Source organism: Megascapheus bottae, chromosome 7 (genome assembly GCF_031878675.1).
Source record: "Megascapheus bottae isolate mThoBot1 chromosome 7, mThoBot2.hap1, whole genome shotgun sequence".
Taxonomy (NCBI): domain Eukaryota; kingdom Metazoa; phylum Chordata; class Mammalia; order Rodentia; family Geomyidae; genus Megascapheus; species Megascapheus bottae.
The window spans coordinates 74,410,777-74,554,955 of record NC_143515.1 but is presented as its reverse complement, the minus strand read 5'-3'; the positions used below and the strand labels follow the sequence as shown (position 1 = coordinate 74,554,955).

The following is a 144,179-nucleotide window of genomic DNA, read 5'->3' as shown; positions in this document are numbered from 1 at the left end:
TGCTGGAGTTTGGGCACTCCATGGCTCACAAGCATATCCTCTAGGGAGGCAGGTGAGCAGTCATGTGGATGCGGAAGACCAGGGCCCATCAAAGTGAGGAAGTGCTATTGCATCTCGGTGCCTTAATCATTTCACTGGCATTGAGAGTTTAACCAAGTCTTTTTCAAGTAGAACAAAGGGCCATCTCCATGTCAATAGCATGGCACATTTCCCCTTCCCATTAATATTTCTCACAGGTAGTTTTAGTAATATGGCACTCCTGGAATGAAATTAATGAGTATAAACACAAAGTATTTAAGCATGAAGGGACCTGAAAGATACTGTACTTAGCCCCTAATTTTAGATCTGAAAATATCAGACCCAGAGAGGTAATACAACTTTCTCAGATTATCAGTGATGGCAAGTTATTCTACAATGCACCAGATGCTTTTATTTATTTATTTTTATTTCTATAGTAATTAATAAAAGGGTTACATGATATTTGCCAGATAGAAGGTGCATTAATTCACATACATTGATACCCTTTCACATGTCTTGGTACCCATTACCATCCCTCCACCCACCACCCACTCCCCGTATTGGTTTTTCCCCCCTTCCCTATCAAGTTTCAGATAACCAAATACAAATAAATTCAATATATCAGATAACAAAGTGAGATACTGTAACAATATGAGATACCCAAGGGACCAGATGCTTTTATTTGTTCAACTACTCTGCAAGTCAAGTCAGGGAAAAGGTGATTCTGAACTACCATTGCACTATTATAGACACTGATTATGATCTCAGTCTCCCTGATACTTTTTAGCTAAGAATTGCAAAAAACCTGTCCACGTCAGGTCAATTTTAATTACCTGGAAAATCTACCTATGTGAAATATCTCATTTAACATCTCAGAGTACCAGCAAATCAAATGACTATTTCCTATGTTGCATGGAACTGCCAGGGGTCCTCCTCTTTTCTCAGCATAACTATTAGTAGCCTCTTTTGACCCTCCAAAGTATCCTCAGGACTGGACAACAAATTCTATGGTCATCCTATGCATAAAGCTTAGCAGCTTCTGTTTGAATCATAGTTTTAAAATCATAGCAGGCTGTAATTAATAGCAGCTCCTGCTCAATATGTGGGTGATCTGTTGATTTGGAACCTGAAGCACTTCAGGCTTCTTCTAATGGAGCTCTCAGAGAAACAGGGGAGACACCTGCTTCCAGGTGAAACCTTTTCTTCTCCCACTGAGCGATTCTCTAATCAATCGTACAGGCATCCTTTCAAATCTCAGGAAAATTAAGGGAATCTGCAGAGCAAGATTCATCAGATTTGCCAGAAATAGAAGCTACAAGCACTCCTGGTGTTGGAAAGGTAGGAAATGTTGATAGAGTGTCACAGGCCAAATGCATCCTATTTCAGGCATTTATGCATAAAACTCCACTTTCAATCTTCCTACATGAGTTGTCATTAGGCAAATCACTCTAAAGTATTAAATGAGCCATACAATTGTACATTTGGAGGTTGCAAAACTTCCCCCCAAATGTGCTTTTCCAGTTTTTGGATACTCAAAGGGTTTAAATTCTTTTCTTTCTTTCTTCTTCTTTTTCTTTGTGTGCAACTGCCATTGGGGGGGGGGTGATGGGATAAAAATTACTTGAAGAGAAAGCGTAGGGGACAACTCAATGCCTCACAGAAGTTGCTTCTTACTGGGTTTTTATCTAATCTATCTTCTCACAGTTCATTCTCCCAGTTGCACTATGATGTATCTTTCTAGTGTATCAGAATCTAGGCATCCCTTGCTACCTGGAGAAATAACGTCCAAACCAATGTTACCAAGCTCTTCCTAAGCTGTCCCTCTACAGTTCTGTCTTGCTCTATTTTCCGGTTTAATGTTTCTTTGATGGATGATGCACTTCAAGTTAAAGTGGAAGAAAAGAGGCCCAGAATTTAGCCTAGTGGTAGAGTGCTTGCCTAGCATGCACGAAGACCTGAGTTCAATTCCTCAGTACCACATACATAGAAAAAAGCTGAGGCTCAAGTGGTAGAGTTCTAGTCTTGAGAAAGTCCTAGGACAGTGCTCAGGCCCTGAGCTCAAGCCCACGACTGGCAAAAAGAAAAAAAGTGGAAGAAAAGAAATGTACTAGAATCAAATATATCCATTCTGGCAATAACAGATGGCATTAATAGGTACTTGTAAAATTTCAATGTGGACTTTAAGGGAAAAAAAGTGTGAATTGTTCTGATTGTCTGTAATCAGAGGAACATCTTTTTCATAGTTTTCCCATCTATCCGTTCATCTTTGACTAGAGTGGAAGAAGGTGAGAAAGGCCCATAAGACGAGACACTCAGACTTCCACGCCTCTTAGGGCAGGACAGCATAGGGTAGGCTCAGGTTTTCTGGAAGTATGGTGCTACTTCCTTCCTCAGCCCTCTTTCTTCCATTTCTGGGGACTCAGTCATGTTTCACAGCACTGATTTTGAGCAAGACTGGCTTCAAAACAATGGTCCGAGACTGGACCTAGGTTTTGACTTAGAGAATTCTAACACTTTTGGATTGTCATTATATATTGTAACCTTGATTATATCTAAAAATATGTGAGAGGGGAAGCCCCCCCCACTAAATACTTCTCTACTACTGAACTATAAGACACACAACAAGAGTTCCTTAGTGGTCCAGGGACATCTTTTCTCTTTGAATGTATGACCCTAAAAATTTGGGTATTTGACATCCTTTAGTCAATAATTGGTTTCCTTTGCCCTGTACTGATCTTTGCTAGGATTTCAAGCTGGGTTAAATCAATGATCTCTTTTCTTGTCTCTCAATTTGTATTGCTGTAGGGAATTTTTCTTTGAAAAGCTTTTATTGACTTTTCCTAAAAAAAAAAAAAAAAAAAAAGAAAAAGAAAAAAAGAAGGGACTTGTTGGATTCAAAATGAAATCCCCTTTCATAGGCGCTGGGAGGTGTCCACAATGGGCCCCCAACAACCGTGATCCTGGGGCCGAAAGCATTTACAGAGGTCACCCAGCCCAGCAGCGCTCTGCTCTGATCAACCTTTAGGATACTGTGGGAGCCACGCAGACAGAGCAACGAGAACCACAGTGACACCCCAGAGGAGTGAGGAAGTGAGGCTCTGTGTTGGCCATCAGTGCATCCACCACCCAGAGCCGGTGGAGTGTGTCTTCAGGGCTGTGTCTTCTCATTTATAAAAAGGGTCTCTCTTCTTGTTTTTTAGGCAAATAGGGGAACGGCAAAAAAAAAGGAATCCTCAAATGGGATTTTTTTTTTTTTTACTAATGGTTGAATTGGGCTGCTTTCAAGACCATTCTGCTGCTGGACATCATGTGACTGTTATTTCGGTCTCTTCTTCCCCTTTTCTATTACCTGTGTCCATGAAGCCTATAGCTCATAGAATATTCTGTCTCTCTTCCCCAGTGATGACCCTCAAGGATTTGGAAAAGGTCACTCTGTTTCCACTAGTCTCAAGATTTGGGTGTCTTGGGCCTCTCATCCCTGTTTCCCCATTCTCTCCCTCACCAAAGGTAGACCACACCTTGTCCATTCAACTTTTCACTCAGCCATGCACGCATATGGTGCAACTGGCTCACTATGCAGTGGTGAACTTGTCTGCATTTGATGACTCAGTTACAAGAAGGGATTTTTCTCACTGACAGGCAGAAATGGAAGTCTGGGAGTAATAGCAAACTGGTTCCCAAGTGTTTCATAAAGCTACCTGGGATAGATGGAGTCTCAGCTGCCTTGCCTCGCCTCTATGGCAGCAAAGGGACATGAGACAGCTCTCCCTCCCTGGGTTATGTGCACTAAAAGTTATCCTGTTTCTGGTCAGTGTGGAAAAACTGGGTATTCCCTCCCTGTGTCGATATGCTGCAGCACTCTCAGTATCTGTAGTCATTTTTGAGAATTACAAATGCAAAAGGGAAGATAACTGGATTGGTCTGAGGCCATCCAGGGAACTGTCTTGCCTGTGTTGTATGCCAAGCATTTGACAATCATTCAGCAAGTCATTATTAGTGCCTATTATATTCCAGCCTCTTCCCAGACTTTGAGATTAAATGACAAGCAAAATAGCACATGTCTTATTTCATGGACCTGTAAGACAGATAATAGACAAGTAAATTCATGCTAGAAAGATAATTTTGGTGTTGAGCATCAAACACTTGCAAGGTATTCAGGAGTAAGGGAATGAAAAGGCATGTTCTGTTAAGTTGCTGAAGAGACTCATTTGGTTCCATAGTTTGCACTGGCATGTTTAATGCTGACATCCAGGCATGTTGCAGGACTCTGAAGCATGGAATGGAAGGCCTGGGAAGAGGGGTACACCTGACCCAGAGGGCACAGCCTGTTGCCCAGGTAGGTATGTCCCACCCCTCTACTTGTTTGTCTTGAATAACTCCAGTTTGTTATGTTGTTTCTAAGGTCATGTTGGGTAGATTTAATTTTGAGGCTATTATTTTGTAGGAGTAGAGTGAGAATTCCAGAAGGGGAGAAAACAAGTGCCATGTTGCAATTCTCACTGCAGACTGGAGGGCCTTGGAGCCAAAACAGTTTGTGCACTAAGTACGAAGTTATGTAGAGATGGGAGATATTCGGCTTCTTCAATCTGGTAAGCCTGGCCGGGCAAGCTGTTGGTAACAATGACTTCCTATATACCATCCACAGTGTAAAAACTGTGGCCTATGTTTTGTCTTGCTCTGTGCCCTCTGGGGCCAATTCCAGCACTGAACTCTCTTTGAAGTTTCTGAGCCTGGATCAGCTTCACAGGCTCTCAAGGCTTATGAGAAATGGGCCCATTATTAATGGGGGCAAAACATTTCACCCACTTCACTCAGTGTGGGTGGCATTGGACTTCCATGGGATACCCTAGGGCAGAGAGTCAGACGGCTCAAAGCTCTTGTGCCAGGCTTGGCACTGGCTTCTTTGGAACCTGTTGGCACCAAGAGTCAGTGGGCCAGTAATGACTTCCCTGTGTTTAGCTGCTGAGAGACAAGAGGTTACTATGGATGGATGATAGACTTTGGGGACTCATATATCAGCAGAGCCAATTCATTCGTTCTTTAATTGATTGATTTGCTCATTCGGACATTTACTAAGTATGCACTCTGTGCCAGATCCCATGTACCACCACTTTTCAAGGATAAGAAAACCCAGAATACTGGTAGAAAATATGGGTATGTAAGCTACTGACGTACAGCAGTTACGGCACCCCACTAAAATCTGGGGTGCCGGAGGTGAGGCACAATGAAGGGCATCATCTGTTTTCCCTGGCTAAGTGCCTAGAATGGGCTCTGTGGAGGAAGTGGTGCTTGAAATATATTTGAAAAGTTAACACCAGAAAGGAAGGACTTGGGAATCCGTATTTGCTACATACTTTCTACTCTCAGGCAAGCCTATTGGATGGCTTGATTCCGAACACAAGCAGGTGTTAATGATGCTGTTATTGCTGGTAATATGTCAGAGGCAGGAGAGCTAATAGTCTAGTGGTCTGAGTTTAGTTTACTTCTCATGTCTGGGTTTTGGTTTGCTCAACTATAAACGAGAGACATGATGACTTCAGTGATATTTGTACATTTTATAAGAACAGTTGGAATGGTTGGTGTAGGGTAGGGCATCTTCCTCCTCAAGAAAGGGTCCTTCAGAGGGAACGCCATGCGCATCAAGCCTGTGATTGGATGATTTCTAAGCCTCCTCTAACCTCACATGTAGACTCCGAGTTCACCTTGATTATAGACGTTCCAGTTCACAGCTGTGAGGTCTTGGACACATCGTTCTTCCTTTATTCCCCTATGAGGGAAGATAACTGGGCAAGATGACATAGAAGCCCCACTCTTTCTGGCATTGTACACCAGGATTCTTATGTAGTGGGATCTGATTCTCATGCCTTCCTGAGATCAGAAATAGGGTTGATGTTGTATGCATATCTCTATCCAAAGCACAACATTTTTTGAGGTAGTATTTAAGAGCTAAGAAAATAATCTTTGAGAGGCAGAAGGACTGGATAAAAATTCTCCAGAGCAATGGCAAGGAACAGGAGAATGGACAGGGCCTTTCCCTCTCAGTCCAGGGCTGTTGTGCTCATTTCAAATATCTGACTTCATTGGCACTGTGGTCATCTTCTCTGGGGCCTCAGTGCTGAGTGAAACCCAGGCCCAGCCCTTACGGACACCCTGTGCACTAGCTGACCCAGAGTGGACCTGGCTGGACAGTCAGGCCACACACCCATTCTAAAATCATGCACTCTTTGGGAGTGGATACCCACTTTATATTTATTCCTAGAATCATGTCTAACTTACAGGCAATAAATATTTCTTATTTTGGCTACCACCATAGGCCCATTGGATAAGCTAAGATGTCTAGAACAGGCTGTCTGCTTTGACCATGAGAAAGGCCCTTATTTTGAACAGAACAAGGCCAGACATAGATGAGAAGTGTTTTTGCCTCATCAAAGGCCAGTTCAGAGCAAGCTGTGGGGTTTGTGTTATCAGAATGGAATAGCACAGCCTACAGACCTGGACACGATGGGACATGCTTAGTGCCGTACAAACATGAGTGCTGCATGCCTTGGGCATGTGGGAGGAGGGCTGGAGAAGGAGGAGTTTCAGGGGCTTCTGGTCCTGAGAAATCACCCATCAGTGACTCACAGGCCTCACCTTCCTTGCCATGAACCTGACTTGCTGGGATGGACGGCCTTCTTCCCGCAGAGCAGGGACTAATGAGGTCATGTCTTTTTCTCCTTTGAGTCCCTTTGGGAAAGTTGCCGTAAAACCACAGGGTGTTATTACTGTGGAGGACACTGAGAGGTCAGTGGAACAGGATGGCAAGCACTCTATTGCCCCAGGCCTTGGGGAAAGAGCATGTCTGTGCTCTGCTTGTGGATAAGTCTCTGAAGTCTTGGATGAGTCTGTCTGTCAGTCAGAGGGGCTTCCCTGAACAGTCTGTCCTTCTTGTCTACTGTCCAGAGGTGGCCACATGTTCTTGTGAGCACTAAGATTTGATGGCCTGGATCTTTTTGGTGATAGGCAAGTCTTGCAGAAGTTCCTAGAAAGGTAGTTGTGAAGAAATCCTTTCTCAAACCAAGTTTGAGCCTTTAAAACAGTAATAGATATTAATGACATACTTATGCCTGCTGATTCATTATAGCTGGGCTAGAGGGATCTGGGTATGTAATTCTCCTATCTTAACTTCATCCACGCAACACTGAATGGAGGCAGTCAAGTAGTTTGTTGGCATTCTGGAATAGAAAATAACTTGGAATGGGGATAAGTCACCCACTGACCACAGTGTATGTATGGGGCAAAGGGTTCTTTCCAATCCAGTTCTTTTGATCCTGGGACATTGGGCATCATTTGTGGCCTCCTCTCTGACAATTATTCCAGATTAGCGTATGGCATGCATCCATACACAGAATCCACCTTCTTCACATTGTTCCGGCCCATTCTTTCTTCTCACAGCTTATCTGTCATTACTACCCAAATCTCTCCCTTCACCTGCCTACTCTAAGAGTCCTACCCCACCCTCTGCAGGGACCAGTCACCTCGATTCAGCAATTGTCACTGATACTAAAAAACACAGGCTTGTGCGGGTTCTTGAATGGTTTCTGTGTCCTGACTGTGGGAAAAGTGGCTTTCTGTTTTGACTTGGTTTTTCAAAATCATCTTTTATTTTCTAGTTCAGTGAAGGAAACAAAAACTTGGTTTGTTGGTTTTCACTCCTCTGGGGATGGGAAATCCTTGGTCTCAAACATCCAAGTCTCTGGGGAGGAGGGAGGGTAATGTGACAGACTCTGATGGCTCCTTGCACCATCCTAGTGTTGACTGGCTCTTGGAGGGTTGCCACACCCCTTGTGGGGACATGCAGCTATCACCCTACCTCCTCAATGGGAAACCTCTCTTTCTAGTCATTTTGAGGAAATGTGACACCCAGGGCAGTGTGTAGGGTCGCGTCTTGATAGGAGTACAACAAGGGGAGAAAGCCCTCTGACTGGAAGGGTTAGGGGAAAGTTAGAGCAGGATCTGGTCTCCACGCAGGTGAAGACAGAAGCCCTCTGCACGGGAGAGGAGGGGGTCGTGTGGGAGCTACAAGGGGTATTTTGAAGATCTCGCACCCCAGGCGATGCACATGGGAATATGTAACATCACACATATAGATAAGGTATCAGTTAGGCCAGCAGCAGGACGTGGGCCTGACTGGTCAGGAGGGTTTGTGCTTTTCATGGAAGCTGCCATTGAGAACTCTGAATGAACCAACATGGCTCCTTCAAGCTCCTAATCTCAATGTTTCTATCAACCTATCAGAGTTTTGCATGCATTTCTGTTTGAAGACACTTAACTATGTATGGTAGAGCCACACATAATGGGCTCAAAACCCACAGCTCCAAACTCATAAACACTGTGTCATAACCATTTCTCTGTCACACACAGACCAACCTTCTAGACTCTGGGTGCAAAATAGCACTTTGGTGCTACACTTAGTGCCCATTTTAAATAGCAAAACCTCCAACAAACAGCACAAAAATCTGAGAAATGTGACACTAAGTAGACTGCAAAAAGGACCTGTGGTCCAGCTGAGAGCTGATGGAAGACAGCTCATCAAGGTAGAGACTCTCCAGTGTTTCACTGGCTCTCAGGTGTCCGTGAACAGCTGTGTAACTGCTGGAGGTGATAAATGCATTTTAGGGAGTAGCGCCATTTTCACTTGTGAAGTCCTGTGAAGAACGGGAGTTGTCTATGATGATGGCACAGGCTCAGTCTTGGGTCTTAGGAGTCTCTCAGATGAAGACAGAGAGGTGTTGCAGTGACTGTGTCTCACAGAACCTCCCAGAGGCATGGGGAGTGCCATCTTTTGTGCTCTGCTAACTTCTCAGGAGGCCAAGATATGGAGCATTTTGTGTTGGTATAGATGTTCCTGTGACTATGGCTGGGATTTACCTGCTGGTATCTTCCATACAAGCTGTACTAGATTCTCAGAGAGCCATAAGAAGGCTACACAGGGATGATGTCCATTCTAGGGAAGGGAAGATGGGCTGAGGTGAAATGCAGAGCAGAAGACTGAGCTAGAAGCAGAGCCATACCTTACTCAAAGTATGCTGAGTCTCTTTCTAATTCATCACAATATGCATTTAATCAAAGTGGTGCCTTGAATGTGAGGCTATTTCCACTTACATAGAAAAGGTAATTAGGCAAAACCAACTTATAAGAAAAGACTGGACACCGCAGATTTGCATCTTAGATTTTGATTAGCCATGGTGCTTCTGACCAAATAGATGACAATATGAGGAGCTACACTGAGACAGAATTTAGTTATATCTCATAAATATCCTAGCAGCAGATCTAGATGTTGCTATTGTTTTAAGTAAATGATGGCTCTGTAGACATTCGTAATTACTGATTTAATGTGTCCTTATGTTTCCTGGGAGAGTCTCTTCTTCATATTCTTTGGTTTGGTGCAATATTCAACAACAACAACAAAAAAGCTCTGCCCTCATGATCCTACACTACTATGGCTGGGTCCTTTTGTTTGCGATATGGCAGTCGATTGATAAGGAGAGTGAGGAGGTCTTTGATAGGCTTGGAATTGCCTATTCTTTCTGAGCAGGGGTGTCATGGGCTTCTAAATATTTTTAGCACTTTCATCTCAAGAGTGTTGGCTGAAAGGTAGTGGAGCTGCTCAGAAATATGGCTCTTTCCTATAAAATGGGTGCAGAGTAAATAAATAGCCCCATCTTCCTCCCAGAATTGAGTATTACAGCAGTGGTTGAGGCGTGTGAAGGCATCCTGGGATTGTAAAGTGATTTTGCTTGTTAAACCAAAGTCTAGTCATAGCATCCAGCAAAGCTCAGGTGATCAGTTTTGGACAATGATGAAAAGAATAGTATCATAGTATCTACACTTTGCAAACACAAGCTTTGTTCTTAAAAACTCTAACCTAAAATATGGCCCCAGAATCTAATTGTAATTAACTGTGATACTCTGATGTATAACTATGTAGTAAATATGGCTTTGGGGCATATGCACTCACACTTGGTGTGCCTGTCTCCTTATAGACGTATGTTTCTTTCTGTGTGGTGAGAACTGCCAACATGGAATATTCCTGTGTCTAGACAGCACTGACTTGTATGCTTACGGAAATTCTTGAGCAAAGAGTCAGCTATGGGCAGTCCCTGTGAACACACATGAAATATTCCTGTCTGTACATGGCCTTGAATGCTCCAAAGAAAAGGCCCATTGTGTTGAGTTGGGGTGAGCAGGGAACCCCAAAGCAGGAAGTCTCACCCCAGCTTTTCCAGAGACTTGCCCTCTGACCTTCTGGAAGGTACTTAATTTCTCTGCCTGAAATCCCTCTTCTTCGGACTTGAGCCTTTCACAGAGGTAGCCATTCATGCAGACCTTTCACCCCGTCCCAGGAGGGAGGCCAAGCAATCATATCAAGATTTCGTCTTCTTCTTGTCTTGAACTCTTTAACTGAATCTTGGCGGAAGCAATCCACCATTACCCTTCAAAGATACCTGTTCTCTGCAGACCTTCAGGGCAGAGAAATTGGAAGCTGGGGGCGGGGATTGCGGCAGTGAGCAGCCAGGAGAGAACTCACCATGGCCTGTTTTTAATAACAAGAGGAGGAGGAGGAGGAGGAGGAGGAGGAGGAGGAGGAGGAGGAGGAGGAGGAGGAGGAGGAGGAGACTTGGTGCAGCAATAGAGGAATTCCCTTCAATGTCCTCTGTTCCAGAATGATCCCTTTCACAAACCTGGCTAAGAAAACATGAGCAAGGACGCCGAGAGCTCCCTGCCCTCCTGGCCCTGCCATTTATCCAATTTACACTGATCAGACCCACATTGGCGAATGAAAGCCCCTCTTTCCTTCTGTTTGTATGAGTTACTCACGGGGGCAATTTGAATGGATTGGATTTCCCCTTGGAAATGCTGGTATTTCTATGATTTGAAAAGTCTGGCTCAATTAGAATAATCTTCGGGCACTTCCTCTCCTTTTATGCAGGTAAATCATGGATAATTTAAAAGCAAAAAAGAGCCTTTTGGACCACTGGGCCTGCCTCTTTCATCTCCTGGCCCTCATAATTGCCCCTCCTTTGCGAGACCTCCTTGGTGAGTTGAGGAGACTGATTAGGAGGTGCAGGGCTAGGCCTTGCAGAAGGGAGGGTCGAGGGCCACCACACATGGCCTCCCCTTCAAAGACACTTCCTCTGCAGCAGGTATGTTAAATACCAAACCTGAGTCGGGTTATGTTCTCAATTAATGCCATATGATCCCAAGTGCCCAGACAAAGCTAGGCCGTGATTAGAAAGTTCAGGACTGTGAATGCTTCTGGGGGCAGGGGGTAATCAAGTGCCTGGAGATGGGGAGGGAGACAGTAAGGCGAGCTGACAGCGGTATGTGGTGGCACCCCCCACAACATGTTGGGAACCAGGGAAATTGTTCTTTTGCCTCACTGCCCATGCTTCCATGTGGCACATGATGAAAACTACCTTTGCTCCACTTTCTGCAGAATGTGGCAGGGTGGCAGAATCACCCAGAAAGACACTGTTTTGACTTCCAGAGTTAATTGGGCATGTTTGCATCTTCTCTGTCCAATCCGCCTTGGAAGGGGGAAATGTGTTGTGACTGTGAGTGGGGAGATGGGGAGGGAGGAGGAGCTCCAGATGTTCACAGCTGGGAAAGAGAAAGCAGAGAAGCGGGGGGAGGGAAGCTTGAGCCCTCAGCCTGGCTAGCCTGCTTGATTTATAGATGGGGAAACGAAGGCCTGGTGTCACCACTTGGTCTGTGATACTTAGACAGTGCTGTGAGTCAGTTTCTCCACCAGCCCCATTCCTACATTCCAGATCATTAGGAGGGAGAGGGGGAAGAATTTTGCCCCATCATTTGATTGCAGCTTTCGTTGGCCCTGCCTGATCTATTTCTGCCTTTCCAGCCTGAAGCAATACTGAGTTGGGGTCCCTGTGGCTCTCCATGAACAACCAGGCAGGGACTGGTAAAGGTCCATGGATAGAGCAGCCAATGTCCTAGATGCATTCAGGAGTGAGGTCCAACGTAGTGAGGGGGTGGAGACAATGCCTGGAGTCCCATAGCCTGAGTTCCAGCTCAGCCTGACACTTTCTTAGGTGCTACTTTGGAGAGGTCCCTTTTTCCTTCAGGTCTATTCTTCCTTCTGTAATGTCACAGAAGCACAGAGGATGATTTGGAAAGATCCTGAACATGCTCAAGTTCAGAATTACTGAAAAAGAACTGGCAATTGACCTGCAGCTTTCACAGGAACCCTTGGTGCAACTTTTCATGGATAGGCTACAGACACCCAGGCAGCCCTCCCGCTGGGAAGCTAGGAGTGATTGGGAAAGATAAGTAGAGGGCAGAGTTACAGCTAGCCTCATCCAGACCCCAAGCTCTTCAGAGATAGAGCAAAGGGAAGAGGAGGGGAGGCCTGAGGTGATGGGCACACGGCCAGAGAATTCTACCATTGAAAAACTTAGTGTGAACAAATCTATTGAGCAAACTTCTGGGGGCACCCACTAAGCAACAGCTGTTTAAGGGCTAAACAAGATAACCTACCTCCTGCTTGAAAACATGAGGATACAGTAAGCAAATTTCTCAGTCTCTGGCTTGGTTTTGCTTTCATTATTTTACTGTATCCCTGGTGTCTGTTGCTTTATTGGTCACTTTGTCTCATGGTTGGAGAGTGAGGACTGCCGGAGGCAGGCACTGCCAGGGCCAGGAGCCCTTCCTATTGTGCATGGGTCTGGTATAGGAGAAGTAGTCCCTCACCCAGAGTTCACATCATCGAATTGAACCTTGATTGAAGGAACATCCCAGGATGATCCATTTTATAGCAGAATGAACAATCTTCAAACAAAATGTCAGGAGTTACTTCTGGGACTTAAAAAAATCACTAATAAAAACTACAATTTGTCATAGTTCATGGAGTTACTATGACTATTTTACATATGAAGAAACTGAGAGATGGAGTGGCTGTTCCAATGCCACACAGTTAATAGCAAAGCTAGAATTCACAACCTTGCAGGGAGTTGCGTGTCAGGGCATCTACTTATGGTTTCTCTGGGTATTCTTGAAAGCCGAGCCGAGCCTGGCCCACTTACTGGAACAGGCGCACATATATCTGTCTCTGCACTTAGATCTGTGGGTTATAAAGGTACAGAAGAGAGACCTCAGCCTCCAATGGAAAGCATTCAGGGTGAATCTCAAGGCCACACATGAGGGACAGAATTTGCACTCTCCCTATGAGCTGGAGCTGGCACCCTGGAAAAATGAATGCAATGTCCTGTGGTGGCTTCTCCTGACTGGAGGAAGGACTTCCAGAGCACCGTGCTCCCCCTCCCCAGACAATTCTCAGGGCCTGACCCATTCCTGAATGCCCCTAATTAAGTTCAAAGAGAATTCAGGCCCCTGGGTGCTCCTTTCTCCAGGAAGCACCAGAAAAATGCAGGGAGGTAAAGGAGTTCAAGGTTTGGGTATCCGCTGCCCTTGGTTCTGCTCAGGAATTCTTTAGCTGATTACACGGCTCTCATTTCAACAACACCAGCTTTGTGCTCAGGCTATGGGAAGACTCCTTTCTGTCACTGCCGCCGCTGTGGAGGGTCACCCTCCCAGCAAAACGCATCTGGAGAAAAGTGTTTCCATCAGATCTTACAGCACTCTGGGGAGATAACTTTCTCCAGAAGTGCTTTCTTTTCTTCCTCATTTTCCCTTCCCCTCGTTTTTCAGACTGGCTAAGCAGTTACTGCAGGGGCCCCTGTGTTTTAGAAATGTCTGGAATGAAACAGAGCTAAAAGTCAGAATGGAAGAATGTGCACGCCTCCTTCCTGAGCTCCGGTGGGCGGGGGGTACCTAGCTGTGCTCAGAACAGGAGATGGAGGTTCTTCAGAGACAGGGCTCTCCCGGTGGAGTCCTGCGAGCCCAGCTCACTCTGCTCAAGCTGAGACATTCTAGCCCTACTGAGGCTGCCTGGATATCTCTGGACTTCTCCCTCAACACAGGTGTGAGAAGTCCTGGGATAATGCCTGATCACCCTCTTGTGGGAGATGTACCATCTGATTGAGGGACTCAGCTGAAAATGAAAAGGGATAGCCATTTCCTTGTATCCGCCCTGGGATGAGGTTCTTGTGCTGGGGGTGGAGGTAGGGGGGAATGAGTGTTGACCACCATGTCAGTCATTGGCTTGGGCTACTTTGCCTTGTTTAGTGCTCACTAGAGCTCATGGAGTTTGGATTTTAAGTGGATGAGGAAAGAGATGCTGAGAAAGGTTAACTGAGCCCTTGTCAAGGATGAATGAAAGATCGAAGTGGGGTTCAAAACCAGGCCCACATGACTTTCTGGCTTGTGTCAGTTACTACACACTGCTGAATAACATCCTCTGGTTCCCTAGTTCCCAGAAGCGCTTCCAGCCTGACTAGAAGTATTCGTGCATGCTAGGCCAAAGCAGAGTATGATAATGGGATCAATGTGTAAATATGGGTACAGGCCCTTGTCTCAGAAGTGAGAAAAATCTCTTGGGGCTACTTGAGTTAGGAAGAAACATCCATGGAGTTAGAACTTTCCTATTGTTCCTTCTGGGATGTCTCACTTGTGTGTTTTCAGATTCTCTGTGGCTTTCAGGCCCCAGCTTATCTTCTCCAGGAAGCCTCCTGACACAGCCTCAGTCTTCATGGATTTTTTCCATCCCTTTGAGGAGTCAGGGATGAAACTTCTGCAGGCTAGAACAATGCACTTGTTTTCAGGGAGTCTTGCTTTGCTAGCTAGTCTGCAGTAGCCTTCCATCTGCCTGGAACTGGGGATCTCAACATTTCCTTCTCCAGGTTGTAGAGGCCAGCATTAGGTGCCAGGGTACAGCCTAATAAGAACGATGATCTGAGGTGGAACTCTTGTGAACAGAAGGCCATATTGGTGACATTGGGGTTATACTGGTGTGAAAAAAGTGTATTAGTCATAGATCTGCACAGGGATAGAACCACAAGAATACACAGAAACAGACAGACAGACAGACAGACACACACACACACACACACACACAACAAACAGACATTATTACCCTCTCCAAACATATAAAAGGTAATTTACTAGGTTGATTGAAGGGCGGGTAGTTGAACAGTGGTCTTGCTGGGGAGGCAGAGAACCTGGTAGTCATTCATTTAAGAAGTTGGAAGTCTTAGAACATGGGGCAGGAACAATGATACAGCCCTAATCTGAGATTAAAGGCCTGGAAGTTCCCTGTAGGTTTATCTGTGTTGAAAGACTAGAGGCACAGGCAATGCAATGACAGTAGCAATAGTTGAGTCAACTCCAAAAAGGAGGAGCTTGATCAATCAGTAGGGTCAGAAGCAAGAGCAAGGTCAGGGAAGATAAGCATTGGAGGAGAAACACTGGATGTGACTGGTACAATTTATTGGTGGGAGCTTTTCTGGAGGGCAGTGAGGGCAAGCAAATGACAGGTACTGAAGAGCCATGGAGCATGTTTCATCTTTATGAAAGTTTGTTTGAGAAGGACAGGAAAGGCCTGTGATAGCAAGAGGAGGATGTGCCTTTCAATCCATTTTAGTTTCATGACCTTGAACCTATTGTTAAACATATTTGTGTTGTATGGCTGTGGTCTATAAAGTGGGGATTGCACTTCCCTTAGAGATAGGACGAGGAAGCAAACCATGCACAGAAAGGCGTTCAGTGTGATACAGAAGGCAGGATATAGCTAACTGAATTTGCTGATGACGGTTTCTCAGAGTAGGAGAGGCTTGAACATATACGTAGGTGGATGGTAGTAGGAGGGAGAGAAGTGAAAAATCTGGAATATGGAGAAAAAACCTGATGAGATGAGATCAGGGAAGAGGAAGGTCCTAAGTCTTGAGACTGGAGGAAAGGTGAGAACACTTCTATAATTAAAGGCACCTTGAATATTGAATTAGAAAACACTTAATTCACTGCTTCTAGGGGCAATGCAGAATTAATTTTCCTGTGAGCTTCTTTCTTTGTTAACTAATTAGCATTGTTAACATTGTTCTATCTTTGTAGGGATGGGAGAGATGAAATTTTGTCTTGGCAACAAAACTCAGGATCTTCTAAGAGGAAGCAGCAGGAATAGAGAAAGTTGAAGAGAGTCTCACTGTTGAAAAAGCTTCTGAGAATGGGAGGAGTTTCACAGAAAAGGAAATAGTACTAGCCCACATAGCTGAGGCAGGAAGAGGTTCATGTCAGCTCTTTCTGCCAAGACATCTCTCAGGAACACTCCTGAAATCAATTTCCTGAGAAATTCACCTAAAGAAAAGGGGTTGGGTTTTCTTTTCAAGATGAAGAGAATTCTTATTCTCACCACAAGAAAAAAAAGAAAAACAGAAAAGTAAACAAATGAAATTTAATTTTCCCTGACACAAGGAAAGAGCTATAGCTTTGACCCACAGATTAGGAAATATTCTTAGCCAGATACTTAGACAACACTATTCAAACAAGGTACAAATCTGACATCTTCACATTTCTCATCAGACTTGAGCATTGCATATGTTTTTCTAGAGGTAATTAGGAAGAGCTTAAGAGCTGCATCTTGATTAGAGACATGCTGTAAAAGGCACTGGGTACTCTGCTGAGCAGAGGACATGTCACTTTAGAGACTCCATGGGAGATGAGTCTGAAGAAGATACTGTCTAGACATAGCAGGAACTCCTTAGAGGAGTGGTTGCTAGGCACAGGGAGACAAAGTGGCTGAGTTTCTATAGCAAGGTCTTGCTAATTCCAGTTTGGTTTGAGAGTCTTTAGCATCAGCTCAAGTTGGAGTTTGTTATGGAATTTCAGGCCTACCTCAGATCACATTCATTAGCATCTGAATCATCACTGGGTAAAGATGATCAGTTTGCCCTTGGAGTTATGAGAAGACTCTCCCAAAGGCCATGAGGTGAGCTAACCAAACCCTTAGACACCAAAGTTACACTTGCGCAGGACACATAAAGTTCTATAAAACAAAGTCAGTTATGGGAAGATAATATTCTAAGGCAAAAGAAATAAGAGATCTCGGAGCAGCTAGTAAAGTAAGAAATCAAATGCAAAACTGCATGTTGAATTAGTTCTCTTACAAATGCTTATTAATCAGTGTTTAAAGATAAAAGGAAGAAGGAGTGCTACAAAAAAAAGTAGGAAAAGACACTACAAAAGGAAAACTGAGAACATACATTATCTAAGACAACAAAGACAAGTCCCCTAATTTCTCTGTAGTTCCAAAGACATTATAAACAACTATTATTTTATTAAAAATAATATTTTAAAAATTCAAAGAAGAAACCTAAGGCCTTAAAGGTAGGATTTAAGTCTGCATAGGCAGATTAAAAATGAGATGGTAGAGCTGAAGAAAGAACTAGAAAGTAAAATTAGCACAAAGATCAAAAAGAATTAAAAAAGGAATAAAAAGAACACTGAGCAGCGCTATCAGTCTTGGAGAAATGGCATCTTTGTGAGCTCCAGGAAGAGCCCCACAGATGCCGAGTCCAGGGTGAAACATTCTGTAAACTCTCTCCTGGAAAGCATGAGCTGGTGCTTTCAGTAAGTTAGTGATTTAAACAATATTATAAAGTAATTCATGTTAGTGGGGAAATGTTATAATATAGAAAAAAGATGAAGAAATTGTAAACATTTCCTATCACTTTAAAAACAAAAGCCCTTGTTTATTTCCCAAGTTTGATGAAACCGTTGTTTTTTTTCCCCACATTTGTACAATTGTATTGTACATTCTGTTTCACATTCTAGCTGTCATATAGAACTGTTTTTTTTCCTATTACTAAACAGTCTATATCATTTCATTGGTCTAAAATATTTTATTATCTTGAGATGCCTGGGTTTACTAAATTTACTGTGTCCATTACTCAGTTTGCTAAGTACTTGGTAAATATTTGTTGAATGTCTTACTCGCAGGAATGTCAAATAGTTAGCTTGTGTTCCTAAATATTTGCTGCTACAAACAGCACTGTAGTAAACAGTAAGCTAAATCATTAACACGTCCATAATTACTTCCTGAAGATCAAGTCTCAAGAGTAGAAGCAGTTGATTCAGAAATATGACTTTCTTCACAACTTTTGGATAGTTTCCAACTAGCTATTCCAATTTGCATTGGGGTATATATTTCTTCATTTCAGCCAACACTCACTGCTTTCTAATTTCAATGGTCAGATATTTGTTCTTATTTTGGTCTAGCTTATAATTTTGGTATTTAGCAATATTGAACATTGTCACATTTTTATTGAGCACTAATCTGATATTTATGCCTTTGGGTCCCTTGCTCATTTAAAAATTTCCTCTTGTTTTATAAGTGTTCTTACATTAACACTATTAGTCTGTTGTATATAAAATTGCATTTTTTGTAGTCATTTTCTTTTAACTTCTTCATAATTTTTAAGTTTTGCATAATCACCTAAGTCTTGCATTTTTTAGGCTCTGATTTTGTGACTAGAACAGCTTTCTTCACCAACAGGATTTATAACTATTCCATTATGGAATTATTATTGCTATTTTTCAGGTAAGGAAAGTAAGGATTATAGACTCTAAAGTCAGCTCATGGCCCATATTTTTGTTTGACTTCAAATCCCTGCAGTCTTTCTGCACAATCAAGTTGCCTCCTTTATTGAATAATTCCAATACTTACCTAGGTTCTGTTGAGGACTTAGTTGATCTACAAAGCTAGGGTATATGTGAGGTCAGTGGGCTATTGTGGATTCCAAAGTCCACTCCAGTCTCCTCCCTTCACCTCTGTGTGTCAGCACCTCCCCTGTGTGGAACACAGTGCCCTCACAACCAACCAGTTTCAGTTGCTAATAAATGACTCATAACATGGAGCCTGCATAGTGGAAGGACAGCTAGACTTGACCTTCAGATATTCAATGCAAAACCTACTAATGTTCCCACCAGCCTGAGCAGCTTTCACATCCTGTCCTACCTACCTTCCCCAGCAATGGCTAGCTCCAGGTTTGGACAAGAGGGTTACCAGAACTAAGGCATCATTACCTTTATGGTTTTCCAAGAAGAAAAACCCACATAAGAAATTGAGACACAGTAAGAAAGTAGGGCTGGTCAACTAAAAAATAGATTTTGGGGGGTCATGATTGTTGTTTGCCCATAAAATATAAACCTCCATGTAATCTTTAGTAAAGGAGAAGAAAATAAAGTTGGCTTCTATTTTTTTTACTATGAATAACGCACACACGTTTTGCCATTTAACAAAGCAGTTTATGAATACAATACATCTTGATCAATATCACTTCTTTCAACTTTGTCACTCTACCTGTTCTTGTCTTCAACTCCTTTCCCACTGCTTCTCTCTTCATTTGTCTATCCCTTTCTCCCTGATCCTACCCCACCCCTTAGTGGTGTTTTATTTTGCTGAACTTTGATTTTGGATTTCTAAGGAATTACCTCTTGGAGATCTCTCTTGAATCTATCATATCTCAGTTAATACATTTGTACACATTGTTATACGACCCCACAATAAAGTGATCAGCACAGCCACGATTTTTCATAGTACTATTTCATCATAGTCAAGGAAATAGAACCAGCCCAGATGCCCCTTAGGGGCTGAATGGATCAAAAAAATATGCCATAGATATCCAATGGAATTTTACTCATCCATTAGAAAGAATGATATCGTACCATTTGTAAAGAAATGCAAAGAGTTGAGAAAAAAAGATGCTATATGAAGTAAGTCAGGCCCAGAGAGACAAGGGATCCATGTTTTCCCTTTTATGTGAAAGCTACATTTAGTTTACAAATTCAAAAGTTGGCTTTTTTAAAAAAAAACTGATAAAAGTTAAAAGTTTTAATATTTACTCAACCCCATGACTTCTAGGGGAGGAGTGTTCCACAAAGATTTCTCATCTAATTCCACACTTGATTAGCAGCAATTGTAGAGATTTTCTCTAGGCCATAAACCTGGGAAGATGCAAGTAGCTATGCAGAGAGAGATGGGGGTGGAGCAGTGGGATCCAAGACTAAGCTGGGTAGCTGGTGGAACTGGGGCTTTGGAAGCCATATAAACTATCTTAAGTGGTCTATGTCACCTAGCACCCACTGCTCAAGGGTCTTAAGGAGGTCAGGGGATTTCTAGGACTACAATTTTATTACCAACAAGTCCTGCATCATCTCAACATTAACATCCAGCGCTGTCAGACTCTGTGGTGATGCAACTTGGTCGATGAGAATCCAGCTGGTATTCAGAGAGCTCCTGCTCAGGCTGGTATTCACACTTACCTGCCTGCCAATTCTTAGATAGATCTCCCTCTCTTCTCCCTCTTGATTGGGGGGTGGGAATGCTTATAGTGGTGATGTGTCAAGAATGGACAGAACAAAATGTAAATGCCTAGCTGAGTTCGTATTGAGTTTATGTGGACTGAGTTTCTATGACAGCGGAGTTTGAGTTCACCGGATCTCTAGACGAGGAGGAGGTTCTAACAATCTTCCCCTGTCTCTGGAATAGTACACCTATCTATTGATATGTCTGGGACAGAAAGAAGTGTCTAGTAACTTTGTGCAAATTAATTTCCTAATTCTAGGATAGCTGGGAATCTGCAGATTCTGGTATTTCTGGATCTCTGTTTCTTCCAGTGGCACTGGGGAGCTGTAGGCACCTTCCTGTGTTTTATGCTGACACTTGTGTTAAGTGGCGGAGATGCCAAGCCTCTTGGAAATGCATGGAGAAGCCATTCAGCACAGAGATGAATTTCTAAAGCAACAGAACAAAGGGAGAGAAATGAAGGCAGGATGTAGGGTTCTGGTGGAGGATGGGGAAAGAGCAGCTCTCGTTTGTCCTATCTCCTGCACTTACCATGCAGACCATATTTTTGATATCCAAATTGTCTCTACTAGTAGTTTTACTTTCTAGTTTAAAAAAAAATCATCACAGCTCTGAGCTACCAGTATCTGGGCAACCTTGGCAAGCCTGCCCCTGAAAACAGCACCTTTGCCAACTATATGTTTGGTTCAGATCTTGCATATGGTGTGCACAGCATGCTTGCTGCAGAGCCTGGGAAGACAGAGGCTAAGCACTCATACTTCCCTTCGGGCAGAGTAGGGCTAGTGGCAAAGCTGCTTTTCCTCTGCAATATCTCAATCAGCAGGGTCTCTACAAACTCATTCTCTCTTTTTTCTTCTTTCTTTCTTTCTTTCTTTCTTTCTTTCTTTCTTTCTTTCTTTCTTTCTCTTTCGTTCTTTTTCTTTCTTTCTCTTTCTCTCTCTCCTTCTTTCTTTCTTCCTTTCTTTCTTTCTGTCCTCTCATTGCTTGTGTTCGAAGGATCAGACATATGAGTGATTCTTTCATCCTTTCCAGGGAATTTGTGGGGAGTTGAGCCAGGACGACAGGATTTGGAACCTGAGAGGGTATCTTTTTGTCTGCAGTGGCCTATCACCAGTCAAATCCAGTGTGTAGGTTAATAAGGCTTAAACTTTAAAGGAAGGTTGAACATCTGATTGACAAGCTAGTGAATAAGCATCCAGGGGGAAGTTCTGGGCTTGGAAAGTTACCCGTTTTCTGAGATGCAGTTAAATTTTAAAGAGCCTTCATCTCAGGCAGAGGCAAACACCTCGAGAGGTTAACTTGCCTGGGAAGGCCGACTCATTCTGCTAAATCAGCTTTGTATTTGATTCGCTCCCAAGATTGGCAAAGGAAACCGCTTTCATTTAGTCCCTTAGCTATTGTCCTTGAATCAAAGAGTGGCTAGGATTGGGTCTCCACTATCAGCCATTAATGTTGGAGCTCCTGCTCCAATCAACCTTGTGATGGCGCCATGGTGTTGAAGTTTAATGAATGCTTTGTTTTCTTCCCATTGCCCCACACTAGGCTGAGTAATACAGCAATGTGTGCTACCTGGGAGAATGACAGTGGCTAAAGATTACTTTGGGCTTATTATTATTGTTATTGTTGTTAGTTTTGCCTAGTCAAAAATAATATTTGTGCTACAACTTGAAGTAGTATAAGCTCTGAGATTTGCTTCTTTGTTCCTTAAATGACACAAACTATCAGCAGGCCACCCCAGAGATTTCCAACACCAGGTGTCCTGAGACCATGCCCAACAAACACTTATCCTTGCCTCCTGTGATGAGCACTCTCACTTCAGTGCTTAGAATCCCTCTTCTCTAAAATTAAAAATGAAATCTTGCTATCTACCTGCCAATGGACTCAGAACGGGTTTTTAGCTTTCAGGAAATCAACAAAACAAAACCTCTTAGTATCATTTGCTTGAAAGACTTGAGCTAAAGACAGCATCTGAGGAGTCAGTGGTTAATAGGAGCTAGCAGACTCACCCATAAACAAAAGGTAAGCACTGACTGGAAGAAAACAGGTTCTTCAAGGGTAAGGAGCAAAGTCAGGGAATAAATGGCCATTGCTCACACCCAGCTGGACAGTGAAAAGGCTCAGTTCTTCTGAGCTGCAGCACCAATGACTGGTTTGATGAGTCATTACCAGCCCAAAGTATAGGAGAATCATAGATCAAAGGCTCACTTTCAGGCAAAAGTAGCAATATTTCCAATGTTTTAACATTTTGAATGAAAGGCGTCATATCTTTTTGGTCACTACCTTGGATACGTTAGTAAACTCTGGGCTATGGTGTCATTTTCTGTTCACTGGAATGGACACACATCTGTATGCATCTGTACATGCATTTATTTTGAATATAAACTGAACTAAGGTAGTAGACTAAAACCTGCTCTCCAGCAAGCAGTGAATGCATGTTGATAGTAGCTTGATTCTCATCATCTGTATGAATCCATTTTCTGTTACTGTGAGGAAATACCTAAGTCTGGGAGCTTATGAAGAAGAGAGGTTTATCTTGCTCAGGCTTGAGGGCTGTAAATCCAGGATCAGGTGGCCACATCCATTTGGCTTCTGCTGAGAGCACTACCATGATGGAATTCATAGAAGAGGGAGAGGTTACAGCATGACACAGGAAACCAAAAAATTACTTGGGTGAAGTTTTAGAACTGTCTTCCATGAGAACTAACCAGGATTCCACAGAAACCACACCAATTCCTTCTGTGAGTGGCACCCACGAGGTCCTGATGACCTACTTAAGTCCTATCTCCAAAAAGCTCCATACTACCTCCCCATACCACCCCCTCATCCCCCGCAATCCCAGAACAAACTATGCCTAAACGTTAGTCATACCTAAGCAGACTTAGCGATTTTGAAGAGATTCTGCTCTGTACATTTATGGGTCTCAATCCCCTAATGTGAACAATAAACGTTTGAACCAGAGGAACTTGAAGACCTGACACCCTGAACATGACATGCAACCGAGGCCAGGGAATCAGCAGACTCCAGTATACTGTTATCGCCACCTGTTGGTGTAGTGGTAGGGGGTGTGTTGGGATTTTCCCCCCACTTTTTGCCTTATTGGTTTTTTTAAATTAAAGAATTGATTTTAAAGTGGCCCTCCTTTCTACCTGCCTTGGTAGGGTGGATTCTGTGATATTTTGTCTGTACCCTTGATTTCTAGTATAAAACACCTGAAGTCCTGGAAATCCTCGAAATGATATGTACTTCTTTTTTTTTTTCCCTGTACACAAATGAGTAGATTGATGGTGGGCAAATCTCAGGTAGTTTTAGGATAGCAGATGGTCACAGGGAAGACAAAAGCAGGATTAGACAGACTGAATCTTAAGGTGATCACAAATGTCTAAAAATTCAATTACATCTTAACAATGAAGCTTCTACAGACACGGAAGAGAGCAGGGTTTGAGAGCTCTAAATAGCTGAACACAGGAGGTTTCCTGAGGGAAGAGTGCTAGAGAGGGCGTGGACGCCTCTTTTTCTTCTTCTGTACCTCACCCCATATCTCTTTCCATCTGTGTCCTTCATCATAAATCAGAAGAAACAAGGTAAGTGCTGCTTTGAGTTCAATAAGTAGATTCTCACATTAACTAGACTTGAAGCCAAAGATCAGAAGCACACACACACACAAACAACAGAGGGCCTGCGATGGGCATCTAGGAAGAAGTGTGGGCATCAGGAGAGTGTTGTGGGGATTGAACTCTCAACACAGCCAGCACCATCTCCAGGGAGACAATGATAGAACTGAATTACACTACATGTCACCAGGCTGGCGTGTGCCCTAGAATGGATGGGACTTTTGTGAGAATGGATCTCAACCTGCCTGGTAATCCAGGAGATATATACTATTGAGACTATGGAGAGAATAGGAAGAACACTTGAGTTTTGCCAGACTTCCTCCCTCTCCCTCCAGACCTACCAATGTATCCCCACTGATCTTCTACTTCTCGTTCTAGAAACATTACATGCCTTTTAATCTCTGGTGAGCTATAATTTACTAGAGACTTGTATACTACGGAAAGATCAAATACCCATCATATATAAGCTGATTCAACCATTGTTTAAGGGTGTACATACATACATACATATATATATATATATATAACCAATTGTACCATTGTTTCATATGATTCATAGGAATACTGAAAAGCTTGCATGTAGCATCAGGGATAAACCAGAGACTAGTGATCACAGGTGGGGGGAGGCTGTTTTTTTTTTTTTTTTGGTCAAAAAACAGTTCAGGAGTTCAGTGAGGCTTAACTAGTTATCTTAATTTACTTAAAGTTATTTAAATAGTTATTATTGTTGTAGCTACAACAACAATAATAATTTGGTTAAGTATCTGCCATATTATCATTTGCCACAAATTCTACCTATATGTATCCAAGTATTTTGGCAGCTTGGTGATGGAGGCATTGTTAACACATCTTCCTCACAAGGAAATAGTTCTTCGCATAAAAGGAAGTGGACTCTTAGAGTAATGTCATTGCTTGTCCAGCAATTGCTATAGTTGGAATGCAAGCCTACTTTCTATTAACTGCTAAGCTAAGATCCTTTCAAATATCAGGAATCCTTTAATATCTTTTCCAAAAAGAAGGGTTCTAAGGTTTTATTTTATTTTCCTAAGCCCTTTGGGAATATAGAGCTAGTGAGATGGCCTAATCTGAAGCCATTCATAGGGAATAAAGGGATACAAATGCCAGGGAAAAGAGCGGGAAAGAGCAAGGGCAGTTTTAGTTTAAAAAAAAGGAAGAAAAACCAGGTTAAAATGTTTGTGAAGGTCCATTGGAAATGAACCCACAAAGGTTTCTATCTTGGCTGAGCATTTTGCAGCCTGTAGCATTGGAGGTGTATGTTAATAGCCCATGAAATTTTGGTGTGGAAGTCTTGTGGTCCTTGACCCAGAATTGTTGGGAGCTTCATCAGTGCTATCCATCTGTAGCTTTATTTCAACAAGTAGAAGTAAATAATAGGCACAAGTAAATGAATAGAATCCAGACTATGCTATACCGGCTGGAAAAGTCAGCTTGGTGTGTTGAGACAGGTGAAAACCTGGAAAATACATAGTTCCAAACTTCTGGTGCCAAGAGGTCCAGGCAGTATTCCTTAACCAAAGGTTTAGGGAGTTGAGGACTCATTTCTCTTTGTAACTTTTATTTGATTTTCTCTTTCTTTTAGTAGTATATTTTGCATCTCCAAAAGTATCTTCCAAAAGTTAAGGTTTGAAACGTTTGTGCCTACCTGACTGACACTACTGAGAGATGGTAGGTACTTTAAGAGTGGAGTGAGTTGCAAGAAGTAAGTCAACGCATGTATTCTTGTCCCTGTCCCTCCTTCTCTTTCTATTTTCTCTTCCCAGCCACCATCATACGAGCAAGTTTGCTCAACTCTTCACCCCTTGCTAGAGTGTTTAAGCCTTGCCTCCGGCTTAACGTGGTCGGGACAAACAACCATAGACTGAAACCTTTGCTATCATGAACTGAAATAGCCGTGGTTTCCTTATTTGTCTCATGCATTTGTCACAGTGGTGTACATCTGAAGAATACCCTTTCCTTTCTCTTCTGAGTACCTTCTTGGACCCAGATCTTGTACTTGTGATATAACACAGATTGCTTGCCTTTGTGTGCCTTACATTTCCATGGGAGGAAAAATATGCTTAGCTTGGGCTATTAGATTCATAAGAGGATCATAGTAGGCACATCAAGAGAGGCTTCTAGGTGAGTGTTAAGGCAGGAAGTGGTTGGAATTAGACACTGAGGAAAAGGAGAGAGTCTCCAAAAAAAAAAAAAAGAGGAGTGGGGGGCAAGGCATGGGGCAGAGAAGTATGAAACTTCTCAGAAGTTCATAATAAGTGTTCATAAAGTATTGGGTGTCTTATTGGTGGGACATGGGATAGAACAAATAAGGAAAGATTCCTAGAGCGGCTTGTTTGTCAGTTGTATGGAGGTTGGAACTCTGTATTGACAGCACTGTGGAATCTCATGGCCCAGGGCATCCTTTAAGTATGTTTAGAGTCATGAAGAAACACAGGAAGTGAAGCTACGTTTGTAGGCATTGAAATCCTTTGGTGGTACCTGAATTCTGAGAGTATCCTGGCAAAACAGATACCCTCAGTGATTGATTAACAACATCAGGGTTCTCCGGAACTGAGTTGTTGCAAAACGTTCAAAGATGAGTTTTCAGAAACACCTTTGCAAATTTCTTAAGTGCCTCAGAACTCCCATAGAGGACTCAGTAGGGCAGAAACAGAAAATAACTGATTACTCCAAGACGGACAGGTATGGACAAAGCATGGTTTTCCCAGGACTTCCAGCTTTATAATTAGTGTCCCTTTTTTGTTAAAGCAATTATCTTTTTAACCTCTCCAATGAGAACTCAAACCACCATCAGCGCCTGAAGTAATTTACTCCCTCTACAAACTGTGGGGAAACACAGTCTTTGTTTTAGCTGTTCAGTTTGTCACCTTCTCATTGGGTATCAAGGGGGCACTGCATATTTTATGTTATTTTTTTTTGCCAGTCCTGGGCTTGAGCTCAGGGCCTGAGCACTGTCTGTGGACTTTCTCAAGGCTAGAGCTCTACCACTTGAGCTTCAAAACCACTTCCAGTTTTTTCTATGTATGTGGTACTGAGGGGTCGAACCCCGGTCCTTGTGCATGCAGCTCTTCAACTCAAGGCTACCACCCTACCCTTGAGCCAAGCCCCATTTCTCATTTTCTAGAAGTTAATTGGAGATAAGAGTCTCAGGTCCTTTTGTGCTCGGGCTGGCTTTGAACCTCGATCCTCAAATGTCAGCCTCCTGAGTGTTATTGAATTCTTATGTGAACATCCCTCTATTCAATAAGAATATCATCCTCGTGTTTGTTTCTTGTCAGCTATGGCGCTTGAACTCAGCGCTCTACCATTTGAGCCACAGCACCACTTCCAGCTTTTTCTATGTATGTGGTATCAAGGACTCGAACCCAGGGCCTTGTTCATGCTAGGTGAGCACTCTACCAGTAGGCCACACTCCTGGCCCTATCATCCTCGTTTTACATGTGAAGATTAGTAAATTGTTCCAGTTAAACCTCAAGTTGACAGAGACAGTGAGTGGTACAGGCAGAACCTGTATATGGATCTATGGTGTCATTCCTGGGTTATAAGGCCTCTATTATGAGGCACTGTGCTTACTATCACCAATAGAAAAGTCTTGATGTGATAGTTGGACTTTCCTACTCTGAGTTTGGGTTTTGTCATGTGGAATTTGTCCATAAACTTATAGGTTGGGACGTAAATGATGTAGACAAAGTTCTTAAAGGGCCTGGGCCAAACAAGTGTACCCTACCACTATTAGTAAGAATTTCCAGAAGGAGCCAAACCCTAAGTTTTTCCCTCAGTAGTTGTATTTCCAGACAAACTACCAGAGCCCTTACATCTAAGGGCCCTTACATCAAGCCCCGGGAATAAAATTTCCAACATAGACTTGCAAAGATCACTGGTCACATGCCCAATGCTATTATAATATATCAATCAACTTTTATCCTCAGCTAAAAAGTGTCCACTCAGGTAGTTGGCTCTGGAAGTAACACTCTTCCTATCTGTCCTTGTCCTTTTGAGTTTGTGAATAAGTCAGGGACCAGAATAACCATAGTGAAATATAAAGAAAGTGTCCAGAGAAAACTTGTGCCTTACTAGTTTGAAAAGGTGGGCATTCCAAGACATTGCTTCCCATGTAAGATTTTGAATGATACACATTTGCTCTAAGCAATTAACTTTGTAAAACATGGCCAACACAGAAATTTTTCATAGTAATATAAACAAAGGAAGATGTTAATTAAAATAGTTACCTTTAAGAGGTCTTTCAATAGCTTAAAGAAGCCCACTCATTGCCCTATTCTATTACCACTAATTCAAATATTTCTAAAGAGAAACATGGAATGGTAATGATTTTATTGAGTGCTCAGATTTACACAAACACTGAGCTGGCTATTTAATATCCCTATGCCATATAATCTTTACAGTAGGCTTGTGGATATTATTCTCTCCATAGGTAAAAACATAGAGATTCAAATATGTCATAGTTCAGAGAGCCTGAAAGAAATGGAAGCATGGAGCCAGAATTCCCTAAAACGTGGTGGTCATTCTTCTTTATTCTGATATAGTTTGAGGAAATGTAGGGACTTGACATTTAACTAGTGAAGGCTTTAATCCTGAATCTGCATCTGATGTTTTTCAGGTAAGACATTGATCTCATGTCAAGGCACAAACAAGAATAAACCTAAAAGTTAAAATATTTCTCAAACGCACAACAATAGGAATTTATTCGAAGTCAGAGAAGACAGGTTGGTAGATATTCAGGTAAATAGGGGATAGGAATCTCTCTGAGAACAAAGGAAATAAAAGTTTTCAAGACTTGTAATGGGACCAAGTGCATTAGAATTCAAACCTAGTTTGGAATCTAATTGACTTAGGTAGGTGTCTTACAGATTCTCTGTCAGGTTAGGGACATATTGTCAGGGTTTGATGGGTCTATGTGTACAAGAAAAAATGTAAACATAGCTTTGCTTGATGAGGAGAGGATGTCAAATTCATAGAGAAGCTGAGTTCTGGTAGTGGGAACACTGGATAGTAGAGGTTATAGCCTTAGACTGTAGTAACCAGTACATTAAAATAAGACAATAAAATTATGCTTGTTGAGAAGTGGGACTTCTGAATAAGGCTGAGCAGTAGAGTTTAACCTAGATAATAAAAATTTTTCTGAATATCTGCAACCCAATATGGCAGCTACTAGCCACGTGTGGTTCTGGAATATTTAATGTACACTAAATATGACCAAGGGACGTAATTTTGTGTTTTGCTTCTCATGGCCTACCAACCAACAATTGGCTCTAGAGATTGGTCTATAGTGACATTAACAAGAAAATAACAGCTTAAAAATGCAGCTCAAAAGACAGATATTTACTATTCATTAATTTTGTCCTAAAGCCTTAGTGCATGATTCTGAATGTTTGTTTGTATTTTGTTTGCTTGCTTTCTGTGTGTTTGTGTTGTTTCGCTGGGAGCAGGAAGGAAGCTATTCCAAAGATAGATAAAAGTAAATTAATTTTTATACTGCTTAAAAGCCCATCTCAGAAGAATGATTTTGTTATTGTCCTTACATTAAATTGTGCATGAAGAATGCAATGCATGTCTGTTGTTGTTTGTGTTTTGGCATGTTTTGTTGGTACTGAGGTTTGAACTCAGAGCCCTGTGCTTGCCATGCAGGCATCCTACCACTGTAGCTACGTCCCAGACTTATATAGCTAGTTCTAAATTTTTCAGGATCCCTAACAACAACAAGCAAACACACACACGTGTGCTAAATGCCGAACATATGTCCTAATTGGTTCTCTGGACAGGGATGGTCAGCACAGCAGCTCTGTATCCGGAGTTAGGATTACAGATGTGGACTCCATGTGGAGGCTAATAGTGTGATTCAGAAGGGGAGAATATTGTTCCATCTCTTCTCCTTCTAAATAGGTGGCAGTGGCCCTTGTCTCCTCTCATAGAAACCCAGAATTCCACAACCAGAAGAAAGGGAGTACGATACGTGTACTGACAACCCAGGTTGTCTGGGTTATGGCTATATCCCCTCTTGAGAGGCTCCTCTGTTCTTCAGGCATCTTTGAGTCCTCCCTGGCACAGAAACGTTTGCAGAGCCTGCAAAGGGAATAGATCTTCTCTAGCATTGGACAGAGTAAATGACTTAATAGGCCTATCACATCTTAATACTTTTTATGATTTTATATCCTGGAGTAACACTAAGGAAGGCATAACTTTATTATTATTAATTATTATTATATTATGACAGTTTTCCAGTCTGGCTCTTTGATGTTGACAAGTTCAGACAACATGTGGTTTCTAAGCCAGATTTCATAACCTTAAACTACCTTTCCATTTGGCTTCCTTCCATCCTATTCTGTTTTAGATCTTGTTTATGTTTGGCTTGAATCATGAATTGGCCACGGAGTTTATTTTGCCACATGGATTTAAGGCAGCAGACGAAGACAGCATTTTGGATGGCGTCGGCAATCGAAGCACAGTTACAAAGCTTGGGTGTCGATGCTTGCCAGCCCCTGGCTGAGTGTCTGAGTTCTGAGATGTCTATTGAATTCTGATTCCTAGCTCTTGCCTCCTAAGAGTGGGAGCTTCAAGTCTATAGTCTGGCTTCTCTGCTCAAACTAGAAGGTCTCTGTGCTGAAAGGAGAATTGGCTTTGGTAGCCACAAACATTGAGGGCATATGTGTGTGGTATGACATGACATGAAGTAACATGAAGAGCTATCCTGAGGATAAAGCTGAGCCGTGTGTTTCTTGTAGTAGCATTGGTACCATCTGACAACTTGCTTCCAAGGTTAACTCCAAGGCCCAGACCTAGACCTACTGTGAACAAAGCCTGGGTACAGGGTCCACCAATCTGCTTTAAGTATCCCTTCTGGTATCCCGATGCACATTCAAGTTTAGGAGTCGTAGGAGTAAGAAGTGGAGAAGAGTGAGTAACATGTTCACGCATATATATTTTAGAAAATCTTTCCTCTGAAATGGAAGAGACCCAGGAGCCAGTAGAGAAGACTCAACTAAACTAATTGCAAAAATTTGCCCTAGGGTACGATGACTGTGAGCCAGAACGTAGCAATGGTTTCAAACTCATCTGAAAAACATGGAATGATAGAATTTATAGTGCTGGGTCAGTGATCATTACTGAGTCTGAGGACAAGAAGGCTAGGGTGACTCTGAATGTCTGTCCTAGGTAAATACTGATGCCATTTAATGACACAGAAAGCAAGACCAAGGCTTTTTTGCTTTCTTTTCCTTTTCCCTAGAACCAAACAGAAGCCAGCAGACAATAATTCAATATCCAGTTGCATTTGTGTGGTTTTGGCCACTTGGCCAGAACTCTTAAGAGAAGGATTCTGTTGAAAGGCCAACAATAAAGTATTGACCGCAGTATCATGAACACAATGAGGCATATTGAAACCACATGCCTCATGAATCTGAATACATGTTATGACAGTTCTGTCTTCACCTCCACTGGGCACCTGTGTCTTGAGTGGTGAATGAGTTGGCTGTGAAGATTTGCTGAGCCTGAATGTAGACAAAGAGTGCTGTTAGCACATGAGTGTTCTGTGGAATACCAGCCCCTCAGTTGTTATGTCAGAGCTTCATCAATACCATGAGTATGGGGTTTTTCATGATCTGCCCAAATGTAGATATTAAGAAGCCATTTTAAAAGAATGTTTATTCTTTGTAGACATAGACATCAAAAAGGGTGAGCATAGCAGAGTCATGACATTTTATTGCAGAAAGATAATGATAAGTCATTAAATCTATTCATTTCACAGATGGGGAAGTGATGGCCCAGGGAAAGAAAAGGACTTGTCAAAAGACAAGCATCCCATTCAGGGTGCGGATATCATTCTGATCTCTGGGACCACTTCTAGTCAGCCTCTGATGTGGGCCAATGTCTTACTCAACAGTGACAGTAAGGATGGATACCAAGGAGTGCCTTAGGTAACACTAGACTTAGTACCACTCCTTCTCCATGCACCATTTCATTCAGTCTCCACACCAACACTTACATAGTGGACTGGTATCAATCCCATTTTAGCAGATGGGAAAATCAAGGCAGAGAAAGGCCCCACTGTTGTTCAGTGAATTCTAAGTGACAGATCTGGTATCTGAAGCCGGATAGTTGATCCTGCAACCTGCCATTTCAGCAACACAGAATCCTCATATCTTCTTGACATGGACATTAGATCTAAATTATATACATTTGTAAAGACATCTACAGGGTCATATGCATATATAGACAAAATATGTACATTGACTAAAACGTAGTATACCCAAGGGAGGATCTCAATGGTGAGCCTCCTTTGAGCTACTAGTATACCATTTAGCAAAATGAATACTAGGAAGCTGAAACATGATTTGAGGTCAAAGGGATGGGGTGCAGACAAATAGAGGAAGGACAGGCAAATATAGTCAGAATTCTCAATGTCCATATGTGAAAATGGAACAAAGGAAATTGAGGGGACAAGTGAGAAAAATGATGGAAGGGATGACATTGATCACAAATCAAGGTGTGCTGTATTCACAATGAGACATGGTGAAATGAAATGCTTTTATACAACCACCTAAGGACAATACAAGTTAAACAAATAAGCAAACAAAACCAACGGTGCTTTGTTGTTCCTCTCATCTCTAGCATTTTCCTAGGGCTTCCAAGAAGAATTGTCTTTGTCCTGTCTGTCCTGGCAGCCTCCCCTTCTCCCTCTTTCATAATTCTTCCTTCTCTGTGCTCACTGTATCACCTGTCTGGCCATCCTTTATCTCCATCACACTTCCATACTCTGCTTTCAGCCTGTCTTTCATCCGATTGTATAATGCAGGGGCTTCACCCTCCATCCATCTTCACACTCAGTAATCATTCAACAAGTACTTCTTGACATAAGGAATCTATGAAGGGTGAGCTTTTTTTTAAGGGCAGAGGGACAGGTGATACCTTAGTCATCTCTCTTCCTCCTCAGAGCCTAGGGTGCCATGCTAGAGGAAAGGTCCTGTAGAAAGATCAATGATAAACTATGACTCACACTATCAAGAGCACAATGAGGTATTACTGGTGAGAATATCATCAAATGTTTCTAAAGCATAAATGAAGAGGAAGATTCTTCACAGAGCAAAGAAGTAGGTAGATGAGAAGCAGGTTTAGGGGGACTCTGCATCTTCAGGGAAAAAGGAGTTGATGCAGAGATCTTGGAGAATACCTCTCAAAAGGGGTGTCATATGCTTGTCACATATGGTGAGGAGAAAGTGTGAGGAACATTTTCAAAATCAATGAGGGACATGGAGAGGCGTGAGATTTGCCTTTGCTTAGTGTGGGCGCCCACTGGTTAGTTCCTTTCTTGGGGGCTGCAAAGCCACTGGGCCTAAGGTTGAGGCATCTCTATAACATCTGTGGATAGTAGGCCTATTGTGAATGTCAAAGAAACGCTTGTCAGGAGCACCAGCAATCTTCAGTGTTTACTAAGTCCTTGCTACTGACAGCCACTGTTTTTCCTGGGTCAGTGACTATCATTATGGTGGGGGAAACTGGCATGCTGGGGGATAGCGTGGCCTGCTCTGCTCACATACCTGGCCATGGTGAAATGGGATTCAAACCCAGCAGTCTATCACCCATGGCTACCACCAGCCTAGAGATCTATGTGGGCTCGGGAGTTTATTTCCTTGCCTGCCTGGTGGAATAAGGACTGAGTGGCCTGAGAGAAATTGCTCTGAGAAAGTTCACAGTCAATAGCATGGAATACAAGAAGAATTACCAGAACAGAGATGGGCAGGGAGCCTGGAAAGTTCCTGAACAGAGGCAGTTGGGCTGGGTACAAAGGGATGAGTGCCAATTTTTCTTTATTTTTGTCGGTTATTGCCTCTTCCTTACCTACTGTCCCCAAAAGATGGCCCAGAAATTCCTGGCCCCATGATGCATGCTCTAGATTATAGAATGGTGGCCCAGAGATCTAAGGATTTATTTTCTTGGAAGGAGCAAAGGTAGATTTAGCTTAACAACTAGAGTCACACATCTGAGAACACCCTCTCTCACCTCTCAGCCAGGAAACAGAGGCTCTCATTCCAGCAAAGAAGCCATGGCTGGGACCAGGACATGAGCTGGGCTGAAAGCACTCCCAGCAGGCTTCACCTCCTCAGTGGGCTACCTCGCTGTGTGGGCCCAAGGAAGGCCTTTCAAGGCTTGCTCTTTTGTCTGTGAAGAGGATGGTGATAATGCTTCCCAGCTACTGTGAACCCTGAATGAAAGTCAGCAGTTGAAAAGAGTATGTGAGCTGACTGGAGAGGGAAAGCAGCCATCATGGTGTGTGTGTGGGGGGCGGGGGGCGTGGCTCCATACTGCATCTGAGCTTCCTGAAAGCTTTCTGACCCAGCACTCTGGCAACCATAGCCTGCTGCAGATTTCAGGTGTGTGTGTGTGTGTGTGTGTGTGTGTGTGTGTGTGTGTGTGTGTGTGTGTGTGTGTGTGTGTTTACTTGTGCTTTGTGTGTGGGGGGGGGGAGGGCATCTGTAGGTATTCACTCCGATAGTGAGGGAATTAGATCCTGAACTTAGAAATGTAATGTCTTTTCTCTGGCTCTGTAGCTGAACTGGGCCCCCTGACACTCATTCACACATGGGCCATCTACGCTTTTACTCTGCTCATTTGTGATGCATCCTAGGTGATGCGCCTTGTTCTAAGAGCATCGGCATCTTCCACCACTGCATATCCAGTCCAGGTGTGTAAGACTCACTGGGAGAATGTGCTTCAAAATATAGTGAGGAAGGGAGGATAAAATCCTATCTGAGAAGCTACCACGTGCCAGGATGGGGCTGACGTAGGTCCTTTGCCTGAGGACCTTTCTTTCTAAAACAGTTTCTGGGTGGAATATTTTTGTGCCATTTTACTGAGGATAAAACCAAGGCCCAGACTCACCATGGGAATGGCTACTGGCTACAGCGAGCCAGCCCATGGTTTGTATTTGATTGTTCCATCAAAACTTGTGAGACTAAGGAGTGATGCTTCTAAGCCTACTGATGCTGGACTTTGTGATAGTGTTACCCATGCAGGGTTAAGTAGATATTTGTACCTTCCCTTCACTGGAACATCAGTGCCTAAACCTGATGTTTCTCTGACAAACCAGTCCTCATGTTGATTCTCTACCTTGCTGTCCTTTGTTGTAGACAAATGCCAAGTTGACAGATTTTCCAATCTACCTCTTGGTCTGTCCAGCTGTGGGCAAATCTCTTTCTCTGGGCCTCCATTTCCGCATCAATAGAATGAAGTTTAAGGGGGCCTTCCGGCCCTGTCTCCATTGGATTGCTGTTCATTTCATCTCTAAGCACCCTGTCGTCTCTGAAGGCCTACAGATTCTCCCGGAGTCGTCTTCGCCCCTCTGGCTAGCCTGTCTTAAAGCACAGCACCACCTTCTGGTAATTAGCTTCCTTCCTTTTTCCCCCCACTTGACTCTGTGTCTTCTTTTCTTCCCCAAACCTAGACTGAACATGTGGTGATTAGTCACTGTTTCTGGTTGTGGGCATATCTCACCAATGCTTGCCAGGCAAGGCCAGCAGGGCCAGGTAGGACCAGTGGTAAGGCGTGGCTGTGTTCTGCTTCCTTCCATCCAGAAATACTAAAGTTTTTGCTGGAGTTGAATTTACATCATGAACTTGGAAACTGCCCTTGGCTGGCACAGACCAGAGGGCCCAGGGCAGCTGCAGCTGAAAACATCTAAGTGAGGATGGATTTGTTCCCTGAGGAGAAAACACAGAAGTACACGAGGTCTCTGGCTTTGTTTCCTTCCCTTTCTTTTTGCTTTTAGAGGTGAAGAAGTGGACTTCAGAAAAATATATGGTGGCCAAGTTTCAGAGGCTCTTAGAGTTTTTATATTTGGGGTGGGGGCAGGAAGGACTTATTTTGGGTGAGAAATAGGAGCATTAGAAGCAGTATGTTTGGGACATTTTCCCCCCCTCAGAGAAATAGGAAATGTCTCTGAGTACTTGATCTTTGTCCTGAGATCATAGGATATCCATTCTCATGTGCCTCATACTCGCAAAATTGGGAGATTCAGTTTCCAGGGGCTTTTACCCCAGCACTTCAACCTCTCAATTCACTGCCCCTGAGAAGGAGAATGGAGTTTGGGTCATCTCTAACCTGGAGAGACTATTTCCCTCTAACAGGACAGGCATCAAATCTGTTGGAATATTGAGCATTTATTAGGGATGTTTCCTTAATTAAACCTAGACAGACAGGAGATCTGGTTCCAGAAATACCATGGTACCTGATCAAGCTAGTGCCTTCCCTCTGTTGACCAAAAATAGCTTCTTCAGCATGGAGAGGATAGAAGCAAATGCTTTCCAAGATTTCCTGGCTCCATTGTAGCCCATGCTTCTGTTAGTTACATGATGATTTTTCATCTGGATTCTGCCACCTCTTTAAAAGCAGAGTATTGTGCCTGGGTCTTAATGAGCTTTGCACCTTGTGGACCATCAGATATTGGGGAAGAGCTGAGCCTGGGAATGCAGAATTCTGCTTCTGCCTCATGCACATAGGCTCTGACTGCTTTTGGGGGTGGTTGGAAGGTGTTTCATGTGGCGGTAACCCATTACTGCTATGGAAAGGGTGCATTGATGCACACGCAGATGCCTGGGTCTGGATTGGCACTGCCAAATGCCAGATGGACTAAACAGTCCTATACTCAGAGTCACTAGTACTGGTGCTTGGTTGAAATACAGGAGGCTTCAACAATGTCAGCAGAAATGTAGATGGATTCTCAGTTGTATAATGGTTTGTCTTCAACTAAGTCTGGTGGTGCATACCATGAAGCAGCAATGAAGTATATCTGTGTGGACACACGAGTGTGTATAGGAAATAAGTGGGGAAAGACTACATTGTCCCATTTGCTTGGCGGGACACTCTGCCGCTAGATCTCAGCCCTGCGGCAATTGGTTGGAACTGTTGGTAAATCACTTGGAATTTTGTGGGTCCGAGCTCTGTGTTCATTGAGATATCATTAAGGCCTTTTGTCAGGAGCCAGAAGCCCACAGTGCAGTCCCCCAATACTAGACTTAGCTTGTCCAGTAGTGAAATTAACATCATAAAACGCAGTTAACAGAGATGCTATGGGTTTAATTAGTTCCTTAACAATTAAAGAAGAATGATGAGATCTTGGGCTTGAACTCTTCAGCTTCAAAAGCATTTGGGTGGATTGATGTCACCGTCTGACATCTCTGCTGAAATTCTGGGCTGGCCAAGTTGGTATGTGGGATTGCTCATATTATCCTGTTTGGAGGCAAGTACATACACTTCCCTACCATCTGCTTCCTGCCATGTGAAGGAAGCCCCAGGCTGTTGGAAGTAGAGGTTCTATCTTCAGGGTTGTGAAGCTCCTCCTTGGGTGTGCTTGCCTCTTTTCCGCTGCCATCCTGACATCTTTCTTGACCTCCTCTGTACCCCTCAGGTATCACAGAGATAGGGGTGCTGTGGCATTGTAGAACTCATCTAATTTCCTGCTCATTATGCTCTTCAAAGCCTGCATGGGATGTTACAATAGGGAATATGAATGTTGTGTTCTTTAATTATGCCTGGGAGGTGATGATCTAGCAATGTTCATATCCCATGGTAGATGACTGAAAGCAAAGGCAGCTGGAGGAGTCCACTGCTCAGTGTTTTACTGCTTGGCTATTTGCACTATGGGGATGACATTGATAAAGCAGTCCCTCAGCTGCAGGCTCCCTATAGGATCCAGAACCAAGCATAGTTTACAATCATGCTGACCAGCATCATCGTCCCCCAGCCTGTGAGTTTCTCTTGCTTCCTCCCTTGTCCAGAAGGAAGACCCAAAACTTGATGACCAGTCACTGTTGTTCAGTGGACATTTCTCCGCATTGCTCTGTAGGCTGGACACCAGACCTTCAGAATCAGAATCGGCATTCATGCAACTCCTCCAGGAAAGCTGTAAAAACACAAACGTGAGAAGCACTGCTTGATTACATTCTACAGCAACCTTCCTTGTCTGGGGACTGAGTTAGTGGTGGAGACCAGTGTCCTTCCCAGGTATTCTTTTTCCTACAGGGAAGAGATGGACAATCTGGGGTGTGACTCAGAAACACCCCGTATTCCCAGTTCTCTCTGGCAGCAACATTGTCCTCAACCTTTCTTGGTGGTCCAACCTCAGCATGTTGTCAGTCCAGGCAAAGACACCATACCACCCTGACAGATGGCCCAAAGTTGAACAGACAGAAGAAATGTACATTTATCAAATCTGGGTGGAGAAGACCATGTTCTCCCAGCACAGACTGTCAAACATCTGTCATTCAGGAGCATATGGCCCAGCAGTGAGGCCACAGGCCCAGCTAATCCTACTCTTGGAGAGATTAGCTCTGAGGAGTGAAAAAAGTTGTGGCTGTCGCCAGGGTGTTTCCTGGGAGGAGATGGTAGAGGACCCACATGATAGCTGAGTCTCTGAATCCATGGCTTCAATGTATAACCCAGGCTCCACGGAGACGCAGAGTGAAATGATTTGGATAGAAATACTGATCACGACAATGATACGAAACCTACCCTTTATGAGTCGAGGGCCATACTTGGTTTCTCATTTCTCCCATTTTATTTATTTTTCACAGGGGCATTGTCAGGAGTCTATTATTGCTTCTCCTTTGGCAGATGAGGGAAACAGGAATCTGAGATGAACCTCCTCACTTGCGGAAATCATGATCCCTCCAGTCTCTGAGCAGCTCAGGCCACACGTGCCCCTCCTGGATGAAATGATGCTTGTGTAAAAGGACTCCCACAGCTGCACTGCCTTTCATACTGCTGCATCCAGGATATGAAAAACTGGACAGGTAGGCCTTCGTCCCATGCAATGGATTTCTGGTCCTATTACAGTCTCTAATTATGTATAGCCAAGACACAAGGGGCATGATTCCCAGTGCTGCCACCCCCTACCTCCAAGTGCCCCCTGCAGGAGCACATTTTCTTGAGCATCAATTAAAAGGCAGGCTCCCCTTAGGTGTACTTTCCAGAGTCTGGCCAGGTGTCAGCTTTGTAGGCAGTGGGTGTAGAGGCCAGGGAGACTGAGGAGAGACAGATCCAGGTTCTGCCTGTCCGCAGAGAAGAAGTAGCCCTTGCTACATGCTAAGGTGATTACAGGTGGCAGGCGCTTCAAAAGTGGTTCTGTTTTCTCAGCTGAGGAATGAATTGCCAGGTGCATTTCTCACCCACCTCAGGAATGGGACCTGAAGGGTTGGAGCAAATTTCCATTTAACAACTCATAGAAATTCCAGCCAGATCACAGTAAGACCCAGAATGATGAATGTCATATTAGGTAGTAAAACGTGTTTACCTGGATTATGTGCTGGGACAAAAAGACCATGCAGGTCATTTCTTGGTAAGACCTTAGATGAATTTGTGCAGCTTCTGATTCCAATAAAAGTGAGTCCTTTGAAAAGAAATTTCAATGAATGTGCGTAGGACATGCCCATGTGCCAAGAATCAGATACAATTAAGTCACAGAGCTTTCTCTCTGGGGAGAATTAAGGGAATAAACACACAAGAGAACATTGTGCTGGAAGTCTTGATTTTTATTGATCCCAGTTTAAGTTGAAGAAAAAAACCAAAAGGTTCACGATACTTGTCTCTTAACTTAGCAGGATACATAATGGGCTGTATCTTAAATGCCCACATGTTAGTCCCAAGGGTCTAGAAATATGTTCCCTTACATGCCCCAAAGAACTTTGCAGAGGGGATTAGGGATCATGAAATGGAGAGATTATCCTGGACTATTCAAGCTTGTACAGTGTAATAACAAAGATTCTTAGGAGTGAAAGGAGGGTCGGAAAGGACATGATCATGGAGTAGAGGTCATCAAATCAATGAAGGAAGCTTCTAGAAGCTGAGACAGACAAGGACATAGAGAACTGAAAGCCTCCAGAAGGGGCACAGTTCCAAAAATACATTTAGTCCAGGGAGACCCATTTTAGATTTCTAAACCTTACAATACTAGGCTTATAAATTTCATTTTACATCACATCTTTTGCATTTTTATTGTCATTGTATAGGTGATGTACAGAGAAATTACAGTTACCATAAGTCAGATAAAAAGCATATTTCATTTTGAACCACATTGCCCCTTCCCTTGTTCTTTCCCAGTTTTCTCTCCCACCCACAAGTGGTACATAGCTCAACCAAGTGGATAATGGGTATCATTGATGCATTTGTTTACTCTTTGTCCCATTATTTCTGTGCCTCCACTATCCTCCTCAAAAGAAAACAAAAAACAGCAACAAACAAATAAACCTCTTGTTTCCATTTCCTGGAGGTCATTTTGATAAATACTATTTTGTATGATCAGATGCACATAGCTACTGGGTCTTTGTGAATCTCTTCTAAGAATGTTATCCTTTGGTCTCCTTTGCTAACTTATCATGTCCCAGTGTATTTGTTTGTAGATTTATAGGCACATTCTAGTTACTACAAATGTGGGAAACCAAGCAACCGATGTTTCTTTGGGCCTGGTTTACTTCACTTAAGATAATTATTTCCAAGTTTTTCTATTTCCTTCTGATGATATAATATCATTCTGTTTGATGAATGGGTAGAATCTCTCTCTCTCTCTCTCTCTCTCTCTCTCTCTCTCTCTCTATATATATATATATATATATATATATATATATACATATATGTATTTACTTGATTCATTTGCTCACTGAAGGACATCTGGGTTGATTCCATATCCTGGCTACATGAACATGATTGTGCTGGTAGCTTCAGTATGTCCTTGTTTGTGTTCTGTTGGATAATGCCCAGGACTTGAATTGCTGGGTCATAGGGAAGCTCTATGCTTGGTCTTTTAAGGACCCTCAATACTGCTTTCTAGAATTGTTGAACAAGAATACATTTTCACCAAAAGCAAATCACTAAATTTTAATAGTTTGTTTCAAATAGCAAAAGGGGCTTAGTAGAAAAATCCGAGGCATAGAAGGTATAGAAAAAATTAAAGGACTAATGTTTTTCTGCAGACTTCAAAACAGGTTACATAGTAGGTTATAAAGCTAGCATTTTGACATGATCTTAGTGACTATGAGAAATTACCAACAGCTCACGGAGAATAACATCTGCCCTTATGTTTCCATGCTAAGAAACTAGAGCTAGGGATCCAAATTCAAAGAGCTTATTTCCTTATCTTGCCATGGCAAAAAGCAGTCCAATGAATATTCATTGTTGGCCTGTTGAGTGTTTGACAAAGGGTAGATGCCAACTCTGAGAGATGTGGGGAGTGGTCATGAGATGTCACATTTAGCAGGAGGATGGGGATAGGGGGAAAGTCTTTGGCTTGACCCACTTGGATGCTTGAAAGAAATGGGAAATGAGCCCAGTGAGTCAGAGAAAAGGCCATACTGCAGAGAGATTCTAAATAGAACCTACAGGCTAAAAATGTTCCAAAAAATCCAAGTACTTTATTCTGTATATATTCTTTATTCAGTGTATATGTTCTAATATTATAAAATTTTCTAATATTCACAGAATTAGAAGCTCTTGTTGGTCTATTTACTGGTGTATTCAGTATCCCTTTTTTCTGAGTGATGGTTTTTGCACAAGTTCTGTGCCGAGCAGAAGGGACATAGGGCATCCTTTTCTAACAGGTGTTTCCCTGGCAACCAGTCTCAAGGCAGAACAAGAAACAATGATAAACAGTAATTTTGTACCCAGCCCTTTTCATACCAGGTAGATCGATGTTCCTCTTGGGCTCAATGTTGTAACTTGCAAAAGGATTTCTCACCGGCTCTTTGATGGTATTTAGCTTGGAGAGGGACTAAGGCATTCAGTCTACTGTTACCACACTAAGATACAGTTTTCAACTTTCACAGCACTGGTTTCTTTCTCAGACAAAGAGAATCATCAAAAAAACCTGATGCACTAAATTTTAACCTTATGAAAGAAATCTTGCTATCTTATTCACACAATGTACACACACACACACACACACACACAATTTTTCTGTCCCTGAAGTATGTATTAGTGTATATAAACCACATACCACATAAATCATTTGAGGGAACTATTTGAAATAATGGGAATGATCTTTACTTGTATATCTATTCTGAAGAATGTTTTAATCGGATCATTTGTTTCAGAACTTGGGTTTATTGTGTTTCCATCAGATTCTTCAGTATGGAACAACAATACAAAACAAAACATAATGACCACACTTTTTGGGTTTTCTTTAAACCCTAACTAAAGGTGAGAGACATATAATTAGCTGTGCATGAACAATGGGTGTGAGGACTCTTGCATGGAACCTTTTATTTTTACATGATCATATGCCCTTTTTATCACACACATGGTTAATCTTCTGCCTGTTGGACACCTATATCACCACTCACAAAGCAATCATTACAAATGGGAAAAAGAAAAACCCAACCCTGATTGCCTATCGCCTGTTTTTCAGTAAAAAACCCACATAAAGTCCCTGAGTGCTTTTTGCACATGGCTGCCCCCTGTGTACTCTGAGCGCTTAGGCACTGCCTTCCTATCCATGGTGCTAATAATTGCTCTTTCACATTCCACGCTACCGCTCTTAGTTATTACCCGTCAGTGTTAGCTCCTGAAGGAAGTTTGCTGCTTCCTCTTCTCCCTTCTCTTGCTCTCTGAGCATAATATTTGTTATTAACTTTGTGGGTGGTTTACAAGCTCCTTGGTAACAATGTAATTGCATGTTTCCCAGCTATGAAAATTTACCTTCCAATAATGCTCCTTTGCTTTTCCTTTCTTTTTTACATTCAGTGATACACTCATTTAATTTTCTATAGGGGAGTATTTTTAACTAATTTGTTCTAAAACGTTCTGATTGGCTTAGGAGAAATGTTAATATGCTTTATTCTGATGAGTTTTTATATCATAACTACAACAAAGTTCAATGCAGTATACTAGAAACAAAAAGATAGATGGATCTTTCATTTACCAACCCCAATACTTGAATATAAACCATTATACTTAATAGTTGCATCTCCCTTCCTCCCTCCCTCCCTCCCTCCTTCCCTCCCTCCCTCCTACCCTTCCTCCTCCCTCCATCTTTCTTTCTTTCTTTCTTTCTTTCTTTCTTTCTTTCTTTCTTTCTTTCTTTCTTTCTTTCCTTTTTCCTTCCTTTCCTTTCCTTCCTTCCTTCCTTCCTTCCTTTCTTTCTTTCTTTCTTTCTTTCTTTCTTTCTTTCTTTCTTTCCTTCCTTCCTTCCTTCCTTCCTTCTTTCTCTTCCTCGCTCCCTCTCCCTCCCTCCCTTCCTTTTTCTCTCCTTCCTTCCTTCTCCCCTCCCCTCTCTCTTGCTTGCTCTCAGATGCAGATTCATTCAGCGTTAGAGGGAAGGACTATTAAGTATATCCAACACCCTGGTCTATTTGTTTTTCATTTATTTTAATTCTAATTTTTAAAATTATCTTCAAGCTTTTCTACAAAGGGATTTCAATTCAGCATGTCCATTCGTGAGTACAATGCATCTTCATCATTCTTCCTCATCTCTCCAAGCCTCACCCATCCTCTCAAGTTACCTGGTTCCCATATTCAAATATGTACACTGAATATTAGGACTGCATTCTGTTTCTACTGATTCATGCTAGCCTTTGGGTAGGGGCTATGGTGCAACCTTTATGACCTGTTACTCCAGTGTTGCTGCTTCCGGTGACCTCATCTTTACTCCCTGCGGTGGGCTGGGGTGGACATGTTCTGCTCACGATCACAGGTGGGTCACTGGAAGTGGGAGGAAAGGACATGGTGAGCCTGTGGACAAGCATGCACAGGACACTCAGTTATAGTCAAAGTATTTGGAGACAAACACCACAGCGAGACTCTAGGCCACACACATGGTGGAGGGTGTTGTATGCTACCCTGAAGTGAGCCAGACTTTGTTCTGTGAACACAGGGGTGCCATTGTGAAAGGCTACAGATGGATATGTATAACAAATGCTGCCAATTGGGGGAAGAGGTGAGGGTCGGGGTGTCCCAACGCCGTATGAAGATGCCATATGGGGAAGACACAGCTCCAAGTAACTCAGAGCTTCTCTGTGTGGTCCACAGATCCTCGGTTTCCAGGGGCTGCACAAAGGGCTACAGGTGGTGGAAGACATCCAAATGAAAACGAGAGGAAGAAGCGTGAGTGTGCATTTTCAGACTCACCCATGAACTTGAAGTTAAGATGATTTGTGACTTCCCACAGAAATCTTTTCCAAGATCATTAGATGCTACATGATTATGTTGTCATTTCAGAAGTTGTTAATAAGACAGCTACTTTTGTAGCTAGTTAGAACATATATTCTATATGTATAGAGAATATATATTATATCGTATATATTATATATCATATCAATATATATTTATCTATATTAATATATAATATATTAATATATATTCTCTATATAACATATATAACATATATTCTCTCTATCTCTATATAGATCTATACACACAATATACTATCTTGCAATTTACATGTCAATACCTATTTCTCTTTATTGTTTTATTATATTTAACATATATATTATTGATTATAATATGAATCCCTAAATCCTAAAACAATGAATTCACACGTTATATGTAGATTGCAGGAGTATGAAAGTTTTCCCATATTCTTCAGGTTCCACCAGCATAGGCCCGGATTTCAAACACGAGTAAAAAATTTGGACAAGGTATTTTCCTTACAAGGATTTGAAATCAGAGCTTGTACGTTGTAAGTTGGTGCTTTACCACTTGAGCCATACACCGAGCCCTAAGTACATTTTATTCTAGTTGCTTTGTGCTAGGGTCTTGCCTTTTGCCAGAGCAGCCTCCCAAACAGCTGTGACAGTGGGTGGAATGCCACCACTCCTAATGTTGCTGAGTATAGGGTCCTGAGAACTTCTTTTGCGCTGGCTGGCTCAGTAACTGCTGTCTTCCTGACATCTAGGCTCGGTGTACCTAGGATGACACATGGCAGCCCTTGGTACTCACCATTAGCATGTGTTTTGAACTCAGACAGATCGGAGTTAAAATTCTAGATTTGCTTCTTATTTATCTTGTGCCTTTGCATTTTTGACTTCATCCTGCTGTTTAACTTTCCTGAACCCCGCTGTGTTTAACTGGAAAACAAGGTTAAGGATCTCTACTTTGGGAGGAAGTTGTCAAAAATAAAAGCAAGCAGGTTCTTAAAGTACCTGAGCAGGTCACACATATGATGCTTGATAAATGTCATTTCAGCTCCTTCCTTTCTCTATATTCTTTCAACATGTTGTTTTTACTTCTATCTTGCTTCCTATTTAATCTTCTTTATAATTACTTATACTAGGTTTGCTTTTTTTTATAATAAACTTGAGAAATTCTTACGATCAGGAAACCTTTTCTACATCTGCTGAGACTTTTCTTGTACCTACTTTAGTGTTCTGTAAATGTCTGTTTATTGGAACTGGAATTTTTGTTACCTTTTATATGTGACATGCATATACATAATTTATGAATTCACTTTAAAAAGCAATGAAGTCAAAGACCGAAGAGAAGCTTACTATTTCAGGTAAGGATATAACTGTCTAAAATAATAGACTCGTGTGTGTGTGTGTGTGTGTGTGTGTGTGTGTGTGTGTGTGTGTGTGCCAGTCCCAGAGCTTAAATTCATGCCTGGGCACTGTCCATAAACTATTTTGCTCGAGGCCAGGGCTCTACCACTTGAGCCACAGCTCTACTTCCAGCTTTTTTTTTTCCTGTGGGCTCTAACTTTTTAAGGTTTGTGTGTATGGCACCATGCAGAGAACAGTAAGAGAGTCAAAGAACTTTTTATCTTAGAGGAATAAAAAAAAATAGGGTGACAAGATGTTCAAGGTGTTGGAGGAAAAAAGCATGATATGTCAAAACTCATCATCTGAAAAAAAATCAGTGTTGCTCTGAGCAAATAAAGGGCAATGATAATGAAAACACCATCCTTGCATGTGTGTCTCAGATATGAAGGGTTAAAGTCAAAACATGGAGTGCACACACGCACACACAGACATACACAGAGATGTGACATTTTTTTTGCCTTGGATGATTATAGTTACATCCCAATGCCTGATTTCCTCCATCCATGTCCTGATGGGTTGATCCTTTGCCATACACAAGACTGCCATTGTATATTCATTCATTAGAGATAATGATTTTGAGTCTCTGTCCCCACTGACCTGTGGACAGATGGCTAGCATGAATGCCATGTTTATCTGGACACCAGATCAGCTCCAATAGCCCTCTGACGGGTCTGATCACTGTGGAGCAGCTGCATCCCGGACCTCTTCCTTTCTCCTCCACCCCGTTACCCTCAACCCCCTCCGTAGTGGGGGTGGGGACAGAGACAGACTGCCTAGTGGGTGCACTGCATGTGAACTGCAGAAATGGACCTATGGTCATGACCAGTTTTGCTTTCTTTTCATAACCATCCAATAAATGTCAGGACTGCTTAGAGCTAATCATTTCAGACTGGAGTGAAAACAATTTGAAGTTCTGAATAAGAAGCGTGCCTCTTTCTTCTCTTACTATGTAAGAGTTTAAAAAAGCAGAAAAGTGGACCTATAGAGTTCAATTTGCAGATGATACTTGTGACATCTTGGAGTGGGCTTCAACTCTGACTACAGTGATACGAAGAGGGATCCACTGCTGACTAGATATTTTGTGGTAGATCCCCTTGGTTGAAAAACATGAAGATCATCTTAGACGGGCCGATTTCCATAGTGACTATTTTCTTTCAACACAAATTATTTCTGTAAACAAATAAACTTACAATAGGACAGGCTCAATGAACAATTCCTTCATTAGCTTCAAAGAGACACTCAGCTCTCAGAAACTTAAAGCAGCGTTCAGAATCAGACTTGCAAGGAGTCCAGTAGACCAATTTTGATTTGATCACTTATTCCAAGGCTTCTTAGGAGGACAATTAACGTAGAGCTTGTGGCAATTGCCATCATTTTATTTTTGCATTCAATAAACATTTTTCTGCTTATACCTTAAGAACTCTAGAGCAGCATTGAGCCATATAGAGATATGGCAGAGTAGTTTGCTCTCTTTTTGTGAAGAACAACTGTCATTCAAACTTCACTCAGATGTAAAAAAAGGTATTCTGAGTTTAGAAACCCCACGAGATTGTAGAATTCATTTCCTCCTATTAATAGGTTCCCAGTAATTATCTTCCTCTACAATTTTCCCTCTACTTTCGTAGTCCACTACTATCTACCAGTTTTTTAGTTTTAGAGATTACTCAAGGCCCATGTCCTCCATCTATAACTCCTCCATCTCCTCTTGGCACTGTGCATCATTTTCTCTCTAGCTGTACATCCATCTGTCTTTGAGTCTCACATACCCTATCTCCCAATTAGATATTCAACTGCTTCATATTATTACATCACCATTGAATCAAGTCCATGGACTGACCTGGGCTGTGTCCTCTGGCTTCAGTATTTTAACAAGCATACCTTTTGGGGGGTCAATTGTGGGACTTGAACTCAGGGACTAGGTGCTGTCTTTGAGCCTCTTTGTGTTCAAGGCTAGTATTCCACCATTTGAGCCACAGCACCACTTCCAGGTTTTGAGTGGTTAATTGGAGATAAGAGTCTCAAAGGGACTTTTCTGACCAGGCTGACTTCAAACCATGATCCTCAGATCTCAGCCTCCTGAGTAGCTAGGATTTCAGGCATCAGCTATAAATGTCCAGCTTGTAGTGTGTTTAAAGAACAGTTTTAGATATGAAAAATAATTGTGGCTGTAGTGCAGTGAGTTTTCCCATGCTCTACACTGTTATCCTAATATTACCATGTTTTAATGGTATGGTATGTTTGTTATAATTAATCAACTCGTAGTAGTTTATTTCTATCTATAACACTCATCATTTATTCAGATTTCCTTGGTCTTTATATACTATTTCTTTCCTTTTTTGTCCCGGATCCTATTTTGATAACACATTACCTTTGGTGGTCTGTTCTCCTTTCACAACTCTTGCAGTGACTGTTTCTGACTTTCATTGTGTTTAAAGACCTCGTCAGTTTGGAGAATGCTGATCTGGTATTTTGTACGATGTTCCTCTAGTAGAGTTTGTCTGATTTTTCTTTCCTCGTGGTTAAGCATGGACTTTGGGCCAGTGAGGGGAAGACCACAATGGTAAAGTGACAGTAGCATCCTATCACATCACGGGCTTCAGCATGCCTCATGACTGTTGATATTGACCTCAACCATCTGACTGAAGTAGCTTTTGCCAGATTTCTCCATTTTAAATGCCTCCCCTGCAGCTGGCTACTGCTAACTCATGATGGTAATTCTATCTACTCAGGAGGCTAAGAGAGGATAATAGTCTGAGGCTAGTTTGTGCAAAAAGAGTCCATGAGATTCCATCTCCAAAATAACCAGCAAAAAGGCTAAGCTGGAGGTGGGACTTACGTGTCTGAGCATCAGCCCATTGATTAAGCAAGCTGAGCAAGAAGGAGACCCTCAGTTCAAACCCTATGCGGATAATAAATAAATAAAAAATGAACTTCTCCATTCCATGGTCAACTCTTTCTGACAAAGTTATTCTGTGGAGCCTCCCATTAGGAGTGAACAGCCAAGGTTCAGCTCTGTAATAAAGTATCCAGAGCAGTGATTTGCACCCATTATTTCCTATACCAGAATTTTGTGTGCTCCTCCCTCCAGCTTGACTGTGCCAGGATTATTCTCAGCATTAGATGAAGCTCCTCTCTGATGCCACAAAGATGCTGGGTTCTCACTTGGACAACTTGTCCTCCCTGGCACATCCATCTTCTTCCTTTGCCCAAAGGATGCCACTTCAGGTAGATAGGTTGCTAGTATCACTTCTACCCTCCTGTTCTCATCTTCCGATGCATCCCTTACACTCTCCAAAGCAAATGAATTGTCCTTTAGTCCACAGATCCGTAGCATTTCATGACTGCTCTGTTTTACCACAAGCTTTTACAACTGCCTGAAAAACTCCTTTCCTCAAACCTTAATGAGATTCCAATTTTCTCAATCTCCAGGAAGCTTCTCTAAATAAGTCAAGAATAATTTCTCTTTTGCTTCATAAATCTTCTTGTTGGTTCCTCTAGCATTATACCTTACCAAGTGGTATTTTGACTATTTGGTCATACATCTCTTCATAGGATAAATACTTGAAAATTCAGGGATTTTTTTTTGTTTGTTGTGAGGCTTGACCCAGAGCCTGGTTGCTGCCCTGGAGTTCTTTTGCTCAAGGCTAGCACTCTACCACTTTGAGACATGGTGCCACTTCCAGTTTTCAGGTGGTTAGTTGGAAATAAGGTTTCACAGAGGCTTTTGTGCACCAGCTGGCTTTGAATGGTGATCCTCAGGTCTCAGCCTCCTGAGGAGCTAGGATCGCAGGTGTGAGCCACGAGGCATCTGGCTGAAATTTACACGGATTCTGACTCATTTGTCGCTTTGCTATCTGCCATTCAGCATCTCTGGAATGAAAGAACAGCTCCACTATTAGGTGACTTTTTACACATACACTTACAACTCTCTCACTTATATGGCAACTTCCCGGTTGACCCTTATGGTGTGTTTATCTTTGTAATCTGTTTGTTAGAGAAACTAGATTATTTGTACTGTAGTTTTCCCACATTCTGTGTTTTCCTGTTTCATATTTATTTGGGGGCGGCAGACAAGCATCAAGATTTATTCACTATTCTTGTCATCCCCACTGTGCACCAAAAAGTTCACCTTCATACGCATAGTAGGCTATCAACACCTGTTACCTAAAGGCTGGCTAGCAGTCAGGGTTTGGCTCCTCCTCCTTCTTGAAGGCAGGGAGGCAACTCATTCCCAGAATGCTGATGATTACAAGCAAGCCATTGAATTAAGTGGCTGCCGCCTCCTTTTTTGGTGTATAAAAATGCTGACCATCTTTCAATACTGAGACAGGGAAGCAGCACTGCAATCAAACATAATTGGAAAATTATCCTATTGCAATAAGAGAAAAAATTCTTTCCTGCTCAGCAGGCATTGATTTTTTTACCCCCATCTTCATGTGACGAAGCCTCTTGAAGATAATCAGATTTCACTGAGAAGATACAATTGTGGATTTTCCCATTAAAGGAATACCTCTGTGGCCATTCAGAATGGTGTCGGAAATCACTCAGGAACCCCTCACTGGGGGTAATTTGGATTTGTATAAATCTGAGTTGGCAACACTGTCATGTCGAACTCCATTTATTCTTTGATTGTTTTCCCTGCTGTTCAGGTACAAGGAATCCAGGTGTGCGGGCACCACTGGGCCATAATATCCCATAATAGGCCATTAGTCTTTCTAAAGACATGGGCAACTGAGAAACACACATTCTTACATTTATCCAAGTGATTATATATTCTCTTAAAATATTATATCCTCAGCACTTTTGTACACTGCTAGTGGGACTATAAATGGCTGCTGCCTTTGTAGAAAGCAAATTGACAATGATTTTAAATGGCTTTGCAGCACTCAGAGCCAGTAATTTTATTTCTGGGTGCATATGTTTACTTTTTAAAAACTGGTCATTATGAGAAATCTCAAACTAATACAGGAATAGAAGAGAATAATGAAGTCCCACTTATCCAACCTCCAACCTCAAGAATTCTCCGTCCATGGGTAATCTTGTTTTAAATATAAGGACAACTCTTCCTAACTGGATTATTCTGAAGAAAATATAAGACATCATATAAACTATGTTATTTCTCCTACAAATATTTCAGTAAATATATCAGTATATGTGGATTAAAAAAAATAGCTACCCTACCATTATCACACCACAACAAGAAGCCAGAATTTCTTAATGTCATCAAGTGTTTTGTTTTTTGTTTTTGTTTTTGTTTTTAGGTGGGTCATGAGGCTTGAACTCTGGCATTGTCCCTGAGCTCTTCAACTCAAGTTTACCGCTCTATCCCTTGAGCCAAGCCCCACTTCCCATTTTCTAGAGGTTAATTGGAGATATAAGTCTCAGGTCCTTTTGTGCCCAGGGCTGGCTTTGAACCTTGGTCCTCATATCTCAGCCTCCTGAGTACCTAGGATTACAGGTGTAAGCCACTGTGCCTGGCTTCCACCAGGTGTTCTATCAGTGTTCAGAATTCTCCTATTGCCTCATGAATATTTTTTTTGGCTTTTTAACCCTGATTTTTTTTATTGTAATTAGTAAAAGGGTTACATGATATTTGCCAGATAGAAGGTGCATTAATTCACATACATTGATACCCTTTCACATGTCTTGGTACCCGTTTCCCTCCCCCCCCACACCCCCCACCCGTCTTGGTTTCTCATGAATATTTTTATGTTAGGTTTGTTCAATATGAATCCAAAGAAGAACCTAACATTGCATTGAGCTGATTTCCCTCTTACATCTCTTACATTTCTGGTTGGACTTTTGTTTATCTTTGCAGTCTAGTTGGCAGAGAAACTAAATCATTTGTACTATAATTCTCCCGCATTCTGTGTTTCATGTTTCACAGTTTTTGGGTTATTGTTTGTTCTGTTTCCATGCCAACCTTCCTCCTCTCACCTTTGTTTCACACTCTGGTTGTTTGATGTTAAAAGCCTTACCATATACAGGTTTGATGCTTTGGCAAGAATACCTTCAAAAGAGTATTCTATATGTCTATGATGGCATGACATAAGTGTTCCCCCAAAGATTTAGAGGATGAAGGCGTTGTCTTAGCTAATTAGGCCATGACACTGCTGACTCTGTCAATCAATGAATCCACTGGTAAGTTTATAGATACATGGGTTATGAGGGGATAGAGACTAGTTAGGTCACTTGTTGGCTGTGAGGGACAACCTTCAGTAGGCTTTTCTCCTCTCTCTGCTCTCCTGCCTAACATGAAGTGGGCCAGTTTATTCCATACAAACTCCCTCCCATGAGGTTTCATATTATCAGCTTCTAGTCCAGGCCCAGGATCAATTGAGAAAAGCAACTCACCTCCCTGAATCTTTGATACAAAACAAAGCCTTCCTCCTTGAATTGATGTATTCAAGTAGTTTTTCACAGCAATGAAATATTGAGAAGCGTATGGTACCTGGTTGTCTCTCCTTTTGTAATGTTAAAAATCAATCAGTGTGCATTCAGGTGATTCAATTTTTAAAAAAACGTTTACCATGACATTTTCACCAAATGGTTTGGCAGCCATTGATTATCACGGATTAGTTCTAGTATTTCTTTGGGATCCCTTAGTGATAATATTCTGATCTTTCTGCCTTCATAATTGACTAGCTAGAATACATTTTGCAAAAAGGAAAATTTCCTTTCAACAACTATTTGACTTACAGTTTTTGGAGAAAATCTAGGGTAAATATTTAATCCATTCCTTCATTTTCTACTTTTCATAGTAATAAATTATTTCCCTGAAACCTTAAAATAATTGCTGTTATAGTCATTGTTGACTCCCACATTTGTTCAGTCTAAGCTCTAGAAATGATGACTATGGCATTTTGCATGACGAAGCTTCATTGATAAAATGAAGTTAAGGACCTTGGGATGGGAGATGACTCTGGGTACAATGGATCCAGGGGCAGAGTCAGAGAAAATGAGGGCAGTAGGAAAGGTCAGAATAGTGTGGGGTGAAAAGATGAGGTTTATGTGCAATGTAGAAGCTGGGAAATGCACAACAGGAATTTGGGGTTGTTCCTCTCTATCTTCAATATTTAGAAAGTAAGATGTGTGGAGCAAATGTTAAATAGACAAGTGGGCCAATGGATGGAAGATTATAATAACTAATGGCATATTTAGAATGAGGAAACAAGCAAGTGAATAGAGGAAGCAAGTGTGATTCTATTCTTTGATTTACTTAAATTGATCCCGACCTACATAAGTAAACCAATATAATTACAAGACAACAGAGTTAGAAGATGAATTGGAGGGGAAGGGATAGGGAAGATGAGTGGGTATAGATACTGAATCAACAGATATAAAGTTTAAAAAAATGCAAAATAGGCATTGTATAAGATTTTACATGTGCAATTTGATAGTGCTCAATACACGTACGTTGCTATGAGACTGTTCATCTTGTAAAACAAATTTGATATGTATTAAACAACAGCTCCTTATTTTGCTCTCCTTCTAATTCACAGAACACTCCTTCCCCATATCACTACTGTTTGTATAGATTTGACTGTGCTATAACATGTTTTTTTTCAGGCTGAATTAAGTTGTAGAATATATCAGAATACCTTTGTAAAGGTTTCATAGTATTCTACTGTATATACAGACTGCAACTGTGGATATTTGGTTGTTTCTATCTATTGAATATATATATATACTGCCAGGAACATAAATATACAAATTCCTCTGTAAACTTTGTTCTTAATTATTTGGGGTGGCTTAAGGCAAGAGAAATGATGTATTCTGTCTTTATCCTGGATGGGGTCCTTCCTCCTGGGGCATTAGAAGAGTTGAACTCTTTCCTGGTTTCTTCCAGCCTTTGAGGAGTCAGAAAATTTTTGGCTTATGACTGCATCATGCTGATCATACCCCTAATTCCACACCACCATCTCTATGTTGTCTTTCTTCTCTTCTCATCTTTTCTAGGCCACTTGTCCTTGGATTTAGAGCCACTCAGAGAAACTGGGATGACATCATCTCTAAGTCTTTAGTGATTTCTGTGAGGGCCGTTTTCCTAAAGAAGGTCATATTCCCTGGGTCCAAGGGCTAAGAAGTGGACATAGCTTTCTTGGAGGGTGACCATTCAGTCTACACCACATAGCTTGCCCATAAAATATAAAGACAGAGGCAGGGAGGCCTGTTAGAAGCTCTGTGTAGACACTGGGGCCTGAGCCAGAATAAGTAAGCAGAGGTGTGTATATTTCAGGCATGGGGCAGAAAACAGAGACAGAAAAAAAGGATAAATAACTAAGATGTCTCTAAAAATGGAAGGAAATTAACACTGCACCAATGAGGATAACCATGAAAGAAGCATATTTGGCAGGATTAGGGGTAGCCAAGTCCTCATTCTAAAAACATATTCATATATTTTTCCCTCTCCTTTTGGACATGGAATTGGTGATGTTAAGTAAGCAGTTGCATATATTAGAGAGGAGTTCAGAAAAGAGGATAGTTCAAGTATCAATGGTTGAGTAATTGGCAGGATGGGATCTCACATAGGAGATTATCTTGGGAGTGGATATAGACAGAGTCCCAAACTCTCCAATATTGACCAGTCCAGAGAAACCAGCCAAAATACAGAGTAGAAGCAGCCACTGGTTGGAGAGCCAAGAGTTAGAATTTAGATGGAAGTCTGTCTGAATCCTTGCTCCTTTTCCAACCTTACACTGAGAAGGAAGAACTATGGGTTATGAACCTCTGTCTCCTCCCTGCTCTCCACAGGCCCTGGTACAGAGCAGGTGGCTGTCAAGTGTCTGCTTCCTGTCTGGCACACCTAAGACCCAGCACAGGTAGAACAGAACATTACAATGGAGACATCCAAAGAGACCAGGGGGAGCAGTGTGGAGAGCGACCACAGTGAAGATTTGGCTTTTTTTCACCAGCTGAAGTGATGCTGGATTTATCACTGGCATTTCTGGAAGCCTTCAGCCACATGAGTCCATCACAGAATGCAAGGCTTGAAAAGAAAGCCAGGTAGAGAGCAGCTCGGTTTTCTAGCCCACAGAATGGGAGAAAGGAAAGGGTAGGAAAGGACACAAGACACAAAGAAGCTGTGGCCCCAGTGAAGAGAAGGGCAGAGGTTGAGATTGGAGGAGAAAGAGAAGCACTCTAGATTCCTTAGGCATTTGATCTTGTTGGCGCCTCTATATCTTTCTGAACCTTCATTTCTATTCCTTAACATAGGACTGGGACCTACACTCCTCAGGATTTTATGAAAATTAATTAGATAATGCAGATAAAAGGGCACATAAAGCAAAGGTCCAGTGGCCAGGAAAGGGACAAGTTTTAAAAGGAAGATTAATAGCAGAGGCTTGAAATAACTCAAATGACCAGAATGGAGATTCTGTGGCCATCAAATGTTCTACAGAGATGTAGGTGGAGTTACTGATCAGTGCGCATCTCCATGTTCTGCCTTGGCAGGTCAGGAAAAGATCTTGATTTCCTTAGGGACCTTGCAGTAGGGAGTGTGTCAAGCCAGCTCAGCTTACACTTGGTGTCTTATATCCTGCAGCGCCTATGATTGCGTCCCATGTCAGCAGTGACCTTGATGTAGGCTCTGAGGATGGAGTCATGACTGATGAAGTGAGCTCAGCTGAGGGAGGATATCTTTAGAGCTGAGTTATGGAAGAATGGCCCTGAGAGTATCACTGGAGTGTTTACAGCAATGTAAAATCTTACATGACCTTTGCTAGGCCAGTGTATCAGAATCTGCAATCTAACTCAATATCCAGATGATTCATAAGTACACTGAAATTGCAATAGCAATGGCGCTATAAATATCTGCCTGAATAAATCCTCATTGAGAGGAAGAATGTCCTGTGCATTGTAGAATATCCAGTAGCATCCATGGCCTGCCAGTAGAGGCCAATAACACCCCCTTCTCCAGCTGTGGAAACTAATAATATCCGTAGACACATTCCGCATATCCCCTGGTGAAGAATGTCATCCCAGCATTGAGAACCACTGGTTTAGAACACAATGTGGCCTCATCCTGGTTTGCCCGCAGTATCCAGGAACAAGTTAGCAATACAAGTCGTCAGGCTCTATCTGAGGCTTGTCGAATAATAAACCCTGGGGTTGTGAGTCAAACAGTCCCTGTTTTGCCAAGCATCCAGAGAGTTCTGTTGATCACTCAAGCATGTTGGAACTGTGATCTTGTGCTTGGAGGCCCATGAGAATCGCCAGGGAAGCTATGGTAACTATGTGTTTTCTCCCTTCCCACCCCAAAAATCAGATTACTGACAACAAACATTAAGTGATTCAAATGCACAGCCCATGCTGAAAAGCCAAGGAGGACAAGTATATAGAAGGATGAATTTGCCTGAGCTCCTAGAAGAAGCCAATAAGAAGAGAACAGAGCTGAAAGGTTCTAATTCCTTCATGCAAAGACCTTTCCTCACTAGAAAGATAGTAACGTGACATCCATCCTCCATAATGGAGTTCTGAGGAATTCCGCATCCATGGGGTGTGGGGAACACATCTGAGATCAGGTGTCATAGTCAATGATGTTTTGTCATCATCATCTCATCTCTGAGATGCTTTGTGACACATAGGGCCCAGTAGGCTTTTCAGATACACTGGAAAGAATTCAATGCTCATGATTTTCTGGACACCACTGAACTATCTGGGACCCAGATTTTCCTCTCTCTTTCCTCTGTTGCCGCCCCAAACACCCTGAGGTCGGAACATTTTCTGACTGCTTTTCTCAGGGCACCATAGGTGGTATATTCCTATCAGGAAACACCAGAAATGTCAACACTCCTATGAAAATGTTTGTTACAGGTGATAACCCATGTAGTCACTCAAGCGCCACAGGACAAAAATAGGCAGAAGGAGCTTTTGAAATTCTTTAGGGGAAGATAGGTGCTAAGTGGGCTTTGTACTCTTTTCTTTGTTGAAAACAAGCTCAGGGGGCTGAAGATGTGGTTAAGTGGTAGTGTACGTGTCTAGTATGTATAAGGCCCTGGGTTCAATTCTAGTTATACAAAAAAATTAAAAAGATCAGAACTTGGCCCTTGGTAGAAGTGGGCATTATTCATGGAGAGCTCTTGTGTTCTGTACTGATCAGAGTCCAGATGGCACAGGGCCCCCTCACGTCTATTAAGTTAGTATGATTTATAACTGCTGTGGAAACGGAGGCTTCCAAGTATCATTCCTCCTGCTCAGTCAGCGAGTCAACATGCATTGGATGCTGACAGTGGAGGCTTGGAGCCAAGCACCAGGATACATGACGCTTTTGGCTAGCCTGTATAGAGCCCATAGTCGAATGCATGGGTCAATAACTGGCATGGATTCAGGTCAGTGATTTATTGTCGTCTCTCAGCCGAATCCATTCTATACTCTGTGATGCTGGCACTGCCGTCTGAGAACCATTTCCCAGAATTCTTTGCTGGTTGGGTCCTGGTGTCCAGGGAACTTGCTTCCTGTTTCTTCTGCTTTCCCAGCTGTAGTGGGATGTGGTAATCTGAACACAGTCATGTCCCCACTCTGTGACACTCTGTGACTGTGTTGGGCCCTTGTGAAAGCTCTAAGAGGATCATCAGACTTGGTGTTTTAATCATCTCTCATTTCAAAGCATCTCAAAATGCACTTGCAGTTCAGGTCAATATGGCCTTGAAAGGCTGGGCCGAGCTCCTCAGGGAGTGACGGATGCCCCCGGGGTCTTCCCGATGCTTGGAAATTAGGGTGAAGAAGGTGTTCTGACAGGGCTACCCTGTGGAGGTGGCTGGCCTTCTCAGCTTCCCCGCCAGGAACATGTCCACTCTCGGGTGTAGCGATGGTCTGCTTGGTTCTCTATGGCCTTACTGAGATGAAGATTCATTTAAACCTCACAACCCAATGAGGTGACAGATGAGATGGCTTGACATTTTTTGTCACCTGTCTAAAGTCTCCCCGAGGCCACGACAGTACCCTGCTCTCTCCCATCTTCATCCAGATGGCTCTGTTTGTCAACCAGTGGCCCCACTGCTCCTTGCCTGAGGCCTGTCTCTTCCCTTATCCCTCATTCCACCTCCCCCTCTCTTTGAAACAACAGAGTTTCTCTGAAAAAGCAAAATCTGAAGTCAAGCTCATCACACAAATTGAGGTCACTGGGTCCCATCTCCAAAGGGAAATGTAGTTTCCTGATGTAGTGAGACTGAAATTGTATTCATTCGGGGAAAGTAGGTCAGACACCAGAAGGTTTTAGGGGCTGGGGTCATCTTAGTAGTCCCATTTCTCACCCCCTCACTGAAATCTCAGCAAATCAGCATACAAGCTGGCTCCTCCAAGTGTGTGCCTTCCTGTCCTACTGGACAGCATCGTTCAGGCCAGACAGAGGACAGAGAGGCCTCTCCTCAGTCATCCACATCCCCTATCTTGCTGGGAGTTTGCACATTTCTCTGTGGAAGCTCTTTATAGTCTGTGACCCTGGCCACTGCAGAGCCCAAGATGCAATAGATTTATTGTAGGCTTGGAGAGGTGCGTTTCCCTAGCTTTCAGTGGGTAATTTATTTTTAAGTGATCTTTCTAGTTATTTATGTGTCTCGGTGACTCTGATGGCCACAGTGAACACAGTTTATCAGACTAGCAAAACTAAGTGGATTACCGGCAAACCCTCACATTTCATCCAAAGGAAGACCCGGACGCTGGGTGTCTTAGAAGTGCGGCTATTTTCTGCTCTCCTTTGTCCCTGAAGAGCAGCACAGCTCAGGGCAGGGCCCTGGGGTCACACTGTCCTCTGCTCCTCTGTGAGGGTTCATGACTCTCAGCTTGCCTCTTGGATTGGAAAGAGGAACATTCACTGCTGATGCTGATGTCAGTGGCGCAGGGGAGATTGCAGCAAACACCTGGCCCATGTGTACTCAATAAATGCTACCTGTGGGACTATTATTATCCCCCCCTCTTTTTTTTTAACCTTGCTCTCAGCTCTCCTCTGGGCATACACATCCCCAAACCCAGGTTGGAGAGCTAATCAGTTTTACACGGACTTGAAATGTTTTCACAATATAATTGCAAACAATAAACTCACTTGGAGTCCTGAGCCCTGATGTTCTAATAACGTCAAAAAGTAGCCAGGAAAGCTAGATGGAGGTTTATTCCCTCCCAGAAATGAAGATCCTGCCTGCACTCCACATAATTACAGTTAGCGGGGCCTTGTCTGGGGTTGATGATTCTCGCAAGTACACAACTGTCTATTGTTCTCCTGCAGCTCGTTACCATGGTGATCTAATTAAAGCAGCATCCAATGCTGCCAGCCCATAGGTAGGGGCTGTGTGTGCTCCCAGTGGCTAGCAGCACATAGTCTGTCCCTCTGAGGGGTTTCCTTGAATTCTGAACGGTAGCTGATTGTCCAGGATTTGACCCAGAAAATGCTTTCCTTTGGGAAAGAGGGCTGTGAGTTAAATGCCACTCCCTTCTGTGTGCTCTGATGGAAAGATAGTGCTCTGGGTGCTGTAGGCTGGCTTTGTGACCTCAGGGAAGTTGGTTAATGTGCTTGATTCTCCATTTCCGCATGTGTTACTGGGCTGACTATACCTGCTTTGCAGAGAGCAAAAAAGGTCCGCGCAAGTTCCTTAAGAAAATGAAAAGGTTGTAGACTCTGACCTTGTGCCATGGCAAGAAGCGGATGGGGCTGGGGAAAAAACCATGGGCTTCTTTGTCCAACAGACTCAGGCCTGTGGTATATGGTCCCACAGCTGAGGGTGAATGGTCCTGCCTTGATTCCTTGTCTGAGAGAGGAGGATAATGTGCCAGCTTTGATGAACAGGAGGATGTGGTGAAATTGTGAGTGGTCTGGTATATGAGGCCTCTGGCTAAATGAAAACCAGGTTTTCCTGAGGTATTAGGCATGGTACAGCTTGGGGCTGAATGCCCTGCTGTGCCATTGTACAGTATTCATATCGGTGAGGACTGGGGCAGTCAATTACCTCATACTTTGAGTGTTATCTGTAAAATGGATTCAGTAGTGATGGAGCCAAGACGACGCAAATGACAGAATGGTCCATACAATACATTCCATAGTGGATCATGGGTTAGCTACCATTTTCCTGTGCTCAGAGTTCAGCCAGCCTCCTCTCCCCCGACCTCTGGATACAGTGTTCTGTTCCTTCAGCTTCCCCCACTACCTTGCTGAAGGAAAGTTTTCTCCTTGCCAACACACATGTGTAAATAACCCTCCTGTTCTTTCCCTCCCTCCCTCCCTCTCTTCCTCCCTCCCTCCCTTCTTTCCTTCTTTTTGTTCTGATGATACTGGGGCTTGAATGCAAGACCTTGGACTCTCACTTGGCTTTTTCATTCAAGGTTGGCACTCTACCACGTGAGCTGCGGCACTCTACCACGTGAGCTGCACCCCTCTACTTACAGCTTCCTTATAGCTAACTGGAGACACAAGAGTCTCACAGACTTTCTTGCTGGAACTAGATCCTCAGATCTAGCATTGACACCCAGCCATATGTAATCTTCTGTTACATGTACCCACAATGTGGGTATAAATGCTGCCTTAGTTTAACCCCAGAAAGATAGTCCTGGATCCAGAGACGTAAGGTGACATAAGTAGTCAGGTAGCGATTTGAGCTGAGGTATCTTACTTCCTCACCACAAGCTCATGCCTTATGTTAACCACTCTGTTCTACAGTCACTCACTAGATTATTGAAACCCTATTACCTTTTGGTTATAATAGTCTCGCATTATGGAGCGCAGGCTAGCCTGGAAGCCACAATGTGAACCATGTCTAGAGAAAGGCAGCATGAACAGCTACTCGATCCATGGCAGAAGGCAGGGGTTGGGGTGGGTTGAAAAAGACCTCTGTGCTGACCTCTTCACAACATGCAAGAGCTCACCTATCGTGTGGCCCCCAAATCAGACTCTGGTCACCCTTGATCATAGCAAGTCACCCAGTCAGCCAGCCACCTGCCAGTGCCTCCCTGCCCTGGCCTCCCCTCGTGACTTCTCCCAGCATTCCTTGAGTCCTGTGTGAGTTGGTCAGTGTACTGAGGACATGTGCTACCGATTATATACCGGGCGCATCAAAGGCCTGATCTCTTGCCTTGTAGCCAGAACAGCTCAACACCTCGTCCACCCACCACAGCCCTCATTTCCTTTTTATAAAGATTGAGAAGCAAAAACATTTCAAAGGCTACCAATTAAATGAACCCTGCTGGGCCTGTAACCACAGCGCACCTTCAGAGAGCTGGGGAGTTATAGCCTTCGTAACTGACGGGGCGTCACATGTGGCCTTTATGATCCCACAGCTCTTCCCCAGAGAAGTTGGCTGCTTCCCTGCCATGCCTGACGTGATGTTTTCTGCCAGCCTACCGAGGGACAGGGCTATACTCTACCTGCAGTATTTTCCACAGGTTTCTGTGATCATGCACGACCACCTACAGAGCCACTATCACACAAGCCAGGAAACGTTCATGGCCCTAAAGTGGCAACCACTTTTTGAGGAGGAACACTAGGTTTTGTGTTCCAATTGCTCACCTCTTACAACTCTGGAATAGTTCATTGTACTTTACCGGGCTTCATAAGTAGTCTCCATTTCTTTCTTTCTTTCCTTCTCCCTCTCCCTCTTCCTCTTTCCCTCCTCCTCCTCTTCTTCCTCCTCCTCCTCTTCTTCCTCCTCCTCCTCTTCTTCCTCCTCCTCCTCTTCTTCCTCCTCCTCCTCTTCTTCCTCCTCCTCCTTCTCCTTATTCCTTGACTTTTCTTTTTTTCCCCCTAATGTCTCATTTCGTTTCTGGCTCAGAGTAGATATTCAATAAAACTCCAGCTATCTGATCCAAGACTGAGTTGGCTCAGGGAAGGAGGAGCAGTTGGTAATCTGTGGACAAGATCTTTATCACTTTGGACTCACCTGTATACTTCACTCATGTTGAATAAAAAGCCAGTAAAGGACTTCACAGGTCTCTGATCCCAAAGAGGCAGGTTTTGAAAAAAAAAATAGCTCTTTGTGTGAGGTGGTGTGTTATTTTTATCATCATAACCTCAAATTGAAAATGGGTCGCATCTCACAGGATTTGGATCGTATGCCTTAGTCATGTCTCAGGGTGGGAAATATATTCTTCAACACTTTCATTACTTGCCAGAAGTAATGCTCAAAGCAAGGTGGAAGCTTTTGAGCTCAATTCAATGCAGCCTTCATGGAATGAACATCCATGGCCCGGGAAGGTCTTGGGGAGGCAGGAGTGAATCATCTCCGGTTTCCACCCGCAGAGGTTCACAGTGCCATGCAGCATCAGAAGGTGTTGGTAATAATATGTGGGGATGGAGTGACCAATCTGCAGAATTGCACAGGCCTCAGGGAAGACTTTGAGCCCTCCTGTGTATTCTAGAAGTCAGGGATGGTGAGTTCATTTACAAACAGTTCCTGGAAATCAACCAGGGATACCGTCCAAAGGAACTCCAGTACATTCCATGACATACTGCTTGCAGTTCTCATGCAATGCAGTAGTAGCCATTACCCCAACCTCTTGTCCTTTGCTGAGGCAGAGCAAGAATCTTATAGTATTTTCTAGCAGCCTCCTAGAGTTTCCCTGGCCTCTAGGACACTGTGTAGTAGAGCCATTACTAACACTAAACTAGGACTCACTTTTCTAGGGAAGTTTAATAGATCATGGCTCTTAAAGCAAGGAGCAGCACAATGGAAATATTTTTCTGATGGGACTGGTGATGTGAAACGATGTCTGGAAATAGCTTTGCCCTACATAGAAGCCATCCAACTTCGATTAAGCCCCCTTACGCCTCTGAGCCTCAGTCTTCGCGTATGTACTTTGACTTCTGTGACTTCTGGGGATACTCCATGAGTATCTTCTTCCTCCGAGGTATTCATGTTTGTCCCTGGGCTGGAAATTGAGTCCCAGCATGGACTGGGACTGGAGTCTGAGCTACTGGAGCTGAGGATACTGGAGCTTGGAAACTGGAGTTGAAGATTCAGATGGCATGGCCACGTCTGGATTTCCAGTTCGGGCAGTCAGTGCTATGGCTCATTGGAAACACTGCAGCTAGAATGGTCACTGCAGACACAAAACCTCAGAATTACCCTGCAATACACACAGGTCACCGAGCAATAAAACGCCTTTTAAAATGTCATCTGTGGAACTGCAGATTCCAGCTAATAAATCGTCATGACCTGGAGGTACCTGGGGGTCAAACAGATGCAATATGGCCCCTGGAGCTGCCCTGGAAGATGAGCCAGTTTTATAAGCCCGCTGCTTGATGGTTGCCATAGAAGCCAGTCTATCTATGCAGTGGGGAGGGAGCAGAGGGCCTTGGGAATGTCTTGTCATATGCTACTATCCCAGGGCATCATTTGTCAGCACCCATGCTGGGAAAAATCGGGAATGTTAGTGTTCCAGACACCAGCTCTGTGATCTGTAAAACAATGTAATTGCCATCTGGGACAGTGGCTCCATTTTCAGAGTAAAGGAAGAGAAGAGCCACTGGCAGGCACTGGGAAGAAACTGAGCCTGGCACCTCTGACATGGAAGGGGGCTAAGGCAGGGTTTATATTTCATCCTGCTGAACTTTCCAATAGTTTGGGGAAGCAAAGAACCCCTTTGCCTCATAATTACCAAGATGCTTCTGGAGGATCATGCACTTTTCCAGAGCGGCACAAGGAGAGACAATGATTCCAGGACAAGTCTTTTTGGCTCTTTGCTCAGCTCTATGCTGTTTTAAGACAGCGTCCCTCAGTGCAAGTGCCATTTCTTTTCATGCAGGAAATGGTCTTTCCACAAAGGGAAAAAGAAAGTCATTTCTCCCATTTTACAGAGAGAAGCTTGCAGATGGAGAGAGAGATGAATTGAGTCAGCCTTTGGGAGGCATTGGATTTGGTGATTTGAAAGGCTAAGGCTGAGCACATCAGTGAAAGCAGGGAGCCCTACAGAAACACTACTTTGGGGGCAGAGTTTTTGTGGTCTATCATGAGGAGCAAGGCTATGCCAGTGATATTCAGAGAATCCCAGGTTCTCCTATCACCTTTGCTGGATGAAGATCTCTCCTTTATCACCATGGGATCACAGCTTGTCTCCCCAGACATACTCCTTGCTTTACTAGGTCACACTTCCCCCACAGGCCTATAACTTTTGACTTATCTTAAGACACTCTCTCCTTGTCCTTCCTACTTCTTTCTGGAGAATCCTGTTTCACCTTCAGAACCTACTTCAAACTCTAATGCCTCCAAGGAATTCCATGCAGATTGGAAGTCTCCAAGATCCTTCCATGTGGTCAACTACTAAAGGGGAACAACCCTGGTAGTTGCTAAGGCTCATGTAGAACATGTAACTAATATACGAGCTGCATCTTCCTCTACTAACCTCACACTATTCTCATCTACTAAATTTTCATCTCTGCTAGGCCCATGTTGCTAGAAGTTAGGTGATACTATGACAGCTTCTGATCAAATGAATGGGACCCACATATCTTCAGCTGTCCAGTTGTTCCAATGAAATGGCTGCCCCAAGACTGGAAGCTGTGTTTATTGAAGTAGTTGTGATGTCATGAAACCTTGAAATGAGTAAGAGGTATCCATTCAACACAGCAGAACATTTCTTTTTTTTTGCCTTTTGCCTTTGTTCCAGTCATTACCTCTTCAATTAGACCTTGAGCTCTCTCAGGGGTGGAATGCTAGGTTATACCAGGTCTGAGTCCCTGCCTCCCTTTGGGCACAGCAGCTCTGGTTTCCTATACACTGATTAGAGTTCGGTCTGGTTGCTGGCACTAAAAGAGAAGGAGAAAAATGATCCCATTGGTCCTTCTTAGAGCAAATGACAAAGGTAGAGGAGGATGCATTGCAATTTGTATGTAAATGTCATGGGTTAAAGCTGACTGTGCCCCCAGGGAAATATTGATGGGGCCTTCAAAATAATGATCCAATTAATTAATGGTGAATTTTAACAGGGTTCCTGGAAGCATCCTTAGGACCTTTTTATTTAGAGTCCTGATAGGAAGTAGATATGGCTGAGTAGGCTCGTGTCTGACTTGGCTTCTTCTCCAGGAGGCAGAGGAACTGGTGATGAACACTGTCCCCTCTTGATACGATGCTGAAGCTGGGAGGTAATGGGGCCCAGCATGTGCAGTGTGATTCCCAACAACCCATCACGTCTAGGTTCAAAAGTGTCTGTGGGCTGGGTGCCAGTGGCTCACGCATGTAATCCTGGCTACTTGGGAGGCTGAGATCTGAACATCGTGGTTCAAAACCAGCCTGGGCAGAAAAATCTGTGAGACTCTTATCTCGAATAAACTATTCAGAAAAAAGCTGAAAGTGGCGCTGTGGCTCAAGTGGTAGAGTGCTAGCCTTGAGCACAATGAGAATCAGGGATAGTGCCCAGATCCTGAGTTTAAGCCTCACGATCAGCAACAACAACAAAATATCAGTGGTAAAACACATGCCTAGCACATGTCAACCTCTGGCTCTCATCTTCAGTACCCCAAAACAACAAACAAACAAACAAACAACACCAAACTAACAATGTAAGTCCCTCCACACACCAAAAGCAAAAAGTAAAAGTTGTAGTTTCAAAAGTAAAATACATGAGCAAAAAAGAGTCCATAATTAGGAGTCAGAGAAACTCACATCTTAGAAAAAGTGTATGAAGTTGGTTAGATTATTTAAACTTTTGTTTGCTCAGTTTGCTCACCTGGATAGTCGTTGTGAAAATGAAGACCTTCTGTACAAGTTTCTGTCAAATTGGATGTTGTATGAACATCAGTCCATCATCAAAGTTTCTTATGTTGTTTGACATTCAGTGACAAAAGTTCTGTGATTTTGTGATGCTCTTTAATATTTCTGAAGGTAGCCACTGGGCTTGTGTCTTGGTACTGCTGTTTTCTTTCTTGGAACTGGGTCGTCTATGGCTTGGGAAGAGAATTTTATAGAGTTTATGCAAAGCAGTGTAGCACAGTCTCAAAGTAAGAGAAAAAGAAAAAGAAAATAAACCTTCAAGAGTTTGGAGGCATGGTTCAGTTGGTAGAGCACTAGCCAATGAGTGAAAGTGCCAGCTACCAAGTTCAAGTCCTGGTCTTGGACCTAAAAAAATAAATCACTTTCCTAGGAACGTCTGGCTTGCCAGCGCTGTTCAGCTCACTCTGAAGTCTCCCTCTCTATTTTATATTCGCATTGCTTGTGGGGTTTTAGTGAGATCATGAACCACTTCACAAATCTAGATTCTGTGTTTGAAAATTTAGGGTCTGAGGAGTTCTCCTATTCACTGTTATTGAGACAAGTCACTGAAATTTTTGAGTTCAGTTTTCACATCTGACCAGTGTGGGGAAAATACCTTCTTCTTTGCTTTGTTCTAAGAATGGAAAGTGATTTGTTCATGGTCACACTGGATCATAGGATATGGTAGGTCAGTAGCCCTCTTGCCTCCCTTCCTCAAAGATGCAGACAGATGATACCACTGTCCATTTCAGAGTCCTCCTCTGTGGCTATATTTCCTATTTCTACTATGCACTTGCTCAATTTGCCCAGATTCGTCTAAATTTCTTTTTGGGGATCTTCTTACCCTGCCACGACAAAGGGGTAGGAGGTGAACGATGAACCCATAAGTGGAGCTGTGATTCAAGTGGTAGAGCATTATCCTTGAGCAAAAAAGCTCAAGGACAGATCCCAGGCTCTGAGTTCAAGCCCCACTGCTAGTACACACACACACACACACACACACACACACACACACACACACACACACACACACACAGGGAAGGAGGGAAGGAAGGAAGGAAAGAAGGAAGGAAGAAGCGTAAGTAAAATCAAAGAAACATGCTGTTTTCTCCTTCTGCCAAGTGTTCACAGGACTGCCTTTGCTTCTTCATTGAAGCTAAGAGCCAGCCTGGTAGCCTAGAATTGTGCTCCACTTCTGGAAGCTGCTATGCCTGCACATGAACCTTACAAATCAGTCCCAATACTGTACCTAATAGGCTTTGGGGTTCTAGCCAGCTTACAGGCTGGACTGCCAGATGAACCTTGCTCCCACAGCACCCAGGCCTCACTGGAGTAGGACCTAGGAGGCCTTGGGAGGCCTCTGTGCTCTGTCACCAGAAGGGACCCTAAAAGGTGGGCCCCACAAGGGGAGGCTTTGGCGGGCCTGATTGCATGACAAACACCACACATATTGAAACACTCTGGCAGTTTCCCGGTGCTCCCAGTCAGAGACCTGACCCTTGTGACCTCAAACATCTTATTAAAGCCCCTAGAGCCCCAGTCTCCAGCAAAGGAGAGAAGCAGCAACCCCTGGACTCATTCTCTCCACTAATTCATTCAAGTAAGCCGGGTCCCCGGAGTGGGGCCTGGGTCTTTGATGTTAAAGGCCCCTAATTGGAAGGAAGTGAAGTGTTAGCCTGTCAGCCTTTTAGTCTCTCCTCAAATACTTTAAGAGTTATCCATACAGAATAGTTCTCACACTGGAGCTGAGCAAGCTCTGAGTGGACTGCTTTTTGTTAAAATGTTTAAACTTTGCATCTGTCTAACAGAAAGTTCCAGGCAGATGCCCTAGTTCCCGTGGGGGGGAGGAGGTTGCTCCCTTCCCTCCTCCACCCACTTCCCTCAGGTCTTTGGGGGTGTGTGTGAGGGAGGGGGATTCATCTCTGAGCCCATAGCTCACCCATGGGGAGAAGAAGGTGGTGGCAGGAGCTAATTACCGGCCCCAGACACAGGCTTGCAAGCTCCTGGTTGGGGCCTACCCCCCTGGAGCCCTTTTGATCTCCTTGTTTGGGATTGTGTCATTTCCCAGGAATGTTGCCCCCTCCCTCAATGTAACCCTTTAGACTTGCCCCTTCATTTTATAGACTATGCCCTTGAAACCCAGAAAGGGAAAGTGGTTCGCCCTTGTCCTTCAGGGAATGGGGTGTAAGAGGCTTTTAATTTCCAGGACAGGGGGAATCCTGCATCTATCTGCTTGACTCTCTTCAGGTAAAGAAGGCCCTGATGTGAGCAGCTGTGATTTGAGAAATGGAATTTGCAGAGAAAGCCCTGGACTTGTGGATAGCAGGTTCCATGAAGGCATGCCAGTGGGTGATGCATTGGCACCTGAAGGACAGAAGAGGTTTCTATGCTGGTGGGGTGACCCCTAATGGGAGAGAGACATAAAGACAGAGGGAAATCGACGTGAGTGGAAGTCAGAGATGAGCTTGGAGGGAGGACAGAGGGTTCAGGGGGGCTGTCCTCAGACACAGAGCCTGTGTGGATGGCTAGGCACTAATGACATCACAGCAAAGTGCAAGGACTTGGGGCTAAAAGAAAAGATGGCTCCATCATTCCAGATACAGAGTGAGTCTGGGATTGGTGAGCATCACCAAACATCTGCGAGGCATTGACCACGAGGGCCTCCCAGGATCCATTCCCAGAGCAGCCTATTGCACCCCAGAAGCTTTGTTCCGGAAGGGATGCAGATACACCAGAAGGGGCTGCCTGGCCAAGGATGGGCTCATTGCGGCTGCCCTTGGCTTTGATGGACAATAAATTTCCTAGCTGGCCTCATGTGGTTGGTGCAGAGAGCAGCCAAATGACTCCGTTCAGGGGTCTTATGAAGCTCTCTACAACGGCCATTGTGATTCACTTCTTCCTTTCCCAACCACTCGATTACATCTCTGCTCTTTAAACTAGAATGGTGTACCTCACCTACCATGATTTTATATCACCAGCATCTGAAGACAGAAAATGGAGATGCTGTGGTTTTCTTTTTAAGCATATAAATTAGACGTGGGAATGTAGGATTGTGCTCCCCATCTGGGTCAGGTCTATCTCAGTCTAGCTGAACCATTGTTTCCATTTCAGACACACTTCCTGCTCCGTGTCACCAGGCTGGGTCTACATCCTAGCTCTGGGACTTTTGTAGTAAGTCATGTGTCTGACCCCATTCTCGGGCTGGGCAGGTGATGGACTGGTAGAGAGAGAAGGTGGTTGGAAAACTCAGAGTTTAAGAGCTGACCTGGGTTCTCTTTAAGATCTTGCTAGGCTAAGTGCTTGGTAACAAGCCAAAGAAGGACCAGAGTCCACCAGGAGAGAAACTGAGACAAGCAGCAGTAGTCTGACTAGGGAGCATGCACTGGACCAGCCCAAGAGACTCTTCTATCTATCATATACCCTCCCACCTTTTTATGCCATCGCCAGGAAGCGATTTCCAGGACAAGCTTCTGTTAGAGGAGCTTGCTGGGAAGAGACAGGTTGGAGAAACGTCTGACCTAGGGGTCCTGAAAGCTGGTGGGGAGCCAGGCTCTGGGCTTGTGTCCTTACATTCCACACATGTATTTCTAAGTCTCCTAAACCCCTTGAGTATTTCTAAAACGAAGCTATTAGAACAGATTAGCCTTAAGATCTGTTCCAGAGTGAATGTCTCATGATATTATGATATGAGCACCAGCACACATGGAATAGTTTAATTATCATTACTAAATATAATAGTCCCCAGGTTGCCAAGGATTTGAATAAAAACAGAGAGACAAAGCCCTTTTGCTTAAGCCTGTTTTTGTAAAGTTCCATGTGGGTTTCCGATTGTGCAGCCTCCTCTGCCGATTTGGTGTAACTGTAACTCAACTCCATGTTAGATCCTGGTGATAATCCTGACGAGTTGGCATGCTCACCTTTCTCAGAGGAGAAAACTGAGGCTGAAAGGGGAGGAAGATCATCCTCAGATCTCACAGTCAGAGAAGGCTAGTGCTGGAATCTAGAGTCCTGAGCACTAGACTTTGCTGTCTGTCTTGGGGAGGGACCCAACTCAAGCTTGTGGTCATGTAAGGGGTGAGCTACTGCTTCATCCATCAGACCAAATTCTTCATTTATCATTTGGTGGTTTGCATGCCATAACAAAAGCAATGAACTATTCATGTATCCAATACGGTGGCTGTGGGGAAGTTCAGTTCTTTTTCTAGAAGTTCTGATATCTTGGAAATGTTTAATTTAATTAGGTCAATTGTTAGTAGGTTTCCAAGACTTTAATCAACTGAAGTTTCAATGTTAACACAAAACTAAACAAACTTTTAAAAAGAAAAGAAAAGAAAAGAGCCATTTCTAATCAACTTGACTCCCACTTTAGGTATATTAGCTAGAATCTTCCTTGGCCCTTCTCTAATTGTCTAATTAATGCAATATTAAACTGACACTGAGCAAATGGGAGCTGAATTGTGTGCTAACAGTTTGGGCAAGCTGAGAAGAAGTGTAATTTCTGCATGTAAGCCAGATGGGAGGAGGGAACAGGAAGAGCTGTGTGCATGCTAATTTGCAGTTTGACTGGCTTTCTTTGTAAAAATAAACACTTTTGCAGAAATCTAAGGAAAGCAAATGTCATCCGTTTCATATCACACAATGCCTACTCCTAGATATTTAAAATGTGCTCATTTCCAACTGCGTTTTACAAGAATCAGATCGAATGAAAGCAGAGAAGTTCGCCTCTTTATACTCTCGCTACCATATTGGCTGTTATGTGCAAAGAGATTGAAGCTGATCTAAGCTGTGCATCCAGGATTGGGTTCAGAGGAAACACTCCAGGTTCTTTGTTCTGGGAATGGCCAAGGGCCCAGGGGACTGAGCAGCACTGCAGGTTACTGTAACAGAGAAATAAGATCGGGAGGTCAAGGAAAGGCACATTTCTGGCCATCTCCCCCATCAGACCTTGAACACCTACTCTGAGGGAGAGAGAATTTTTTTTTTCCAGTCATGGGGCTTGAACTCTGGGCTTGGGTGCTGTCCCTGAGCTATTCAGCTCGAGGCTGTCACTCTGCCACTTGAGCTACAGTGCTGCTTCTGGTTTCCTGGTGGTTGATTGGAAATAAGAGTCTCACAGACTTTTGTGCCCTGGCTAGCTTTGAACAACTATCCCCAGATCTCAGCCTCTGGAAGTAGTTAGGATTACAGGCATGAGACACCGGTGCCCGGTGAGAGAAGATTTTGTACATTCTCTTTCTAATATCCATTCCAGAGAAGATTTTCTACATCTTATCTCTAATATCCATTAGAGGCATTGGTGGGATTAAGAAGAGCTGGACACCAGTGGGTCACACCCTTAATCCTGGTTACTCAATAGTCTGAGATTTTAGGATTATAACTCAAAACACATGAGTAGAAAAGTTTGCGAGTCCCTTATCTCCAGTGAACTACCAGAAAGCCCAGAAGTGTGGCTGTGGCTCAAGTAGTAGGGCACCAGATGTCTTGAGCAGAAAAATCTAAGGGACAGAGGCCAGGCTCTGAGTTCAATGCTCTAGTATAGGCATTCATGTACACATACACAGAGAAATAGAAAAAATAAAGAGTTATATAGGTCAGAAACATTGACCACTACAGTTCTATAAGCTTCTCTCCCATCTCTAACAGAGGTAGATATGGAGATAAATGTACCACCTAATCTGTCAAAGAAGGTCTGGCTGCCTCAACAATTAGCAGTGAGGTCAGTGGATCACCTCTAGCTATTTCAGAGACTGCTGTAGCTGCAGAGATCTGCAATGTGAAATGCCAAAGCCTTCTGGGGCACCATATATTTACCAGGTACTTGTGCAAGGCAGGTAGGCATGGAGACCCAGATATTTCATCCCAGTATGTGACACCCTGGAGAACAATTCCTGGGAAATTATCTGCTAAATAGTTGGCTTTCATGCAGTATAGTTCACCTTCTCCTCTGCCCACTCTGTGCCCTTTTCCCCTTGACAGCATTAATGTCCAATAAACATCTTATTTGGAAACATCTCAGTATCTGCTACTCTCTTGTTTTCCTCCCCTCTACCTCCCTTTCTTTTTCCTTCCCCTTCCTTTTTCTTTCCCCTTTTTTCTGTCTTCTCTTTTCATTTTTTTATGATGGTAATGGAGCCTGAACATTATTATTCTCTAGCTTTTTTCACTCAAGGCTAGTGCTCTACCACTTGGGCCACAGCTCTACTTCTGTCTTTTTGGTGGTTAATTGGAGATAAGTGTTTTATGGACTTTTCTGCTGGTTTCAAATTTTCTTTTTTTTTTTTCCTGCTAGACTTTTCTGGGCTGGTTTTGAGCCACTGGTGCCTAGTTGATAACTGTATTTCTTGTAACTGTATTTGTTTGTATTTTTGTCTATAGCAATAAAATCTTGTAAAATAAAGCGATTCTTGTCGAAATGTTCATGAGTACTAGCAAGAATCAAGACTATTTTGTCCTATTTGTATTCAGGAGCATGGAGTGGGCTAGGAGCTCTAACAGTAGCTCTGTCTCAGCTATGATCGCCAACGAGGCCCTGTCATGGGTGGATGAGCTGTGGCAGCACAGAGCTAGGCCCATGCTGACTTCAGAGTCAGGCATTAATGCCTATCACTCAGGAGTTAAACAGATTTCTCTGAGTAGAAGCCTTTGGGGAACTAATCAAATTAATCTAGAAAGTCCAGATAATTGCTTCCAAAGGCCCAAAGGCAATTCCCTGCTGAAGAAAAGCCATCAATTTACGTTTTTAATAACAAACAAACAAATATTAGGTCCTGTTGGTTTTTTTATTGTTTTTTTTTGTTGTTATTTTTAGGGCAGAGATAGACTCCACAGCCAACTTCCTTCATAGGATTGACACAAACTGTTCTAGACTGTAAGCACAGGCTCTAATAGCATGTGTTTCAGGCAAATGGGCATAGGTCTGAGCTAAGAGAACAATCAAAGCCATAGCAAGTGGTACAAGGAGAAAAGCTCCCCAAGTGACCTGGCCTATCCATACAAGATTTACCTGGTGCCTCTTCAAGGATAAGCAATACAGACATCCACAAGAAACCCAGTCTATCGCACGCCCAGACATTTCACCAGGGCAAGCTCAGGCCTTCTCCAGAACAGGAGGAAATGCTGTAGCTCAATATTTACATGAAGCTAATTGTTATTTTGACTTTATTTGTGGCTTAGAGAGATGGTTCCTAATTAAAACTGAAAACCAAAGTGTCTCAGCCACCACTGCCAGGGCAGAGCTTCAGACCCAGGGGCAGAGGAAGTATGTTAACCCAGAAACTGGCAAAATAGGAATTATTAGAAAACATACTGACATCTGGTGATTAGAGAAGAGAGGACTCTAAATTGAAACCAGGAGACAAAACCACTGTGGACTTTTTCTTTCTTTCTTTCTTTTTTTTTTTTTCAAACCACAGGGAAGGATGCAATTTCAGTTGAACTGAAACAAGCAGGACTTAAGAATGGAGAAAGATGAAAGATAACTCACTTAAGGACCTTCCACTGGTCCTGATTGGATACTTGATGGTCCATTAGAGTTCTTGGAAAGTATAAAAGGAGAAAGATATTGTTGCCAATTATCATAGGGTCATCAGGAAAACACCTTCTGGCCTGCCTTCCTGGTGGCCATTTGGCAAATATACGTCAGTTTTCCCAAGGCCTCTCCTTTGAATCAGTGTCAGAAGGATGGGAGACTTGGACAACATTCCTGAGCTAAAGATGAGGCAAGGGCAATTGAAATGGAAAGGCACCTGGTAGAGCCTACTCCTCCCAGTGGCATCATGTGGGAAACCACTTTGTACCTTCTAACCCAGACTTCCTTTTTCTTTGGCAATACTTGGGTTTGAAATCAGGGGCCTGAATCATTTTGAATCCCCACCAAGAAGTCATAAAAGTTTCAATTTGTTCACATTGGTGCCATTTTGGAAGCCTTTGTGAAGAAAAAGTACTTATTTCTGGCAACTCCTGAAGGGGCAGTGTTTTTCTTAAGGCTGTTGTTCAAGCAATGAGCTCAGGATCTCATATGGATGAAGTGTTGAGTAAATATTTGGGGAATAGTAAATGTTTTGGAGACTGTATGGCTGGAAATAACCATTAAATGGCTTTTCCACGGAGTCCCTAAACTCCCCCACAATGGGCTTCCCCACTCATTGTATTCCCATTGCAATTTGATTTTCTTTTAAACTACATATCATATTCTATTCAGTTATTAAAGTGATGGGGATTATGTCTTATTTCTCCCTGAGGCAGTGAGTTTCTTATGAAGAGAATTTAAGTTAGCTCTTCTTTTTTTTTTAATGTTCGTATCTTTTTCTAACTCTTTACTCTCCAAAATAGCTTTTTGAGCTCTTGCAGCTCATCTAACAATTATACCCTTGTGTATGGATTTTATTTTTCCTCTGGAAGTTTTAGAATTTTCCCCTTGACACTGCTTATTTTCATTATGATATCTCTAAAGACTGTGCACATTTACATCTTCCCTCTTTTGAATCTAACATCTTTAATCTGCTTGTTGATTCTGGGATATTTGTCTCCTCTATATACTTAATTTTTAAAAAATTAATAGTTTTAGTGCTCACTGGGCAGAGCACACATCCCCAGGTGTGATCAGAAAAATGTTGATGAACTGTCCTGCATGGTACCTGTGCTGCAGACAGTTCTAATCCAGATAACTGAGGCCCCCTTTTCCCCTTATCTTGATATCATCTATCACTATGTGAGTAAATCTACTTTTCAATGGTTGCACTGGAAGTTTTTTTTTTGTATTCATTTCTACTTTTTTAGGTTTTCTCTTTCAGTTTACAGACATTTTTCTAGCTGTCGGTTCTTGCTGTCTATGTTCCATTTCCCCCTAGTTGACCTGTGCAGTAAATGTGCACACAAAGAAGACACTGACAATCTCTGTGTAGGGCATGGAAGTATGTCTAATGAACTATATTATGGATTCAGTGAGTCGTTGCTTGCTCAGAGAACCCATTGCTTTTACTTAGTATAATACATAAAGAATTCAACTTGTACGTATCAGCAAAAAATGAATTTAGCAAATCAATTTATATACAGACTTTATCATCAATGTAGATATTTGAGAAACTTGAAATACTGACACAGTCTTGAAGTAGGAGTCAGAACACTGAAAAGAGCTGGGAACAGGGATGGTATTGCTATTACTTTGTTTCATATAGGCCTGATGCAAAGCTGCTTCTATAACTCTACAAGATCAATTTGACTTTCAGTTCTTGCTTCCCCACTATCTCCTTATCTGAGTTTGTAAAAGGATTTGTCTTACAGGATGTCTGTTTTCCTATTCATATAGGAGTTCATATGGAAAAGAATCTCTATAGTCATTTTCAGTTCTGAAAACTAAAGTTTCTTACTTGAAAAGAAGTTGAGTCTCTTACACTTCTACAAAACTAGGGTTTTGAAGAAGGTTTTTCTTTTTGGAGATAAATGTAACCCCATTTTTAAAGCCAGAGTAGTTATCAACTCCCTTTCAGCTTCATGACTTTATATATTCTATTTCATGGTTTCAATGGTACCAAATAAGATCTTTTTATTTTATTAAATGTATACGTATATATTTGCACAAGCAAAGTTATAACATGTAATTAGGCAATTTGACATCAGAGTTTCTGCTCTTCCCCCTTCAAATATAGTCCTGCTTCAATCACTGAATAATTGAGTCCTAATAATCAAAAAGTGCAAGAACCCACTGGATTAGCTGGTGCCTAGATTCTAACCTTGATGGTTCTACATATCTTACCAGCATTGGCCACTTAAAAAAGCTAGGGACATACATAAATATTTTAGTGTGTTGTCATGATTTTACAGGCCTCTCCTTTCATAGCCAAAATCTTAAATAATGACTCCATTCATTTATCTTTGCTCTAAAATAAAATACTATATTGAGCATGGCAAGTCTTCCATTTAGATTGAGTTTTTATAATTCAGAATTACAGTTATTTTTTTCTACAATATTACTTTGTGGAAAAGTATTGTGTAGTAAACTTTTTGTATTGCTTTAGGTCCAATTTCCTCCTTTTTTTTTGTCAGTCATGGAGCTTGACCTCTGGGCCTGGGCACTGACCTTGAGCTCTTCTTAAGGCTAGCACTCTACCCATTAAGCAACAGCATCACTTCTGATTTTCTGGTGACTAACTGGAAATAGGTATCTCATGGAATTTTGTGCCCAGGCTAGCTTTGAACCAGATCCTCAGAGCTCAGCCTCCTGAGTAGCTAGGATTACAGGCATGAACCACCTGAGTTATGGTTATCATTTACTGTAAGCCAGATGACTCAATTCTATATGAAGTATTTGAGTTATCAGTTTTAAGACTGTTTATGTAATACAGCCTGTTAAAAAAACAATTTTAAAATGGTCCTTCTTGATTTTATGAATCATTTAATGTGTGTATTTCAGTAAGGCAAATATTTTTAAAAAATGAAGTATTTTAGCGGCAGATATCAACACTGGCATAGACCTTGAAGAGGAATGGATATTGATGGAAGGAAAGAAAGGTATTTTGAAGAAGAAAAAGTATCAGAACACCTAACTGAAAAAAATCCTAAGACACTTTTCTAAGTTCTAATTCAAATTGTGTCAGTATGGTTTGAAAATGATCAAAGACCTTGGGTGAATGGTCCATACTTTCCAAGAAGGAGAAACTGAGCCTTCAGGAAACATTCACCAGGAAGGACCAGATAATGATAGGGCATGTGTCACTGTATAAATGGCTCCAGCATATTTCTTTCTCCTTTTCTCATCTCCTATCTATCTGTAAATACTGGGTTGTCTTCAGTCCTTCTCAAAGTAAACATATCTGCTAGTTTGCCCATGCAATTCTTCCTGTGTATTACAGCATGTCAAACATCTTGAGGTCCCTACGGCAAAAAAGCTTGTAGCCTCAGTACAGTTATTGGACAACTAAAAATGTCCCCCATGGGGCTGCACTTCCTGTAGTTGATTACCACTGGTACCTGATGATCCCTAGAGTCTGTTTTATCTCTGAAAAGTGCTATCTTTTTCTACATGTAGTTATGGTCACCAGATGAAAGAATACACTGGAGGAAGTGAACCCATTATGCTTTAAAAGTCTTGTAAAATTTCATTCATTTTCTTATGACTCAAGTCCACCATGATCATTACCTTCTGGAAGATTCTTTTGATCTGCAAGTTAAACATAGGCAATTCTTTCCCAGGACTGCCTCACACCTGACTTTATCTTGATTATAGTAGCTGCCAGGTTGTTGTCACTGCCTGAATATATTCATCTCCCTAAATCTTAGGCTATGATCCTAGTGAGAAGACATACTATAAGCCGGGTGCTGGTGGCTCATGCCTATAACTCAGGTCACTCAGGAGGCTGAGGTCCAAGGATCACAGTTCAAAGCCAGCTTGGGCACTAAAGTCAGGGAGAGTCTTATCTCCAAGTAACCACCAGAAAATCAGAAGTGGTGCAACGGCTAAAGTGGTAGAGTACTAGCCTTGGGCTGAAAAGTTCAGGGACAGCTCCCAGGCCCAGAGTTCAAGCCCCACAACTGACAAAACAAAAAAGACACTACCTTACATTGTCCCCATCTCCAGTAAAGAACAGTTCTGGCATCAAATAAGCATTCTGGAAAATGTTGGCAATTGGATAAATGAATGAAAGACTATTGAAGTTATGTCTTTTGCCTTTTCCACTCTAATATTTGCGTTCTAAAGGAGTTTTCATTGTTTTTTTAGCAAAGACCCAAAATGAAATGTTAAAGGATTTACATAAGATTGGTAATGATAATACCACAAAAAGAACATGTATGTTCAATCCATATTTGTCTTGCACATTATAAATATGTTTATTTTTTGTGATGGGGTGGGGGGAGGTAACAGGGCCCTTGGCATAATTTATGAAAGCAGCTGTGACAACCTCCAATCAGTTTACTTCATTTCAAAACTATTTCCAATCACAAGGAAAGATTTCTTTAAAAACACTTATACATTTCATCTGTGGAAGTCTGTGGTTTCATCTGCAGTATGCTCCCAAATCTATGCTGGCTTTGAAAGGACAAAACATTGTATTAGTGGGTTTTTCTACTAATTATTTTTTGAAGCATTATTTTCCCTACACAAAAGAGCTTTTTTTTCTCAGTATAATGAAAATTGAAATCCTATGTGTATTCAATAGTAAATAGACAAATTTTATTTTTTATTTCCAGTTGAAGAGTTACATTTCACATAAAAGTTTACAAATAACTGTTTTTATTTTGATTTTTTTCAGTATAAAAAAAGTTGCCTTGATGGCATATTATGATGTAATGCTAATTGCTTGTAGGGTAGGTAAATATGTCAGTATTGAAACCTAATCTCTAGCTGCCGTCTTGTAGATATGAACGAATGTTCACCAAGCATGTATTTTGTATTTTGTTGCATTGTACACTGCAACTAATAAGCCAAGAAATCGACATATATTAGGTGAGTGTACTGTTTCTAAAAACCACAAACTAAGAATGATAAATTATCAATATAGTTTAGTATTTGCTAATTTTACTACACTCTTTTGTTATGTATATGTAGGGAAGTCATAGGGATTATAAATTCAATTTGAGTAAAGTTTAAAACCATATATTTTATGATAAAGGGTCTTTAACTTAAGATTGCCAAAGCACTGATATAATATATTTGCTGTAAAGAGTTTTATTTTTCTGATATTAAAAGTTACTTAATAAAGACTTGTTTCCATTAAAAAAAAAGAACATCACACAACCTGGGCACTGGAGGCTCTCATCTGTCATTAATCTGTCGGTCTGTCTCTAATGCTTCTATAAATGTCTTGGTACATGCCTTCTGTATATATGTCTAAAACTTGTGCCTTAGCACAAGAAAATTCTGAACAAGCTAAACTATTATCCTTTTGAGGCTGAAGGAGGCTGTTGGATAGGATTTTACTACTTTATCCTGCTTCCAATCCTGGTTTTTGCATTTTTGAAAGATTTTTGATTTTTCCCTGAGTATACACTTGAGCTGTGATTTGCCTACTTTCATTTCTTGTAGCTTCTGGAGTCACAGACATCTTCCACCTCATCTAGCTTCTCTCTGTAGAGATAGTCTTATGTTTTGTGTGTGTGTGTGTGTGTGTGTGTGTGTGTGTGTGTGTGTATGTATGTGTGTGTATGTGTGTGTGCGCGCGTGTGTGTGTGTTGTCCTGGCTGTCCTCAAATTGTGATTCTTCTCATCTTAGCCTCACAAATAGGAATACAGGAATGAGCCACTGGTACCTGGCTCAAACTAAACTTAAGATAGCCCTAAACTATTTTCTATCAGCATTTATGAGAGAAAACTTGTTATTTCATGCTCTCTCTATCATTTCTTTTATTGTATGACTTCAAAGCCTTGTCAGATAGGCAGAAAGTGATTTATCAGTATGCTTTATTCCCTCTGATTAAAAATGATTGGAATGTAACATCATCTTTTTTCCTGATCATATACTTTTCGCTGCTCATATCTGCTTAGTTTTTGAAATATTGACTTATATTTTCTCCTGTTGATATTTAGAGATTCTTTTTATATATTTCTTCTTTTTCTGCTATGTCATTAAATTGGTTAAATTGGTTGGTTTTGCAGAATCTTTTTATAAGGAGGATTTTTAGGAGCAGAATTTTCTTTTTATTTTAATGCTGTCAGACTCATTCATCTTACTTTATCTTGTTTGAAACATTCTTAATTATGCTAAAATCATATATGTTTATACTTATATTTTCTTCCAAAATTAAATATATACATATATATACACACATTTATTGTTGTTGTTGTTGATGTGTGAGACCAAAGGATGGATATGAATTGTATGGAGTGAGGTCACAAGCCAATTTCCCCTCCTTTGCACTCTTCTCTTTTGTGTCTCTTTTCCCATAGGGGAAAATGTGTCAGATGACTTGAGCCTGTTACTCTCTTCTCCAACTTGCACACAACAAGGTGATTCAGCATGATTGACTGATGGAAATTGGTTCTGAAATGGGCATTTGCAATAATGAGTCATCTATCAATCATTGATTGAGTAGTTTACACGCATTCTATTTTTTTAATCTTTAAAACATAATCTGAGTTACATACACCATTACTCATACCTCACATTTGGGAGAACTAAAGCTTTTGGGGAGTGGTGTGACTTGCTTGATCTCCAGTTTGTAAATGGTGAAGACCAGGACATGCATCCAAATTCTATGTTCTTTCTACTATACTATATATTGTTTTCTTAAACCATCCAAATTGAATTAATTCACATCTTTAAGAAATGGAACTGGAGCTAGATCAATGTAAGAATAATTCTATAATTTAATTTAGGCATTTCTTATAGTTGGAAGACAGACTTTGGAACACAGTGTGAAGATGAAATATGGAAGCATCTGTAGGCTCGTCCCTGGCAATCGGAGAATGGGCTGTGGGCCACAGGCTCATTCTGGTACCTACCAGCTGGTGGGGTTGGATAGCTGCATACCGTCAGGTCTTATTCTCATTGGCTATGGTAGTGGGTAAGGTGGAGCTCATAGCAACAATTTGGAGTGAAAAGAGCAGGAACCAGCGAGATTGCAATTCAAATTTCAGCTCTTCTATTACTTGTTGTGTATACTTGGAAAATCACTTTCTCTCTCCCAGCCTCAAGTTTTGCATTTGTGAAACAGGGAAAATAAATGTCATCCTATATGGCTGTTGTTGAACCGGAAGCCTCTGTTAAATGTCTAGCACAGTGATTGGCATGCATTGGGCAATTACTAGGTAAGAGCAGCTGAGGTGAGAGCAGGAGAGACACTCCAGGCTCTTCTTATAGATCCTTCTCTAGAAATACTATTCTCAAAGAGAGGACTCCAGCCAATCTGAAGATCTGTACTACTAAGCACAAGTTTGCCATTTTGACTACAAAAAATGTTTGACATTGATGATTATCCCTGGATATCCTCAAATGAGAAACCACTAGACACAAAAGACATTACACAAAAGTCACATTAATATGTGTCTCTGGCTGTATTACCTTCATTGACACACCTCCAGTCTTACCTATTTTCAAAGGTAAGGTTATGAGTAAGTTACAGAATGTCAGAAAGAGGAAAGACCTTCAAGGTAACTAACTGGCCATACCAACAATGTTGAGAAAAGGTGAGGGATTCTTGAGGGCAGTGTACTGATGTGAAATGGACCAGAACTCAGAGTAAACATTTTTTTTTTTTTTTGGCCCCCTTCTCTCTTTCTGGCCCCGCTCGCTCCGGCCACCACTCGGGTTGGGCTCCGCTTGCTTGCTTTCGCTCTCTGTCGCTTGTTGCAGTCTCGTCTCTGCCACTTCCGGCTTGGTTGTGTATGTGGGATACCGAGGAATCGAACCCGGGTCCTTGTGCATGCTAGGCAAGCACTTTAACCGCTAGGCCAAACTCCCGGACCCCAGAGTAAACATTTTTTTGTGGATCCTGGGGCTTGAACTCTGGGCCTGGGCGCTGTCCCTTAATTCTTCAGCTCAAGGCTACCGCCTTACCCCTGGGCCTGGGCATTGTCCCTAAGCTCTTCAGCTCAAGGCTACCGTCTTACCCTTGAGCCACCTCCACACTTCCCTTTCTCTAAAGGTTAATTGGAGATAAGAGTCTCAGGTTCTTTAGTGCTTGGGTTGGCTTTGAACTTTGATCCTCAAATCTCAGCCTTATAAGTAGCTAGGGATAGAGGCGTGAGCCACCATGCCTGGCTTCAGAGTAAACAGTTTTAAGAAATAGGATTTGTGGTAGTAGGTAACATTAGGTATAACCAGATGATACACAAAGCTGTTGGCAAATCAATATGGGTAGAGAATGTCCAATGGAAAGACAGAAGAGAATATTTTTAAAAAAGATAAATACCAAAGAAGATCAAAACTCTTAAAGAAATTCATAAACTCCCAGATATTTTTTTCTAAGTATATGCTCTTGATTCTGATATAGTAAAGTCCAAAGGTTATTACATTTTTAACTTGAAAAACAGAGATGTACTAAGTCACAGTATAGAATTTTTCTAGGATAATGTGTCTCAAAATGTTAAGATTTATTTTGTTGTGATGTTCAACATAAGGTTAAAAATTAATTCTGCTTTGTTTGCTTGTTTGTTTTAGTATTGCTTGCTAACCAAACTGGCCCTTAAGAGGCTGAAATTTGAGGATCATGGTTCAAAGCCAGATCAGTTTTATCTCCAATCAATCACCAGAAAATCAGAAGTAGTGTTATATCTCAAAGTGATAGAGAGCTAGTCTTCAGTGATATAGCTCAGGGATAGCACCCAAGCCCTCAGTTTAAGCCCTACTACCAACAAAAACAAAACCAACAAGCTTTGCCCATATATATATCGTAGATTTGTCTTTCCATAAATGTCCCCATTACCCTCGGTTAGTGAGCACAGCTTGTTATTTAAGTGTCAACATACATATTTTACTGTATTATTGTATTCACAAAGAATTTTTAGAAGGGAAAAAGCGCAAGTATCCATTCAGTGAATAAGCAAGTGCCTGTCTGGTATCTACAGATGCACTTGACTAGAAACTGAATCACCTGACTATATTTAGATTTATGTTCAGAAGGTAACTCATCAGTATCTTACTTGATCAGTGTGAAAACAGAAAATAAGAAACCAGTTAAAAGGGTCTCAGATGACTGTAAACAAATATCAGGTGCTTTTAGTTGTATGCATAAAATTAGTGGCTTTGCTGATATTAAGTTATTAACAATCATATTTCTTAGGTTAAGTGGGTCAAAGTAAAGTGAGAGAAATTTGTGTATATTAATCACCTCTCCATTGTCTTGTGCAGAAGTCTTTTCATTTTGGAATGAAATTGTTGTGAATGTTCCAATGAGAAGGAAGGTAGTTACAAAACAAGAGGACGCAAAGATTATGGAGGGAAAGGACTCTCTCCAATCTTGTGGAACCCTTCCCCATAGATCTTAGACTTATGGCTGCTTCCTTCTCTTTCCTGGAAGAAATTGATATGTTCATAGCTGAACATGGTAAACACAAGCTGTCATTTTCAATATCCTGAGATGAAAATACATTTCTGGTCTGGAGAAACAAACCCAAACCTACTGGAAGTCCATTTTAGGACCAGGGATAAGAAGAATCCACTTCTTTCTGGATATGCACTGTTGTCATAAGGAGGGAGGCAAAGCCACAGTGCATCGCGTATCCTGTGAGAAGAAGAGTAGAGGCCCTTATGTGATAACATGGAGGTGGCAGAGACGTAAAACGTTATCTTAACCAAAGGAAATAGGCTGTTTATGAGATCTTGGATCAGGTCTTGGTGTTTTTTGAATCAACAAGCCTTCTGGATATAAGGTAGAAGTGACACGTGGTGGCCAGGATGGCTTGGATTGCTCACATGATTAAGCTGGGAGCCGGGCATATGCTGTGACTGTCCTGGGCAAATGGGACTTATGGTTACCTTCTCTCTAGCTGACCCCAGAGGGCAGGAAGTGTAGTCCTGTGGAGTAGAAGTCGTGGCATGTGGTTGATGCCCACACCCTGCCCATTATGCCCGTTACTCCAAAGATCAAGAATTTGTTCCATGAAAACTAGAACAGATACTTTGCCAACTTTATTTCATCCGCTACAGAATTGATGGTGGTTTCAGATTAGTCTAGATTATTATTAATAATAAAAATAAAACAAAACACCGCTGCAGTGATGTGTAAGTGTACCATTTACAGAAGGGTTTGAGCGGGAGAACACACTAACCTCTGGTTCCAGGAGTCTAATAACATGGGGACTCAGATGTTCATCATAATGTAATTTTGTTTGTTATCATATTAATATACTTTAATATGTTTCACAGATATTGCCTATCAGATCTATGAGGTTGAGTTTCATGCTTCAGGGAAGTGGGTTTCATTCGTGTGATGTTGGGTAAATGCAGCCTATGCCATATTCAAAGTGCAATCCTGATGTTTCACAGTGAAATTTTTCTGTGTCCTCTCTATACGGTCCATTTTCATCATTCATCATGATGCTTTATTCTAAATACAATTGCTTTTTGTATATGACATATCAGAAAGAACCAATTCTTTCATTTCTTACTTTTTTCTTCCTCCCTCCCACCTTCCCTCCCTTCTTTCTTTCTCTTACCTTCTTCTCCTCCTCCTCCCTCTCCCCCTCACCCTCTCTCTGTACATGCATGCATGTGTGTAGGTAGGTACTGAGTTTTGAAATCAGGGCCAGGACCCTATTCCTTACTTGCTTTTCACTCAGTCTTGACACTCTACCACTATGAGTCACAGTTCTACTTCTGGGTTTATTGCTGGTCGAATGCAGATAAGAGCTCAGGAACTTTTCTGCCCAGGCTGACTTTGAACCTTGCTCTTCACAGCTCAGCCTCCTGGATAGCTATAAGATTAGAGGTGTGAGCCACTGGTATTCAGCTCCAAATTCATTAAAAATTTTTATATTTCGAATATTTTTTATATTTCATATTTTTGTGTATCTTTATAGTTTGCCCCTTTCTCTTCTGAGCTGTAAGGAGAGGATCAGGATCTCTGTCCTCTCTTCATTTATTTGTTCATTTCTAAGATAAAACCTAAGACAAAATGCCAAAATTATCTGAAATAATAAAGCTTTGTTTTCAATTTTAGATAGCATAGGGAAGATCATCCATGTTTGATATACTTGAGGAATGTCTTAGCTTTTTTATTTTTTTGCCAGTCCTGGGCCTTGTCCTTGGGCTTTCTCAAGGCTCGAGCTCTACCACTTGAGCCACAGCACCATTTCTGGCTTTTTTCTATGTATTTGGTACCAAAGAATTGAACGTGGGTCTTCGTACATGCTAAGCAAGCACTCTACCACTAGGCTAAACTCCCGGCCCTGTCTTAGCTTTGCTTTGCTTTATGCGTTCACTTTAATTTTTGAATCAGTGAAATTCTGTGCAAAACTTTACTGAGACTTTGGTTAAATTGTTATGACTTCTTTAATTTGCTATCTTTATGATATTGATCCTTCCAATATACACCCCTTTATTTTTTCCTTCTTTTCTATCCCTCATTATGTTTCTGTACTTTCATCCATATAAGTCTTTAGCATATTTTAAACTTACCTCTTAGGACCTTTGAGTTGTTTACACTTTTTAAACTATTTACTTTTAAAAATATACTTTTAGTATTGTTAAGTAGTTGTACAAAGAAGTTGTCAATCATCAAAGCAGTTTATTACGAGAGTGCATCTTGATCATTGCCACCCCTTTAGACATTCTCACCCATCTCTCCTACTCTACCCCTTTCCTTACTTAGCCTAATTTTAGATTATGGTTTGAACCTGGTGCCATTGAACGAAACAAATTTATGTGTACAATGAGTCCTAATCTGTGTCATCCCTTCAGTATCTTCACCCCCTACCTTTGCTCCATCCTTTCCATTTCTCAGTTCTCTGGTGTATATAATGAATTCTTGCCTGCATTCTCTCTCCTCACCCCTTCATTCTTCTTCTCTTTCATTGATCATACCCTACCTTACCCTCTTGCAAGCACCCATAACTTGGTACTTATTTTGTTGGGCACAATCTTTTTAAATAATTACAGTATTTGTGCTCTTCATGGAGTCTATAACACTTCAGTTAATTCATTTGTACCTCTTGCTTGCCATTTATCGTGTTTACTTCTAGATTTATAGGTACAATCTAGCTACCACAAATGAGCAAAGCCATGAAATCTATTTCCTCTGGGTCTGGCTTACTTCCCTTACTGTATTTTTTTCCAGGTCTTTCTATTTCCTTAGAAATAATACACCTTTCTTTCTGATGAATGAGAAGTCCATTATGTATATATACATTTTCTTGATCCATTTTTCCAGTGAAGGGCATCAGGACTGATTCCCTATTTTGCTTATGATAAATAATAATGTAATGAACATCATTTTGCTGATAGCTTTATTTGTGCTCTATTGGACAAATTCTCAGAAGTGGAATTGCTGAGTGATAATGTAGCTCTATGTTTAGTTTTTTTTTTAACTTATTTATTTGTGGGACTTGAACTTTAGGCCTGGACATTGTCCTTGAGCTCTTCAGCTCAAGGCTAATGCCTTACCCTTGAGCCACAGAGCCACTGGTGGTTAACTGGAGATAAGAGTCTCATTGTCTTTAGTGCCCAGGCTGGCTTTGAACCACTGTCCTCAGCCTCCTGAGTTTCTAGGATCACAGGCGTGAGCCACCATACCCGGCTATGTATGTTAAGGTTTTGAGGAACCTTGATATTCTTTTCCATAATGGTCGAACAAGCTTACATTACCACAAGTAATGTAATAGAATTCCTTTTTGGCCACATCCATGCCAGCATTTATTATTATTAGTTTTGTTGATATTGGCCATTCTAACTGGGGTGAGGTGGAATCTCCATGCTGCTTTGATTTACATTTCCTTTATGGCCAGAGATATTGAATATTTCTTCCTGTGTCCAGTGGACTTTTAGAAAGTTTTCACCTGCACCTAGGAGTGCCAGCATTTCCTTTATCCCTTCCTTTTCATGGTTTCTGGCCTTGAAGACTTGGATCCATTTTGGATTGATCCTGGCACAAGGTGATACATAAGGATCTAGTTTCAGTTTTCTCCATGTGGATAGCCATTTTTGTAAGCGTCATTTTTTGAAGTATCTGTCTTTCTTCCAATCTATGTTGGTTTCCTTATCAAATATTAGATAGCTTTAGGTCTATGGGTTTATTTCTGGGTGATTTATTCTGTTCCATTGGTTCTCAGGCTTATTTTTGTGCCAATACAAAGCTGTTTTTATTACTGTGGCTTTGTAATAGAATTTTAAGTTTGGTATTGATGTTCTTCCAATGCTATTCTTACTGCTAAAGATTGCTTTTGCTATTTTGTTACTCCACATGAGTCTATTTCATTGAAAAATGTTGGGATTTTGATAGATATTGCATTAAATATGCATGAAAGGTCTTTCCATTTCTTTAAGTTTTTTTTTCAGTTTCCTTTGTCAAATATTTAAAGTTCTAAATAGTGGTCCCTTCACTTTTTTTTTTTTGATTAACTCCTAGATATTTTTAAAAAGGCTACTACAAACAGATTACATTCCTGATTTCAGCGTTGATCTCCTTGTTGGTATACAGAAAAGCTACTGACTTTTATAGGTTGATATTTTTTTTGTCAGTTGTGGGGCTTGAACTTAGGGTTTAGACACTGGAGCTCTTTTGCTCATAGCGAGGGCTCTACCACAGTGGAGACACAGCTCCACTCCCACTTTTTGGGTGGAAATTGGAAATAATAGTTTCACAGGGACTTTTCTGCTTGGACTGACTCTAAACCATAATCCTCTGCTCTCAGCCTCCTGAGTAGCTAGGATTATAGCTATAAGCCACTAGCACCCAGCTGTAGGATGATTTTTTTTTTTTTTTGCCAGTCCTGGGCTTGAGCTCAGGGCCTGAGCACTGTCATTTGACTTTCTCAAGGCTAGAGCTCTACCACTTGAGCCTCAGCACCACTTCTGGCTTTTTTCTATGTATGTGGTACCAAGGAATTGAACCCGGGTCTTCATGCATGCTAGGCAAGCACTTTAACCACTAGGCCAAACTCCCTGCCCTGTAGGATGATTTTTATACTTCACTACTTTGCTAAAGTTTTTGATTAATTCTAGTAACTTGTGGAATGAGTCTACAGGGTTCTTTCTATATAGGATCATGTCATCTGCAAAAGGGGATAATTTTACTTCTTTCCCTGTTTGGTTCCCTTACTTTCCTCTTGTCTTGTTTGTCGTGCTAGGAATTCCAGTACATATTGAAGAGGAGCAGAGAGAATGGGTATCCTTTTCTCGTTCTTCATTTAAGAAGAAATGGTTTTATATTTTCACCACTAAGTCTAATGCTATGAGTAGGTTTTTCATATACAGGCTTTAATACACTGAGGAATGGTCCATGAATTCTTAGCTTCCACAGAACTTTTTTTCACAAAGGGATCTTGGAGCTTGTCAAAAGCTTTTTCTGTATCTATTGAGATGATCATGTGGTTCTTGTCCTTGCTTCTGTTGATGTGTTATATTACATTTATTGATTTACATAAATTGAACCAGCTTTCTATCCCTAGGATGAATCCTGTTTGATCACAGTATATGGTTTGTTTGGTTAGTTACTGAATTCTGTTAGTGAGAATTTTATTGAGAAATTTTGCATCGATGTTCATGAAAAAGATGATTCTATATAGTTCTCTTTCTTTTTTTCCATATATTTTTTATTGTAATTAATAGAAGAGTTACATGATATTTTCCAGATAGAAGGTGCATTAATTCACATACATTGATACCCTTTCACATGTCTTGGTCACCATTTCCCTTCCCCCCACCCCCACCCCTCTTCTTGTTTTCCCCCCTTCCCTATCCAATTTCAAATAACCAAATACAAATATATCCGATACATCAGATAACAAATTGAGATACTGTAACAATATGAGATAACCAAGAGACAGCAAAGGAGATGAGAGATAACATAGTACATTAAGGACAACAATCATTCATTATATGGCTTTTGTTTCTATATCCTAGAGGTCCTTTCATTTAGCGTCCTATCTAGGTTTTGCTCTATTGCAAATCTCTGCTAGGAGAGTCCAAGGTTTCTACTGATTATGACAAATGAGGGAAACCATTGAGCCTAAGTTCCTTGGAGTCTGGCTTACTTCACTTAATATGATTTTTTCTCAGTCTTTCCATTTCCTAACAAATGGGGCAATGTCATTCTTTCTGACAGCAGCATAGAATTCCATTGTGTACAAATACCACATCTTGTTGATCTACTCATCAACTGAGGGGCATCTGGGTTGGTTCCATATCTTTGCTATGGTAAATAGTGCTGCAATGAACATCGTTGTGCTAGTGGATTTAGTATGTCCTTGTTTCTGGACGATTGGATAAATGCCAAGTAGTGGAATTGCTGGGTCATAGGGGAGCTCTTCTCTTTCTTTGATGGTTCTCTATCTGGTTTTGAAATGAGTATAATGATGGCTTTGTAGAATGAGTTTGGTAGTGATCTTTAATATTGTATCTCATTGAAAGTTTGAGCAGTATTGGTGCTTTATTAATCATAATTCTTAATCAAATTTATTCTTCATTAATTATATTTATCAGTAAGGTTTTTAATGAATTTTGAGAATTGTCTTCTAGGTTTTTGATTGTTCTATGTTGGGTTATTTTCTGTGGGCATTAAACTTCCTTGGATAGCGTTTTTTTCTTCCATTTCAACTGCCCCTTTGGGGGACTGTGATTTTCCTGCTCATGGCTAATTAGCTAGTTGATCATTTGATCCTTTGTTGGGATTTGATTATCTGGGCTCAGATTTTATTAGGACTGTTAAGTGTAGGATCGAGTTCAGTCTTGTTGAGGCACTATGATGTTAAATCTTGTGGTCCCTGGTATAGGTTTGTACTGTAAAGCAGTGTGGTGAATCATTTCTGCTCCTGGCCATCTTGTGGCCATCTTGAATGTATATTACCATTTCTGTTTCCCCGCCTCCCACCAGGGGAGCCTTTAAAGTTTGCACTGAAGGTTTGTAATTAACTTTGCTGGACATCATAGCTTCAGTGGTGCACTGCCTCCCTGTGTGCCTGTTCACAGATTTCTGTCTTTTTGTGCAGGCAGCATAGCCTGGCACAATAGCTCACACCTGTAATCCCAGCTACTCAGGAGTCTGAAATCTGAGGATCTCAGTTCAAAGCAAGCCCAGGCACTGAAGTTTGTGAGACTCTTATCTCCAATTAACCATCAGAAAAGGAGAAGTGGTACTGTGGCTCCAGGGGCATGGCGGTAGCCTTGACCTGAAGAGCTCAGAGACAATGCCCAGGCCCAGAGTTCAAATCCCACTGCTGATAACAAAACATCTTTTCAATCATGCATCTCTGCATAATTACTTTGTGTGATTCTCTAGATTTAGAGTACCTGCTAGGACTTTAAATCTTTGGTTGGGTGTATGTAGAGTGGAGGACGGAAAATGATTCTCTGTTCATATTCTCCCATCTTTTGTCATGACTCTAAACTATGTTTTCTTAAAAACTATTTTACCTCATTTTTCATGCTAGAATATATAAATAAAATAAACTCTTGGATAATAATTGTTATTTCTTATTAAAGTATCTTGTCTGTTGGTCTCATAATTTAATGATAAAGTCTGAATTTTCCAGATAATCAACAAAATTATGTATGTGTAATCACAATTTTGTTTTATTGCCAATTTTTATACAACTTACTTTTCTGGCTTTATTGTTTTAAGATCCTCAACATTAACTTAAATAGAAATTATGTTAGTAGGCACTTTTTCTTATTCCTTATGATTAATAGTTTATGAATAAATATGATTTTACCATGTTTGAGGTAAGTCTTTTATGAAGTTGATAAAGTTCTCATTTATTCTAGTGTAGTCTTTTTAGATTTTAGTCTCAAAAATATTTTTTGTTTTTCTCTTTTTACACCTTGTGATTTTTGTTACCATTATAATTTGAGAAGTGTTCTATTATTTTCTTCATAAATATGCAGCAACTATTGCTATTTATATTGTGTTTTTAGGTTGATTTAACAACCTTGATATCTCTTAATTTATTTTATTTTATTTTTTTATTGTCGGGGTTATGTATAGAGGGGTTACAGTTACATTCACCAGGTAGTGGGTACATTACTTCTCACATATTGATATTCCTTCTCATGTTTTTATCCCCATTCCCTCCCCAAACCTCTCCCAATCATTCCCTTTTGTAGTTCAAATAAGCAAATAAACATTTATACAATATACCAGGTAACAAAGTGAGATACAGCAACAATATGAGATTAACCTAAGGGCACAAAAAGAGAAGAGAAATAACAGTACATTAAGAACAACTAGCTTTTACTTTTTATTATTTTCTTGATTTTTTTAGTGTGTACATAAACTATAGTATTATCCAGAAATTAAAGTTAGCTTTCCTTTATGCATTATATACTTTTATTTTATTCTCTTTCCCTGTTTATTTATGTCCACTCTAATGGGGAAATAAGTGAGTGATAGAGGATAATATTTAACATCCTTTCTTTGTTTCTCATTTTATTGGAAATGACACTAAAGTTTCGTTATTTAAGGAAAATGCTACGGTAGCTTTTCTTCCTTCCTTCCTCGATCGTGTGTGGTGCGTGCGTGCGTGCGTGCGTGTGTGTGCGTGTGTGTGTGTGTGTGTGTGTGTGTTTGATAGTACTTGGGGCTTTAACTGAGTCCTTGGACACTGTCTCTCAGCTTTCTCGCTAAAGGCTTCATCACTTGAGTCACATTTTCAATTCAATTTTTTTTTATTGGCTAATCAAATGTAAGAGTCTTTTGGATTTTTCTGCTCAGCCTGGCTTCAAACTGCAATCTTTGAAGTTTGGCACTTTAAGTAGCTTGGATTACACGAATGAGCCACCAGCACACAGCTTGATTAAAAAAATATTATAGATTTAGTTTCTAGTCCTTGGACTTTTATATCTGTATGTACTTGTGAAGACTGCTAGATTGTCTTACTGTACTATCACATATTCATTTAGTTTTTAGGCAAGGTAGGTTCATTTCACAAATGAATAACAAAGCTTTTCCAGTCTTGTTATCATCAGTACATGTTGAAGTCTACCAGTTTTTTGCATTTATTGAGATGATTATAATCAGTCCCTTCTCATCTATTAATAAAGTAGGTTACAGTAATTAGTTTTCAAAAGTCAAATGAAACCAGGCATGAGTGGCTCACATCTATAATACTAGCAAGTTAGAAGGCTGAGATTTGAGGATCATGGGTTAAAGCCAACCCAAGCAAGAAAGTCTACGAGACTCTAATGTCTAATTAATCACTAAAAAGCCAGATGTGGAAATGAAGCTCAGTGGTAGAATACTAGCTTTGAGCAGAAATGCCAAAGCATAGCACCCAGGCTCTGAGTCAAGGACTAGGACTAGTAGAGTCCTTCGTCCCCGCTTTGTCCCCAACCCTACCACATACACATACCACAAAACTTTGAATTTGTAGGCTAATCTTACTGGGATCTTCTTTTGTTGTTATTATCATAGGGTATAACTTGTTAAAATGTTGTCAAGAACATTACATCTATGTTAATGTATCTTTCATTTTATTAACATTTGCCTGTCTTTAACTTCATAGAATGAGTTAAGGACTCTTCCCCTATAGTTTCTTGGAAGAGTATAATTTGAATTTTTGTCTTTCTCAATGGACATTTTCCTCGTTCCGTCATTGGAGTGTTATTATATGCAGGTAGCTCTATGTCCTTGACATATTTGTATTATTAATGAATGTTAATTTGTTTTTGTGCTGGTTCTGGGGCTTCTATTCAGGGACTGGCCACTTGTCCCTGAGCTTTTGTACTTGAGGCCAATGCTTTAACAATTTGAATCACATATTCAGCTCCACTTTTGTGCAGTCATTTGGAGAGAAGTGTTTCATGGACTTTTTTTGCCTGGGCTGGCCTTGAACTGCTTTCCCCAGATCTCAACCTCTTCAGTAACTAAGATTACTGGCATAAGCCACTGGCACACAGCCTCCTGACATATTTTTAGTCATGAACCAACTATGATTTTACTTGGAATGTAAAGGTGGGGGTGAAATGGTTTATTTGGGAACTTAAAGCTCTCTCCTGACTGAAAGCCAACATTAATCTTAATTGCAAAATTTTTGAATATTTGGATATTATAGCATGGGATTTTATGCAGATTTTTTAAGGTTTTCAAAATAATTTGAGTGACATTTAAAAATTTTAATGACATAATGTTAACTGGAAAAACATGAGGTTTTAAAACTGTACATGTGCTATAATACCAATGAAGTGAAAATAGTGTATACCCTGCCCAGGTCCCTATCAATAGACTGGAAGTAGCAAAGGTATACGAATAGCTATCATTCTCCCCTGGTTTTCCTGAGTGGGTAAGTATTTTTATAACTTTTGGATTTTCATAATGGGTATACGTTTCACTGATAAGCAGGAAAGAGTCAGAAATAGAATAAAGCAGCAGTTCATTCATTGTTCTGAGTCTCTTCCTATCTGTAATTTTAGGAACACCCTCCCTAGATTCAAATAATGATGCCATTTGGAGAGATGACACTCTGGCTCCAAAAGATCTCTAAGAGCGTGGTGACAGCCCCCACTCATCTTCCTCATATGAATATTCTCTGCCTGTGTGTGCACCACACGTTGGTCACATTCTGCCTTGCTAAGAGATCAGATATCTAAGTATGCCACCGAAAACCACTATATCAACTTTGGCAGATATTATATGGGTCCCGGAGCCACATCCTAAGCAGGTGCTTGATTCTTTTTTGGTTATGTGGTATAGTTAGTCCTCAATCACAGCCATTCATTTTATTATCAGGGTGTTGTATAGTGGGATTACAGTTACATTCCTGAGGTAGTGAGTACATTCCTCCCATTTTCCTTCTCCCCCCAAGTTGTAAAGTTCGTTTCCAATGTATTATCCTGTGAGTATTGTTATACTTGTTTACACTTTGTTCTTTGTCACATCATTTTGCTGCCATCAGAAAGGATAGCATTATCCCATTTGTAAGAAAATGGAAAGACTTGGAAAAAAAATCATATTAAGCAAGACCCAAAGGAACATAGGCTCCACAGTTCCCCTCATTTGCAATAATTAGTATATGCCTAGAATTTTCCTAGCGTTATCCATGTAGTTGTTATTTTCAACATACTTTGGAAATTTATTTCTTTACCTGTTGTTTTTTTTTTATGTTGCTGTTGTTTTTGTCGCCCCTTCTGGTTAATCTCCTGTTGTTGTTGTATCTGACTCTGGTACCTGGTGTGCCATCTATTTGTTTACTTGAATCAGGGAAGGGAAGGGGAAAAGCAAAATGATGTCACAGTAATTTTACTGAGTCATTTTACTCAGCCTCCTGAGTCTTAGGATTGCAGGTACACATTACTATGCCTGATTGGTTTAATACACTTTTTGATATTTGATATTAAAAAATCATCTTTTCTTGCTTTGTCCAGGTTAAAGACAAAATGTGAAAAAATAAAATAATTGGTTAGACTGGGTGGAAAAATTCTATGTTATTCTAACTTAAAGTGTTTAGTCAGATCATTTCCATGTTTTATATGAGTTCTTTAATTGTTTTGGTTTTCTTTACCATTGAGACATTAAGAGACTTTATTTCAAGGGATCAAGGTTTGGATGCTAACCCTTCATCCTCATGTGGCTTTAGTTAGCCATATTGTCACACTTAGTTAGACATAACAGTAATAATGGTCCAGGCTTGGAAGGGTTGGTGTGCGGGCCAGTCAAGGTCCCTGTGAAAATTCTGTGTGCATAGCAATTGTCCAACGAGAAAGTTATTTTCCCACTCTGGTATAGGAATCTAGGTAGGTTTACCGAGCAAGTCCATTGTTAGTTTTCTGAGGGAGAGGAAGACTTGGCTGCAGCTGAAGTGTTCCTAGCCTGAATTCAGAGCCAGCTGAGCACACACTCTTCATGTGGACGCTTCCTCCATTGAGGACGTGTCCCGGGAACTAGAAACCTGGGCTGTGTGCTGATCTCTTCTGAGGGACTTTCCTTAGGATTATCCAGGACACCTTTTCAATATCTCAGACACCTCTGCCATAGCCTTTCATCTCAAAGCCTTGGAGAAGAGAGTTTGATTGGACCTGTCAGTATCTCTAAGAAGACCACTTAAGAGTCATTTGAAGAATTCCCACACCCAGGCACATCTGAGAGCAGCGTGGAAGGTGTGAGCAACCTTGAACGTCCTGTTTTTTTTTTTTTTCCCCAGAGCTTTTGAATGGGAAAGGAATTTCTCTGTGTGAATTTTTCAATGAGAACATTCATCACCAATGGCTTAGTGGCTTTTTATGTATCTCAAAAGTAGAGGTGCCATACATAGTCACTAATCAGACAGGAAGTTCTTTTTCAAGATTGTATCATCCCTAATTATAATATTGATGATACGTAAGATGTGTAGTATATCAAGTATCAGCTACCATTTGCTCTAAGCACTCAGGTAGACACTTCTGCTACCTTGTGCCCAGTCCTCATCACTTATGACCTGGGAATTCTGCATTTCAACTATAGATGAAGAATCTGAGGTTCGCCGGGATCCAATTATTTGTCAAAGGTTGCTTGCTGGAGGAGCCTGAATTAAAATATAGTCAGTTTTAAATCGTGTGCATCTTAAAGAGGTAAGAGCCTCTCAACAAACATAAAAATAGCAGTAGGAAGGAGATATAGGAAGTTGCTGATATTCAGAGCCACAACTGGAAAGGGGAAAAAAAGGCCAATTTCTCTAGCTGATGTTTGAGTTAAAAGGTTCTGGCTGGTATGACGCATAGTTAAATGGGCACCAATTAGAGTCAAGTATAATGAAAAATAAATACAGCTGAGCTGTTAGGCTAGCTGCTATGGTCCAGCACCTGTCAGCACTTCTATTATACATTGAGGTTTTTTTTTCCAAGGAATTATAAGGGTTATAAAAATGTGTGCTATGCTAGAACTTGACAGAAAAAAAGTTTCCATTTAAATAGCTTTTCAAAGGTACTTTCTAAAGTTCCTAAAAAAATTGGTTTGGAACTGGAGTCATGAAGTTAGCAACCATTTAAATAGCCCAGCAGCCTTTAACCAATGGCTTGGGGGACAAAGTACGTCAGCAAAAGGACAGAAGCCTGGGGTGGGGGTAGGTGTTCAACTTCATCTTTGATTCCCTGTAAAGTTCTTTGTCTCTCCAGCAGTCTCCACCAGGGGCATGTACCATGTTCCCAGGGACTGAAAAAGAGAAATCTCAGTGGATATGACATTTGCTACAGGAGAGGCTTCTCTGAAAGCTGGTGCACACAGCAGCCCCACTTTGTGGGAACCATTTTCAATCTGTAGGCTGATAGCCAACACTAAGAACAAGGTTTGAATTAGGGAGGAGCGTAGAGGGTCTTAATGAGCAACAACAGTTTTTGTTTTAATTAATACAAACCTACCTGCATCATACAGTTCTATGCTTCATTATCAGAGGACATCTCAGAGCTTTTTGCCAATCAGTTCATCTTTCAGATTCGTCTTCTCTCCTCATCTAGGATTAATTCAACATTTTTCCCATGTACTTTATCTCTCTTTTTAAAGCTCCCACTGAAGTTCTTCATTCTGAAGAAAAATGTAGTATCTTTTTCTATTATGGAAATTGCTGCCAGTTCCCTAAACTTCCCATCTACTGTCTGCAAATAGACCTGCATTTATTCCCTCTTCAAATGCTTTGGTCTCTGAGAATGAGGATGTTCCTGCTTTAGGACTTCTTTTCTCCAGACAATGTTGGCTTGAGATTTCCTACCATGTAGGTCCATTAACTTGGCACCATGCCACCCCTTTACCTGTGTTCTCTGACTAGGACCATGTTTAAGCCTCTGCCACACTAAAATATAAGCTCATTCTACACTCTATTCTTCTAGTTTCTCTACAGCTCCTGAAGAGATTTCCTTCATATTTAAAGTTCTTGAAAGCATTCTCTTTTTCTTTCCATTCTTATTTCCCTTCACTGTGTTGTTCAGTGTTTCATCTTCATGGCAAAATTCTCAAGAAAAGCAACTTGAAGGAGGAATGAAGATTTCTTTTGGCTTACAGTTTCAGAGGTCTCAGTCCATTTTGGCCAACTCCATTGCTCTTGTGCCTGTGGTGAGTCAGAAAATCATGGAGGAGACTAAGTGTTGAAGGAGAGAGTCAGGGGAGGGAGAGAGCAAGCATGAAGGAATGACCAAGGATATACCTTGCCAATCCTTCTGTGGATGAATCCATTAATTAGGCAGAGTTTCTCTTGTCAATGATTAGGTCCACTAACTGGGCCGGAAACCTTTAGTCTTATAGGGGCACTTCATATGCAAACCCCAACAAAACCACTGCAGAATGTCTCCCATTCTCTTCCTTTTAGAAAGCTTTCATGGTTACGGTTCCCAGGGATGTATTGAAGCTGAGTGCCTAGCAGGAACACATATCCTCACATTTCCTTCAATGCACTTGGGGAGACACATGCTTGTCCACTCCACCCAGCATCCAGCTTTCCAGTCTTTTCTCCTTGAAGGTCTCGAATCCCACCTCTCTTGGGCAATGTGCCATCTGCATAAGGTTTCTTGGGTTTCTGGGTAAGGCTAGACCTCTTAACAGATTTTCTTACTACTACTGCTGGGTCTTTCCTGTTACTTGCTCTATAGGCACAGCCTCTCCCCCTCAATATAGTCCCAGCTCCATGCTTAGGGAAGTCATAAGTCAGCCATAGTACAGTCATCAGAAAATGTTTCAGAACTCCTACCTGGAAACAGTGGGGTCGGGAACAGCAAAGAAGAAAGAGATGAAGCTTCGTAAGACTTAAGGAGGCATTTCAGTGCCTGACACCACCTCAAAAGTCCACCCAGAGGACTCAAAAGTCCAGGCAGGCCTGACTCTGAGCCTGATAAATGGGTGGATGCTGACAAGCTCTCTGTTGCTCACAAATGGAGCTTGGTTTAAAGTTCAAGTAATAACTGGATGGTGACTATTTGTCTCTGACCAACACTTGGCACAAGAAAAGGTTGCACTTTTCTCTAAAAGGCAGCAAATGTGGACAAATATTAGCTCTTGGAAATAAAGGGGAAGTTATTCATTCACTCAGCAGCATTTTCCAAAGCCATCAATCTTCTAGGGATTTCTATTGCTTTAATCATCAAGGTTGTTTATTTGGAGCAATTTCTGAGAGAATAAAAGTACCTTTGGCCTTTATCTGCTGTCATCAAAGCATCCATTAGGGGACAGGAGCCCTGTAGGGAGGCTCAAGGGATTATTCCCAGAAGGGTTCTGAAGCTCACAGGAATCTTGCTTTTCTCCTCCCTGGTGTGGAAGTTGAGTTTAGACTGTAATCTGAAAGGTGGGGTTTATCTTCAGGTTTGTACCATTTGAACAGGATTTTCTTCAAGGCAAACCTACAGATAAAAGCACTTAAGGAGACATAGAACAAAGGCTGGCTGTGGGAGAAGCTGTGTGGTTGCTGACATCCCTGAGCCCCTGGCCTCCTGACAATGAGATGGGGAGGCTCCAGTGGCCTGTGGAATCACAGGGTGTCTGTTGTCTTCCGGTAGGAGGATGGTGGGTGGGAGGAGGGGGTGGGTTGAGCACTCTCCAACCTGCCAGAAGGTGAGGGTGTATTATGCTTGGTGGGCTGGAAATAGAATGAAAAAGAAGTAAAAGCATGTGGCTGTTTTGGTTCATTCCTTTGTACACATACACATACACACAGAGCAAAGCAAATCCACAAAACACAGCAGATAAACTATACATATACACACATATGTACAACACACACACACACACCTCCTGAAAGGAAACACCTCACTCTGTAGAGAAAATAGGAAAAGTAGGTAGACCAACAACACAGCCACTGACAGACACAAGACCCATGTGGAAACTCCCTGAGTCCAAGCTGGCCTATGTTGAAGTATTTCCGGAGAAAGAAGGGGCACGTTTGTGCCTTCCAGTTCTGGCAAAGAAGGTGGGTGGTGTTAGCAGTGTCATTTCTTCAGGACTGGAATGACAGGCCTACAGAGCAGAGAAAGATCCCTTGAGTTGTGATGTGCAGGTTTGCTGAGACCAGAGATGAGGAAGGGTCAGTGCTGTGGAAGTGTCTCCCTCAGCTCAGGCTCTGTGGTTGACTTCCTCTGTAATCTTTAGAGAGTCTCCCTGTTCTGAGCATCAGATCACCCATCTGCAACATAGAACTAACATGAAAAGCAAGCAAAGCACAGCAGTTGTGGAAGTGCTGAGCAGGATGGAAGTATATCACTATATTTGTGTACTTCTTTATGGCCTTCTTGCCCTGTTCATCTCACATGAGCACTGGGCCTCCAAGCTCCTGAACTCTACCTTCTTTTCTCCACTGTCATGACTTTAGTTTAGCAGTGCTAAAGTAAATTTTCCAGATTCTCTGGAGTTGCTGAGTAAGGGACTAGGATGATAAGAGGGAAAAGAGCGAATACAGCTGGCATCAGACAGGGCACCTGGGCATCTGCCCAACTGGCAGAGGTCAAGACCTGTGTGCCAGGTGGTGCTGGTAGCTAGAAAGGCTTTTGGCTTGGCCACTCAAACTTTTGCTACCAGGGCAGCAACCATGCCCTCTGATTCCAATCTATTCAAAGTTAAATGCAGCCAACACCTTAGTAGCTAGCGCTTAGCAAGTATGTGTAGAATTTCCACAAAATTATTATTATTATTTTTTGCCAGTCTTGGGCTTGAAGTCAGGGCCTGGGCACTGTCTTTGGACTTTCTCAAGGCTAGAGCTCTATCACTTGAGCCTCAGCACCACTTCCAGCTTTTTTCTATGTGTGTGGTACCAAGGAATCAAACCCGGATCATTGTGCATGCTAGGCAAGCACTCTACCACTAGGCCAAACTCCCGGCCCCACCACAAGATTATTTAAGATGTAAGTCATCTGTCTCTTCTGTAGACTCTTGTCCGAGTCCTTGGAGTCCTAGTGTTCCAGCTATGCCACCATCCCTCCAACACAGCGTAGAATCCTGCAGATCCCAATTACTCTATTTATCCATGAGTTTGTTTTCCTTGTTAGAATCCGAGTGCCTGATTCCCCAACTCTTAGTGCAGTGCACTAGTCAAAGTACATAGCCAATAAAGATTGTTGGAATCATTGTACTCAGTTGCATTCTCTGGTCCTGACCCTGCTGGAAATCCCACGCAGTTAGCATCCTTGCTGCCTGTCACAAGGTAGACAAGCAAAGAAAGGAGTATGGAGCTCTAAGGGAGAGTTTGAGAGCTCGTATCTGCTATTCCAGAATATAAAGTGCAGGATGTGGTGTGCCTTTCTTTCTGTCTGCCACCATGGGAGACAGTGGCTACCCTGATTTTGACATTCAGGCCAATCACAGCCTTGTGAGATGTTGCTTAGACTGGCTTTGAAAGTTTACTCATTTTGTTTCCTCTTGGCAAATAAGCCCAGAATGAGATAGACTGGATGCTCTCTGTCTCTCTTTGTGTCTCTCTCTGTGTCTCTCTCTCTGTCTGTCTCTGTCTCTTTCTCTCTCTCTCGGCTTCCCTAATTTGAGCGGAAGCCCATGGTACCCATGCATGCAGGCAGCACCACTGTAGCTTTTGTCCTATTGCATGAGTGGCCATTTATGTATGTAGATGATTTTCTTTCTGAACTGTGGACTCCTGTGGCCACCCATTGAGTCATCCTCATTTCTCTCTATGTCTGATATACAGAAGGTGATCCCTGAAGGACTGAGAGAAGGAAGGGGACATGGTGGCAATTTCTGGAGGCTGGTGGATCTGGTTAGATAGTGGTTTCTTTCAGATACCCAGGCACCTACTTCCCTGCTGTTTTCTGCACAGAGAAAGGAGGCATCCAAGTTGAAGCTGGTCATAGAAGCCATACAGTGGGAAGCAGTTTGCTTTTCCTCTCCAAATATGCAAACCATTAACCACAGAGAAGACAGATTTTCTTATTTTCATGTGAGTCAGAGCAGAACTTTAAAAAGAGCTGAGCCTTTCAATAAAATCTGATCACTTAGAAACTTTTTAATTGATCTTTTTTATTATTTAAACTAAAAAATATCTTTGTAAACAAAATATGCTCATACCATAAAAAGACTAAATTGATACTTCCTTTTTTCTTCTACCTCATTTTTGTGCTTTCTTAGAAGATGACAGTTATTAAATGACCATTTCTCAGCAATTTCTTGAATGTAGAGTCTGTATTTGCCTTTATCTTTCAACAAGTGGAGACTAATTCAGTGAATAAAAGTTCTACAGCCTCTCTCCAATCATTGCTGTAGTCTTCTGGTCTACCAGATGGCCTTGGAGCTGTGGACTAGAATGGTCACAGGGAACAGGACTAGAACTCTGTCTAGTCACTTTGTGGTGGATGATGGACTTTGGTGTTAAACTCAAATTCTGGCTACACGGTGGACTTGTCACACACTTATCTGAATGTGCTTGAAATCATCTCATAATCTGTGAAACAGGAATTCTCCACTCTAAATAGAGTGTAGTTGTGGGGAGATTTAGAGAGAGTGTGTATGATATAGCTGGACTGAGCAGACAGTAGATATGGATTAGAAGTTCTACTATTGCAGTCATTATTACATTTGGATATAAAGAAAGCCTTAGAAATTCATATAACATTGGGTTCATAGAATTTAGTATTGTAAGAAGACAAAAACCCTTTTAATTGTTATTATAAATGTTATATACTACGAGATTATAGTTACATAAACCAGGTAATGAGTATATGTCTTTTTGGACCATGTCACTCCTTCCCTGACTGTCTCCTAGCTGTTCCCTCCTGTTTCCACCCACAAATTGCATAGCTCATTTTCAACATAGTATCTAGTGAGTACCAGTGCTGCACTGGTTCACTCTTTGTCCCTCCATTTCTGGGCCTCCCCTTACCCTCCCAAAGACAGATAAATGAACAAACAAGACAAAAAAATAAAACATCAACAAACAAAAAGCCTCTTGTTTCCATTTCCTGAGTTCATTTTGATCAAGAGCATGCTATATGATCAGAGGCACATAGGCATGGAGCCTTGGAGTTCCTCTCCTAAGAATATCCTCCTTTGGTCTTATTGTGTGTGAATGCCTAGAGTAGGAGATTTTTAACAATAAAAATCCATCCTATTTTGATTTAACTCATTACATACCATTACTGTTTCTTAATATGATTTTTAAATCAAGTGATTATAATCTATCTGTTTTTGAAATAAAAACACAGATCACAATTTCAAACTTTAAATCACAGGTAACTTCTCATATTATAATTGAACATAGGATCAAGGACTGGGTTTATGTACAGAGATACAAGGTGTTTATATAAGGCTTATATAGTATATTCTATGCATGCATCTATAATATTGTATAACATAACTGCTTGTGAATTCATAAACCATAGCTATCTGACTATACTTACCTAACGCTTTGAAATAGATTTATTTCTTTGTATGTCAATTGACCACATAATCCCAATTGAATTTAACATAAAGTTTTATATAGAGACATGAATAAATATGTACATATGTCTGATTATGAAAATTAATATGCTTAGTCCAGAGGTCCAATTATTTTCAGAAGCTCATATTTTAGGAGATCCCACCTTGAACTACACCCTAAATTACTGAGTCTGATGTCCACTTGCAGAACTGCAGGTTACTTAACAGTACCCAGAGATCATGACACAGAGTCTAGCCACTAACTCCATTGCTGAGGTGAGATGTCAGTATGGAATTGCATATATTAACCCCCATAGGCCTTGGTTTGCCACGGTATGGGCCAGGGCTTGCAACCTGTGGATGCAGATGACATGTAAGGTGTCTGAGGATGTCTGAAGACTAAGTAAGAAACTGGCCTTCTGTGCCTATAGCCAGGAAGGACTATGACCTATCAGGCTAATATCTCTCTTTCTGTAATTCCTCCCCATTTCCTTTCTGGCTCTCCCCTGGAGACTGGAAGAGCAGGTCATGACCTTTTTTACATTCAGCTGGGTCCAGCAGGAGCCATAAAGATAAGCTCAGCTCTTCAAAGCAGTGCAACCCCTTGACGATCGATCGCACATGGGATTTTCCAGGCACTTGTAAGAAAGAGGTTTGGGGAAGCTGATGCTCTTATCAGCTGGGAAAGGTTGCCAGGACTCAGCTAAGACTTAATGAACGCTCTGTTTTGGGGATAACGAGGCACTTCAGAGTGACACCTCTGCTAGGGGCTTCGCAGGGCAGCCTCGGAAGCTGGGAGGACAAGGGTTCACAAAGCTTCTTCTGGAAAGGGAGGAAATCTCACGGAATGGAGCCTGGGTCAGGGAGCTTTGGGAAGCTTCACAAAATTTGCTTTTGTTGGGAATGACAGAGGGCAGGGTAGGGAGTAGAATCAGATTTGCTTCTGAAAGTTACTTTGGTAAATTCTGTTGATACTTATGACAGCACTGTCCATCTATCCTTCCATATTCATATATGCATCTATGTGTGTGTATATGTACATATCACATACAATTTGTATGTGCGCATATCTAATATACAGCATATATACTACAGAGCCAAATTTCTTGAATACCTACTATGTGCTAACATTTACTTATCTATTATGTAACTAAATTTTTGCAAAACTCTGAGACAACTAACAGACCTGTATTTCCAAGGAGAGAACTGAGGACAAAGCCTATCTGATTCTAACCCATCTCATTCCTGCATAGTCACTGGGGAAAATCTTGTCATAGTTGTGGATAGATTAGTTTAACATTATGTGACATTGCCATATTCCTACTGATACTTTTCTGAATTATTAGGTTTGGGTTGACACTACATCAGAGATGAAAATGTATACACTTTATGTGGAGAGCAGGAGACTGTTTGCACGGGGCATTGCTAATCTCTAAAAGCCAAGTGATTCACTTGCTGGTAAGTAGAGCTGTTTACTTGCCAGGAGTTATCACAGTCACAAGAACATAATAATTTAGGGAACAGAGGGTAATTGTATACCTGCTATGTGCAGTGAACAGTCAGGGATAAATTGCAGAGGTTCCTAACTTTATACAGCTTACAAGGAGGTAACAAGTGGGGAGTAGTGGAAGATCTTGCTTTTCTAGGCACGTTTGATTTGCAAGTGGAGAGAGGTATTTTGGCTTCAGGTGAGCATTGACACAGGCTAGGAGATGACATGGAGCTAGTCTTTTTTTTTTTTTTTTGCCAGTCCTGGGCTTGAGCTTAGGGCCTGAGCACTGTCCTTGGACTTTCTCAAGGCTAGAGCTCTACCACTTGAGCCTCAGCACCACTTCTGGCTTTTATCTATGTATGTGGTACCGAGGAATCGAACCCGGGTCTTCATGCATGCTAGGCAAGCACTTTAACCACTAGGCCAAACTCCCGGCCCATGGAGCTAGTCTTAGAAACACAGGAGCCAGGCTCTTAGCTGAACATCTTAGTTGAAGATGTTTGTGCTTACCAGTCTTTCCTGGTAAATGGGTTCTATGTGGTTAGATGGTCCTAAATCGTACTTGCTGGTCCTCAAAGCCCCAGTGTGGGGGTAAAAGGCTCTAATGTCCCAAGTAGATCATGTCCTGTATTTTCCAAAGACATTTCCCAATACTCACTCTAAGAGAACAACTTGTCTTGGGAACAACTGGATGTGTGGGTTAGACAGGGGAACCGCATTTCCCAGAAGGAGAAGCCATAATGGGAAAATAACCCATGCCCACTGTAGATGTCTCATGGTCACATTTCATCACGCAACAAGATTTTATGGATGTTTCCCTACTTGTGACAACCCCATCAACTCTGCAGGCTAGTCTTAAATTCACAGATGAGGAAACCTACACCAAAGAAGAGAAATGAAACCACAGGCTACATAGTTGAGTCAGAAGTCACATGACTATTTTTCTAAACTGAAATTTTACAATGTGAAATAGACTGAGATCTTCTGGATTTTCGGATGTTATAATCTGTGCGTGTGAATATGTGTGTGCATGAGGACATACACAAATGCCCTTATGTGGAAATTTTTTTAATATTTTGTATTGTATTTAATAAAAGGGTTACATGATATTTGCCAGATAGAAGGTGCATTAATTCACATACATTGATACCCTTCCACATGTCTTGGTCCCAATTACCCTCCCCCCTTATGTGGAAATTTTACTTGTACTGTGATGGGAAGCATGAATTGGATATTATTATTAAAGCATCAGTTCACTTTATCACTGTGGGAAATTCTACAATATCCATTGTGAGTACATGCCCATGTTTTTTGTTTGTTTTCTTACTGAATTTCCCTTTAAAGGAAAGAGAGAATCAGAGTTCCAGTAACACTTATTTGCTCATCCATCCAAACATGTCTCCACAGTCACATCCATCCATTATACCATCTATTCATTCAAAAGTCTATTGACCACGTGTTGTCTGCCAGGCAGTGAGATAACCATTGAATGGCATGGAGATAATAGAACAGAATCCCTTTCTTCACAGTGCTCTCAGTCAAGGTTGGTAGGCATCCTCTATTAACAAATAACTCCAGTGCCAAAGGTAGCTCCACTGAGGCCACCTACAATTTTTAGAGTCAAAGAAATATTCAGTGCATAGAAGGCAAGGGAGCATTTCCAGACCAGCAAGTACTGTCCCTTGAACACAATTTGATGTGACATATTTCTCCCCCTCCCCCAAAGATATCAGGATTAAGAGACAAAATATCAGAAATTATAGGCAGACTGAGAGGACCCGGTTTATTCTGAAGATTGTCTTCCTGCAGAATGACAGACCTTACCCGGAGCACACAGTAGTATCCTCACAAACCATTCTTATGTAGGAATCATTTCAGGCTAAGTAAGAGGATAGGAGTTTCTCAGAGTTTCCAAGTACTTCAGCGCCTACACATCCATCCATCAGTTATTAATGAATGTGTTTGCATTTTGAGTTATCCATATAATATTTTGTACTTTTAGTTAATGTGAATCTGGCACTGAGATACTTCTTTTGAGAATATCATCATATCAAGATAAAAAATCTTATATGTGCAAAAATCTTTTAGTTACTGTACTGTCCTGAACATTTCCATCTGCTTTATGTCCTGGTCTCCATCTCTACCTTATGTAATTTTCCCTGTACCCCCAAAATACAAGGCAGATGTCAGAGCATACAGGATGATCAAGGTGAGTAGAAAAGGTGGTACAAACTCCTGACTAGATCAGAGAGGACTGCACACAGAATACAACATTGGTGTAATTTTTTGTGAAGAATACTTGGGATTAACTTCAGGGCCTCACTCTTGTTACCTGAATTTCATACCCAGTCCTTTTGACTTTAGTTTGTCTTACAGATAAAATTTTACATTTATGCAGAGACCAGGTTGGACTTCTATCTTCCTACCTCTGCCTCTTGAGTAGATGAGGTTATAGTTGTATGCCATAAAGCTTGGCTCAGTGTGATTATAATTTTAACAGGCAAGAATGTATGCATTCCAGAATCAGGAGAGTACATGAATGAGAGGAGGGGTCAAGTTCAAGAAGGGCTCAGAAAAATACGAATGAGGAAGTTTTGGGGCCTTAAAAGTTAGCAGATATTTGAAAGAACGATTGGGGCAAATGGAGGAAAGCTGCCATATTTTATGAGGTACTTGGCTTTTTACCTAGGGAAACAGGTATTAATTGGGGAAAATTGACAGGATCAGCTTTATGCTTTTGCATGCTTAGCCCAGAAGTAATCTGAAGAACAAACAGACCTGGAGGTGGAGAACAAAATTAAGGGATGGATACACTGGTCCAAGCAAATCAGTTTCCAACTTGGAAGGCAGAATTACAATTTCCAGGGACCCTATGAAGCTTTGTACATAGGAGGTCAGATTTTCTTCAGAACCATTATGAGTGTGTCTATACTCATAACCACTTTTGCATGTTTTGATTTGTTTAATCATGTCTGCCAATCAAGCTGAAAATATCGGTAAGCTGTTTCACATGTATACCCAAACTCATGAGAAATTAAGCTCAGCTCACAAATATTTACTGAGCACAGTCAGATTCTGCACACTATAGGCTGCCAGACACCTTGTGGGTGATAAAAAAAGTCTAATATGTGGGATTGTGTCTCTTATGGGTAAGAGAAAGCTTTGGTTTACCCATGGGACTCTGCATCAAGTTGACAGGCCCTTCCTCAGCCATTAGGAAGTTTGCAGTTGAATTTCAAACAGAGAACAGTGGTCTTTATGGATAAGACCCTGGGTAGCCCCAAGATTGATTCCTAAGGAAGACCCTCAGTGGAAGTAGTACTGGGATTCCACCCCTCTGCTGAGAGCTGCATTTCAATGGAGTAGTTCTGGAATTGTTGGAATGCTAACACCTATACATCAGTGTGTCGCATAGAGGAGGTGCTATAAAGAGTGGCTGGCTTGAATTCTTGTAGTTGGAAGGAGTCACCATAGGCATGGATGGCTATGCAGACTCGGGCTACAGCAGTGTAGAATCTGTCCCTAGCTTGTCCAGAAGCAACAGTGATCAATGGGCTTTGCAAATCCCTTTCTTGATGTCTGAGCAGTCAGCCTGTCTAGGTGGCTGCTTTGGGCTTCATGCAAATGCCTCAGGCAGAGGCCTTCCTCAATGCCTATGCCCTGTGTTGAGGAAGGACTCTGGAGATGAGAGGCATCAATGGACTGAAGGCTGCTCTGTCTTTCACATGGATAATTCAGAACATGAACGAATGTGAGTGCAGAATCCCTGTTCATTCCTCTACAAGTCATTCCTTTACAAGTGTACGATCTCAAACTCAGTGAGACTATTACATGGGCTTTAAAGACTCATGCTGGTAAATCCATTCCACAACTGCAATTCTTATGTCATTTCTTCCCCCAAAAGAAATATTCCCACCAGGCTGGGCAAGAAAGTCTGTGTGATTCTTATCTACAATTAATTACAAAAACAAAAACCACAATGGAGCTCTGGTTCAAAGTGGTAGGTCACTATCCTTGAGCACAAAAGCTCAGAGACAGAACCCAGCCCAGAGTTCAAGACCCAGGACCAGTGAAAGAAAGAAAGAAAAGAAAGAAAGAAAGAAAGAAAGAAAGAAAGAAAGAAAGAAAGAAAGAAAGAAAGACAAAGGAAGGAGAGAGTGAGGGAGGGAGAGAGAGAAAGAAAGGAAGGAAAGAGGGAAGGAAGGAAAGGAAGGAGGGAAGAAGAAATATCCCTTAACCTCCCAAACCCTCAGCTTTAGAATGTGCTTAGACAGCAATATAATGGTTGCTTATCTCACATGCCTTGGTAGTCATTGCAATACACCACAGATGCTTTCTCAACAGAAATTCATTTTCTCACAATTCCAGAGGCTATAACTGCTTTTTTGTAAGTCTCTTCTTGACTTATAGATAACTGTCTTCACCCTGTGTCTTCTGGTTCTCTGTTCATGTCTCTGTCTATTTTTAGGAGGCTACTTGTTACATTGCACTAGGACTCACACACCCATCATCTTTTTTTTTTGGGGGGGGGGGCTTGATCTCGGGGCCTGAGCACTGTCTTTGGACATCTTTTGCTCAAGGTTAGCACTCTGCCTCTTGAGCCATAGTGCCACTTCTGGCTTTTTCTGTGTATGTGGTACTGAGGAATCAAACCCAGGGCTTCGTGCATGCTGGGCAAGCACTCTACCACTAGGCTACGCTCCCAGCCCCATACCCATCATCTTATTTTGCCCTAATTACTTTATTAAGGAACCAGTCTCCAAATACAATCACATTTTGAGTTTCTGGGGTTGGGACTTCATCGTATGGATTTAGAGGGGATTTAATTTGGTGTAGATGAATGATTAACGAATGCTTATAATATTAACAATTATTCCTCTTAACAGTTAAGAGAGTTCTGTAGGATCATTCATTTTTTTGTTCAATCACAAAATGCTTCTACATTCCTCTCCATTTGAATGCCTTAGATGCTATCATATGGTATTGAACTTTGTTAGCCACACAACATAATAGTTGTTATTTCCACTATTTCAGGGCAGAAGGGAAGGCTTAGGGATAAAGCTGTCCCCCAAATTGCACACATACAGCACGATGAAGAAAGGATTTGAACTTGTATCTTATATATTTCCTCTCAGAAAGACAGCAAATACAAATTGTTGGGACTCACTGGCAAGCTCTTTCTGTTCCTTTCCCAGATGCCCAGCTTTTACTTGCTCAGGAATTATTAAACTGATTGGGGAGGGGGTGGAGGAGAGATGGGTGGAATGCAGATACTATTGCTTTCAGAAAATGAGGCTCCATTGGGAGACCCTTTCTTAGTGTCTCGGTTGGGGGAAAAAGCCCCTAGCCAGAGGGAATCAAATACTTTTCAAATGTCTCATTAAAATAAAAAGGTGATTCTTGCATTGGTCCTATGATAAAGACTACAAAGCAGTGCTATGAAAACTCCCCAGTTTACCCTTCTGAATAGGCCTCTGCTTCAGCAGCAGAATGAATTAGCGGCCACCCCATTATCTGTAACCCTTAGAGAGCGCAGCCCAGGCTTTGATCTGCCAGTGTCAGGGAAACTGATAAAAACTCTGTTCTGTTTCTAAGCTTTCCAAGGCCTGAAATTCTCCTTTCCCTTCAGTGTGCTATAAATGACCCTCTGAAGTGGCTGGGCATTCTTTCACAGTCTTGTTTCCAATCTATTCATAACCACGGTTATCAATTATTATACCAGCTGGAATTTCTGAGGGCCAGGAGGCTGTCAGGAGCTCTAATTGTGGTTCAGGGATAAAAGCAAAACACACAAATTTTAACCAATCATAATTAACTTATTCTCCAAGTGCAAGGAAAAAGAATACCCCCACCCCTGAAAAAAAAACAAAACAACACAAAACCAAGGCCTATGAGTCCCCTCTGCTAATCACTCTTGAAAGCAGCCAGGCGGGGGAAGAGGGTGCTTTCATTACCATGGTGGCTCTTGATTGGCTCCTTGGGAAGAAGTGAGGCCAACTGGCAACCAGAGAAGTTCTCAAATCATTGGAGCTTTCTTTTTTTAATCTTAAGGAAAAAAATACCCTCATTTTTCAAAGTAGTATGTTTTCCAAGCTCCTGACAGAGCTTTGAATAAAGAGGCATCAATTTCTCATTGAACCCAAACAGCTGACGGAGTGGCCCAAAATATTTCATTAAAAAGAAGTTCCACGGCAGCCATCATGTTCATAAAGGAGGCACGTGTGACCTGGAAGGGGACTCTTGCAATCATCTGATCACCAGGCATAAAGTCAGGCAACAAGATTCTTCCAGAAAGGCCTCAACGCAGGAGTTTAAACATCATAGGTGCTCAGAAGGCTAGCTGAAGTCCCCACTGGGCTCCTGTCTTAGACTGGACAGCAGCCAAATGACTTGAAGGCATCTGGCTGGTGGCAGAGGCATCTGAATGGAAGGCCTATGATGTCATGGAAAAAGCATGGCTTGGAGCGTGACAGGTCTCCATTTTTAAGCCTGTCTGAGACTCACTGTCCATCCCTTTTACAATGGCAAATGGCATGCCCAATTTGTACAGTTGCTTTGAGAGATTGGGGAAAAGCTCTTAGCAAAGTGTCTGACACGAGGTGGGTGCTAAATAAATATTTGCTGTGGTTCCTGATGGTGTTTTTGCATTCTGTAAACTCAATAAATACCATTATTCACAGGGGGCTACAAGGATCACCTCATCTATCGTTAGATTTATTTATCCTTTGCCCAGAATCCTTTTATACTCTTTGCAAAACTAATGGATCTGAGGAAGAGTTCGCAATGATAATGGGGAGTACATCGCAAGAAGATGTATCATTGAGTGTTTCTTAGACCAAGAAACTAAGGCATTATAAGGAAATGATTAAGCAGAATCATTATTTCTATATTGAGTATTTGACTACAGAATGTGCCCTTGGGCTTTTGGTCATGGTGTCTACCATTTCAAAAGCATCTGACAATCTCACTATCATGTAATTTTGTTGTGCTTCAAGATCAAGAACTCAGGCATATTGGTGACATTTGTGGATCCAATTACAGCTCTGCAGTTCGAAGCTTTGATTTATAAAAGATGTGCAAATGCTCTCTTGGTAGTTCGTGTTCACAGCAGTAGGCAGAGCCATATCCTAAACATTTTCTTTTCCCCACAAAAAAAACATTTCCTTAGAGTATGCATGAATAGGAAAAGGAATTTTGAAGATATGCTTTTTGCTAAGTATGGGTTGTAGGAGGGACCAGTCAAGGTAATTTACTCCAAAGCCAAGTCTAGAAATTGTAATATTTGGGCAGAAGAAGGCTTCTTTCTTACTCAGCTCACATTAGTGGAGGACAAACATTCTGACGATCTTGTGACCACGCTTTGGGGATTATTGGGGTGGTGGGGGTTGGGGGGAGGGAAATGGGGACCAAGACATGTGAAAGGGTATCAATGTATGGGAATTAATGCACCATCTATCTGGCAAATATCATGTAACCCTTCTATTAATTACAATAAAAATATATGAAAAAAAACATCTAGGCAATGAAGGCAGGAAGTGGCAGAAAACAACAAAACCGTAACGGCTTCAATCCCAAAGTGACATATGCTCTTCTACCCATTCTGATCAGAACTAAGAACACAGCTTCTTTTCCATCACCAGGGAGACAGACAAATGGTGGGGAAACATGGGAATTATTTTCTGAGTAAAATAGTTTGCTATCGGGAACAATGGAGATAATGGTTTTTGGCTCTGTGTTATGGTATATGGGTAACGTATAGCTGTTGGGATATAAGTACCTGAATAAAGTAGCCCAGGAAATATAGCAGGTCTCTCTTTGTTATCTACAAAGGTCTGGATATTTGGCCAGTTGCACTACCAATGCAGTGGACCCTATGTGGGAGTTTCTGCTCTCACATTCTACCATCAAGTGAGGGATTCTAGAACAAATAGATTATGAAGGTTCAGCAGTACCCCTGACAGGGAATCCAGAAAAGAGGATAATTCCCTTTCAAGATGTGGCTCTAGGGTGAAGGTTTCTATTAGTTTGCTGGACTTGGTATCCACCTGTCATTGGAACTGGTAGGAATTGGATACCTGGTTAGATAGTCAGGAAGACAGAGGAATGAGGGACCTACAACAGAGGAAGATGGGTGATAAAGTTCATCCTTGTGGACAACAATGAGAGAAATGATAACATAGTTCAGAACCTACTTAAGGAGGGCTTGGGGAAGTCCTTCCTAAACTTCAAATCAAGCTAACTGAGGGATACTCTTGATTGATGTTAATCCCCAGTCTTTTATTTGAAGCTAGTTTTTTCTCAGCTTTCCTGTTTCACAAGTAGAGATCCAGAAGAACGCGATCTCAAGAAGGACACAGTGCTGAACGCCTGGCAGAGAAGAGACAAATCATCTTAATAGTAAGCCAGGACCACACAGTATTTTTCATTTTCAAGCCAATTTGCCCTCTGCCAAGAATTAGTTAGGCATGCAAGGTCACATGTATTCCTTTTCTATTAAGGAGGAAGCTGAGATCTTTCAGAAAAGCCTAAGTGATTAGTCTCCAGAATGAACTGGTAATACGTGGAAAGGCTAGGACTCAAACCCAAAGCTGATTTGAGTTCTGTAATATTTGAACTCTGTTACTGCTGAGTGGAAAGGGAGCAATGAATATGAGAACTGTAAATGGAGTGGGCACCTCTCCTCTTTCACTTGCTCCACTGTCACCATCCTCCTTTTCTTTCTCCTTACCTTTATCTTCATTACCATCATCACAGCCACTACCATCAGAATCTTCATTCTGAAAGTAATCCTATTGCTTAGAGACAACTAGCATTTCTCGTCTGGTTTGCTCTTTAGTGGGACCACACTGGTTTGATTTCATTAAAAGAAACAACACTCACTTCCTCACTAATAATTGTATTCAACCAACAAAGGTGAGTATGCAGCACACAAATGATTAGCATCATTTCATGTAGCCTCATTTTCCCTCCTTTGTCCTTCTCACGTGGCTACAGAGATGGTCTAGTTTTAGCTGAGGTACCAGGGAAAATGCTCATTCATTTATTGATCTTCTGACAAAAAGTTTTTAATTAATTAGTCCATGGTTACTAAACAGAACCATGTGTTGGCCTGATGATACAATTGAGGTAAATACATTTTGTTCCAACTTGAAGGGTCTACCATCCATTGGATACTGCTTTTTAATGAATCACTATAGAAAGAATGAGTTCTTGTTCCCTTCAACTCCAAAATTTGTGAGGCTCGCTATTCAGGCTTCAAAACGAAACCTCTGTCTTCAGCTCACTGTCAGTGCTTGAGTATTAGATCAAGAACAGACGTGAAGGTATTGTTCTATGATTTTGCCCTAGATCAAGGATCAGTAAGTTATGGCTCCAAGCAGGCCACTTGTTCATTGGTCAGTTGGATGAGATACAGCCCTACTTACCACTCCCTTGTTGCCTGTGACTGCAGGTACGATCTATGCTTAGAGTTGAGTGGCTACAGAGGAAAATAACTGATCCCAGCCTAAAACAATGACCATCTGGTTGTGGAGAGGGAATTTCTTGGTTCCTGCCCTAGGTCTGGCCTTGATGGTGCCTCACTATTCCCTTTGTGTTCTAGGTTCCATCAGTCTGCCAAGAATAACATCCCAACAGATTTCCTTCCTGTATTACGTTCACACTTGCATACAAACCATGCTTCTATTTCTCTCATCTTAGACAATGCAAACTTTCTTGACTTCTCTACCCATCTTCACACTCGGGTGCAGGGCAACTTTTTAGAAGAGCTGTGAACTTGAAATACACCCCTGTAACCCTTTCTGAAGCTTACTCTGACGCTGAAACTCTCCTTGTAAAATATCATAATGATTTCCAGTTTGCCAGAGCTGATGGCCAGTTATCAGTTATCTTCTGATTTGGCTGCCTTACAGCAGCTGGCACAATCCATTTCTCTTTCTTCATCCACCCTCGTCACTAGCTTTGAGAACTCACTGCTTTCACATCTCTCCCCTGTCTACTCTGTTGCTGCTTCTCAGTCTCCTCTCCTGACATGTCCTTCCCCATCCAACCTTTGCATAACAGTGTCTAGGCCATGATAACTCCTTGCCCTCGCTTCCTTTCATTGTCTTAGTCTTGTCTTCCGTTAGTCAGTGCTGCTGTAACAAATGAGTGCAAATAGTATTTATTTCTCATGAAGCAGAAGACTGAAAGCCCAAGATTCATGTGCCAACATGGTTTAGTTCTTGGTGAGGGCTCTCCTTTGAGATAAAAGGAGTGGAGAAGAGAGAATTAATGTTTTAGAGGAGCCTTGCCCTTGATCTTTGCTAAAATAATTACCTCCCAGAAGTCTCATTTCCAAATACCATCACATTGGGAATCGGACTTTCAACATGAAGTTTTGGAAGGGACACAAATTTGCATGCATTTCAAGTCCTGTGGCCTTTAAATAAATGCTGTCTACACGCTGAAGATGCCCCGATTTTTAATCTCAATACCAGAATGTTCTCCCACCCTCCAATCTTACTGCCCACCCCACAGATAATGCATGACAGGGGAGTAGACATCAAAATCAATATAACCAAAGTGAAATGTTGACACCTATGACACACACACACACACACACACACACACACACACACACACACACACATTTAGTCGTCGTACTTCTGTTGCTTAAGCTCTGAACCTTGTAGGTGTCCTTGACTCATTTTACCTTCATAGCTTTCCACTGAGAAATCGTACCAGTTCTGCCACTTGTCCCCTGCACTGTCATCTGTTGGACTCTAGGCCAGCCACAGTTTTCTGACTGATCTTTCTCTTTCTATCCTCCTTGCCAAGGACCATACCCTTAGCCTGGTCTTACAGCCCTGCCTCCTTTTAGTCAGATTATCTGCCTGCTTTCTTGGTCTTGTCCAGTGGCTTCCCATTTCATTCCTATTCTGTAAAGGAGCCTCAGGAACTTCTGTGACCTTGTTCTATAGGAGCTTGCCCCACCTCTCTTATCCTATTTCTACTCTTTACCCCTAGTCTGCTCCAGTCACATGAGCATTCAATGTGACTGGACCATAGCAGCCATTCTGATACCATAGGACTTCTGAACATATTTTCTTTCTTTTCCTGGAGCAAGTCTTTCAATATTGCTGGTTCAGTGTCAGATGTTTGCCTTATTTCGATTGCAGACCACTGCCTGTAGCACTTGTTTGCTTCTGGTATTTCCCATCTGTAACATCCCTCCCCCGTATCGTTCTGTGTTCTCTACTTAGGACATCTGATACTAATGCTATGTCTGTCTTTAGAGAATATAAAATCTGCAAGGGCAGACATTGTTTCTCTTCCCATTATCATAGACAAAATCTGGTTTGGTGAAAGGCCCTCAACGAATGTCTGCACAACTCATCCATCATTAAGCCAGTAAGCTTGAGTAGTTATCAATTTTGACGATTGGTAATGTCCTCACCCCTTAAAAAGACAACTGTGGTAGAAGGCGATAGACATGGGAAGTTGTCAGGAAGAGGCAGGCCCAGAGCAACCAGGATGTTCAGGTTTCCGTGCTGCTGAGCCGTGGTCAGTGGTTCCCAGGGCATGTGGCTGAGTGGGGCTCACTGTAAGAGGCCTGCATGTCCCAGATAAGGAGGCATCATGTGCGCTGGCTCTGACTACCATGAGTGCAGGGACTATTTTTACCAAACCGAAGAGAAGATAATTCTACAGACATGATGTAAAGGTCTGAAACATGTTGTACCATCTCAGCAAGGCCGGGAAGTCATGCTGTTTATCCTGGGGACACCTCACTCTCAGACAATGCTGGAGAGCCCCAAGAAGGAATTTGTGTTGTTTCTGGCCCCATGACCTAGGAGTGGTTTGGATTTCTTTTGGAGGGACAGACAAAGACTTGTTGGGGCTATATCTGTATCACTCTTACTGTCTGTCTCCTTGAGAGAGTGACTTAACTCCTAATCAGCAGGATTTCATTTTCTGTCCTTCCAAGTTTGAAATAAAATGACATATTCAAATGCCTTTTATCAATTATAAAGTCATGACACATGAAGACAGGTAATGAGTGATTAGTTCATGGCAACCTGTGAAGTATCAATTAATAATCTCTCAACAAATGAAAAAGTTTTAGCTAAACACCTACATTAAGCCTATTCAGCATTGCAAAGTCAACTGGTCCGGGTTAAGGTCCAGTCCTGCCTTGGTTTGTTTTTCTGTTGTCACAGAGCAAGACGACACAACATCACTGGATTCCCAAGTATATTTCACCATGTCTCCTAATCTTCTTTATTGCCAATGGTTATTTATTGATTCATTACTATATTCCAGCCTTTCAAAGATAAACTACTTCATGGGCTATAACAATTAAAGAAATATCTACTGATAGAATTTGTAATTGAGTGGTTTTATGGACATTTTCAGTTATCTTACAGCAGGCAGAACCAAGGTTTAAATTTCTCTGATTTCAACTTTGGTGATTTTTTAAATAGTTTGTCTAAATGACATAGATATACATCCCTATTCTCATAAAAGTATGATACTAAGATGGCACATCAGTATTGTGAAACCTCGCATAGACATGTATCTGTTTCTACAAAGTTAGGTATATGCTTTTCTGGAGTAAATGTTTGTGTCCCTACAAAATTCATGTGTTGAAGCCCTAAACTCAATATAACAATATTAGAAGGTGATGAGGTCATGGGTATGGAACCTCATAAATGGATTAATGCCTTTCTACCAAGGACTGAAGGGAACTCTCTGACCTTCGTTTCCTTTTTCTTCCTACAAATGTATTTTTGTGTTTTTTTTCCATTTTGTTTATTTTGATTGGAAAGAATTTTATATGGAAAGAATGAGGTAAAGAGAACATTTAATTAAAAGAACTCGGAGTTTTTCTAGCATTTTCATCTTAAATTTGTGGGACCTTTGCACTCTATAGGTCAATTACTTTTCAGACTTTCAATTTCTACTTTAATTCAACATATGTCTGTAAATATTGGTGGCCAGGTGAACAGGTTAGTTCATTGAGCAATAGAAACAAAGTCACTGGAGGAGCTTACATTCTAGGATGATCTGTGGCACACATAGATAAGTACAGCATGTAAAGTAAATTGAAGTATCGAGAGCTCTAGAACAGATACAGAGGTTTATTTATTTATTTAGATAACACACATACACTCACATGATCATCAGAGAAGATTCTATGAAGGAGGGAACATTTAAGTGAAGATATGAATGAAGTAATTTTTCTCATGGAGAATACTTTCTTAGCTTCTGTAATCAAACCCACATGGCTAAAATCTTACATATTTAATAAAGTGTTTTACCTCTATACAAATAGAATGAATAAGTTTCCCATTTCTAGACCAATATGAATATTAATTACTGTATATCCACTCAGCATAATAAACTGGGATGTTTTATGTCAGAGTTGACACCGTAAAAACCCCCAAAATGTGAATTACATATGTACACACATTACATACAACATACATAATATAAAACAACCAAAAATAGCAATGGGTTCTGTATCAGTAACAGTAACAACTTTTCTACTGTCAACTGAACAAAATAATAGACACCTTCAGCACACTCCATTTAAAAAACATAAAAACGGAACCCTAGAAAACAGTAAAATTTTGTTACTCTTGCAATACTTCTTATTAGCTTCTCAAATACCAAATAATTTTTTTAAATGTATGAGGTAAATTCTTTCTATCATGAGCCAAGCTGACCTTTTTTTCCATTCTCTGAATAAATACCTATTCCTTGGCCTAAAATAATCTCTACTGCAGCCTTGTTCTCCAGATATCTTGATGTCTGTGTTGATGTGATGAAATAAACCTCATAATGTTACAAAGTACTGTGATAGACAGCTCAAATTTTTAATGCAATGCACCTTAAAAAACATCATCAAAGTCTCTACTTCCTTTTTCCTAGCTCGTAGCCAGACTTTCTTCCTCAGTCTCCTTTGGACTTACCTGTGGACAGGCACTTGAGTTACACTTGAGGAAACTGGGCCAATGAGAGGTCTGTCTCATGAATCCTTTGGCGTGAATTCCCTTCTACATTTCCCTGTCTGCCAGATGAGTAATGATGGTGATGAGACCTAAGAGAGAACAGAGACACCGTGGGAAGGAGGGCTGGGTCCCAAAATGACCAAGGAAAAGAGAGAAAGCACATTCCTACACATTCACATTCTGCCATCATGAACTAGAAATAGGCTTTGGTTTTGTTGAGTCAACATCTGTCAGAATTTAATTCCATAGCCATGATGAGTGAATGTGTTGGGTTTAATTCTATACGCTCTGAAACAAAGCAATGTGTCTTTGAGACAGCTCCATCCCTTTTCACACCTCTAGTATACCTTCTCGATTATATTTGCAAATATAGACTTATATAAAAATTGATTCATATAAAAAAACCTACTTGGGGAGGATGCAAGCAGGGGTGTGATCTTTTCTTGGAATTTTCTTTATAATGTAGAATGTACGAAGTAGTCTATGGTAGATGGTATTGTAAGTGGTCAATAAATGCCTGTTCAATGAATAACCATTGCATTCATCATTATACACCAAGTGAGTAAAGAGTGGTTCCTTAGATAACTTTCTTGGTTATGAGAACTCATGAGTCAATGTCTGTGGGTAGCTGTGGAAACCTTTAACTTCATACAATGCCAAAGAAATATGTTATTTTGGTCCCAGTTATTTTTGACAGGGATTTCAATGATAAAATTTGAATTATGGGTTCTTTATAAAAGGATCTTGGGAGTACCACACCAAATCAGCACTAGACCTAGAGCCCTAGCATGGTCTATCTGTTGACTTGGATCCTTGGGTGCTGTCTTCTCTCTGAAGGGATTGCCAGTTTAGACCTGTGATTGAGTTCAGGGACCACACATTGCTTTTGAAATTCATCAAGAATTAGTTGCTGTGCGGAGCCTCACAAAGGACTATGTGCACACACATGTACATACACAAACACACAACCCAATCACAGTGCAATCCCCAAACAGAGGTGTTCTCCTAGGAAGTTGGAAGTAGTGCTGTGGCTCCAGTGGTAGAGTGGTAGCCTTGATAAAGCCCAAGGAGAGTACTCAGGCCCTGAGCTCAAGCTCTAGAGCTGGCAAAAGAAAGAAAGAAAGAAAAAATTCCAGGAAATGGAAATAAAAGAAAGAAAAATAAATAAATAAATAAAGAAAGAAATAAAGAAACAGAGAGAGAGAGAGGAAGGGAGGGAGGGAGAGAGGGAAGAAGAATAGGAGGGAGGGAGGTAGGAAGAAAACCATATTTCCCCCATGCTATGTATAGGCCAGATGCAGTACTACGTCATAAAGAGTTTGGGGATATTTGAGGGATTTATTTTGAACACATACAAATAACTTACATTTTTTTATAGTTTTCTTTCAGTCTGTGTTATAGTTTGTTGACTGGCTTAAAAAGGAGATGGAGATATGAAGACTTCTAAAATAAAAAAAAATTTCAAAAATTGTATTTCTAGTGTAAAACTCACTGAATATTTTAATAGAAAATCAGACATATTGTGTTGAAACAGACAGTGATATCTATTAAAAGTAAATAGTTACAAAAAAACCAATAAAGTTAGAAAAAATAGCATTGGGGGGAGGGCTGGAGTTTGGCCTAGTGGTAGAGTGCTTTCCTAGCACCAATTCCTTGGTACCACGTACATAGAAAAAAGCTGGAAGTGGTGCTGAGGCTCAAGTGGTAGAGCTCTAGTCTTGAGAAAAACCCAAGGACAGTGCTTAGGCCCTGAGCTCAAGCCCAGGACTGGCAAAAAAAAACAAAAATACAGCATGACATGCTCTCTCCCCCTACTGCCCCACACACTTATTTTGAATCATAATGGTTGATTGACGTTATCATGGTAAGAAAAAATTGTATAAGTATTCTAAGCTTTGAATTTTGCACTAGAGAATCAAACTCAATGAACTCTTTTATAAGTAGATGTCAACAAATAAACCTAAATTCTATTTTAAGACTTTTCTTGGCAAATAGAATGTAATAAGTGTTATAATAATACAATGGTTTGTAATATTCTTTTTCAGTTGTAGGTATTACCTAAAGTTGGTTATAAAGTACTCTGAGTGTATGAATTGAATATATATTCAATCTATATTTTGAGTAGATTGAATGTATATTTTACCTCATCTGGGGTCCTGAATATTTTGGTCGAGTTAATTCTTAATAGTTTTATCACCTTCAGATTTTTTTTCAAGTATGCTAGTAGGCCCACATTTGGGGGAGTTTTAGCGTATTTTAGTGGTACCCAATGGAAAGAAGCATGAAGATATTTTCTCATCTCTATCTCTCTGACTACAGTATCAAATTCACTCCCATAAAACATTCAAACTAATATGGCTAAAGAGAAATATCTAAAGTTTATGGACATTTCAGGATATTTCTAATTTTGTCTCATTTCCCATGAGACTCACCATTTCTAAAGGTATTAGACTAAATGATTAAACAATAAACATCACATTGGTTTTCTGAAGGGGGAATGCAGTCTAATGCCACAATGGTTCAGTTCTCAAGTTTGCCCTGACGTTTGTTGGTTCAGGCAGGATGATAGGGGATCCAGCCAAAGACAAAACAAATCTTTCATCTGCTTCCTGAGATCTCAGAGTTTGTAGAGGGCCACACTGGCTTTGCATCCACTTCCTTACTAATCCTTTTCAGATTAAGGAGAATTTTATATTTCCTAGCCCATATGCGTATATGTATACACACACATATATGTACACACATACACTCATATAGTCATTATTGGAGTTTGAACACAGAATCTCATGTTTGCTAGGCAGGTATTCCACCACTGAGTCACACTTTCAGCCCATTTTGCCACTGGTTATTTTTGAGGTAAAGCCTCCCTTTAAACATGGTGTGAGCCCGGACTGACAGTCAACTATTTTAGATGTCCCATCATAGCTTCCAAAGACAGACGTGCACCATCACATCTAGATTTTTCCACTGAGATGGAGTCTTTTTGTTTTCCTTCTTGGGTCTGTTTTGAGTTGTGATCCTGCCATCTTCAGTCTATCAGGTAGCCAGGACTACACATGCGAACCACTACCCAGATTCCAGTTAACATGTTTAAGAAAGAAAAAGAAAAAAAATACACACACACACACACACACACACACACACACACACACACACACACACCAGTGACAGTGAAAAGAAAGTAAGTGGCTGTGTCTACTGGATTTACCCATTTATAATGAAATGATGGTTATGTGGCATGGTTAAATGTTAGCTGCCCTTCTGAATAGGCAGTGATGACAGGGTCTTACAATGTTTAGTACTTAGAATGTGAGGAGTTATATGTGTCTTCTTCTAAGTAACGATGCGGTCAACAGTATTCATTGGCTTGGGTGAAGCCCAATAGGAACTTTGGGCGCAGGGTTGGTGTGTAGAAATAAATAACCTATACTCTCTACTTAAGATTCAGGGTCCTAGAGGCTGATGGTGAAATATACAAAAGCCATGAGTTCAGTTATAATCATCACAGCTGCCAATCCAGATCCAAGAACTTGAAGGTGATGTGTCTTGAAAAGGAGTGTGCCCATCCAGAAGGCAGAGTGAATTTCCCAACGTCACACAGCCTGTACATGGCAAAGCTTTCTTATAGAATTCAGGTCTTGAATTCAACTGGTTACCTTGAGGTCTTTTAGTAGTGTCTTGGCAATTAGTTGAGGCATGTATATTAGTTATCTATTGGCCTATTACCTCATGAATGACTTAACTATAAACATTTATTGTGTCACAATTTTCTGTGGGTCAGGGGTTCAGGAGCAGATCGACTGAGTGGATATGGTTAAACTGGGGTTACAATCAGTCAACAGGGATGCCTCCTTTCAGGTTAGGCTGGGGTTGTGGGACCCGTATCTAACTTGAGTCCCATGTTTTAGAAGGAAGGCTTCTGTTCTTTGCTAGCTGTTGGTAAGAAGCCTCGATTCTTCATCATGTAGAGTCTCCACGGGGCTTCTTGAGTCTCCTCCCAATATGGGAAGAAGCTTCCTGCAGGGCAAGTAGCCTGAGCGAAACAACCAGACACAGCGGCAGTGTCATTTGTTTCCTTCTGCTGGTCAGCCCACACTGGCAGGAGCAGAATGAATCTTTGTTTCTCCAGGTAAGAAGTGGCAAAGGATTTGTGTGCACAGTTTAAAATCACCATGGTAGCAAAAAAAAAAAAAAAATGCAACCTGTACCCTAACATCTGGAATAAACTGACCATAGAGAAGAGCAGTTACTCAGTTTGCAGCTACACATGTATGAAAATGGCACCTCAAGACATAACAGGTATTACAGAAGAGAGAAAGCTAGGGATTTGGCCAGGGCCCTTCAAGGAAATCTTCAATAAAGTCATCCTGTAGCTGTGCATGCATTTCCCAAAGTACCTTGCTTGTAGGGTGGCAGATAGTGGGTTAAATTCTTGCTATTCATTCTGTCAAGTAATCCACATGAAATCCTCACCTTTGTAGTCAAAATGACTCCTTTCTGAGTTCTGTGGGGCCCTTGAGGTACCTGGGTCTCTGTCTCAATTTTTATGATCAGAAAATGCCACTTCTTTAACTAGTATCTTCTTAGCAGTTCCTAAAACTCTGGAGTGCAGTATCTGGCACTCAGAATGGCAAGCACGGAGTGGTACCCCCCCCCCCCCATACACACACACACACTTCCTTGCAACCCCAGGCAGGGCTTTCAGCCCAATGTCCTCATCCTGCAGAGCCTTGGGAGAGCTGGCAAATACTCTAAACAGATAAAAGATAATTGAACAAGGAGTGAGTAGTAAACGGTGACAAAGTGCTATTTCCATAATAAGCTTATCTGAGTAAACTTTCTCAGAGCCCCTGAGTTCCCGAGCTGGGTGTGGATTTGGCAATAGTAAAGAAACAGGCCACGCCAGGAATGTCTGGGGAGCTAATGAATGCCCCTGAAGTGGTTGACGTTCCTATCTCTGCTTTGGATCCCTGCCACCTTGACGCAAATGTCAGACTGTGTTTAATTGGCAAACAGGGCTTCAAAGAGTTGCTGGGCCCTGCTCCCAGGGCCCCCGGGCCTGTTAATGTTTAATTGTCATGTGCAAGGGCCCACTAGCCCTTGATAGACTTGGGCATTTTATTACACTTTGAAAAAGTGATATTATGAGCCTCTTTCTTGCTCCCTGGGTATTTTACAGACATGCCTTGGAGTCAACTATGAGTAGAAAGTCACCAAGTTATTCAGCAGAGGTACAGAGAAGCACCTGAAGTTGGAAATGCTCCAGATGTAACTGCAAATGCCCTAAAATTTAAAAAAAAAAAGTATCCTGGGAACAACATGGAAAGAGGCATGGAAGTAAAAAAGAAACAATATAAAACTTAGAGGTTTGGACTCTGAGGGAGAAAGGAAATAAGACAGAGATGAAATTGCGAAATCCAAACAGTACAACTTCTCCATTAGGTGCTGATGGTGTGAGTTCTCCTCCAAGGTGACTCTGTTACCCACAAACTCAGTGAAAATGTGAAGATTTTCATGTCCTTATTCCTTTCCCCAAAAAAGATCTATCTGCTTTATAGTGTTCATGCACTTTAAATAGTGAAGAGGCTGTACTGATAAAGACTTTATAGCTTTCATTTAATTACATAGGGAAATAGAAGAAATAACAGAAGACAAATACTTCTTTTTCTTCCCTCAAAACTATATAAGAACTGTGAATAAAAGAGTGGCTTCCAACTTCCTGACATCTGAAAAGCTTGACTTTCTATTGAATATGAATGATTTCTTTGATTTTCCAATTCAATTCAGTTGAATGTATCCTCATTGAGTGTGTATCCAGTGTTCATATCAAACAATTTCTTTGGTTTTGAATTGGTGGCTTTTATAGAAATGGTGTCTTTTGTAGAATTCTGGAAGTGTATTGGTTTGTTGTTTTAATCATTCTTTTGCTGATTGTGAATATCTCTCTAAGGAATGTAAAGAGAAATATCTAATTACATTACTTATATTAGAATGGCAAAGCGTATATTTATCTTGTTTGTTAATTATATATGTCACAGCTAGAGACCACACATCAGCTAATGCCGACATTAGCCAGAAGGGTCTGGTAGACATCAAAAGCTAGGTGAATAACAAATACAAAACAATATGGCAAGTAGAAAGCATATATATTTTTATATGTTTATATTAAATAACATTTTTCTTTGTTCTCTCTTTTTTCTTTTTTGCACAGTTCTGCATTCTAAATAAAGATTTTTTTCATAACACGGAAGTCCTATTTTCTTTACAGTAGAGCTATCCTGATAAGCAGGTTTCAGAGGCTCTGAGCATGTGCTCAGCTTTCTTAGGCAATGTGGCAGACACTTAGAGGATTTCATGTATTTTCTTTAGTTCTTACTTCCATCTATACCTGCCCTTCCATTTCCACTGCTGACTTAGGGAGTCTTCTCTTTTGCCAAGGGGTAAGTGAACAATGTCTCCTATCAGAGCCAGCTCTGTGAAGTTCAGTCTTATCCAGAAATCTCAGTCCTTCAGCATCCTATGGAAGTAGACTTGGGAATAATCAAAGCACAGTATACACAAAGTGTATGCTCTCCAAATCCATGTGCACAGTTAATTAGTTTAGAGCCTCCAAATGTTCTGTGATTCATTTCTTAATAGAAATGAGAAATGGTAAAAAAAAAATGAAGGGCTTTTATTCACAGTGTCAGCTATTTTAAACGAAGAGGCATATTATCCTCTGGATAGATTTACAGAAGCATGCTGTATTATGCACCCAAGTCCTATTATCATTAATGGCCATAACTGCATTCACATAAGAGCATAGCACTAGGGCTTTACACAAGAGGCTTCTCTTCCTTCTATTATGAACAATCTCTGCTTCACATTTCTTAAATATGTACAAAATGAAACAAAACACTACTCTCCATTTAAAATCTATCTGGGTGTATGTTTGTCGAAGGAAATGAGATTGGTATGTTATAGACAGGTTTTTAAATTTGCTTTAGTATAGCAGATGATTGTATCTGCCATCCACCCTCTGAGCATCTTGAGAAGCCAGGAGGGAGGAGCAATTTGAGGCTCTTCCTAGCAGCACAGTGTAGGCTCTGCTAGGGAGGAATACTAATCTCTAGCCTGTGGACTGTTTGCTTTGAATGGTGGCAATATCAGCATTAATGAAAAAATGGACAACTTCTAGTTCTGGGCAAGAGTTGATTGCATCCATCCATCCATTCATTCATCTACCTCTCATATTAAAGATCTACCAGTGAAGTTGACAGAGGAGGACTTTTGCCCCAGAAGACTCACAAGTGGGAAGACAGAAATTTAACAGCTACTTGGATAAATCTCCTCATTTGTCTGTTATGCAGAAGCATATGATGGGGACATCACAAGAGGCACCTGTAGGAATGAAAGCTAGACCTTTACGCTGAAAGAATTGTAGCTGTCTGTCACCATGGTGATGGGACTTGGTTGAGGAAGAGCTGGTCAGATGGAGGAAGCCATCTGTGCAAAAGCCTCGAGACAGGCAGGATACAAATTCAATCCCTAAAATGTAGAAACTATGTTAATAACATTTATGGAAAATGGACTATTTTCTGTAGATTACAAACAACAATGAATGGAACACTCTATTCCCTTTGCACAGAAAGTAAGACAGACTTAACCCAAACAAGTAGCTCTCATGTGGGCAATCCAGGTGCAGGGGCAGTCTGCAGATAGGAGAAGCCCACCGAGGAGCCATTTATAAGGAGACTAGGGAGAGAAGAGGCTTGAGTGTTTTAATCATGAATACATTCTGGAGGAGTCTTGCATTTACCATCAGAAGAACCACAAGCTCTTTCAATCACAACTCCTTTGTTCATAAATTTGGGTAATGTTAATAAAAGCTTTCTTTCAGGACTGTTATAAGGGCAAAACTGAAACAAAGAATAAGAATCAATTTTGTAAGTTATCATCTCCAATGTCCTAGTCCATAGGGCTGTCCTAACAATGTCTCACAGACTGAATGATTCACGTGGTAGACGTTTGTTTTCTCACAAATCCAAGGGCTGAAAGCCCAAGATCAAGATGCTGGAAGAACTGGTTTGTTTTTGGTGATGCTTCTTTCTCTGGCTTGTAGACAACCATTACTTGTATCCTGACATGGCATGTTCTCTGTGCTTACACATCTGAGAATCTTATAAAAGCAACAGTCTTGCAGGCTTAGGGACACACCTTATGATCTAAAAATCCCCATTATATAACTGAATCCCAAGACATTGAAATGTCCAGAGCTGGGCCAAGAACTCTAAAGCCTAATTTTAAAAGTGATCAGTGACCTCAAAGATGACTCAGAAAAACTGATAAATGAAGTCAAGAATTCATTTTAAGACATGCACATGAAATGTAATATGTTGGGTGAGAAATTTAGCAAAAAATACATATTCTTGGGGCCGGGAGTTTGGCCTAGTGGTAGAGTGCTTGCCTAGCATGCACAAAGACCTGGGTTCGATTCCTCGGTACCCCACATACATAGCAAAAAGCTGGAAGTGGTGCTGAGGTTCAAGTGGTAGAGTGCTACCCTTGAGAAAGTCCAAGGACAGTGCTCAAGCCCTGAGCCCAAGCCCAGGACTGGCAAAAAAAAAATACATATTCTTTAAAAAAAAGAAAACTGAAAAGTACCTTGAACATGATGAAACACTTAATAATCCCAATTAAAAAAACAAAAGCCATCACTGGCGTGGTAGCTCACGCCTGTACTCCTAGCTACTCAGGAGGCTAAGATCTAAGGATGGTGGCTCAAAGCCAGTCTGGCACTAAAGTCTGTGACACTCTTATGTCCAATTAACACTAGAAAACCCAAAGTGGCACTGTGGCTCCAGGGGTAGGGCGGTAGCCTTGAGCTGAAGAGCTCAAGAACAGAGTCCAGGTCCCAGAGTCCAAGCCCCACAACTGACAATCAAAAGAAACCAAAAAACAAAACAAAACAAAAAACCCAAAAAGCAAATGCCAACCCTCAATGGAAAGAGTGGCCAATGAGATAAGATCAGGTGGAAGAAAAAAAACATTGGGAATTGAAGAGAAGATTAAAGAATTATTAAATTCAGAGATATAGATAGACAGACAGACAGACAGACAGATGCAGTCATTATAACAACTTTCAAGACCTCTGGACAAACCTGTAAATCAGCAGAGGAAGCTGATATAGAGACTTGTCTTCAAGGAAATGATAAAAACAACAAAACCCAAGTGCAAAGGAAGAAATGGATACCCAAGTACAAAAGGCATTTAGAACCCCACATAGACATGACCAACAATGAACCTCTCCATTTCATATCAGAGTTAAAAATGCCAAGGGCACAGAAGAAAGACTAATGGAAGCACTGGGAGAGAAGTGCCAGGCTTGCTTGTCATGAAAACTCAATCTGTTTGGGGATCAAGAGCCCAAGGTATGAATTTGAAGGAAAGGTGTATGTGATCTTGTATTTATGAAAATAATATTATTATATAATCCTCATGAACTAGCCATGAAGGCTTTTCTAAAGTGAAATCTTTTTTTAAATGAAGCCTCAGCAAATAAGGATATTTCCAAAGTAACATTAAGATGTATCTTTTTTGTTATCTCTTTCTCTTTTTAAATTTTATTTCATTATCAGGATAATGTATAGAGGGTTTACAGTTACATTCATAAGGTAGTATGTTACTTCTTGAACACTGTTACCCCTTCCCAAGGTTTTCTCCCACTTCACCTCCCCTACCCCTCCCAAGATGCAGAGTTCATTTCCAACATATTGGCTTCATTCATCCACCTTACTTGGCTCTCAGGACACAATATCAGACTGTATTTCTCCATGAGGGGGGAAAGGATGCAGGGATGTGCATGGCCTAAAGCCACTGAATACTGATTTGTGCCTCCAGGGGGAGAGCTGGCTCTGCTCTCAGCTCAGAGTTTCCCTGGCTTATGAGGAAACACTGCAGACCTTGGCCCCAGACCTCTCTTAGAGCTGTGCCTTGGTGTCAGGAACATAGAAAATTACACACGCAGGTCACCATAACCAAATGACTGAGAGCAATCTTGTCTGTTTACCTGCATGGAAGGGCACACATGAAAAGTCCTCTTTTGAATACAGATGCCATTTGGAGTGAATTCTCCCAGGAGCCATTTCATCCAGGTGTTCAGATAGCTGGGGACTGCGGGAAGAGAAGAACATAACAGACATTTGGGGATAGAACACACCCACCAGCGACATGAATTCCAGGTCATTATTCTTCATTTGTTTAACAATGAATAGGAAGTGAGTCAGAGGCTTCCATGAAGCACCTAGCAGCAGGACTGGAATGCAACCGTCTACCTTGAAGGTGAGCTCTTGATTGAAGTAAGCCTTTCATTCTTTCAAAGTCTCCTATGATCGTAAACTATTGCTAATGAAAAATAAAATGTGTTGACCACAAAGAAAGCAATGGACATTTCATCTCTGACTCCTTTAGGGTTATCTTACCCGTGTCACAGAGCAAGACAAACTTGGAGTCTGAAGAAGAGAAGTCAAGTGCTTCCGAGGTAGAAATGAGACTGGAGATGCTAAGCAAAGAGCCTTTGAAGAGCACTAACTTTTCAGACATCCTGAGCTAGAAGAAAGACTTCTTATATTCTTTTGCATTTTTCCTTTTTATTAAAAGCACTCATTCACTTTAAAACAATCCGAAGAACATGAAGTGCTGGACAGAGATGAGGGGGGAGAGTCCATGGAAGGTAGGTGATCCCACACAGAACACAGAGTAGCTGGGTGGGTATCAGATTTGGTTTACTCAGCTGCTTAAATACTTACTCTTTTTGCTGTCTGCCATAGCTCCTGTTCCAATAGGAGGCCACATTTTGGATTAAATCAGTTTCTAGCAGCACATGGAGCACGAAGTATCAGTTATGATTAGTTGGAGCCAGAAACCGAACCCCAGTTAGTTTGGATCATAACAATATCTTCTCACTCAGCAAGATATGCTGTATCTCACTTTTGAGTGTGTGTGTGAGGGCGGTGGCAGGGGGTGAGGGGGGAGAATCATAGGGCTTGAACTCGGCCTGGGGGGGGCTGTCCCTGAGCTCTTCAGTTCAAGGCTACCACCCTAACCCTGTGCCTGGGTGTTGTCCTTGATTTCTTCAGCTCAAGGCTACCACCCTACCCTTGAGCCAACCCCTATTTGCCATTTTCTAGAGGCTAATTGGTGATAAGAGTTTCAGGTACTTTAGTGCCCAGGATGGCTTTGAATCATGATCCTCAGATCTCAGCCTCTTGAGTAGCTACCGTGTCTCATTTTTAAGACTAGTTTTGTTTTTTCTTTCTAAAGAGAAGGCAAATGTTCTGTACATTGTGGAAAGTAGCGTGCTAGATGCATAAACCCATAGTTATGCTGGGAGTTTATACCCAGCCTGGACTGTTCTCTGAGTCAACTCTGTAAAGTGAGGGTTGGGAATTCATACTGGGTATACTCTGGGCTTCAGTTGTAGAGCAAATGACACCAACATGAATAAGGACATTATATTAAGGCCTCCCTTTCTCCGTGCACAGGGCCAAAAAGGCAATAGAGAAATAAAAACTGTTGTCCTGCTTCTGGAAGCTCTGAATTGGGTAATGAAATCATGGCTTAGGAGCCACTGAATGCTGACGTCTAGTCGCTGAGCCGATCCAAACTGACAATACAAGAGATGATGTGGAGCGTAATGCCGAGGGCAGCTCATCTCTCTGCTTCCAAGTGGGCCCCAGAAAAACAGAGCCATGGTCTCAGAGTTCTGAACTCTGACATCCTATATTGAAATGAGCAGGCCTCTTCCCAAGTGAACCACTCTGTACAAACCCGAAACTTGATTCATGACGTGGGAGACCAGGCCATCTTTCTTCAGAGCCACTGTGGATTTGCTGTGGGCCAGGTTGACATTGCCTGCAGTCACCCCCTCCTAAAAAGGTGGTTTCCCACCACATAACTCTTCCTTCTGAGGACAATGGCTCTGCCCAATATGCAAAGAGGAAGTTTAACCAAAGGAAAAACTGAGCCCACACTAATAAAGCATCAGTGTTATCAGGAGACAGGCAGGCCTGAGAACGGAGGAGCCCTTGCCTGTGGTGACATTGGGAACATCGACTGCAGTGTGTTTCTCAACTGTCCACAAGCATGGCTCTCTTGAGAAACAGTAATGGCAACCCCACCATTTTCATGTATGCTTTCTCTCCAGCCTTCCCTGTCTCGTGCTTAAGTATGTTGTCTTTTCAAAGATCATAGTGTACATTTTATGAAGAATATGACCTGTTCTGTTTCTAGGGGTAGGCTGGTGTGACCCAAAAGGTTTCAAATACAGATTAGCTATTGAATGTCTACCCAGGTATCAAGAAAAAAAAATGTAAAAGAACTTACATTTGTGGTCTTACTGGCACCCACGTACCCCTCCAGAATTGTAGTTCTTGTCTGTGTTTATAAACAGATTTGAAGAGCTAAGGGCATTTTTTAAAAAAAAAACAAAACATAGTTCTAGACCAAGGCATAAAGCAGGACGGCCTAATACAAAGGCACATATGTGTGGGCAGCTCTTCAAACACTTCTCTTTATTTCAGTAAATGAATCAGTGCATGACCAAATGAAGTGGATCCAGGTTTAGGTTTGTCTGGAATTCTCACAGATCAGCACTGTCCTCTGGATCTCCCAAGGTATCAGGAAAGGTAGGATGTAGGGCACTTAGTGTGCCCTCGTTTGTGCATGTCCACTGCACCATAGCTCTGGTCATGGTCATCATTATGTTTCCACAGCTCTCTACCCTTCTGTACCAAGAGGTCCTAGAAGGACAGGGGCTGCATCCCCTACCCCTTCACCCAGCAGCTCCAGGCAGGTCTGAATTCCATAGCTCAATCACAGTCGTCCATTCCTGGAAGGACAGGGTCTGCATCTGGAAAGAAAGCTCCAGAATGAAGCATCTGAATCTGGTCAAAGGAGCACTCTGAGACACTGTCACATACCCACAATAGGACTGCCAGATTAAACAAATCTGTGTCCTATCTTGACCATGCTATTCACAATGTCTCAGAGAACTCCAGATACATGTGGGAATGGCAAACAGTGTATAATTAATGGATACAGATGAAGAGGTAGGGGAAGCCCAGATACACTGGCATGCATTTCAGAGATCAGCATGTTCTGCAGATCGAGAAGAAAAGTGTCTGCAGTAAACTTCATGCTGGTCATGACGCTCATGAAGGGCTAGCTGTGCTTTATAGATGACGTGTGTCAACATCAGGATGGGTGAATAAGAGTGCCCTGTCTCTCCCTTATTCTGTTTTACTTTTTGGCGTTTCTGTGGACATTTCCACCCTCTTTTTAGTCAATCAATTAAGGGACATGTAAGCTTGTTTGTGTTTTTCCCCCCAGAGAGTAAGTGAATAAGGAACAGTGTAGACCCCTGTTCAATGGAAGATAAGTGGAGCTAGAAGAATCAGTAGCTCCAGGCATGAAAGGGGAAGTCTTGGGCTCACTTCCCATTGTAAGGCTTCAAGCAACTTTAATAACAAAGTATTATAGAGATGGATCACTATTCTGAAATAATCTTATCTATTGCAGAAGATAGAGCCCCCTGGACTTAGTTATAGCTCAGGTGGTAGGAGAACCTTAGATAAGTGTTTCCTCACACCATACCTTGGTTGCCTCATAGGTGGAATACAGAGATGACATTTGCCTTCTGAAAGTAAAAGATGTATGGCAGAACCCTGGTAATTGGTTGGATTTATTGAAAACAAGCGGGGGGGTGTCTTAGGTTGTATTTATAAGCTTTACATATGATTTTGTGGCTTATATGCTGCTCAGCATTAGGAGATGTTGTTTGCCTGAACACTATGGAACAATACTCATGCAACTTTAATACAAATGGAGCTCCTAAGAGTGGAGCAATGCCAAGATGAATGATGGCCCTGGACCTTCTATGACATAATGCATGGCTCAGCGAGGTGAACCTGCTCTCTTGACACAGAATCTCAGGAGAGCTTCTGCTCTAGAGAGGAAAGCAGGATCATAGTGAACAAACAGTTTTATAATTCAAATATTATTAGTGGCATGTACCTTTTAAAGAGAACAAAGACACATTGTTCTTATTTGACTGATATTTCACAAGGAATAAACTTAAATTTATCCTGGATTGATATTAAGATACTTAGGACAGCCGTATAGTATGAGGCTAAATGAAAGGACCTCCAGGATATAGAAACAAAAGCCATATAATGAGTGATTGTTGTCCTTAAAGTACTATGTTATCTCTCATCTCTTTTGTTCTCCCTTGGTTATCTCATATTGTTACAGTATTTCACCTTTTTATCTAATATATTGTATATATGTGTATTTGGTTATTTGAAATAGGATAGAGGAAGGGGGGAAAAACAAGATAGGGGCGGAGGTGGAGGGAGGGAAATGGGGACCAAGACATGAGAAAGGGTATCAATATTTGTGAAGTAATGTACCTTTTATCTGGTGAATATAATGTAACCCTTCTATTAAGTACAATAAAAAATATATGGAAAAAAAGATACTTAGGACAATTGAAAGTTATTCAGTTAAAGACACTGCATAGAAATTTATTCAACAACTCAGGTAGTCATACTGAAGTACAACAGACTTGGTGGTATAAATAATAGAAATTAATTAATTAATTTGTGTGTTATCATTCTGGAGACTGGGAAATCCGAAATTAGAAAGCCAGCAGTGTTGGTATCTGGTGAGGTTGCTTTGGCTGTTGAGCAGAGACCGCATTCCCACTGCCATCTCAGCTAGCTGCCAATTATAAAAATGTAGCCCCTACCCGATTAAGGGAGCCTATGACTGTGGATTCTTGTCATTTCATATTGGTCACCTCAAGTTAGCTTGGGATCTTAGCAGTTGCTGTTGTAGCCACCAACTCCTGCCCAGAAGCACAAGCTCAATTTCTAGTTGAATTTGTATTAGAAAGAAATCCAGGCACCCTGCCATGCTTGTGCTAGTGAAAGTGATCCAAACATCCCCTGGGACTTGTTTCCTCTCACTGCTTCCTTCCAGGAGCTTCTACAAACAAGCATTTGCTTACACAGACTTTGGGGCCCAAACTCATTTTTATCCATCTTCTTTGCTCCAGACTCTTCACTGATCCACCTACAGAGTCCATAGCTCTCAAGTGTCCAGCTGTTAAGGGTGAGCTCAAAGTACAGCTGCTCCTTGATTGTTCCAGGGCATCTGCTGCCATTATCATGGCCATTCCGCTGCAATCTGTCACCTGTTGCCATCCTCTTGATGCACTGGTTAGATTTTTAGGTGTCTTCCCCCTAACTGGCCCAGAGTCTGAACTTCTATGGCAGTGATCATTCCTAGTATCAATTGATGTTTTCTGAACATTTCATAGAACATTGTCTAAAAGTAAATAGTGTTTGTATTGAAAGAAAGGAAATAGGAGGAAGAGAAGGAGGAGAGGAGGAAGGCAGGTAGAGAATGAAGGAAGTGAGGAAAAGAAAGAAAGAGGGAGGGAGAAAGAAAAAAGGAGGAAGAAAGAGGGAAAGAGGGAAGAAGGGAGGAGAGAGAAAGAAACAAAGAAAGGAAGGAAGGCAAAAAGGAGGGAGAGAGGAAGAAAGGAGGAAGGAAGTAAAGAAGGAAGAAAGGAAGGAAAAGGAAAATGTATATAGAGAGATTGAAGACCTCAGGTACTATTCTAATCAGTTTGCCTGTAGCAATCATCAGAGGTATTATTATCACCATTGCACAGAGAAAGAAACCAAGGCTTAGAAACCACCAATAATTAAGCAGCAACTAAGTGGTGGACTGATAGGAAATATTTCCATAGGTAAGAAAAGTAAACAAAAGGGTGGAATAGAAGCTAAGAGGATGGGTACAGGCTGAATATTTGATATCTTCATGGGTACCATACTTAAGAACTGATGTGATTAATATTCTTAATAACATTAATCAAACAGGAATATTGAAAGAGAGCTGTTACTCTGTGATTTTCTTTGAAGGAGTGGATACTTTTATGCAGTGTTTACAGAGTGCCAGCATTAATAAATGACATAATGACTGTAAGGCAAGCCTATATCTCTTGTCAGGCCAGGCAGTGACTGTGACTGGTCTTGCCCGTGATCAGAAGAAAGCTGCCAACAGGCTGAACAGAGGGAGAGACATCTGCTCTCAAATATTGTCTCTCAGACAAAGCAGGTCTGTGACAGAATAGGTATGTCCTTATGCTTTGCAGTGACTCAGATTCTCTCTCAGTCACAACTCTGACAATCTGCATCTTTGGCTTTGTCTTCTGAGTTTGAAACCACACATTTGTGTGGTCTTCCCCGCTCTCATAGTGTCGATGAAAGGATTAACCCACGGACTTTAACAACACATCTCAGTTCCAGATTGTTACTATCCTCCTGGAGCCACCCACTGGACAAGCTCAAGTTGAGTTGCCATGCTTGTGAGCTGATCTGTAAACGTACTTGATGGGTAATAAATTGAACTGTTCTCTGCTCATTTGTAAACATTGGTTCTAAACAAGGAGTTGGACTGATGAAAGAAACAGAATTAATATTGACTCTTAAAGCCCAATAGTACCCATTTTACAGATGGTGAAAACAAGTCCTGAGATAGATGGAAACTGAATCCCAGAAGCTCAGTCTCATCTGAAGTAGGTAGCTTGAGAGCGAAGCCTACATTTTGCCTCTATCTAAACCTAGCATTGCTGTGGTACAGGTTTCTTGGAGAGGGTGGATTTATGTTGGAATAATTCAGTTATCCATGTGGCATTTCATGTAAGGCCATTTGTTGGGAGCTTTGAAATGACTGAGGATGAAAGACAGTGTTAAGTATCAGTGGTCATTATCACCCACCTCTTGGTTTGGGATAATAACAGTTGCTCCTCCAACCACCAACTCTAGCAGCCAGACTCCAGAATCTTGTGCTTCAGATGTGGAAAACTTTCAACCTCAACAACAACACTGTCAAGTTTCCTTCTTCTAATACTTGAAACTTATTCGCAATACTTAAAATAGAAATGTCCAAGAATGTGTTGTCTTAGGTAAACCGTCTTTATTTATGATAGGCTGAAGATTTGCAAAGTATATTTTTCAAAGACTCAGAACATATCCCTTTGTACTTCAAAGGCCATTTGGTCGTAGGCCCAAAAGGCAAAGTAGTTATTATGGTCCCATGTGGGAAAAGGCGGGTGAGGCTGGAATGTGCCCAGTAAACATGAAACCCCATCCACGGAACCCCACTTGCTCCAGCAACTCTGCGGAGGCTAATTGGAGGAGAGCAACCTTTTGGAGCAAGGAAAGAAATTTCTGGATTTGAAGCAGATGTCTGAACCTTGCAGAATCGACAATACAAGCTTTTAAAGGAAATATTGCAATAATTAGGAGTCCAGTTTGAAGTCAATGTGTTGCTGTAAAAATTAAGGATGTTTACAACTGTGGGAAGGTTTTCTTTAAAAACCCCATTCTGATTCCAATTTGCTAGCAAATTGCATCCTGGCCCCATGGAGGGAGTGCTCAGGAGACCTGTTTAATATATTAAGATACACAGTGTCCAAGGAGGAAAGGAGATATTCGGACACAGGTATGAATTCTCATATATGGCTTAGAATTCTTTTGCTGGCCATGGGAATCTGAAATGATAATCGGAAATCTGCAGTAACCAAATGAAATGTCTTCTCAATTGATCACACACACACACACACACACACACACACACACACACACACACACACACGCCCTTGATTTTGGTTTTCCTTGTGTGGTCCCTGGAATGGCAATCTAGTATTTGCTAAAATTACCATAGCTTTTCAGATATTGGTTAGTCATGAAACACTGTATTATACTCAATTTCAGGTTATTCAAGAACAAGAAATTAGAGTATGCATTGTTGCCCTGTAGTCATGGATCATTGTTAAGTACCGGGACAAAGTTGTATTTGCATATAAAAGAAGGGAAAGAAGATACATTTGTCAATTCAGAATATGGGAAGAAAATTGTGTAGTGAAGAATTGGCATAAATGAACTCTAAATATATAAGAATAATTATATTATCACTGGCATGTGCCTTATTCACTAAGTTCCATATTCCCATTCCTGTAAGATCAATGCCATTGTTGAAATAATTGATTGTATAGTATTTCATGGAGGAAGAAAAGTAAGCTGTTTCAGGGTCAACTAAATACATGCTTTTTTGTAATAGAATACTGAGTTCTAGTTGGGAAAGGTATTATTCCAATAGAGGCTACATCTTTCCTTCTTTCTTTTGATGAGATACTGTATTTGTTCAAATTCTGTCAAAGCAAGATGAATGGGAATGATGCGTGCAAGTCTGCATCATGCAGCATGTCCTTCTCTTCTTTCTCTTTTATAATGGGAAGGAATAGCTACAAAATGATAGCAAGTCAATTCTACCTGAAAGATGAGGTTAAATCCCAGTGGTCAGAAGTAAAGTAGAAGGGACATAGAAAGAACCTGGACCTTTGCATGGCCTTGCAGAGAAGAGGTTGATACAGCTCCAGTGTCATCTCTCTTTTAGAGACAAATTACAAACAAATAACTTTGTTTCCCTTGCATTTACTTTGCTTATTGTTAAAATGATCGACACAGTTACCTAACTCTTCACAGGAACTTGTCTTTATCATGTTGTAGTGTAGAAATTAGATTGTGAGAGCTCTTTGATCCTGGGACTTTTGTCCCTCTCCCTGACTTATATTCAAAATATAATAAGTAAGATTTGGGATAGGATTAAGAATGTGCAGACTACTGAATAAAGGCAGACAAGGTGAAAATGAGCTGAGACCATTTGCGAGGAACTTTATTTGTTTATGAAACAAGTTCAGCATTAAGTCCTAAATCCTAGGAAGTAATTCATGAGATTGTTTTATAGCCTGGTTGAAAACTAGATTCTTTGGCTGTGTTCATGTATTGTTAGATAAATTATTTTTAGATATCCATTTTAAATAAAAACAAAGTAATCTTAGCTACATGGAAGGCTGAGAATGGGAGGATTGAAGTTTGAGACTAGCTTAGGCAGGAAATTTGGGGCAAACCCCGTCTCAACCCATAGCTGGGCAGGGTGGTACATGTCTCTTGTCCTAGCTTCTTGAGAGTCAGAGAATAGGCAGTTCATGATTGCAGGACAAATGGAGCAGAAAATCCATAAGATTCTTCCTCAACAAGAAAAACTCAAAGTGTCATTCCCAATTTCATGAGAAAGCTTAAATTAGGCATCTTGCAATCCAGGCATGCACCTGAACTATAAGAAATAGTCTATCTAAAAAGTAACCAGTGAATAAAAGGGCTGGAAGTGTAGCTACAGACAGAGTACTTGTGTAGTAGCAAACATAAGGCCCCAAGTTTAAGCCCAATAATACACACACACACACACACACACACACACACACACACACACACACAATTGCCACCAAGCTTATTCTTCAACATCTACCACAAAAGCTACTTGATTCTCAAGACTCCTCTCATTGCTGAGTTAGTCAGGTTGAATTGTGAGTTCTTCAGTGTCTTGATTTCACATTCAGTCATTCTGAGGCCACTGATTTGACAATTTTCTTGAGCATTTACTACCTGCCCTGATCTGTTCAAGGAACTGTGAGTAGAGTCATACATAACATCTGACCATCCATGTCATGGTGCTTGTAGTCTAAATCTGTTAACAGTCCACTCCGTTAACCATCAGTGAGTAACTTTCCTCTCTGTGCTGGGACTTTTTAAAACTTCTATGAGAAGAAAATCTTTTTTTCCCATTATTTTTAGCATGGATCTCATCTTGTACTGCTTTGAATTTATAGGTAGTATGTTCTACAACTGGTTTTATGACTACAGAGCAAGTGCCCCTAGTATTCCTTCTTCTTTCCCTCTGCATAGCAATATTTCCTCACTGTACTGAGAGAAAGCCTCTACAAATGTATGCTGAAAGGAAACTTAATTCACACAGTAACATTCTTCACTCCAAACTAGACGTCTCTATTCTACAAAATCAAAGCAACATGTGGGGGACATTTTTAATTTGTCAATCCATATTAAGCACCATCAAACTAATTATTGCCAAGGGAATCATTTAAAAACACAAAACAAATCATGTCTGTTTTAATAGCCTTCCTCATTCCTTTTTTTCTTCTTGTTGTTAATGGTAAGAGAAGGTGACAATTCGTTTCTTCTCAATGCTTTCCAGAAACTCTTCTGTAACTGGTAAAACTCAAGTCGCTTTTATATTTCATTTATGAGGCAGTAACTGAATAAGTGGTTTGTACACTTCATTTATGAGATAGCCAAAAGGTACATGTGTAAAAGTTATTTTGAGCTAATTTTTCAAGACAATTTCAATTTTCAGTGCCTGTACTTACATTCACATAAAAAACACATTTGTATTTCCAAATAATTGATCAGTCACAACTCATTGTGTTTAGAGGAAGATAAATTAGTTTATAAAAATGCTCCTAAAATGCATCCCCTATTCTATTATTACAATACCAAATATAATAATGATATATTTTAATATCATTAATCATATCTATATAGTAATAAATGAAGATCAGAGCATGACTACCTCTAATATGTAGTGAGACAATTTAACTGCCCACAATGGAAAGAAGCTGAAAAATAAATCTCATACACAATATACAGGAACTTCTTAAAGTGTTTTTGAGAGCCTCAGAGAAATGTCCTGAAGAAAACATCAAATGAAAACACTAGTCTTAGTTAAACAATGAACTGCTAGCAATTAGACAAAAGATAGAAAACATAGTTGTGTTGGTGTTTTTAAAAGAAAGGGAAAAAAGCCTGGTTATTTTATCTTGAAGAAAAAAGGCTCAGAGTTGTGTTAGCCAATAGTTCTTGCAATAATGCATACCTGAGACAAAGCAGTTCAAAGGAGTAAAGGCTTATTTGGGTTCATGGATTGAGATCCAGATCTCAAAGAACATTTTTCCTGGGCCTGTGCTGTGGCAGAATATCACAAAGGAAAGGCTTAGTGGAGTTGGGCTACACACCTTTTGGCAACCAGGAAACCAATAAACAGAGACAGGAAAGAGCCAGGCTAGCATGTATCCCTAAACACAGGCCTCCAGTTGCCTATTTCCTCAAGTAAAGTCTCATCAACTAAAGTTTCCATTATTTCCCAAACAGCTCCCACGCTGGGGACTAGGCCTTCCTGAGCCTGTGGAAGACAAATATAGATGAATCACAATGGTCTCCTGTAACTCAGAGCCTTAGGTTTTTGTTTAGATAATTAAAAGAACTCTTTGGAGCAAATCAAAACAACATTGAGTTTCTACTGCACCCCATTTAGAATGGCTCTTATCAAGAAAACTACTAATGACAGATGCTGGTGGGGATGTGGCCAAAAGCAAGTGCTACTACACTGTTGGTGGGAATGCAAACTTGTTTAACCACTCTGGAAGGCAGTATCAAGGTTCCTAAAAAGACTAAACATAGAGTTCCCCTAAGACCCAGCAATCCCATTCCTGAACATTTACCCAAACAATCGCAAACAAAGCTATACTAAAGCTACCAGCACAACCATGTCTCTTGCAGCATCATTTTTATCACAGCTAAAATATGGAATCAATCCAGATTTCTCTCAGTAAATAAATGGAAAATGAAGTGTGTGTGTGTGTATACAATGGAATTCTAAGCGTCCATCAGAAAGAATGACATTGCCCTATCCATAAGGAAATGGAAAGATTTGGAAAAAAGAAGCATAGACTGCGAGGTCTCCCTCATTTTTAATAACTAGGATATGTCTAAGATATTCATAACAGAGGATCACAATAACTCAATAGTGGTGTATATATGGCCATCTAAAATGATGCTTATCAAAATGAATACCAAGAAATGTACAGGAGAGCTTATTTTTTATTTTTAGTGTACTGTTTGCCATTATTTGTTTTTCTTACTTTTATTTCCATTTTGGTTTATTCCTAATTGTCACTGTTTTTATTTCTGTACCCATGGTCTTCTACAGAAGTTTACATGATTTGGGGAAGGAAAGGGGAACTACAGATATGGTGGGAAAAAGTGTGAACCAATGCAACGGTGATACTCACTAGACACTATATTAGAAATGAATTTTAGGTGGGGAGGGGAGTCAGGGGTCAGGAAAGAAAAAAAAAGAGGATAGTACAACATTGTTCAACAAGCAATGTATTCATTACCTCAGTTACATAACTGTAATCCTTCTGCACATCACCTACAGAATAAATTTTTTTTTGCCAGTCCTGGAGCTTGAACTCAGGGCCTGAGCACTGTTTTTGGGTTTTCCTCAAGTCTACCATTCTACCACTTAAGCCATAACACCACTTCTGGCTTTTCTATGTATATGGTACCGAGGATTGAACCCAGGGCTTCGTGCATGTTAGAAAAGTACTCTACTACTATGCCAAATTCCCTGCTCCTACAGTAATGTTTGTTTGTTTGCTTGTTTGTTTGTTTGTTTATTGCCAGTCCTGGACTTGAGCTCAGGGTCTGAGCACTGTCCTTAGGCTTTCTCAAGGCTAGATAGAGCCTCAGCATCACTTCTGGTTTTTTTCTATGTGTGTGGCACCATGGAATTGAACCCGGATCTTCATGCATGCTAGGCAAGCACTCTACAGTAATTTTTTAAAGAACTTTGTATCACATTTGGTAAATAAGTTAGTGATTATAAGCTTACTTTTCATTTTTGAATCTTAGTTTTTAAAAAGGTTATGATTTTTTTCTGGTAGTAAATATACTTGTATGCTATATGAAAGCTGTTTGCATTAAACCATAAAGAAAATGTTGCCTGAAATCTTCCCACTTAAAAGTAATGTTGGAACAGCAATGTCTGCTTTATACATACAGGATGTATGTAGGCATGGATGACATCATTTAAATTGGGTATTATATAGGTTTTTCAGCCCACATTTTTGTTTACTGTATCAAAAACTTAATATTTTTGTGAATGTACAGAATGGAAATACCACTTAACCATTTCTTCTCTCATGAAAATAAAAATTGTTGTCAGTTTGAGTATTATAAGTTAATGTTATGCTGGATACATCTGTATACCTATTCTATCATGCTTCTTTCATTGCATCATTAAGATGAATCTGCAAAGGAAGATTTTTTTCATATCCAAGCACAAATATTATCTTATGCATAACATGTATTACTAAACTTACAGAAAAAAAATCATGGATTTGTTTTCCTATGAACCATGCATGAGAGTGAGGGCTGATTTCCCTAGAGATCAGAAAGAGGGAGCTAGACTTCCTATAGGAATAACACACGGTGACACACAATAAGAACCCAAACTATATATATATATATATATGTATATATATATATATCTTTATAAAAAAATCTACAACATAGGCTCCATGTTTTCCCTCATTTGTAACAATTAGTATACATCTAGGATTCTCCTAACCAAGGGTCATAATAGCACAAAAGCTATGTACATATGGCCATACAGGATGAGGCTAAGTAAAATAAACTCCAGGATATGGAAAGAAGAGATTTATCTTTGTGAGTGTTGTTCTTAATGTACTATGTGAAGTCATTTATTTTCTCTTCCTTTCCCCTTATAGTTTATTTCATGTTGTTACTGTATCATAATGTGGTACCTGGTATATTGTATATACATTTATTTGTTTTTTTGATAAAGCGAAGGTACAGGGAAAACAAGATGATTGGGAGGGGTGTGGGGGAGGGAAAGTGGGAGATAAATAGAGGTAACAGTTTCAAGAAGTAATGTATCCACTACCTGATGAATGTATCTTCATCCCTGTGTACATCACCCAACAATAAAATTAAAAAAAGAAAAAAGAAAAAAAACTATAAAAAAATCATCCATAATTTTCTGATTTCTTTACCAGTTGTTGGATATTTGAAATAGTTCCAGTTTGGGAATAAATCTATCTACTGTGTATTATGAATAAAGGTATTATCTACATTTAATTACTTATTTTGGCAGACATATGTTTTTATTACTCTCCCGTAAAAATCTAGGAGTGAGATTTTGAGGCTAAGCGGTAAATGTGTATTTAACACTGTTACAACTTGTATTAGCCAGTGTTTCATCTATATAGTAAATTTCTGAGTGGAACAACTTGGAAGATGAAAGATCCTTGTGTGGGTTCAGAGATTGCAGTCTACAGTCAGCTGGCAGCAGACGATGGAATACTGAACAGCACAGCAGGGAAAATGTGGCAAAGCAGAGCAATTCACCCAGAGGTGGATGGGAGGCAAAGAGGCAAACAGACAGTAGACAACGTACTATATAATCTTCACTACATAACCCCACCTTCTAATAGTCCATTTGGTATGAATTTACCTATGGACTCCACTGATGAAATGACCACCTTAATCCAACCATCTCTCAACAGCGCCATCAACTGGGCACCAAGTCGGTAACACCTCTTGGAGGTGTTTCAGATCTAAAGTATGGCATTCCATCATTGCGCCCCCCCCCAAAGATTCTATATACATCTTGCAATGCAAAGATCCCCCGTGGTCTTAAGAGTTTCAATGTTGTTCAACAGTCCAAAGGCTCCTTTGAGACTCAAAGCTGAGTCTTCTGTGAGATTTTTAGCTCCAATTCCCTATAAAATATTAAAGAACCAGGTATGACGGTCCATGTGTCTTTTCCCAGCCACATATGAGGCAGAAACAGAAAGGATATGCTTTGAGGCAAGCCTTGTTCCCCAACGAAAAGAAGTTCAGCAAGACCTTATTGCAAAGAATAAACCAAGCCTAGTGCATCACATCTGTAAGCTCAGCTGTATGGGAGGCATTGATAGGAGAATCATGGTCTAAGGCCACTCCAGGAACAAATATGAGACCCGAGCTGAAAACTAAAGCAAACAACAACAGCAACAAAAGCTACTTTAGGGCATGTCTTAAGGGAATAGAGAACCAGCTAGAAACGTGAGGCCCTGAGTTCAAATCCAAGTACTCCCCACCCCCAGAAAAAAATAAATAAAAAGATAAAGACATGTGAAAGGGTATCAATGTATGTGAATTAATGCACCTTCTATCTGGCAAATATCATGTAACCCTTTTATTAATTACAATAAAAAATTAAAAAAAAAGAATAAAAATAAAAAAATAAAAAATAAAAAATGTCATGCATAGGGTTAAAAAAAAAGATTTTGAGATCCTCCTAACTGCTGAATTTCAAATACATTTTGTTTTGCAGATACGGTAGCTGACAAAATTCACTCTTCTCTAAGATAGCTTTCTCGTTCCCGTTCACTGTGCTATTTTTTATAAATGCACATCCTATGAAATTAGGATTATTTTGTTGTAGCTTAAAGCAGTTTAGAGAGCACCCAAAGAATGCAAAGAAAATAATAAATGATGAATAATTTGGACTGAAAAAAAGAAAATTGAGGTAAAGGAGTTGGATTGAGAGGCATGAGAAGGATGGAAGGGGTGATATCAGCCAAGATATAGCATTCACATGCTGAGGGATTGAATGGCAACTTCTTTGCACAACTATTTAAGGATAATGAAAAACATATTAAGAAATAAGATTCTTAGGAGGTGGGGTTGATATCCAAACTACAACAGTGTACTATTTGCTTCTTTTTCAGAAATATATAAACGCTCTTGTGTTTCCCATCTTTGACAATGTCTGTTTCATCGGTATTCTAGTTTTCACTATTTCAGGGTTACAGCTTGCAATGCCCTACCATCCAATGATAAGAAGTATTTCTCTTGTGTTCAAGTTTCATGCATGTCTTCACTCATGAAGTTTCTCTCCTAACTTTGGCTTTTTAAATTAATGTACTTGATTCTTTTTATGGGGTTGGAAAGATTTTCCACTTTCATATAAAAATACAGGCACATTTATGTGTTCTGGATATCCAAACTTCATGAGACACATATTTTCTAAGCAATTGCAACTGAGAACTATCGTCTCCCATTTCCTTCATGGGGAACAAAAAGTGTTCCCCCCCCCTCTCTCTCTCTGTCTCTGTCTCTGTCTCTGTCTCTGTCTCTCTCTCTCTCTCTCTCTCTCTCTCTCTCTCTCTCTTTCTTTCTCTCATTTTTTGGTTCTATTTCTCCCTGTTTTAATGAAATAATTCTTACACAAACTTTCAAGAAAAAAGATAATAGCACTTGTATTGCATCTTTTGAAGAATAATTTAAATATAACAAAGCTTAGTTCTTAAATCATCTTTAAAAGAATTATGTCTTTTGCTTTCTATATGAGAAAGCTTTGGCTGTAAATATGTGAAAAGATTCTTTTTTTTTCTCCTACAATTTTTATATTTTCAGTTCTCATGTTTAGATCTACTAGCCATTTTGAGATGATTTTTCCTATGGTGGGAAAATACATGTGAGATTCATTATCCCACTGCATATGGATATCCAATTGTTCCAGGGACATTTTAAAAATTAAACTGATTATTCTTTCCCCACTGAGTTAAAAAAGTAAAGAAGAAGTCAATCTACCATCTATGTGGGGTTCTCTTTCTGGACTTTTTATTGTACTCCAAGGATCTACATATCTTCCTGTAAGGTATCATTACTTGACTTTCAGACATAAATTTGATGTGATATGATCATATTCATCTCTCATCAATCATCCAGTCTACTCTGCCCCACCCTATTTGTATTCCTCTTTCAAACCATCCCTCCTTTACACTGGTATTTTTCCCCCTTGAGGTTTAAGTTTTTCCAATGACAGAAAATATGTGCTACTCTCCTATCTGACTCTCAAAAGATGGATTACAGGCATGTACAAGCATACCAAGCCAGTCTCTCTGTCCTTAGATTAGTGAATAGAGACTCTCCACCCACCCACACACCAAAAAAATCTGCTTACTTGCTGGTCTAGGAAGTTTATATAGTCCTGTTTATTTTCCTACCTGTGTGTAGGATTTCCTTATCTTCTTTGGTGCTAGCTTAGTCATTCTTAATCCTTTAATATATTATGGAAGTTTAAAAATTATCCAATAATTATGAAGAATAGGTAAGCCATATACAATAATCTAGGTTTGTGTCTATTTCAAGTCACTTGAATTCTGCTACTTTGGAGTTGTACAATCTATAAATATTAATTTGTTCAAATTGCTTTGTAAGATCAATTGAACTCTGTCATTTGTGCCTTTTCTGTTTGTGTTATCAATGACTAAGAAACAAGTGTTAAAATCGGCAAGTAGAGGGTCAGGAGTGTAGCCTAGTGGTAGAGTGGTTGCCTAGCAAGCATGGAGCCCTGGGTTTGATTCCTTGGTACCACATACACAAAAAAAGTTGGAAGTAGTGCTGTGGCTCCAGTGGTAGAGTGCTAGCCTTGAGACAGCCCAAGGACAGTGCCCAGGCCCTGAGTTCAAGCCCCAGGATGGGCAAAAAAAATCTGCAAGTATAATTATGTATAATAATGCCTATGAAACAATTCTTTTTTTTTTGCCGGCTTTTTTCTATATGTGGTACCAAGGAATTGAACCCGGGTCTTCATGCATGCTAGGCAAGCACTTTAACCACTAGGCCAAACTCCCGGCCCACAATTCTTTTATTTATAGGATGATGCTTTTTGAAGCTATTTTATCTAAATTTTGGACCATAATATCCCCCTAAATTAATTTATCTTAGTGTCTTTGTGAAAGTTCTGATTTACCTCTGCGAACATTTGTTTTTTTTTAACATCAGTATAGAAACTTGATTTTTCTACAGATGGTACATTTTTTCATTTTAGTGTATTTTTATATTTATACAGGATTTCTTTCTGAAAATAC

At 41.1% G+C, this 144,179-nt stretch overlaps 1 long non-coding RNA gene across 1 annotated transcript; it reads right to left on the bottom strand.

The window, feature by feature from the left end:
- Window positions 1-65,219: 65,219 nt before the first annotated feature.
- LOC150061075 (uncharacterized) lies at window positions 65,220-126,622 on the bottom strand. The gene is made up of 3 exons (XR_016536189.1): window positions 126,537-126,622; window positions 116,450-116,577; window positions 65,220-65,301 (listed from the first exon to the last, which is right to left on the bottom strand). It is a non-coding gene; the product is annotated as an uncharacterized LOC150061075 (long non-coding RNA).
- Between the last annotated feature and the right edge of the window lie 17,557 nt (window positions 126,623-144,179).